Source organism: Anabrus simplex, chromosome 10 (assembly GCF_040414725.1).
Source record: "Anabrus simplex isolate iqAnaSimp1 chromosome 10, ASM4041472v1, whole genome shotgun sequence".
Taxonomy (NCBI): Eukaryota; Metazoa; Arthropoda; class Insecta; order Orthoptera; family Tettigoniidae; genus Anabrus; species Anabrus simplex.
In genome coordinates, this window is record NC_090274.1 from 101,209,057 (window position 1) to 101,353,235 (window position 144,179).

The following is a 144,179-nucleotide window of genomic DNA, read 5'->3' on the forward strand; positions in this document are numbered from 1 at the left end:
TGACTGACACTCTTCAAATGCTGCTATAGGTAAGACATTGGTGTCCAGAAGCACAGCTGTGTCTTGCCTTGTCATCAGATCATCCTCCTCCTTTCCTCTGTTACGTGCCCTAACCTCTCTCATCTTTACATCTGAGCCGGTGTCAGGAGTCCAGGGAAATACAGATGGCACTGCATTTAATTTCAACCGCGACCTTTCACCTACAAAATCAAAATATTCGTAGTCATTCGAACGATAATATAATTGCAAGTGGCATGTACCTCTCTGCTGTACCTCTACACAAACTTTAACACATTTAATGTTAGATAGCCCATAGGCGTACTAGTTATCATTTATATACTTATCTACGTACCTAATAACGTCGTTCTATAATCATCGCTCCTAAAATGTGCTGAACAGACTCTATCATTCTTCGTAATCTGGCTCAGTTTAAGATTCTTCCTTTTGATTGAATGTATCCGCTGTTTTCTTTCGGAAACTGATGGAACGAAAAGGGCATGCCTCGGTTTTTGCACAATGGCACACAACAGTAATCTGGCATTTTGCTGAACTCAGGACACCACAAAAGTACTTACGAGTCAATTAAATGAGAGCACTGAAACAAATGAAGGTGGAATGGCGTAGTCCGAGTAGTACACGCGCGCTACCTATTGGTACTAGTTCAGGATAACCCTGGTTGTAGTGTCTTCTTGAGGGCGAGTCTATTACTTTCTCTTTCCGCTCGCCGGGGCCATGCTGATTATCGTGTTGTGCTGCCATGAGTCGTGCCTTGTTTATGATGGAGGAAGGACGTGTATTTACTCCGCTCTGGCATTTGGTTTCCAAATGCGATATGAAGCCTGGATATGTGGAATTTGTGTGAGGGCTTGCCCTCAGAAATCTTCTTTAACTGTTTTTAGAAAAGTGAACGTCCTCTGATTTATGTATTTTTCTTCTGTATGTGGTAAAGTACTAGTGTCTGTACATAAGTAACGTGTTTCTGCAACTTGAACCAACATGTAAGTCTCTTCACAATTCTATCCCTTTTCGTTTCTGGATTCTATGGAAGATGGTGTACAAAACTTCGTGTCTCAAGATTTCGGGTGTGTGAACTTCTTAAAGCGTTCATCGTCGCATTCTTTTGATTTTTATTAGGGCATTCTTTAAATCGGGTTCCTTTATTGTACCTTGATAATATCGCTTAATTGTTTCTGAAAAGTGAGGGTAGTGAATTTTAAGAAGGTTACATCCAAATAAGTATTATGATTTCGCATTTCTTCTCGTTTTGAAAAGGCAAATTGGTTTATACTTATCGAACGTTTTCTGTATGTGTAATTTGAAAGGTAACTACTCTGTTTATTAATTCCTTAGCACGAGAAGTTTCGCCTGAATTTCAGTGAAATGTTTTTCTGCCACATTCTAATTCCGGTTAATTTTTTTTTATCTTGTGTTCTTTTTTCTTAATGATTTTGGGGTTTCTTTCCTCCTGTGGATGTACCATTGTTGTACTTGTTTTGGTATTGGTGGTTGCTATGGACGCTGGATGTGTTGTCGTTACCATAGCAACCGGCCGGGTTGATAATTTATTATTATTATTATTATTATTATTATTATTATTATTATTATTATTATTATTATTATTATTATTATTATTATTATTATTATTATTATTATTATTATTATTATGGGGTGGCTCATGGTCTTTGCGTTTGATTTTTTTCATATGGGTCTGGTGGTCCCTACATCTTTGTGGTGTATTAACTTGTTTTCCTTGCCTTTTCCTTCTTTATTTTCCTTTTTTTCTGTGGTTTGTTTTTCTGCCCTCCTGTTGGGTTGTATGTTTAACTATGTTTTCCGGCAGTAAGATAAGAACTGAATTCGGGTGGAATCTCGAGTTTGGTTGTTGGTACTGTTCAAGTATAATAATAATAATAATAATAATAATAATAATAATAATAATAATAATAATAATAATAATAATAATGAAAGAAAATTAAATTGTTTGAAACTAAGGAAGAGAATAACTTAAGCAAAGAAATGGTTTCTGATGGATTGTAAAACAGGTTACTAAGTGCTCAATTTCTTGGTGGTTTTTAGAAATATAGTAAATCTATTCTTCCTTTTTTCCTTTTCGTTCGGCCGAATATTTTAAATTTATACATCACTATTTTTCTTTTGAGTAGATTATGGTATCATTTTGAAGGCGTTCATTTCCTTCATTTTATACTAATTATGTCTCCCTTTTACTCTTATTTATTCAATAAAGTATTATGTACCTTGTTCTCAAAGAACATCTTGTTTTCTTTGGTAGTGTTAAAACAATTTATTGCCATACCAGGGGTTATTTTGGATTCATGGTCTCTGGATAACTGTTGGATTTAACCTATGTAACGGTAAGTGTTAAACATTAATGAATTATTTTTGTGTGTTGCCCTTTATTATCTTGCCTATGTTTAACTTCTGCTGTTGATAGCCGGTAACGCGGCAGAAAGTGCAAGTGATAGAAGGACATAAATTCAGCTAAGTTTCTATGTGCAAGTCCAAAATTTACAAGACTACCTTGCTCACCTGTAATTAATGTCAAATTAAAGTCACTAGCTATAATAAGATCTAAATTTTAAATGTCCTTTATTAACTTCAAACAATCTATGGAATTACAAATATGTTTCCAATTTGGTTGCAGGTGGAAAATACACTGACATTCTTACATAACTGTGACCATTAAATATAACTTTTACACGAAGTGCTTCGGTATCACCAACATCTAGCATTATTTGCCTTGATACTATAGAACCTATAACAGCTATTAATGTCCCTCCTGCTTTGTTTGTACCTCTACGATCCATCCTATACACATTAAAGTCCCTATTAAACAGTTCACTGTTAGCAATATGAGATTGTAGCCATGTTTCTGTAATCAACAGAATATCATATTCTGATTCACTATTGTTAACATAAAACTCCAAAATCTTACTGTTTAACCCTCTTACATTCTGGTAGTAAATATTAATTACATTAAAAATCTTTTTTCTGAAAATATATCAGCTACACATTGTCATTTAATCCATTCACATCGTCAAGGGTTTTTAGATTAAACACCTGCCGATCACCACTCTTTTTTGGAGTTTAATGTTACCTCCAAGATCTAGACGTAGAATATAATTTCTCTCCTTAATTCCCCGAGCTTGGCCTTTGTAGAGACATCAAACTATGGTTTATATACACCGTTTCATGCTCAGAGAAACTGAGATTAGACGCATTTAAATCCTTTTTAACCTTGCGTTTTTGAATGAGTCATTCTTGACACCACTGTGTGCACAATTCACTACAATGGCACCTGAAGCTTGATGCAATTGCCTCTTCAACATTTGACATGCATCAGTGGATTCATTCCTGATCTCCACATGCTTAGCAATTTCATAAATATCCTCACGATCTCATTCAGGTGTGCATAAAATTTCAACAGTGTTACGATGACCATACTGATCGACTTCATCTAACTAAATTTGTATGTCTTTCAATTGCTTCTTAACATTAAATATTCAGCTCTCAATTTCTCAATTATCTCCATGCATTGATTTATTACTTCCGACTGTTTCTTAATAAATGTTGCATTCTCATCCAACTTTACGTGAGCTAACTCCAATCTTTTGCCTATCTTTTGCTCAACAACTACACTCGATTTCTTCACCTCTGCAGTTTGTTCCTTCACCTCAAGTAAGAGCTGATAGATGTCCCCAATAGTTGGTGTTGTTGCTAGTTCCTAGCCATGTACACTATTTTGTCTTTCCTTTTCACAACGAGCGGACATCCAGACTTCATTTTGAGATTTTAAGAAATTGAATTCAATGTCTTCTATATTAACACACCAGCAAATGTACCCGTGCTTCGCTACGGTATTCTACGTTGTACACGGATATCAAAGTAAATTACTTTACATGAAGTGAATAAGAATTTTTAAATTGCATGTCTCTTGGCGTTATCCGAGAAAAAGCGTAGGGAGGTCCGCAGACCTTGTTTCCAATGTAAAGTGCCAGTAGCGGAGTTGTCATGATAACGACAGGTTCACTTGTCTACCGCAATTCACTATGCATAACGTATATCATATTTTGATGGGTAAATGTTTTTATAATCGGGGCATCTTGCAAGGGGGCACCTGTACCTAATGATAAAGATGCACGCTCCCTTGCCTTCTGCTAGTCTGCTATTATTCATTGCAGTGGTACACAGGCGTTGGACGAGGACCCCATTCCTAATGCCAGGGGAGTACTGATTACTACAGCAGACGCACTCCTGCTTACAGTCACTGTTGACTTGTAAAGTATTGATCACGATGTCAGACACACCACTTCTAGATCGCTACAAATCGACGTAAATGAATAAATGTAGATCGACATACGGAAGTATATGCATGTTTACCTTCTTTTACGGAATAAGTGCTGCTAAACGGTGCATCATATCGAAAAACGGACTCAACGAAAAGACGCATCTGTCCTCATTTAGCGATGTAAATGGCTGGCTCTATGATATTTCCTCGTATCTTATCTATTTAACTGTAAGATTATTTTAGAAACGTTGAATAGGGTGAAATTTGTGTAAGGTTTTCACACAGTGAATTACTTTTCAGATACTTATGCGACAGATTCACGCAGAATTTGGCTCACATATGGCTACTGGGTGGGCCATTATCCTTGTAGAATTTGATGATCCCATCTTTCTTATAAGTGAATGAAACCATTAATTATACGTGTACAAAGTGCACAATTTAGGTAAATCCAGAAATGGAGCCAAATTTAACGTATAAGGGATAGAGATACGATAAAAGTCATAGGACGAAAGTTGTAGATCACTCCAAATTGAACTGAGGTTGTGCCATCTGTCTTCCGATACGACTCACCGTTTAACCACGAAATACCTCAAAAGGAATGTCTGCTCTGTCATTAAAATTGCCTCCATACATCGATATTTTTGGGGGGGGGGGGGTAAAAAATTAATTTTTAAACATCTCGTAAATTTTTCATCTGTTACAGCTAAAAGCTATAATTTTGCCAAATATAAATTTTCTAACTCGTCTGGGGATTGTGCTGCCATCTTGATATGGGGGAGGGGGTTAAAAGGTACGCCTTTCAGGAAACGTTTAAGCCCATGAAACCTATAGGTTATCGTTCTGGATAAATATCTGCGACTGTGTTCTTATGCAGATTTGTAACTCCCAGCGTGTCCCCCTCAGAGAATTTTGAGAATTTTAGATTTTTGTAGGGCTCTTGATGTCATCAGCTTGTCTGGTACCAAGTTTTAAGTTTCTAAGATGCCTGGAACGGTCTCATCATTTCACGTCTGTTTTCATTTTTATGCCTTAATATATATAGTACAGTATATATAGATCGCGCCAAAATGACTTCCATTTATTAATATGGATTATGACATAAAATGTTAAACAATGTTAAATATATTTCTTTAATATTTTTACTTAGATACATTTATATATAGTTTAAGTTTCAGTATACAATTGATGACATAAAATTATTAAAGATTTCTTCTCCATGTGAATAGGCCATGCTGTCACAATTTCTATGGAAAAAATAACAAGGAGAACCTCGCACAGAGATGTGCGATCTGTATTTGTCCATAATTCCATTTTGAGTTTAAATTTATCTGTGTCCTGACTCCGAAGCGGGAAGCGATGCTTGGTAGGAGGGGTGATTTTTAAGGCTTTCAATCCCCAGGTTTGACCTTACAGTCAGGGGAGGCGGTGAATCCTGTGGGATGCCATTTTATAATTTTGGTCCAAATGTACATTCCATTGAAAATTATTTTGAAACCTTATGCGTTGTTAGGTAACTGTGATCGTTACAGTGAAGAGTTGACTATTTAAGCTTAGAAGATGTTAGTGGGACGGCATCTACATTTAGAATTAAGAAAGATTATACAGTTTTTGCTGATATTTATTTTGATTTGTCAGAGATTGAGCCATTGTTCGAGTTCATTTAAATTGGTTTGGTGCCGGGATTGAGGGGATCAGTTATTGGATTCCACAGCCAGTATTGCTGTGTGCTCAGCAAACTGACACAATGAATGTGGCCATATCGGTAGGGTAATATTGATAAAAACAAGACATACAAAAGTGGTGACAGTGGGACACCTTTTGGTACTGCTTTAATTGGAGAGGTGTAGGTAAATGTGTTTTGGAGACTGATTTTGGCTAGGAAATTGGTGATTGTCATTGGAACTGGAAGTTGATGGAATTTATATATCAGTCCATTGAAAGGCATTCTCATCATCAAGACAGGTAAGGGCTGTGCATATTTTTGTACGTAAATATTTTGTGATGGATACAGAGATATGAAAGACATGGTCATGTATGGAGTGCTGAGGATCAGTTATTGTATTCCACAGCCGGTATTGCTGTGTTCAGCAAACTGACACAATGAAAATGGGGGTATAGGTTGGGTAATATTGATACAAAAAGGACATTATCAGTCCTTTGAAAGGCATTCTCAATGTCAAGACTGGTAGGGCTGCGCATATTTTGTGGGTAAGTATTTTGTAATGGATACATAGATATGAATGTCATGGTCATATATGGAGTGCTGAGGACAGAAACTGGCATGTTACTGAGGTGGAGGAATTTGAGATAGGTGTATATAGAGTGAGCTAAGGTGATTTCTAAGATTTTAGAACACGCAGGTAGAAGATTTATGTGACAATATGAAGTTAATTGGGATGGCGGTTTTTGGGGCTTTCAAAATGGAAAAGTTTTGGCATGTTTCTAATTTGGGGTGAGGGGTGTGGAAGAATCCAGTATGGAGAATTATGGTGTATACTTCATTTTGGAGTTGTAGGAAGGGATGTTGAGCTTCTTTTATGTGTCGGTAAGTAATTTGATCTATTCGAGGGCAGTGTTCTTTTTAGTTCTGAGTGCGTCTTTTATATCTTAGTCTCTAATAGGAGAATTTAGGGGATCTTGGGGTTCAAGAGCTGGAGCGGATTCAAAGGTAAGGCAAAGAGGATTTTGTGTGATACCTGTATATTCAGATCTGCAAAAGTGTCCGCGATTGTTTTGTTATCACTGAGTGCAGGTTTGTTATGCATTACTAGATAATATGTTAGGATTGCTTTAAGTTTGTCAGTGAATTAATGGTATTTTGGGTCCAATTTTTAATACTAATTTATTGATGTGAATTATATCACATCCCGTTCATAAAAGAGTAGTACTTGTTTCGACACTAATTAGACGTGTCATCATCAACCAGGAATACAATTAATACATCCAAAGAACAGTATCAAACACATGGCACACATAAAATAGTGATTTAAAATAATTTAAAATTTCGGTGCAAATATAAGGAAAGAGATTCTGGTGCGTCAGGCCATGAAGTAACATTCTTTAATATCTAAGGTGAGAAACTCAGTTGTTAATTCCATACACACATGAGAGATGATCCAGCTGGAAGCAAGTAAGTCATAAAATGTTAATATCTTTGTGGTGTTAAGAGAAAATTGCAAAACTTATGTCATTCTTGTTTGCATAAGGTGTAGCATTCGACGTTTTTAACTCATGTGTTTCCACAGAAAATAGTATGGTCATATGAAGATCCCATTTTGAAACAATGCTTGATTCCCAGTTCGATATGGGACCATAAAAACCTGTTGACAAAATGTAAAAATACGGAAGCCAAATTAGTTATATTGGAATTAGAAACGCGGAAGAAAGTGTAGAAATATTTCGAACTCTTCTCTTCCTGAATATTTGGGTCGCAGTTTCGAAGATATGCTGTGTAATGTTCGTGGGAATATTTTCATATTTGGAGTGCTTAGGGAGGCAGGGGATGTTGTATAAAAGGGAGGTGTGGTGAGGAATGTGGAGTTGGTTTGACAATAGTTAGGGGGGATTCTAATTTCTTACCTTTATCTTTTAATTCATGCTGTTAAGTCGGTGGTTCAGTATTGCATATTATGTCTGATGTTCTTGCTCTGTATGCTACCCAATAGGTTCATGTATACTGTATGAGTGTTTGGGGACGTTGGCTGTTTCTATGGGTTTGTCATTACATTTGGTATGGTTAGTAAGGCAGGACCATTGTCATTTCCTATTGAAGGTAGCATGGCCATTTCACGGTTCACTGCTAGGTTGGGGCTGAGGATCAGCAATTCAGGGCTCATATTTGATGTAAGGTGGGTTGGGGGAAGGGAAGGATAAGTCCACGCCCTGGATATCATGTAATAGTTGATCATAAATAGCTTGTATTGTCGTTTATATGAAGTAATTTTAAAATCTGTGATCGCGATGTAAGTACTGTATTTAGGATCAGTATTTTATACAAATCTCTGATGTGGGGAATAGCCAAGAGGTACAGCATATAAATTGTAGCTAAACCTGTTATTTGATTTCCAATAGTGGTTTCTATTTTTAAGTCATCAGATAGATATTTATTTAAAGAATGATAATTGTTGTGAAGGCATGGAATTTTTTAATATTAATTGCTACCCCTCGTGACATCTATTGGGGAAGCCGTCACTCGACCCTTTAATAAAACACATTAACGTAATAAACATTCATTTACTACAACAGGGACTAGAATCAAGGAGAAATAATGCACAGTGCATTCACGTCCCAGAGAAAGTTCCGTCGAAGTGCGACTGGAAGAGCAATCGCGCTGCTAGCCGGATCTAGCTTTCTGCTACTTACATCTTGCTAAGAGATGAAGTCTTCTATGGTATTTTGTCTTCTAATACCTTGCATAAGATAGGTTATCTCACCTTGTTAGATGTCCTAATTTGGTTGGGGATTGTCATCCCTGAGTTATGTGTTAAGAACAACGCAAAGGTTCGGTATGCCAGGTTTATAAAACTTGATTCTCTTTACACAAAATTTGCAAAGGTTTTGGAAGCTTGAAGAACTCCATCAACCATTTCTTACTCCTGAAGAAAGGGTTTTTAAAGGACATTTTCTTGAATAATGATCAAATGTATGATTCTGGCAGGTTTATAGGCAAATTTTCTATTCCTCCTGAAGTGTCACCTGTAGCTCAGTCTAAGCATAATGCTATTAAAATGCTCACACATATTGAAAATAAGTTGGCTAGGTTTCCAGATTTGAAACAGCTGTATGTAATTTTCATGCGTGAATACAGTAAAACGGCACACATGTAAAATATACACCTTGTGGCTTCTAACTCATTAAGCTTTCCCATTATTGTGTGCATAAATATTCTGGCATGACAACCAAGCCATGAATTGAGTTTGAGAGATGTTGTGAATCTTGAAAGCTTTGAACGTTTTGTATATGGTTGAACCCAAAATTCAGCCTGACCACCTCTCCATTGTTTTAAGATTCATAACTTACCTTGTTACTCATTCAGCTGATATTCCTGTGATATACAAATTTGTGTTAATTCATCCCGACCTCAGGAGTCTTCTCAATGTTGTGTGGCATGAATCCTCTGATGAAGAGATCAAGGACTGCCACCTTACTAGTTTTACAAGTTCTGCCCCATTTCCTGCTCCGAGATTTCTAGTTCAACTTGCTGACGATAGAATCTCACGCTACTGCATATTCTAGTTCTTACGTTGATATCGTGTTGACAGGTGCTAGTTCAATTGAAGTAGCTGAGTAGCTTCTGTCGGAAATTTCTTCCCGGCTTAAGTGTACACATGTGTATTTCTGAAATTGGACGTCAAATTGTCCTGAAGCCCTTGCCAATATCCCTGTAGATGATAGAGAAATCTTGTCAATATGTAACCTACTGTAACTAAGGATGAAGCTATTAAAACATGATATTATTTGGCATCCAAAATGTGATGAGTTTGACTTAAAATAGAATTGAAAAATTGAAAGGAAATTACTGTAGGAAGCTTTCTCACAATAAGTCCTCTTGAATTGTTTGGATGTGCTGTGGTTAAGTGCAAACTTATTATATATTCTATTTTGCTATTGGAAATTATATGGGCTTATGTGTTAGAGCCTTTATCTGAAATTATTGAGATTTTGGAGTGCGATGTAATGTGATAAGAAGCAATCTTGGTACATCCTGTATATTGTGTTCCTTCGGGATATTGTTTTTGAATGTGGTACCGTAATCGTAAAATGTAATAACTTCAGGTTTTCTGTTTTCTAGATTTGAAAACGTTGCATTATTGACTGGAGGTCCATCGGGTACATGTAATAGTAGGTGCAAGATATTGAAAGAAGAAAGTGAGGTAATTTGCATTTTGCCCACTCGCAATGAATGCAGCGTACACATGTTCTCTGACTCTGATAAAAGGCCAATGTGTAGTGAATGTGGCTCTATATTTTCACGGAAGTCGAATCTTCGGCAACACTTGATTACACATAGTGGAGAGCGTCCACATTCCTGTAAGCAATGTGGTATGAAGTTTTCTCAGAAGTCTCATCTTCGACAACATCTGGTCACACATACTGGTGAGCGTTCACATTTTTGTGATCAATGTGGTAAATCATTCTATCACGTTAGGAATCTTCGGCAACACGTAGTTCTGCACACAGGAGTGAAACAACATTCCTGTAAACAATGTGGTAAGACATTTTCTGATAAGTCAATTCTTCGGAATCACCTGCTTACACATACTCGTGACTATTTTTATTCCTGTGATCAGTGTGGTTCTAAGTTTATTCAAAAGTCGAGTCTTAGGCGTCACCTGCTCACACATACTCGTGAGCGGCCGTATTCTTGTGATCAGTGTGGAACTAAATTTTCTCAAAAGTTCAGTCTTCGTGAACATATGGTAACACATAGTGGTGAGAGACCACATTCCTGTAAGCAATGTGGTAAGAAGTTTTCTCGGGTGTCGTGCTTATGGCATCACTTGCATTCACATATTGGAGAGCGTCCACATTCATGTAAGCAATGTGGCAAGAAGTTCTCTCAGAAGTCGAATCTTCGGCGTCATCTGCTTACACATACTGCTGAGCGTCCACACAAGACGACAACCATATATAACACTAAATAGAAAGCAATGTATTATAATATATATGTGTCTATAAATTCTTGCCCTGAGTGTCAGACATATTGTACGATTTAAAACAGTCGCCATAGAAACTTCGAATCATATACGATCTCTTGACCACACATCTGGTGTTCCCTGGATCACAGAATCTGCATTATGTACTTCCATCATTGCCGTATTTAAATAAACCATCTTTAAAACGTGTAAATCAGCAGCGTCTGTACTCCAGTGGAGCGGCCTCGAATGGCGTCTGTTCTCCATATTAGGGGCGGCCTACGTATTACCTGGCAGTGGGTATCAAGTGCCCTCACCGACAGGTTAAGCGACTAGCGCATCTATGGCTACGTCTTCTCGAAATTCGGAACACGCTGGGGCGTTCCCCCAAATCGACTTGTGTCACTTGCGCTGTGTGACGTGAAAAATGTGCAATGCTTACCCTCCCATGGACGGTATAGGCTGAGGAAGTTACTCATGCGAGAGTAAGATTTACTACACGAAATATTGGAACGTTGACTGGCTGACATCGTGAGCTAGCAGAAATGTTGAAGAACAGGCATGTTGATAATACCTGCATACAGAAGACCATGTGGAGAGGTTCCAAGTCGAAAGAGATTGGACATGACTGCAAACTCATCTATCATCGCACCAGCACATCATCGAATTGTGTGGCAATAGTGGTTGGCCTATGCTGCAGCAACAACATGAGATGTGTCTTCAGAGTGTCGCATGGGCTCATGTCTGTCAATATTGATTTAACATCAATAACTGCCCATATCATATCTTGCTATGTACCTCTAACTGGATGCACGGAAAATGAGAAGAATGAGTTCCGGCAGTCTTGATGCCGATCTTGGAACAATTCCTCCAGATGAGTTCATTTTCCTGGGGTGAGACTTAAATGAACATGTCGGATCTAAACGGGATGGATGTGGGCGATATCATGGAGGATATAGTCTTGACACGCGAAACGATGAAGGATGTCTTATACTTGATTGTGCAGAGGCTCATGACCTAGTTGTGACCAACACATATTTCAAGGAAAGGATAACACATCTATCTACATATATCAGTGGAGGTCATGCTACCCAGATCGATTACTGGATGGTTCGACAAAAGACCTGATGATGCTAATGTATTTCAAAGTGATTCCATATAACAGCATTGCCCCACAATAGCGCTTGCTTGTCCTGGATATTCGAAGAAATGTCAAACGTCCTAAGACACTTAAAACTGGACATGAACGTATCAAGTGGCGGAAAATGAATGTCCACGAAAATGAAATTAAGACGGGTTTAATCAACTTCTTAGTAAAGCCTGACCAGTCAGTTGAGGACGTGCTGGAAAATGCTGCAAAACTGATACATCAGGCAGCAACATAAGCTCTGGGAAAAACAAAACCCGGGCGAAAATACATTAAGAAACAGACCTTGTGGTGGGATGATTAAATCCAAAAAGCTACCAAGGAGAAAAAGGCAGCCTTTAAGACCTGGTGGAAGACACGCCTGGATACTGACCTTCAGAGATATAACGTGCTGAAATCAGCAGCGAAATGAACAGTGGCTGCTGCAAAAGATCGTTGTTACCAGTATCTGTACAACCAGCTTGACACACTGCAACGCCCCAAACAAAGAAGTAGATGACAAGGGTCATAGGGACGTGCACGTACAAGATAAATCAGAAAAACACTTCACGGATACGGAATAGAGGAAGCAAGGAAGGGTGCTGACGCATACCCATGAAAATGGTAGTGGTGGGGATCCTGGAAATTGCTTAGCAGACACCACAAAGAGAATAACACCAAGATTTTCAAAAATTTGAAGTAAAATATAAATAAATCATTCTATACACTACAATTCAAACCTTTCAAAATAAAAATTAAATAAACTCAGAAGAATTAACACAACTTGAAGAGGAAAAATGGATATCCAGTAAATAAATGAATTAGATAAAATAGAAAAAATCACTCCTATATAAAGGTACCTTTCTTTTCCCAAATATATATTCTGACTATACACCGATGCATCAGTCAGATTTCATAATTGCCACGGTAAGCACATGTTTGGAGTATATTAAAATTAAGTGGAACTTTAACATTTAAGCCAGAAAAAGGAAGAATTTACATTGTAAACCGAGGACTCCGACAGCCCCCAGTCGAAGTAAATGGGCCACCACAAACCCAGACACGAAGGACACACCACCGTACATGACAAATGAAATCAGCTCACAATTACGAACATAATGTCACAACCCCAAACTCGCACCGCGTTAGAAAAGAAAAAATTGCCCAAGGTACATATAATTTACAATCACAAAAACACGGTAAATAAGCGCGATAATTAAGCCACAGAAACATCTGTAAAATAGCACAAGCAGATCACTTCACATCACCAAGACAGAAGCCCACACCAACAGTTTCAGAAGAAAATTAATTCATAGTAGTATTCACGGAACAATACAGAAGATACCGTCATCGCGGCAGAGCCAGTTCACACTCTCACTTTAATAATAATATTACGTAACTGTCAGGCATGAATAGATAAAGACAACAATCCCCAACCTAAGATAAGATACAGGCACCATATCCTTCGCTCCTGGGCTGCCCAAACCCTCGACATACTGAACGTTAACAATTGTATTGTTGAAAGTGAGATAACACTAATGCGATATTACACCAACAATAGAGTAATATTATACTTAAAAGCCCTAAAGGGAAAGGAAATAACCTAACGAAACTCAAATAAAATATTCATTAAGAAATAAAAGCATATACCATCTTACGAAAATGTTACTACTACTACTAATAATAACGTTAATAGAATTTTAAAGAAAATAATAGACAAGTGTAGTGTAGTATTCGGTCAATTACGGGCACACGAAATCCAAAACGCACGCCAAGAGGCACTAAACACGCATAAGAGAGAAACCATAGATGAACATGAGTAGGCCAAAAGTGCCTACCAAATACAGACGAAAGAAGAAAATAAATGGAATTTCCACAGGGAACGGCACACGCATGAAATCGTATCACCAAGAAATAAATCACTCGCGAATACACCAATATAAGGGCAGAATAAAAGAAAAGAAGCACAAACTTCAAGAAACAAGGAAAAATTATCTCGGCACAATAATGACCATCCTTTACGTACTACGCACACACGTGAAAAGCAGAACTCAGTGTCACCAAACTCAAATATCCATCACATCCATACCCAGTTTGAATAGAGTAAATACACATTAAAATAATAGTAACAGAAATAACTAATTAAACATATTTACCAGTAGGTCGAGTGCCAAGATAACTTACCACGTAGTTGACCCAAATACTACCACTTCACTAACACCAAATAAACAACATACTTAACTACGAATATACACTCAAGGAATAACATGTCTACCACTGAACAAAAATAATACACATCCCATTTCTAGATGTGGTGATGATTCAGGGCAATCACCCTATACCAGTTCGGGCACACATAGTCTTAGCAACGGTCGAACCCGCCTTCAGTACAACGCCAAGGTCTTTTCTCTCTCGCCTTCACGCGCAGAATATCACCTTCAGCGTTCGCCGGTAGGAGCGACACTCGCTAGTCCAGTTACACGCCCTGGTGGCGCCGTCCAAAACCACACTGCAGTAGCTATGCTCACTAATAGATGGCGTACAAGTCCGCGTGGCAGACCACAATGCTTATACCCTCAGCGGCAGTAATACACAGAACGATTATGTGAGGAAAAGTCACATTCGCCAGTAGGCTAACAGCTTCTGAGCTCTACCAGACACAGAGTTTACTAAACCAATACTTCACATAGAGTAGAATTCTAGTCTCATGTTATCATGGTAATATTACAGTTCCGCACAGTCGCTAGGCCGGGAACACGAAGTCCATGGCAGAAAGCAATAATTCACCCAAAATTATGAGTGCGTGTAAGGAACACAACTTAAACAAATGTTGCATAGACAGTAGATTGTCCAAGGTAGATCGCATAACAAGCGTACTTAGTAAAATAACGCTTCAACACCAGCAGGAGAATATAACGTTTAACGACTTGCGAAGTCCCGCAACCGGTGAACCCAGGACATTGGATACGTTATGCATATCAAGGTAGCTGACAACAAATTACTACGAAAACAATAAGCTTTCCTTCAACAATGGTCAGACTATTTTGCAGATATCAGTAAAAAAGAATTTGATCATCCACCGATTGCAAGGTCTGATCCCGTCTATGGACCCGTGCCTTTTATTATGGCGGAGGAATTAATGATTGCCATAAAAAAGATGAAGAATAGAAAAGCAACTGGCCCATGTGACATACCAGCAGAAATTCAGAAAATTCTTGGCAACCCCGCTGCAGAATTCCTGGCCGCACTCTTCAAACAGATCATCATCGAGAAGAAACTTCCCCCGCGTGGACAACTAGCACGACAGTCCCAATATGGAAGGGTAAAGGAGATTGAGGGACTGCTCAACATAACACCCTATTCGACTTCTCTGCCATACACTGAAGATATTCGAACGAGTGCTGGACAACAGGCTCAAAAACATTGGTACAGTAACTTACAACCGATGTGGATATGTTAAGGGCTGCAGCACAATCGATGCCACACATGCCACACGTCTATTGAGGGCTAAACATAGGGAGAGGCAGAAGAGTGTAAACATAGCATTTCTGGATATAGAAAAAGCATTTTACCGAGTCCCACATGAACTTATCTGACGAGCTCTTCGTAGTCACGAAGTCCCGGAAGCCTGTGTAAGTTGGGTACAACTTATGTATCATAATACAACTAGTGTGGTTCTGTGTCCAGCTGGAATCTCTCCCCTTTTGATATCACCGTGGGTGTACACCAGGGCTCAGCTCTATCACCATTATTATTTATCCTCTGCTTGGATGCAGCAACAGCTGACATACATACATCGCGTCACTGGACCCTTCTTTATGCAGATGATGTGGTACTTGCCCAAAAGCACGTCTTATACTCCAACGCCAGACACAAGCTGAGAGTGACAATGGCCTGCGCTTCAACACCCAGAAAACCGAATACCTAGAATGTTGCCCCCAAACTAGTGGGACCATAATGATCAATAATCAAGACTTGTCGAAAACCATGCATTTTGAGTACCTAGGGTCAGTTGTCACTTCGAACTGTGATGTCACATTTGATACCCGAGCGCGGGTAAATGCAGCCTGGCTCAAGTGGAGACAAGTCACCGGAGTCATCTGCTATAACAATATGCCTCACCATCTAAAGAAAAATTTACAAGACCGTGGTGCAAGCAGCAGCTATTTAAGGGGCAGAATGTCATTCAATGACAAAAATGCATGAACAGACTCTACATACAATGCAAAGGGAGATGTTTCGATGGACACTTGGACTGACTCAGCGTGACCAAAAAAATGAAGATCTTCGACAAAGGCTTGGCGTCGCTCCAATTGTGGAGAAAGTGAGGAAAGCGCGTCGTCGTTGGTACGATAACGTCATGAAAAGGAAGGATGGCTTAATTGCTAAAACAGCTCTCAAAGTTGATCAGGGAGGAATACAACCATGTGGAAGGGCTTTAAAGTGGTGGACTGACAGTTTGTTTAAAACGTGACGAATTCAGCAATAGGACGAAATGGAGGAGATGTAGTAAAACAGCGGACAGGATAAAAGCTAGGAAAGATTTAACCATTGCAGTATGATTAGAATAAAATGAAATATGAATAAAAAATCTCCTTACGCGTGGGCGTCAAATGAAATCTACCTGAATAAATTACTAACATTATTAAAATAACATAAATTAACAAAGTAACATTCGAAATATCAGTATTATAGGTGCCAGAGTTCACCACAGTGTATCCCTCGAATTTTAATAGAGCATGATGATTCATTCTCTCCCAGGGCGTTTACATAAGGCTGGGTACTGGTACATTTTCTTCAGGCCCCGCCTAGCCTTCTGAGAACGACCTAATAGGTAGGGATTTCAGCTAGCTTCATCAATAACTCCAGTGATTCTAAAATAACTAACTATATTCTGAAAAATATCCGTGGTGGGCACCTCATCAAGACACCAAAATATAAACTAAATACACTCATAAATATCGTTGGAAGACTCCATATTTACACAATAATCGACAACAAACACAGTGGGAAACAAAAAGCGAGGACTTGCTGTCAACCCATTGAACAAAGCACATATGTAGATAAGTACCCTTAACTGTCCCTGTGTATCAACACAACTTGCATGTTATCATTATTGGCAGTTGTTACATCACAGAGACACTGTACCTTTATAATACCGTGTTCACTGTCATTAACACTTGGTTTAAAGGTACATCACTCGAACAACACACGCTTGTTGCTCCGGAACATAAATTGTAGAAAGTCTGAAATACCAGCACATACCTCTCACCAACATATAATACATAGCTGCCTTAAGTGGTACAATACCAAGTGCCTAAGCACTCCACAGTTATAGGTTAGTACCATGCTTCACAAACACAATAAAACCAGGTTCCAAGAAGTTACATTTTCTCTCCTCTGCTGTTTGAAGTCAATGCCTATATAGACCTCTTACGTGATAAGTCTAGATTGATCCTGGCCATCCAATCACGTGTAGAAGATCTTGTCAAGACCACGCACAGAACCTCTTCCGGTTCTCATGACATCAACAAGGCCACCTCAACAGACTATGGGCTATTCACATAACTCATAGGAACTTTCTGGCTACAACATCAGCAAGGTCACCTCATTGGACTCCGGGATGTCTACATGACTCATACAAATTTCCTAGTTTTAATTAGCACTGTTTCCCATCCGTTAACAAAACGAATTACTTATATCGCATATGTATACCTTTCAGTTTAAAAATTTAGGAATAAATTTACAAATTATATAATTATCATAATAATAATAAATCAAATATTAACAATATCGACATTTGATACTTTTGAGTATAATGCGATGATGTGATATATGTACTATCACAACACACACACACACACACACACACGCACGCACGCACGCACACACACACACACACACACGCGCACGCACGCACACACACACACACACACTGGATGGATATTGGTCACACTCTCATGTTGAATGTTGTAGTGCGTTTTCCGACAATATATTTTTCGGAAACATCTCTCGTAACTAATGTGGTAAAAAGTTTCGTGAAAAGAGCACACCTAATTGGCACCTGCTAAGAGACATTTATAAGCCTCCGTACTCTTGAGGCGTACGTTTTGCCTGATGTTACTCCTTTTTTGACTGTCATAGCGCGTTTCCTGCAAATATATTTTTCAGAAACACCTGTTGATACTTACTGACTTTCGCACAAACTTCCGTAATTAATGCGGTGGAAGGTTTCGTGAACTGCTTAAAGACATTGTAGTGCTTCCGTACACTTGTGGTGAGTGTTTCCTCTGATATCTCGTCTTCAAACACATCTGCCCACGCATATTGCCCGGCGCCTACAAATTTGTATTGAATGTGGCAGTAATTAATTCAAGAAATTAAATTTCGAATGCACAAGGTTACTTATAACGGAAAACGTTCAAACTGTTGTAACCAATGAGGTAATAGATTTCGGGAAGAAGAGACCTGGTATCTCTCCTTAGTGAACATCTATACTGATAACTAAAGTTAAGTTATGAGGAGATTCCCACCTTCCAATACTTGTTAAATTCTTATAATGTTTTTATTATTTACATGAAAAATACAACATAATCTCTAGGCGTATACTAAATACGACATGTTTCGTTCTGATTATGGAACACCTCCAGCTAAAAGATTTGACAAAATGGCAACACAATTAAAACACATTTGATAGTTATGGTGATAAAATAAAATGTTCATTCATGTTGGGTTAAAATTTCCAACAAGTCAGTGTCCAAGTGACGAAGTAAAATCGGCGTAAGGGTTCTTCTTTATGTTGGATACGTGTAGCTTGTTAATCTTGAGATAGAATTAGAGATATAAAATATTTTCTTAAAGTATAGTTATAGGGGGAACTCTTGAGAAGTAACCGTAGTTGAAGTTGAGTTGCAGTTAGACTATTAAAATGAGTCTGAAGCAAGAAGAACATAAGTAAAAAGAGAGATATCTTTAAGGAAAAAACCTTGTAAGAAAGTATGCTGGTGAGGATAAAAGGATAATGGAATTATTTACCTTATAGTCGATCGTGTCGTATTTAGCGTCCTCCCTTACGCCGAGTCGTCAACTGACTGTTTTTTTTCCGGGGGCCCCCCGTAGCCCGCTCCCCCTCCGTGAACATCGACTCAAACTACATGGCCTCCGACATGCTGTTAATTTCTAAGAAGAATGAGATAGCTGGGTAGAGTGGGAAGTGATACAAGGAATATCTGCCTGTTTCCATGTCAGGCACGTTACCAGACGAGATTGGGTTAGGTATATGGTGTTGAAGTATGGTATTGAAGGGTCAGGGAAAAACCTCATAGGCAGACAGAAGAAAAAGCCTAGATGTAAAACCTGACATCTTTTGATAGCACATGCAAGGATGAGGGATGGAAAAGTCCAGAGGTTGTGTTAGTTAGGAATATGTGTCATGCAATCATAACCATTTACCTAGCTTTTGTCAATTATTATGGGGGATCAGTCCTACTTGTCACTGCCTGGTGCGGCTCGGGTCCGCTGGCGTCTGGGCTTTGGACCACAGGTTAGTCCCTTGGTCCATCATCCAGCAGTCCCTGGTGCCAAGTCTCCTTTTAAGGAGAAAGGGAGTAGTGCCAAGCCTTACTTATTGTAAGGGGCATCTTCTTTCTCGCCTGATGACGTCCCTTCTTTGCGGTGTTGGTGTCACACACTTGTCTCTGTAAATATATACACATATCCTATTATATATACACTATTACTTTTCTTCTGTAGAGTGCGGGCCGCTTTTCCGCTCTCGTGTCCTGTAGAACAAGTACAAGTACAACAAGTGAATTAATAGTTAAATGGTATTAGCAGGGGTGGGTTTTTCGTCCACTCGTTTGTCGCTGGTGGGGGGCGGGGTTGGATTGGATCGTCTCTTTTATGGCTGTGTCGCCTTCGTCGTGTTGTATTTCTTCTCTCAATCCTCCCTCGCTTGGCTAAATCTGCAACATAGTAATAACATAATCTAGGACAAGGATGTAGGTAGTAAACAAGCATGTAAATATATACAGGTGTTGTGGTGTGTGTGCGTAATGTTAAGAGGTGCGGTGTAGTGAGTTGGTGTCAGCTTAAGAGTGAGAGCGGTTTTGGGCCCCCGGCTTCCTAGCCCTGTGGCTGAACAGAATGTGTTTCGGTGTGGGGTATTTGGTGTATAGGTCGATGTCATAGCGTCCTATTCCACTGACTAATGGGTTAACCTTACTAACCCATGACTTCGTGTACATTCGGAGTGTTTGTTTTCTTATATGTTGCCTTATCGAGCTGACTTTCGCAATTGCGCGAAGGTGGCGTATTGGTGTGTCATACGGGAGTCTAGCCGCTGCTCGAATACATTTGTTTTGTATTAGTTCCAGCTTATCCAGGTTCGTCATAGGAGTGTAGCCCCAGGCGGGGGCTGCGTACGTTATTGTTGGCCTAATTAGGGCCTTGTACATGTTGATTGCTACCTTCTTGTTATTACTGGATCTTTTATTCAGTATGGGATAGAGCTGTGACAGTCGAGCGTGTGTATTTCGCTGGATCTCTTTATTGTGATATAGCATGGTTAGTTTTCTATCTAGGACTACTCCTAGATATTTAACCTTGTCGTGCCATGCTATATCTTGATTAAATAGTTTTGAGCGGTTTTATGTTGGCTGGCCTATGTGTGCGTCTGTTCTTCCTAGTGAACATCACAGCTTGGCATTTGTCAACGTTGACCTTGATACGCCATTTGGTTAGCCAGGGCTCGAGAGTTCTTAGTGCTACTTGTAGTCTCTTTCGGGTGCATGCTAGCTGAGGGTGTTGTACTGTGATAGCAGTGTCATCCGCGTAGAGGTGCGTGGTAGCGAATTCCGCTGTCGGCATGTCATTCGTAAATAGGATGAAGAGGATTGGGCCTATTAGTGACCCCTGGGCTGCGCCAGCCCTGATCGGTCTCGTGCTTGACAGTGTGTTGTGGACATCTACTTGGAACTCTCGGCCTTCCAGGTATGATTTAATTAATCTTATGTACCCTGGGTGGAATTCGAGGTCTATTAGTTTCGCTAATAGGCCTTCGTGCCAGACTTTATCGAATGCCTTCTGGATATCGAGGAATACGGTGTCTGTGTACCTCCGCTTGTTTAGTCCTATGGTCGCTTGTTCTAGGACCCGGGTAAGCAGTTGCGGGGTGGAGTGGCCGTTCCTAAAACCGAATTGCTCGTGTCGAATGATTCCTCTTTCGTTGATATGTGCTATTAGCCTTTTCAGCAGTATTTTCTCGAATACTTTGCTGAGGGCGTCCAGGAGGCTGATTGGCCTATAATTATTAGGGTTAGACTTGTCCATGCCTCGTTTGCCAAATACAAGGATTCTCGCCTTTTTCCACTGTTCCGGATAGTACTGCAATTGAAACATTGCATTGTATATTTTAGTGAGTAATGCGAGAGCTTTCGGTGTTAGCTTTTTTAGTATCTGGACCTGGTGCCTTCTTCGGGTTAAGGTGGTCTATTATCCACTTAATTTCGTGGATATTAGTCCTCTTAACCTCAGTCTTGGGCGCGTTTGCTAGGAATTCCGCTACCTTGGCCTCTGTCTAATGAAGGCGGGACCTGACGGTTCGTCATTGGGCATAAAAGCCGCTTCCAGTGAGTCAGCTATCACCTCGGCTTTATCATGGTTTTCGTATACGTGTCCATTAGGTCCCTTAATTGTTGGGATCACGTGTGGTTCTCGTGTGAAATATCTCGCTAAGTTCCACACCGGTCTGGTATTAGTGTCAAACGTACGCAGTTTGTTATTCCAGATGTGCGACCTATACTCCATTAGTTCGGTTTCGATTACGACTCTGAGATTCCTTTTTACGTATCCGGTCCTCATCGCGGTGGTATCGGGCCCATTTGCGCTTGTGTTGGTTGCGCTGGCGTATTAGATCTTTGATGTGGGCCGGTATTTCGATGTTAGTGTGTTGTCTGGGTTTGTGTACCGGGATGCTCGCAGTTGTGGCTGTCTGGATCGCATTTATGAGTGTTTTTAGGGATTCATCCGTTTGGGCTGGGTTTTCTATTTGTATGCCCTCAGTCCCCTGTAGGAGTGAATCGAGTTTTCTTTCAAATTTACCCCAGTTGGCTGCTTTATAGTTGAGTCGACGCTTGGGGTTTTTCTCATATTCCTCCGGGTTCGGTTCCAGTGTAAATATCACTGGCTGATGCCTTGACCCTAGGTCGTTTATGACTTTAATGCTGTGTCTTTGAGGAATATGTCGCAGTAGGGCTATATCTAGAATATCGTCGACCTGTTCCTTTGGCGCTAGGAACGTGGGTTCACTGGGGACTGTTACCACATAGTCCTGGGTTAGTATGTGGTTGTACAGCCTTGTGCCGTCTGGATTAGGTTTCAGGCATCCCCAACTGGCGTGTTTCGAATTTACGTCCCCTCCTATGATCGTGTTTCTCTTTAGCCTTAGTACCGATTCAGTGTCTTGTGTGTTAAGGCGTTTAGGTCTGGAGTATGCCGATATGACATTGACGAGTGTTCCTCGAACCGGCATGGCAATTCCGCATGCCTCCAGCTCGACTAGTTCTGGTAAGTCTAGTTCCATATGTTTAATGTGCTTCTTTACCAGAACTGCCACCACTCCGACTCTATTAGCCTTGTCGCTTCGGTGTATTTTATAGCCTCTTATGGTGAACTTCTTCCCCGGTGGGAGGAAGGTTTCTGTTAGGAGAGTTACGTGTATGGTGTTCGCGGCTAGGAATGCTTCGAGTTCATATTTCCTAGACCTGACACTCTGGCAGTTCACTATTAGAACTCGAAGCTCCTGCGTGTTATTGTTACTATTATTGTGGTTGACAATGGTTAGTATGGATTCTAATTTCTTAACTTTATCTTGTAATTCATGCTGTGAGGTAGGTGTTACAGTATTGCATATTATGTCTGATATTGTTTGTCTGTATGCTACCCAATAGGTTCGTGTATACCGTATGACTGGGGATGTTGGTTATGTTGCTATGGGTTTGTTTGTACATTTTTATGGTTAGAAAGGCAGGGACATGGTCATTTCCCATTGAAGGTAGCATGGTGATGTCACACTTCATTGCTAGGTTAGAGCTGGGGATCAGAAATTCAGGGCCCGTATTTGATGTAGGGCGGGTTGGGGGAAGGGAAGGGTAAGTATATCATGTAATAGTTGATCGTAAATGGCTCGTTGTTGTTGTATATATGAAGAATTTTAAAATCTGTGATCGTGATGGAAGTACTGAATTTACGATCAGTATTTTCTATAACTTTCTGAGGTGGAGAATAGCCAAGAGATATATACATTGTTGCTAAAGTTATTTGATTTCCAATAGTGATTTCAATTTTTAAGTTTTCAGTTAGATATTTATTTAAGGAATGATAATGTTGTTCTGAACAGATGGATTTATGAATACTAATTGCTACCCCTCCGTGACATCTATTGGGGCAGCAGTCACTTGACCCTTAAAGAACACACATCAATGTAATAAACATTTATTTACTACAGCAGTGGACTAGGATCAAGGAGAAATAATGCACAGTTCATTCACGTCCCAGAGAATGTTCCGTCAAAGTGAGTCTGTAAGATCAATCGCGGTGCTAGCTGGATCTGATACAGAACATCAGGACGTTGGAATGGGCAATATTCTGGAGCTCCATAATGATGGTTTTCGGCATGGTCTCAATGGAAGGAGGGAAAGAGTGGAAGGGGAGGGTGGGGCAGGGATGTCAATTAGTATGATGGGCCGATGACTTTCGATGTTAGGCCCCTTTAAACAACAAGCATCAATTAGTGTGATAGGTGATACTTTTTCCGGCTGAGTGATAGAAGTTAATGTTTACCCCTACATTTAACAGAGAAAGGTGGATGATCTCTGCAAGTTTTGCATTTTGAGTGGTCTCTATCTCGTGCAACAAATCGCACATACATATTGAAGAAAGCAATATAAGTATGATCATAGAATTGGCAGCGATAGCAGTGTCTGCGCTGTGGTCAAGATGACCAAGAGGCCTCCACATGAGGTCGCTTCACGTAGATCAGCAAACCATCGCTCAGAAGCTGGTTCATGGTTGCAATAATCCGGGACAGGATACGCATCAGCTTGGTGTGCCCGTTAGAATTCCGGATCCGAATGGCCCTGAATGTTTGATGTCCCTGTTTCTGAAGATGGCTAGTGATAACGTCCTCTGTGTGGCTGCTATCAACCCCATGTACCACCACTGACCAGGTGGAGGCTGGACGCAAAGTCGGTCAGTTATGCCACATTGTTGAGCCAGGTTCTGTGCTACAGCATGTGTCCAATATGTGCCAGTCCTATTTTGTTGACTAGGACTGTGTAAACATTTCTAGGAGTTTTGATGGGGTGGCCATCTTTGCTGTACTGAATGTCTAGGAGATAATCTCGTGTGGCATTGGGCAGAAGATTTGTGATTATAATGTAGATTTGGAGCGAGTGGTTGATATCTGCATTCAGATTTCTTATCTTCACTAAGTAGAACGGGACAGGAAGACCATTGTATGTTGTTGTGCCACTGCGTTGTATTTTGTGTGAGCCGTGCAGGTTTCTTGCTGTCTCTGCCTAGCTCCTTATATTTAATGGTACAAATACCAACGAGCGGTTCGCAGCTGATAAATGGAACTGTGCTAGATTATCACTGATGTTAAGATGTGATGTGCTGCCTCATTGAGAGTGGATAGTGTGATCTGCCCGTCAATGCAAGTGGGATTTATTCCTATGGAGCAATAGCAAGCTACGTGCAATGAATTGGGCTTGGAGAATCACTGTCTTCCAGGCTCCTAGCCCGCTTCCCTGCATTCTTCTCTATCGCAATTTTTTTTCCTCGTGGTGGTGGTGATGGTGTAAAATTTCCAGACATTGTGGAAGAAGCTTTTCCTGCAGGTAGTATATTTCTTATTGATGGTGCCCTCTGTTGGTTTCTGTTGAAGTTGTTATGTCGCAGCTCATAGTTGCTATGCCATAATACTCAGTATCATGGGATAAAAACTTCATGGTTTTGATCCTTATTGAATTGTGATCACAATAATTATTAATCTTGCGTTTTAATGGTCTACCTTTCCAATACTATATAGTCTACACACATTGCATAATATAGGATTGAAAAGGTGCACAATTTAACAAGTGTAATCGTAATAGTGATATTATATCATATCATATTATATCATATTTCCTAGCTTTCTCGCCAGATAGTTGCAAAGCAGGATTGCCAACTAATGTCAGACAAACTTCAGCAAATTCTAAATTAAGTCCAATTAATCTCCATAATCCAGTTACAGTTTATTTGTATGATATGTAATAATTTAAAAGAATTTATTCACGTGCCTAGCAAAAAAATCTTACTTTTACTGCTCCCTCATATCAGGCGACGAAGAATGCTCGAGATCTGCACCGGGCCGTGTATACGCTGATACGTACCAATATGTACAAGGATAGACAGACAGAAATGACTCATAAATAACAATACAATCAAAGTAATTTGTGCAGTAGCTCGAATCCCACCATATCCGTGTAAGTGTCGTTGCCTTCACTTGAATATGTTGCATTTGCATTTACATTTACCGTCATCACAGAGTCCGTAGTCCCGTCTAACTCCCATAGTTATCCCTTTCCTTTCACCACATGATTGAAATACGCCTATGGTGCCTTTTCTCAGCTGTTACATGAGCAAGTTCCTTAACCTAAAAGTTGTGTGTGCTTTCCTACCCAACATTTAACATGGCCCCAAACTGGTTCTATGGGATTCAACTCGCAGTGATAAGGACATAATTTCCAGTCTTCTCTGCTAAGTCATCTATAACATATCTGTCATCGTTTTTCAGTAACTTGACTATTTGAAGAAGTTCGACTTTGACTGCCCCAGGCGCTATTCGTAATAAAAGAAAAATGACTATGCTCAGTTAGAGTTGGTGCAATAATTGCCATACGAAATGATTTCTCATAACGAAATATAATTATTAAGTTTACAATAAAAATGTACGGCAATATTCTTGATTGAATTGCCGGCAGTCAATCAAATGCGACTTAAGCACTTGTATTTTTCATAGTGTTAGCTAACCTACTTGACTCACCAAATTTATCAAACAGTAAATTATAATTCGCCAGAATTGTCCCTAAATTATTCCTAAAAACTCTTATCTTCGAAATTCTCTCGCTAAATGTCTTGAAAGAGACTTGCCGTTATCACTGGTGTTGGCAAAACTGATGCACAGGTCAACTATTCTTGCAATTGTCAATTTTTTACTAGTTCATTTCATAAAAAAGTTCCTACAGTTCATTTAGTTTAACTAGTTGTGTCTTTCCGAGCTTGTGTGAGTATATGTTTCAAGTGATATTACAACACTTATAATTATGCAGCCACGGTGAAGAAGTCAAGTGTGGAACCATTTCAGTGAAGTGGAAGAGGGTAAAAGGGCGAAGTCTGTCTATTGTTCACAAATTATAAGCGTTGTATGTGGTTCTTTATGTAATTTACAGAGACACATAAAAGTAAAAGGCCCGACCGTTTTTAACCTCAATAAATGAACCATACCCACAACAAGAAAATAGTTCTGAAGCATCAGATATAATTACAGAAAATATCACCGAAATTCGACATACTGGTAAGCCTTCCTCAAGCGCAAATGCTACTCACACAAGTATGGGTGACTATATTAGAGTAACAAAACAGGCTACTGTGCATAAATAAAAAATAATTGACAATTAATGAAACTGATAGTCAGAGGCTACCGTACTTTCAGTATGGTGGAGGAGCCCGAATTTTTATTATTTTGTAAATGTGCTGCGCCCAGGATATAATCTACGAACTAGAAAAACTATTTCCACCATTTTATTACCACAATATTACCGTAACTCTGTCGAAAAGGTGCCGAAACTCATAGAAGATGTACAAGCTGTTTGTCTGACAACCGATTCTTGTACATCCATAAATCATCAAAGTTTCTTGGCTGTCACAGCCCATTATATCAATACTGATTACCAGTTGAGTACCGTTTTATTAGGATGTGTTGAATTTCGGGATGGACATACTGCTAAAAATTTGTTAGGGCGCTTGAAAGAGACAGTGCGTGAGTGGAGGTTAGAGAATAAAGTTGTTGCTGTCGTCAGTGATGACGCCAGTAACATTGTTGCTGCAATTAGATTATGTAACTGGCGGCGCTTGTTACGTTTCGCGAACTCAATAAACCTTGTGGTACAGACACGACTGCGCAGTAGTGAAATAAATGTTGTCATACAAAAAGTAAAGGCAATAGTAGAATATTTCAAAAGAAGCTCGCAAGCCCTCGCTAAACTGCAGTCTGTTCAAAAACAAATTGGACTAACCCGAGCTCAGATTGAAGCAAAACGTAGTAACGAGGTGGAGTTCTGCGCATGATGTGTTGAAGGGGATTGTTCAAGCAAAGGATGCTGTAGTTTCAACATTAGCTCTTTTACAAAGCAGTGTGGAAGTGTTGACCCAACATGAGTGGAATACGAAACTGAAGTACTTCAGGTGTTAGAAGAAATAACAGTTGAGTTAATCTCGGAAAAGTTAAGGTGATACTGTTTCTTCGGACAATGAACAGAAGGCTTATTGCGTACGAACAGGATAAGAGATTTCCTATTGAAGTAGTTTGTTTGGTAAAGACATAAGAGAACAATTGTTGAAGCGTTTCAAAGACAACGAATAGAGTGCACATGCGACAATGCTGGATCCAAGATTCAAAAAGTATGTTTTCAGCAATGTATCTATATTTACCGCAGCTAACGATTCGTTGAAGAAGAAAGTTTGTGCAGTAAATCTGCGGCTGGATCACCAGCCAGCAATTACGTTATCTGTGGAAGAACCTGCATCTTCTAGCCTCACATCGTCACTTTGGGAAGAATTTGACGCGAAGTAAAAGAAGTGATAGCCTCTCAAAACCCGACTTCAGCAGGAATTGTTGAATTAAATAAATACTTGCAGGGAGCTCTATTGTACAGATAAGAAGATCCCTTGAAGTAGTCGAAGTAAAGGAGAGCCGTTTATCCCCGCTTGCACGAGCTTTTAAATAGAAGACTGTGCGTAAGGGCAACATCTGTCCCCTGGGAAACGATCTTCTCTAAGATAGGGCAGATAATTACGTAGAAAACAAATAGACTCACCACAGCAAAGGCATCCCAAATTGTATTTTTGCACCATAATTGGTAACTTTTAGAATGCATTCAATATTCTCCAAATTAACGGTTCAGGTAATTCATTTTTTTATGAGTATTTTTAAATAATTGAAGTTTCTAATCGCTTAACTTTAAATAGCGTGTATATTGTATATTTCTTTAACAAATTTTCTTACGTTTATTCATATTTTGCAAACTTTGGCTGTATATATTTGATTTATTTTTTAAAATATATTTTTGTATGTTATATCTAAACTACCAAAAAGTGTCTTATAATGTTGTGTTCTACATACTGAAATAAGCATACTGTTTTATCTTATAGAAACATACCAAAGAATTAATTGTACTATATGTATGTGGTTTAGTATATCTTTGCCATGTTTATTATAAATTTAGTTGCAATTTTTATACTTATTCTTCATTTTGTAAATATTTTCTGTATGAATTTATAAAAACTCTTAAAAAGTGACCTTAGTATTCTTTTCCAAATATTTAAGTAAGCATACTGTTTGATTTAATGGAAACCTATCCACATGTTAATTGTACTGCATTATTTTATGTTATGAACTAAAGTAAATAATTTGGGAAGCAGGTTGAAGGATCTAAACTGCAAACGAAATAGTTATTTACGAATTGTGTCATTAAAGTTCGTTTACTGTACAGGAGCATCCACATAATGCATTATATTCCCAACCGGTTCAAAGACCTGAACTGCGAACAAGTTCTTTACGAACTGTATCATAACAGTTCGATTGTCTCAACTCACGGAATGAACCGACTGCAGAGCATCCATATGTACTGCAAGTCTTTAGAAAATATAGGAGATTCTGTGTATGTAGCAAACGTAATTTGTGGATTCTGGCTTTATTTCCTCTTGCGCGACTGTAGGTGTAGAGGCCACATACAAAATATGATGTAATGCAGAATTGTACCATCTATAATTCTCTTGTTTTAGCAACGAATTATGTAGACCAAGTTCCGAAATTCAGCCGCTATTAGGCGCTGCAGTCACAACGTGGAGTGTCGTTCGTTTGTTATTTACGTTGGAGAGAACGAGCAGTCGGCAGGATCTTAAGTTCATTTCGAACTGCTGCCAAATGTAATTGTGCCCTAGTTCAATGGTTCACTTTAGGGAGTAGTTCAATTTAAAGTTTTCGTTCACGAACAACCCATCTCAGGTAAACAATGTGGTAAGAAGTTTTCTCTACAGTCGCATTTTCGGCGTCACCTCCTTACACGTACTGATAAGCGTCCACATTCCAGTGATCTATATAGTAATTAGTTTTTTAAGAAGTCGCATCTTCGGGAACGCCTATGTACGCATGCTGGTGAGCCTGCAGACAAGGCGACTATTCAGCAACACGTGCTTATGCATACTAGTTTTAGTCCACGTTATGGTAATGACTCTGCGAGGACGTTTTCTGGAATGGAAGTTCTTCGACAACAGATGCTGTCCCATACTGAGGCGCGTCTACATTCAAGTAATCAATGTCCATTGACAAGGATGTTTTGTCATCTAGCCGTTCTCTGCTATCATTGGCTAGGTATGGGACTGGGTAGTAATTCCTAGGTGGTACCCAAGTCGCCCAACTGCTGGATTATTTGATCTGTCTGTCGTGTTCCTTTATTCTTCATTGTTTGTGAGGATTTTATAACGTCCTGCCATCTTTTCTGTCGTTTATATTTTATTTACCTATTTACCATGTTTCCTGGGAGAATGGAGAAGGTACCTGTTTAGCGGTATTGCGACAGAGTGAGTCTGCGGATGTCACATATCTTTAATCTGTTTTATTTACCGAGGCCTTCTATAGGCAACTGGTAGATTATGTTGGGTGGGTCACTGCTCTGAATCTCCTGATGGTCATCTGGTTTGAGGTGGATTCTACCGCCTTTTCTTCCTTAATCGTGTGTCCTGTATGAAGCTATGCTGTTGTTAATTCAATGAAGTTGGAGGTTATGTGACTTCGGATTGGTGTTACCTCCTGAATTTCTTTAATCCATTTTCTGTTCCTTTATTCCTATTGTGTTAATGAAGGTATCATTATGTAATTATTCTTTTCCATCTTAGTATTATTCTTGGCTTGGTATTCTTGTTAGTTCGGTTGTTGATGACAAACCTTAAGCGCACCACTCCATCTCATTGTATTTGAGGTCTCCTACTGTAAAGGCCAACGTCATCTTGTCTCGAATATCTTTGCCTCTAACCCTAGGTCATTTTCATTTTTCTAAAACTTGTAGTAGGTGTGTGATATCGTTGAATTGAGGTACCATTTCCTGTTCAAGTAGGTGGTGTATTGTGATGGGGAATGTTGAACGAGTATTGATGCCTCTGATAAGATTGTGGGAAATTTTTATTTCGTTATTTGCTAACCGAGCTGTAGTATTGAGATGATTTTGTTCTAAAATTTGAAATTAGGCGTACTTTCGGAAAGTCTGGTCAGGAAATAGTATATTTTGATGACTTCGGGTTACGCTATTTTCGTCGTGTTGTGGTTGGTCTTGGCCTGATTTTGTAGGTACATGTGATGAATGGCTTCTATAACTAATCTGATAAGCTGGTTTAATCTGTGATGTTGCCAAGGTAGACGCTGAGCCTGCCACAGACGTCGCATTTTATGTTTAGCCTTGATGAGTCGTAAAATTCTGAGAGGAAATGTTGAGTGAAGAGGTGGCTGTTGCTGCCTCCTGTGGGATACAGTAGCTGCTTGGAGTAAAGTAGATATAATGGTGATGAATTTGGTCACGGAGAGAAACGTTTTTCTAGGCCCATTTTAAACTGTGTCTGACTGACAATAAAAAGATCTAGTAGAATGTTTCAGTCATTTTCTCGTAAACATCAAGTTTATTAAATACGATATCCTTTATGCGAAATTATTCATGATTAATGCATTGTGCGATATTAGACGTCGAGATTTCTAGTGAGGATTTTATTCCAGTTCTTTGTCGATGATAATTGTGGAGCTGGGAAACAGAGGTTAGTTTTGTTGATATGAGATTTGTGAATCAGGTTGGACCTGTCATTGAAGCCGGGACACGATAGCCCGAGGTATATTTTATAATGTTCGGAATGGAAAGAAATTCATAGAAATCCATAGCGGTATTAATTGGCGACGCGTATAATTAGTGTGGGCATCTTGAAGCATAATCTGTGCATTTCGTTGGTTAGAATATCGTATTTGCTTAATTATGTCGGCGGAGTTTAAAAGGGAGCATTTTGAGAAATCAGTCAGGTAGAACGAACCGGGTGTTTCACATCACTGACAAGCGAACTAGGGGACGAGAGGCCTCAGCTGTGATAACGGGACAGGCGTGGAATTGAGATTGTATTCTCGGCCGCGGAGAAAGTTAAAATGCTGGATTTAGTTGAAATTCATAGCCGGTAATGATCTGAGTATTGTGAAATACTGTAAAATTTGTTTAATTGGGGACGTAATGAACATTTGAAATCACGAACGTTGAGTATAAGGAACAGAGTAACCAAATTCAGGGTTGTCCAAAATATAGAGCGATGGTCGTGATGATTGGTTTGTCTGTGAGGGGTGTGCAAAATTCATAAATGGTATGACGAGATATGACATCGTAATTATATGGCGAGTTGTTTGGTTTGTACGTAGATCCTTAGGATATCCAAGTGTTAATAACGGTTAGGACTAGATTAGATTTTAAAGTGTGAAATCATGAGACAAGATATATAACTGGACATGAATTATGTAACAGTCCTTTTCCAGCCAGATAAACATCACAAGATTGAATTTACGCCACAGCTGCGTAGGAATTTGTGAAGAAACCAGAGTCCGCGGAGATAAAATTTGTTGTTCGTTAACATTTCGTCAAATCATTTAAATTTATTTAATTATTAAATTCAGTGAAACCGCATTTTGAAATAACTTTAATCAAGCGAATAACTTGGAGATGCATTCTGGAAATTTTAGTTGGTTTTTCTGGGGGAATATTTAAATATAAAGTAACGATTAAGGGGACATATCCGAAGGAAATTGATTTTACTGCCACAAAGTTTGTGAGCATTGCTATTGTTGTAATTATTGAACTTTGATTGATTGAGCAGTGAATGTGCTGGGGATAGTAAAGTGGAAACTTTGGTCATCAACCGATGTAACTTAATTGTTTTTAGCCTTCAGCCTAGAAAACTTGGATGGTCAGGGGGTCATCAACCTCAGTGACTTGGATTAGGGCCATAGGCCATTGTAGCATCATTTCTTTGCGGTCATCATCCACAATGACTTTAAAGTAACTTAGAAGATTAGATGTCGGTCCATGACATAGACGCAGGTCACATCGATTCAATTAAGGGTCCATGCCGTAGAACCACAGTGTGGCACACACCAATTGGACTGCCTTAATTATACCCAGAGTCCAGAGTTCGTGTTACGAGGGCTGGACCATAACGAATCACTATGATGGTACATGTGGTCTCACATGGAAGCCGAAATTAAGGATTTCCAAACTTTCCTTTCTTAAATGATTAATAATTGAGACAATGGTTTCTAGTATGAATGCCCGTCAGGCAGTTACGTTAAAGTCTCACACCAGCTTTCTGACCTTTATGTAAAAATGATTGTGGTGTGCAGTGGACACAATTGACTTCTATGACACCGTTGACATATCAGATTGCTTCAGAATTTTCCTGAATAAATAGGAATCTTTTAAATTGACCTTTCATTCCAGATTAGAATTACTGAACCCTACCTTTACCTCAGCAAGTGACGAAGAACCCGATACGACCCAAGAGACAGATCTCATGAACTTTGCTGATAGGTAAGAAAGGTAGATATCCCTCAATATGGACCAAAGGGTTCAATATGATGCATGAACTGTTTTATTCTTTGCAATTACCGAGAGCTAGTTTTGGGTAGGAAGAAATCTTGATATTTGTACGGTATAGGGAACCATTCTGATATTCAAACACATTCATTGTTTTGCAGGACTAAGTACAACTTATTTCAGACCTGTCCGATTCCATGGCTAAATGGTTAGCGTGCTGGCCATTGGTCACAGGGGTGCCGGGTTCTATTACTGGCACAGTCGGGAATTTTAACCATTCCCCTGGCATGGGGTCATCTCCATCATCATTTCTTCGTCATCACGAAGCGCAGGTCGCCTACGGGACTGCACTAGGCCTCTGCGGAGGCCACACAACAGATCTCATACCATCATTGAAAATGAATTCAATCAAACAGGGCAGCTGGTAACATCGAAATACAAAGATGACGTTTCTTGGAACGCTGTAAAGAGACTTTTCCAAATCCAAGAAGACCACAAGTAGAATTTTATCCTCTACTTACCCACGAGCACTTCTGTAAGATCTAAAGCCATGTTGTTCTTCCTCTCAGATAGGCTCTAATATGGTTGAGAGTGCAGCTTTGATAATCTTTTCCATAATCTTAAGCCATGGGACAGAGGATTAATGCCTCTGTAGTTCTTACACTTTCGTTGGCTTCCTTTCTTAAATATTTGAACAATTACTCCCTTGGACCAACCTTCTTCACCCCACACTACACTGAGATGGTCCTGCTGCTTGTTTACTTATTAACGTATGGCTTTTAGTGCTGGGAGATCCCGAGGACATGTTCGGCTTGTCTGATGCAGTTCTTCCCTTGGGCGACCTGTGTGTCTGGGTGTCTGAAAATGAGACAGGGAGAGGGTGAAACCTGGTGTCGGCACGTAGCCTACTCCTGTTGAATAACACCAAGGCATCTGCTCAAAGCTTTACATCCCATCCGACGGACGAATTGCCATCAACAGCGTCACATGCCCTCCCTCCATATAAACACTGGAGGGAGGTTTGGAATTGTATACCACCACCTCCCATATCCTGCTGGCTAACATTCTGATGGTGAATGGGACCCGAACTGACTAGCCAGGCTGTCAACGATGATGGCCACCAGGCAGGGTGTTACTTCATCCATTACCACTCTTCATCTGGTGTAGTTTTGTGCGTCTGGATGTAATCAGTACATCATTTCCAGTTATTCCTGACCAATCACCAGATTCTGGCTATATAGGTCAATTTAAGAGATTATCAAAATGTACTTTGATGACATTCCTGACGTCTTGCACATGCCTTGCTCTCTGTCCATCAGCAGTCTCTATAGCTCTAATGTCTTCCTGGCAATTTCTCTTACTTTTCACAGTGCCATATAACATCATCATCTTACCTTTAGAGCGTTCCTACAGTTTGTGTGTAAATTCATCCCAGCATATTTCTTTTTCCTCACAAACAATTCATTTAATCTGTAATTTTCTTTCTTGTTCACGTTTTTCATTTTGATTCATTTACTGAGTTTAGCTCTATCCCTGTCACTCCTGCCTGCATTTCCCTTCTTTACAAGGAAGCCCATGCCCGGGCGTAAGGCAAAAATATAATGTAGACAGGTGTTTTTCTTTCAAGAAAATGATTTAAATGTCGGTATTACGTGGAATTGGTAGTACCACCCCCCACCAACAGGCACAGTATACCGTGAGTGTTATTCTACCGCGGACTACAAGTCGCCATTCATCTTTCAAAATATTAAAAATACTACATAACCCCAGGTCTAGGACCCCCTTACAAACTGACATATGGCCGCCCATCCTTCTTTATTGCCTCCTTCACTTGGTTGTTCCACCATGAAGTTCTCTTTACATTAACAGTACTCTAGTGTGTGTTTCACCACATAGCTCGACAGCACTGCATACTAGACCATTCTTCATTGCCATTGGTAGTTTATTTTGTTCCTCTCCTGAACTGTTACTTGTTTTCCCATTCCTCTAGTTTCCAGTTCTTAGGTTTCCTTCTCCTACTTCTTGGAAACTACAAAATCGGCTAGAATTTATAAGATTTCTGGGGATACACTAAAGACAATTGGTTAGGATTTAGTGCCATATCCGAAGTACTTATTTGATTATTGTTCGCATGAAGGAGCTATACCAAATGAATGGAGAGTTGCTATAGTAGCCCCTATGTGTAAAGGAAAGGGTGATAGACATAAGGCTGAAAATTACAGGCCAGTCAGTATGACATGCATTGCATGTAAGCTTTGGGAAGGCATTCTTTCTTATTATATTAGACATGTTTGCAAAATTAATAACTGGTTCGATAGAAGGCAGTTCGAGTTTATGAAAGGTTACTCCACTGAAGCTCAACTTGTAGGATTCTTGCTAGGTAGAGCAGATATCTTGGATTCAGGAGGGCAAATGGTCTGTATCATGATTGACCTGTCTACAGCATTTTATAGGGTGGATTAATGGGAGGTGACCGGCAAAAATGTGTGCAAATGGACTTGACAAAAGAGTGACTGAATGGGTTGCTATATTTCTAGAGAATAGATCTCAGAGAATTGGAGTAGGCGAGACTTTATCTGACCCTGTAATAATTAAGAGGGGAATTCTTGAAGGCAGTATTATTGGACCTTTATGTTTTCTTATATAAATATATATGAATGATATCAGTAAAGAAGTGGAATCAGAGATAAGGATTTGGAGGATGATGTTATTCTAAATAGAGTAATAAATAGGTTAAAGATTGTGAGCAACTGCAAAATGACTTCGATAATGTTGTGAGATGGACAGCAGGCAATGGTATGATGATAAACGGGGTTAAAAGTCAGGTTGTGAGTTTCACAAACAAGAAAAGTCTTCTCAGTTTTAATTACTGTGGTGGTAGGTTGAAATTTCCTTTTGGGGATCATAATAAGTATCTAGGTGCTAATATAAGGAAAGATCTTCATTGGGGTAATCACATAAATGGGATTGTAAATATAGAGTACAGATCTCTGCACGTGGTTCTGAGGGTGTTTAGGGATTGTAGTAAGGATGTAAAGGAGAGGGCATATAAGTCTCTTGTAGGACCCCGACTAGAGTATGGTTCCAGTGTATGGGATCCTCACCACGATTACTTGATTCATGAAGTGGAAAAATCCAAAGAAAGGCAGTTCGATTTGTCCTGGGTGATTTCTGACGAAAGAGTAGCGTTACAAAAATGTTGCAAGGTTTGGGCTGGGATGACTTGGGAGAAAGAAGACGAGCTACTCGACTAAGTGGTATGTAATGCTAATATAAATGGTCCGTTATTGGGCATTGTAAGTATCTAGGTGTTAATATAAGGAAAGATCTTCATTGGAGTAATCACATAAATGGGATTGAAAATATAGGCTATATCTATGGTAATATCTATGTAAATAACTATGGGAATCAACATCTATATCATAAGTGGTATGCTCGGAGCTGTCAGCGGAGAAATGGCGTGGAATGACATTAGTAGACGAATAAGTTTGAGTGGTGTCTTTGAAAGTAAGAAAGATCATAATATGAAGATAAAGTTGGAATTCAAGAGGACAAATTGGGGCAAATATTCGTTGATAGGAAGTGGAGTTAGGGATTGGAATAACTTACCAAGGGAGATGTTCAATAAATTTCCAATTTCTTTGAAATAATTTAAGAAAATGCTAGGAAATAACAGATAGGGAATCTGCCACCTGGGCGACTGCCCTAAATGCAGATCAGTATTGATTGATTGATTGATTGATTGATTGATTGATTGATTGATTGATTGATTGATTGATTGATTGATTGATTGATTGATTGATTGATTTATTTATTGATTGATTGATTGATTGATCACTTTCAAGACATTCACTTGGAAAGAATTTGATATCTAGCACTTTAGCTCCGCTACCAACGTCCTTAGTAATCAGAGATTTTGATTTGCCATCCCAGCTGTATCTGGTCACCTTATGACTTTCTTTCTTCTGGAACCATGTTAAGAGTTTGTTTCTCAAGCATAGGTCAAGTAAAAGTTCTCCTTCCATACCCGAATGATTTCATATTTGCCTCGTATACTGTTCTTTCTGTTCCTAGCTGGGCATTACACTCACGTATCATTATGAGGTTCCCTTCATCGATGTTGTCTTCCAATTACTGTAGGAAATTTATATTTTCTTCTTCACTACAGCCTTGTTGGGGAGCGTAGACCTGAACAATTGTAAGATATTCTTCATTTAAAAAACCTTTAATTTATTGTAATTAATCTTTCAATAACATATGTTACATCAGAAATATAGTCAATGTCCTGGTGTAGTACTATCCCCATACCTTTCCTTACTGTGGTCTTATTTCTACTCTAACAAAGTTAAAGGCCATTATCTAATGTTTTTGTGTCACAACCCTTCCATTTTGTTTCACTCAGGCCTGAGATCGTTAGATGCCCGTGGTCCATCATATCAGTGATTTCATTGACTTTATTGGTCACGGTTAATATACTCAAGTCATAATTAATTCCAAATGTATCAGAAATGTTGGCCGCAGTCTGTGTTTTACTGTTCTTTCCTCTCCGAAAACCGAAAAAGTAGTTAATTTCCGAGGCTCGTTTTTGTGTTGAATAATCAGTCCATTTAGCGCTGCCACCCAGGTGGAAGATTCCCTATCAATTTTTCTTAAAAGTTCTCAAAGAACTTGGAAATTTATCAAACATTTAAAAACATTTGAAAGCAATCCATTTTATTTTCCTCTTCTGTGACTTGCTGGGTCTACCACAATCGAGGAATTTTCTGTCAGCGAGAACTCCCCTAGCCTTTAGTAGTCCTCTACTTCATCTACAAGGTAGCAGATTCATTTAGTGAACTCTTATTAATCCCCGAGTAATGGGCTGCCTCTTCCATCATCTCCACTATACTGAAGTCCATCTTCTCCACTGCAGACGTCGTAGAGGTTTTCGCTCGTAACGGTCAGCTGGAACCTTGCGAGATGCTACACACCGGGTCAGTATGATCTCGGACTCACGTTGGCAGTAGAGCTGCCTCAAAGAGGGTCTCTACCCGCTACCCGTAATGCTATTACTCTGTGTAGCAATTTTATCCCAGCCTTCCCACTCCATTTCAAATTTTCATGTCAAATTTCATCTATTCTTGATGCTTTATGACAATAGAGTTTATTTATCATCCTTTGCAACTCCTTAAGCGTCATTGTACTAACCCTGCATGCCACCTGAACCAGTCTATTGCCTGTAACCCTTCAATAATCGTATCCATGTACACTGACTGACAGTGACAATGCAACACCAAGGGGGAGTGGTTCGAAAGGGATGAAAGTTGGGGACAAAACAGAGACGGCACGGATGAATAATTGATGTTTATTTCAAACCGATATGCAGGTTACACAATGCGCACGGCATCGACTCAGTAGGATGTAGGACCACCGCGAGCGGCGATGCACGCAGAAACACGTCGAGGTACAGAGTCAATAAGAGTGCGGATGGTGTCCTGAGGGATGGTTCTCCATTCTCTGTCAACCATTTGCCACAGTTAGTCGTCTGTACGAGGCTGGGGCAGAGTTTGCAAACGGCGTCCAATGAGATCCCACACGTGTTCGATTGGTGAGAGATCCGGAGAGTACGCTGGCCACGGAAGCATCTGTACACCTCGTAGAGCCTGTTGGGAGATGCGAGCAGTGTGTGGGTGGGCATTATCCTGCTGAAACAGAGCATTGGGCAGCCCCTGAAGGTACGGGAGTGCCACCGGCCGCAGCACATGCTGCACGTAGCGGTGGGCATTTAACATGCCTTGAATACGCACTAGAGGTGACGTGGAATCATACGCAATAGCGCCCCAAACCATGATGCCGCGTTGTCTAGCGGTAGGGCGCTCCACAGTTACTGCCGGATTTGACCTTTCTCCACGCCGACGCCACACTCGTTTGCGATGACTATCACTGACAGAACAGAAGCGTGACTCATCGGAGAGCACGACGTTCCGCCATTCCCTCATCCAAGTCGCTCTAGCCCGGCACCATGCCAGGCGTGCACGTCTATGCTGTGGAGTCAATGGTAGTCTTCTGAGCGGACGCCGGGAGTGCAGGCCTCCTTCAACCAATCGACGGTAAATTGTTCTGGTCGATATTGGAACAGCCAGGGCGGTTGACGTGGCGTGTGGGGCTGCCACCGCTTGGCGGCGGATGCGCCGATCCTCGCGTGCTGACGTCACTCGGGCTGCGCCTGGACCCCTCGCACGTGCCACATGTCCCTGCGCCAACCATCTTCGCCACAGGCGCTGCACCGTGGACACATCCCTATGGATATCGGCTGCGATTTGACGAAGCGACCAACCTGCCCTTCTCAGCCCGATCACCATACCCCTCGTAAAGTCGTCTGTCTGCTGGAAATGCCTCCGTTGACGGCGGCCTGGCATTCTTAGCTATACACGTGTCCTGTGGCACACGACAACACGTTCTACAATGACTGTCGGCTGAGAAATCACGGTACGAAGTGGACCATTCGCCAACGCCGTGTCCCATTTATCGTTCGCTACGTGCGCAGCACAGCGGCGCATTTCACATCATGAGCATACCTCAGTGACGTCAGTCTACCCTGCAATTGGCATAAAGTTCTGACCACTCCTTCTTGGTGTTGCATTTGCTCTGTCAGTCAGTGTACTTCTGTCCAATTTCCTTGTCCAGGGGATTCTCTGTTCTTGTTCGTCTGGGGACAGATTTTACTTTCTCTATTCTAGGCCTAGAGGTACTTATTGTACAGTATAGAATCAGAATGAAAAAGCTATTATTACCGCACTTAAGTTGGTTGACTGTCAACCTTTAACTCTCTGTCGAAATTCGCTCATTGAGCATAAAAAACTTACCACTTTGAAGCATTTTTCCACTTTCGATGTCTATACTCCCCCGCGCCACTATATCCCACAAACCCAGGTAAATTTTGTTGTCTGCACTTTTTTGCCTCCCCCCCAATCGCCGCTACTGGGTATGAGTGACGCTAGTAATGCCATTCGTTATGCAGCCAGTCCCTGTTATGTATCAGTAGCGTGCATTGTGGGTACGCAGGCTAAGCCGGGCTTACCCGTTGGACTTGAGAAGCAAAGTAAGCACTAAGTCAACTGTAAGTGCAACAATTAATTTTATCTTCTCAGTTGGCAATATTTTTTTAAACTATAACATTTTCTGCGGTATGGTTTTCTGCAGTATGTGGAAATAATTTCTGCAATGCGAATTTCTGCAGTAGCGATGGTACGCCGCACACCTACCGCTTGGCTCGCCCAGCGTCGAGTTCAAGTTGACGAATGCGTAGTAACCGCACCAGTAAGCGAGCTTGGTAAGCCGACAATTCAACGCTGCCCGGCTTGATCGCATGGTGTATCGGTGGGAAGCAGCTTTGAGCGGGTTTATGATGCGTTTATTTACTGTGATTCGGCTTATTGCTGAAACAGCTCTTGTGAGTGACAACTGATAGTAAAAGTAGGAGTATCCAGTTCATTTTAGAATTGAAAATTACTTTCTTCTGAAGTGTAACAATGTGAGGAAAATTGCCTACTAGCAGGTACCAGCGTTGTTGTGGACCGTGTGACGTGTTTGTAGGAGCGTACGATCTAACGATTTTTATAATAATAATAATAATAATAATAATAATAATAATAATAATAATAATAATAATAATAATAATAATAATAATAATAATAATAATAATAATAATAATATGCAACGTGGACAGTGCTTATAATTATCATGTGTCGTGAGTGCGTAATTGTGTGTTTATGTAGAAGTTTTTAATGAAATATAATTTCTTCTTAATTTCAACTATCATAATATTTGCGATGGCTGACTTAATTTGTGTGATTGAGCAACTGTTGGACAAACCGTTTCGTTTTAGGAGCTCATGTAAGAAACTAGAAATTGTTCAATTCGGACAACCTTCTCCAGATATGTCCAAACTTAAAGAGATGCATACAAACAAAAATCAAGAGTTCGTTCGTCAATTCCAAACTTCACAGTACGGTACAGTAAAACACAATGGATTGCTGGAAGTTTCAAATTTAATGCACCGCTTTGCTGGCCATGTTTACTCTTTGCATGATACCGAACTGCTTGGTCTGGCACTGGTTTTCATAATCTGAGTAACTTGCACAATGCCATTCAAAACCATGAGAAATCGCAGTCATACATTTTTGCACTGTTACGGCTGAGAACGTTTGGAAAATCTAGAACTGATATTCAGCTTGATGCTCAATTGCGTGCAAGGACTGTACAATGTAATGAGACCGTTCGGAAAAACAGAGAAGTGCTCAAGCGATTGATTGTGTTGTGTGTTTGTAGTTACTCACGAATTACCATTCCGAGGACATTCTGAGGGTATTCTTTGAACAGAGGTACCGGTACTTATTTTGGTGCATTGAACTTACTCGCCACTTACGATGCGACGTTAAGTACACAACCTAGAAACATCGACCCTGTTTCGCGAAACTTCAAACAGGATACAAAATGACTTAATAAGGGCTGTCAGTGATGTACTTTTGGAAAAAGTGAAGTCAGAAATAAAACACGCTATTTTTGTTACCCTTCTTCTTGACGAGACTTCAGACATTATGAGTTTGTCTCAACTATCAACCACTCTGAGATACGTTGATTCTGAAAGCGGTGAAGTTCACCAAAGGTTCCTTTCTTTCACTGATGTCAGCGCAGTTCAAACAGCCAGTGGTTTGCCTGAACATGTGAAAAAAATTATTACTGAGTTTGACTTAGACTACAGGTCGGTTGCACAAACGTTCGACGGAGCAGCTGTGATGGCCGGCCACACAAGTGTCCACTTGTACAACTAAAGTACAAGAACTCTTTCCGAAGGGCATATTTATCCATTGCTTTAGTCACAAGCTTAATCTGATTTTGTCATAATCAGTTTCCTGTATCAAGGATTGTAGGATATGTTTTAGACCTTAATGGGATTAGGATAATTTTTTCACAAGTTTTCTAAACGATCTCATAAACTGAAAGAATTTACAGCAAAGAGAATGCCTAGAAATTCCCCAACACGGCGAAATTTTTCATCTCGTCTTGTTCACTCAGTGAAAGAATATCGCACTTCATTCCTTAAATTCTTTCGGAGTGTATTAGATGGAAGTCCAAACTAGGAGATTGGAACAGTAGTAGCGGCACAAGGTTTCATGAAATTTCTAACTAGCATTGAAACTTCCTTTTTGTTACTGATTTTAGCAACATTTTTACCTTCACTGATATCCTTTTCAATATCCTTCAATCCAAGCATTTAGACGTCCTATATTATTCCCATATAGTTCAGGAAATCGAAAGAGAGATACTAAACCTCCGGAATAAATGCTACGTAATTTAGGCCAAGACTCTGGTCTATCATGGTGTCGAAGACTGTATACTAACTAAACGACAATATCGGGAAGAAGATCCAATAATTTTAAGGAAATGCCATTACCGCTCTATTTCTGATAATTTTATTGTACAATTAGACGAACGATTTGGGTCATTAAACCAATTACAGTTTACTTCCTTGTTGGATCCTCAGAAGTATGAAGCGTACAAAGCTACTGATGATGCTTGTTGTTTTAAGGGGCCTAACATCGAAGGTCATCGGCCCTACAAAGTACTTTTCCTCATTCTAATTTTGAAAATCTTAAACTGTCCTAAAAAAAGGGCTCGCTTGATTTTATCCGATTGAAAAATGAACTTACCGTGCTGTATTCGTTTGACGAATTTTATGGTCAACACCCTCACCAGATAGTGTGTTCCCTGAAAAGCAAACAATTAGATACAGCCCTGCCTGAAGTGTATAAGTTGGGTTTACTTACAGTAACTGTTCCAAGCACAACAGCGTCAGTTGAAGGATCGTTTTCAGCTCTCAGGAGGATTAAGACTTATCAGAGGTCAACACAGAGTCAAGAGCGACTTTTAGTCTTGGCAGTTATATCCATAGAAAAGGAAGTTCTCCACTAACTGGAAAGTGCAGACACATTTTATGATAATGCCATCACAACATTCACAAAACAAGTGAGACGATCTAGATTTCACCTTCATGTAGATTCAAAGCAACCAAAAATCTTGTGGAGGGACTTAATGCATAGTTCTGTTAGTAGTGGAGCATACAGTAGAGAATAGAAGAACTTCTGACAAAAACGTAGCAAATATGCTACTATCAATTTTGAGATAGGCAAATGCGTACAAGTGTCAGAGATATTTCAAGTAGGCTTCCAAGCTGAAGGGTAAACAGTGCAACAGGACAGAGAGTTTTCTGGTATATATATACATAAGAGATCAAGGAGTTTCTTTAAGAGAATTGTGACGGGTAATTCGTGAAATATACGTGATTTCTACTAATCTATGGACTTTGATGCAGGAAACTGAATAAAATAAATATTTTCAGACAAAAACGCAACACTGACACGCTTGTCATCCTTTTTTTTTACGGATTATGCACTGTCATTGGGAATAAATAAACTATTTCTACACATCTCAATAAGTTAATTGCAGCTTTAAAATTATATCGATTTTTTTAAATCTACAGTTCTGAGGTCACCAGTTATTTTGTGTTTCCTGAGAAGCCTTTGATATGATACCGTACGCTCTGGTTAGAAGTCCTTCAATTTTCATCAGATTACACTTAAGTCTATATGGTTACAGCGTGGTAACATTCTTTTATATAATGATGTACGTAAAATTTTACTTTCTTCTTCTTCTTAACTTGGTTACACTCCAAGGTCGGTTTTTCCCTCCGACTCAGCGAGGGATCCCACCTCTACCGCCTCAAGGGCAGTGTCCAGACTTTGGGTCGGGGATACAACTGGGGATAATGACCAGTACCTCACCTGCCATACTGAACAGGGGCCTTGCGGGGGGATGGGAAGATTGGAAGGGATAGACAGGGAAGAGGGAAGGAAGTGGCCGTGGCCTTATGTTAGGTACCATCCCGGCATTTGCCTGGAGGAGAAGTGGGAAACCACGGAAAACCACTTCCAGGATGGCTGAGGTGGAATTGAACCCACCTCTACTCATTTGACCTCCCGAGGCTGAGTGGATCTTGTTCCAGCCCTCGTGCCACTTTTCAAATTTCGTGGCAGAGCCGGCAATCGAACCCGGACCTCCGGGGGTGGCAGCTAATCACACTAACCACTACACCACAGAGGCGAACATTGTACTTCCTATGTACGGTAATTAGTACGCCCTAGTTTGGACAGCATACCCACTTTTCGAAATCACCGCACGCCACTGTTATGTATGATGTGAAAATGTTGCTCATAGGGTCAGTTGGTGTATCATTTTCAGCAGGCTTGACAGAATGATATTTAATAGATTTAATAGCAATTCCTGACTCAGTGAGGAAAGCAACTGGAAACTAAAAATCTCACTTCTCATTTCCCTAGTACAACGCTTCAGTGACATCTAGGCCGTGTGTGATGGCTGACGGAGGAGCTATTAGGGGTTGGACCATGCTTCAGTCTGAATACTCAATAGACATGGATATTAAAACAGCTCAATAGTTCACAATCACAAACATAATTACGTTCCTCACATCCTCGTTACTCTCCTCTGTTCTCCAGGTTAGAAGTGGCTGTCAAAGTCATCTGTTCCATAGGTTAAAGGTAGCCTATTTTCAAGCCCAGAATTAAGAGGAGCCCCACTGTGCTGTGTTTGCCCCAAGAACTCTGAAGGACTAGGGACAAACAACATTATATTAAACCACAATACAACAGACCATCGGCGCACCAGCTCAGATTCCAGTTCTGAGGGTATGAGATGGGTATTATGGCGACGAGGGAATAGGAAAGTGCTAGTGGCTTTAAATCGCACCGACACAGATAGGTCTTATGGCGACGATAGGATAGAAAAGGACTAGAAGTTGAAAGGATGCGGCTGTAGCCTTAATTTAGATACAGCCCCAGAATTTGCCTGGTGTGAAAATGGGAAACCACGGAAAACCATCTTCAGGGCTGCCGACAGTGGGATTCGAACCCACTATCTCTCGAATACAAGCTCAAAGCTGCTTGCCCCTAACCACACGCCTAACTCGCCCGGTAATGGCCTTATTCATGGTACAGCCCTAGCTTTTGCCTGGTGTGAAAACGAGAAACCACGAAAAATAATCATCAGGGCTGCCGACACTGGGGTTCGAACCCACTATTTCCTGAATGCGAACCGCACACTACGTGACCTAGACTGTACAACTAAATACGCGGTAAAACCGTCTGCAGAGTTGCTGAGAGTGGAATTCAAACCCACGATCTCCCTAATGAAAGTTTACAGCTAAGTGACCCAAAACTCAAATACAAAGATCTAAGGAGTTGTTCAATACAAATTGCGGCAGACCTGGTTACAAAAGCCGCAGATGTCCTCATGCTGACCGTATAATAATAATAATAATAATGATAATAATAATAATAATAATAATAATAATAATAATAATAATAATAATAATAATAATAATAATAATAATAATAATAATCTGTGTATATAAAAACGAATGTGTCTTTGTCCCATATGTGTTCCTACACCATTCATCCGATTGCGATGAACCGTTGGTGAGTTGTTGTGCGCATGCCTGAGAAAGTTTCTGAATCAGACACTCTTAGCACCCCTAGGGGTTGGGGGTGGTGGGAAGGGCTGAGTTATCAAAATAATCAAAAATAGTGTCGAATCCATAGTTTTTGGTGTTGCTGAAATGAATAATGACTCTCCAGATATCGTTTATGTGCAAGTTCAGCCCCTATCGGCTTTTTGAAGCCGGGGGGGGGGTAGAGGGTGAGAAGGGGTGAAAAAGAAAATGTCCAAAATGACAGAGATTACAGATGTAAGTGTGTACTGTGTCTGTTCCAACACAGCTCTCAACCAAACTTGGTACACATAAGACTTACTATCTGGAAAGAAAGTACTGTGGGGAAGGGGGAGGGGAAGAAAGTGAGTTAGAAAACGACCATATATTAATGTAGAATCCATGGTTATCGGGGTCGCTAAGATGATATCACTTTAGTCCAAGTTCGGTCCCCATAGGCATGGGGGTGAGAAGGGGTGAAAATAAAAGTAAAATAATGTACTTCATACAATTTATTTAAAAACGATGTGTATTACTAAATTTAAAAAATAAATACATGGTTCAAAACATCTAACGGTTAAATTAATAAACGCAGGCGGAAGCTCGGGTACGTGCTAGTAATAATAACGTGAGGATGCTATTGGTTTTATGTCCCACTAACTACTTGCACGGTTTTCGGGACGGCAAGGTGCCCGAATTTTGTCCCGCAGAGTTATTTTACGTGCCGGTAAATATACTGACACGCGGCTGACGTATTTGAGCACTGAGCTATTCAACCCGGCGGCTTTTTTTCTTTAAATAACTATTTAAGGGAACCGAATACCAACCTACAAAAAGGAATCTCCACCCGTGTAGGCCTAACTTGTATAAAGAGAAACTGTGGATTTTAACAAGTTGATATAGGCTACCCCAACTTATAATTTAATTTAATACATAGCATATTATACACATGCATCCTAAAGCAATAACTAGGATTAAAAATTAAACTAAATAGTACTAAGTAATATGTTTATTCGTTGTTATGGGTAAAAGACGTTGTCCATTCGTGACATTTTGCATATTGGCGTCACCCCATAAACGCAGTAATTAAACCTGAGAGGACTTTTCCTATTTGTGAAACTCACAACTTGACTTTTTTTGATCGGGTTTTTGCATTTTCAGATTAAGGCTCGCAAATCAGCTGTTTTCAATCAGTAGTGATGTGCGCGAGTGATGCCTGGAATCGCGGTACTCGATTCTTTCGAGTCCAGGCTCGGACTCGCTTCGCTTGCGAAGGCTCGATGATAGCATGACGTCACACGTTCGCTCACTCGCCGGCTCGTAGATGGATGAAGCATGCGTACAAGCGGTCGCTGAGGGTTTATGGGATTGCGACAGCGCGGTACGATATGAAAAAACTGAATGAATGCGCAAAAGGAATAACCTAAATTTGATAATTACTTGAGAACGATAATAATGTCACTTAATACGCATAATAAGATATGAAAATATCCGTTTACGGCGTCTCGCACACACTTCACTGAATATGCCATCTATTTTAATATTGATAATATAGCTTATCTGGCCTTCATAGCCCAACGTGGCCGGTTCGATACTGGTTTATTCCGGTAGTATTTGAAGGTGCTCAAATACGTCAACCTAGTGTCGGTAGAATTATTGGGACGTAAAAAATCTCCCGGGGGACTAAATGCGGTACCTCGGCATCCCCGAAAACCATACAAATGTACGTACTTGGACGTAAAAGTTATAACATTATTATTATTATTATTATTATTATTATTATTATTATTATTATTATTATTATTATTATTATTATTTCAAATCCCTGTCACGGTATGTATGTTGTAATCAGTGTATTTTAAACATGTGCTATTTGTAGACTATAGACGGTATTTCTGCACACATTGTATTGCTTCGCTTTGCTCATGCAGCCATTATGCATATACACGGGCGTAGATGTGCTAATATGATCGGTAGTATGACAGATTTCTTGTAACCATAGCCTATTGCTAACCGCGCCAAAGCCTACAATCGTCCGGGGGAACCGGTGAATTACAGCAGTTTATATGTACATCATACTTTCGGCAGATATAATGTCGGGTATTAAGATGAGGCGTTCAGAATGTGACGTACGTTCACGCAGCAAATCAGCGGACAGAACGTCATTCTGTTCTAGCTAAACAGCTGACAGTTTGTTAGTAAGTCACAACCTTTAGTGCCTATGATGATGATAATAATAATCATAACAATCGAATTATTGACGACCGATGACTGAACAACATCAATCATCAGCAGCAAACATATTGCACTCCACACCACAAAAATATTCTGTGGGTGACCCTGAATGCCGTGCACTCCAGTACAGTAGATTTAAGTTCTAAGGCATGTCCACAGATAGCGACACCAGTATGCTTGGACTCGAGTCTGGAGTCGAGTAATACCGATTCTAAGAGCACATTACTCGATTCTACTCGATTCCGTCGCTAGCCCATCACTATCAATCAGTAATGACTACTATACCCCTCTCAGATCGAGCAGGCAGTAACCCCACTATATCCGATCCCACCTTCAACGCCTACGCCCTTCCTAATCAACACCAATAACCGAACACTGCCGAACCTTACCCCCACCACTACCACGTGTAAAGCCCACCAGGGAAACGCCTGTATTGTTAGTTAATAGTGCAGTAGTTAGCTTGAGATAAATAAATGATACCGGGTGTGTATGTATACGGTCGAGGAACAACACACAGGTTATAAATTGGTGAGGAGCCCTATTCACTATTTCCGGTTTAGTTTCGAAGTGGTTGGCTTGTTGTTAATTAATGTTCAAATTAATTTGTTTTGCACTGTGTATCTCGGACATACTGCAGCTTTTTGTGTAGATTTATTCCGTGGATTGTGCTGTTTCACATAAGATTTTCTACTTCAGGTAATTGCAGTTTCGTACGTTTTACGCCGCGTCCAAAGAAGTCTCAGTCTTGTAAATCTCCATAAGGAACTTTAAACACGTACTTTACGAGATAGGAACTAAGGTAAGCTTTATTGTTCAGTTCGTAATTAAACATAAAAGATCATCGGCAAGATAATTCTGATTTTCGGCCAAATGTAGGCTGTCTACATTAAATATATCTCAGCTACCATTCTAAGTGATAAAACAAGCAAGTTTATTTTCCAACATGGTACGGAATTGATTCTGAATAGCCTGCTCATGCGCTGTAGTATACACTGGCACGAAAAAAGTATTGACACACTTACCATTATATACAAATTCCACACTAATAACGTTGATTGAAATGTACAGTAGTAAATATAAGATTCTTTGAGTAGCCTATAATTGGTTTCTCACAACAAAAATACATATCTACGAAACAAAATCAGTTGCTCTGCACATCAAAAAAGTATTGGCACACCTATACACAAATGAAGCTAAAGTCTCTGTAATTCACTTAACTCAAGTCTTGTAGCCTGTGTGCATACCGCTGGCACTGATGACAGCTTGTAGACATCTTGGCCATGGAGGGAACCATGTTGCGAGTTATCTCTCCTGAGATTTTTGACCATTCCTCCAAGAACACCGTCTGAAGCCCGCGCTTCCCCGTAGAACGACATTTTCAAACTTTTGTCTCCAAGTGATTCCAAAGGTGCTCTATTGGGTTAAGATCAGGGCTCTGTGTGAAGTGAAAACTCCTCATGGTGCATTATAGTAACCACTCCTGCTTTCGCAGAGCCGTATGTTTTGGGTCGTTGTCTTGTTGAAAGTAAAAGATGCCATGAAGACCCAGTTTCTGGATACTACTACATAAGTGGCCTCGCAACACATCGGCATATTTACGATGATCCATGACACCTTCAATAATTGCCAAGGCACCATTACCAGAAGTTCCCATGCATCCCCAAAGTACCAGCCTTCCTCCCCCGTGTGTTACTGTTGGTAGAGCATGTTATGATTGGAGCTCAGTATTTGGTTTGCGCCACACTTTTATATTTCCATCAGATCCAAACAAGTTAAACTTGGTTTCGTCAGAAAATATCACAGAATTCCAAAATTCAATCGATTTATTGAAATAATCTTTGGTGAACTGGAAGTGTTTTCTTCAGTTAACTTACAAGATAAAAGGTATCTTTCTGGGAGATCTCACATGAATATCAGCTGTGTTCAAAACATTCCTAATACCTTGACAAATGACCTTTTTGTTGGAAGTTGACTGGATGTCCGATACAATCGACCTTGCATTTTAAAGGGCTCTTTTAGTGTAAGACAAACCATGCTCCGACACTTCCCACATGTAAGAACACTTAGACGCCTAGATCTGCATTTATTGCCTGTTGTACCAGTCTCTTGAAACTTCTTGATGATTGCCTGCACTGCTGAAAAAGTAACAGAAAGTTTTTTACCAATTTCACTGTAACTTTTACCCTGCAAATGCAAGAATACCACCTTAGTGCGGAACAACAGGGAATGCTCCTTCACCTTCGGATTCATCATGGCAAGAGAATGACCCTTACAATGGCGTCAGGCAAGCGACTGATCTGTTTGTCAACTCCAGTTGCACAAATCTGGTACATGCGGTGCTGTCTGTAAAGCTCAATAACAAACAACGTAGTGTGCCAATACTTTCTTGAGAGGGATTAAACCGTAATGTAACAGAATATATGTGCTCATGTTGTGTTTAGAAAATAGTTTAATATACAAATTATTTCCTTTATTGAGTAAGGGTTAATGGTATACATATAATGTTCCTAGTATTTGTACAATTGTATTAGATGCGAAAAAGGGTTTGTGCCAATGCTTTTTGGTGGCAGTGTACATGCTGTTCCAACAGAAATTCAGAACTGCTTCTGAACTGTGAGCTCACAATTCATGCTGTTCTACTTCATTCAGAACCATTTCAGAGCCAATGCCAGCAGTGCGCGTTCAGTACCAGGGACTGCTTGTTCTATACATGCACATTTGATTCGACCAGTAAATGGTGTGATTACATGCAGTACTTCTCATTGGAACAGTGATTTTTAAGGTTTAAAACAATTCGTAGAAGGTGTTTATACAGTTCACAAATGCATTTACTAATTTCAACAAACCATTATTAACAGTCAGTTCTGGAAGCATTCTGATTCATGTATGCTCATTAAAGTAATTTTGATAATGTTCATAGCCAGTATGGAACTGTTGTAACAAAGGAGTTCATAACCAGTTTGAAGCTGTTTGTTGTAATGGACATACAGTATATATTGTAGCAAAATCAGTATTGATTGGAACTTTTTGGATAAAGTTGCCAATGAGTACCTGGCTCTCCTGTATCAAATAATTTGTTTAATCAATAAGGAATCTGGCTAAACTGCTACTGAATTCAACATATTGTATATTATCTCTTAAAAGGGCTGCTAGCCCGTGAGTAATGTGCATCGAGAGAAGTCCTATGGCTATATCTGTGTAAGAAACTGGCTTATTAAAATACGTGTGCCACAGTGCTTACCCACAATTGTCATTAACATCCAGGATAATTTGCAAGTGTTATTAATAAGACTGGGTTTACCACTTACTATCTGAAGGTTTGTGGATTGAAAACAAAACTGAATGTACTATATCAGAACATTCCTAATAGTGATTTTCAAATTTTATATTGTATCTGAATCACCACTGGACTCTAGTGTAAAGAGAGTGAGTTTTATATTGAGCAGTACAAAAGTTACATAGCCAATATAGCTAGTGGAGGGACAGGGCGTGGTAATTGTGTCTTCACAGTGGCTAAAAGCGGATCATTTTCCCTGCAAGTTGAGCAAGAAAAGATTAGTTTGGAAGGTTTGTTTGTAGAATGTTGTTTTTTTTGTTACAGTTCACTTTACTTTGCACTGACACAGATATAACTCATGGTAATGATGGGATAGGAAAGGGCTAGGAGTGTGAAGGAAGTCGGAGCCCTAGATACTGTTTTCTGTGTTTTTTCATTTTCACACCAAAGAAATGCTGGGACTCTACCTCATTCAAGACCAGATTCACTTGCTTTGCACTCCTAGCCTTAATGCCATAAGTCCTATCGGTGTCAGTATGATATAAACAAATCATGAAAAAAGAAGGTACATCAAACCAGTCATTAGACTCCCAGTGTAGTGGGTGATATGTAAGTTGCATAGTCACATGCTTTTCACAAGTGGTGTGCAAATGAATCCCATTCCTTGGGTGTGGGATGTTCTTTCATTGAAAATGTTTATCCCTGAGGTTCAGTTTCCAGGTAAAACTGGAGGTCCTGTGGCTATGAGCACAATTTCAAGTCACCTAAAACTACAGGCTTGACTACAAAACAGCAATAATACTTTGGTTTATTTTCTGGGTTGAAATGTGTTGCTGTTGTCTGTACATCACGTACAGTTTGCCAAAGTTTTGAGTACATTGCATTGTAATTGGGGTTTCGGCCTGCGTGTTTACATAACAGCGCAGGCAATCCCCCACTACCTGGCTTTTACACATACCTTCCAGAATTCTCACGAGACAGCCAGAGGCTTATGTCAGCCAGAAGTGCTAGGATATAAAAGACTAAGGTCAGGGCCACTCTTGCAGTTGTGACTGCTGCCTGGAAGACTGACTCATCACTATTTCAGTCGCCTTGGCAAAGAATACTGCAATGTATTCGAAACATCGGCAAACTGCATGGGATGTATTGCCAACAACACGGTTCAACCCGGAAATATAAACTAAATAATTCTTCACACCATGGAAGCTTCACCTCTAAGATAGCAATAATAGTGTTTGTTGGTCATGTTTCAGTGCAAGGTCTGTGGAAATAATCTACATCCCAAAACTGCCTATACCTTCGCACACTATTTAAAATGGATTTGGAAATAAAGGTCAAAGAGGAACCAATCTTCTTTGAGGAAACTTCAATTACTTCATGCGTAAGTATCATTCCAGCTAACTATATAGTGATTACAATCAAACCCTTAGCAGTCATCTGAATTTCACTGGTTAAATAACTCTACTTGTAACTGATGTTCAGGAGATATATGAGAATCGTGCTGTCTACTCATCTTTTCTACAGATTGAAAATGTTTTATAACATTGATGTTCAACTTTGATAATTTGATTGTCCACTGTCACAATACTCTTAAATCTTTATGAAGTGTTGCTTTTGAGATTGCACAGGTGGATAAATCTAGGGGAGTACTATACGTATTTGCTGTTAGGGTGATGAATTTTCAGGGCACATGTGGATAGTTTTAATTTCGTGTGGCTATTTCTAGCCGAGTGCAGCCCTTGTAAGGCAGACCCTCCGATGAGGGTGGGCGGCATCTGCCATGTGTAGGTAACTGCGTGTTATTGTGGTGGAGGATAGTGTTATGTGTGGTGTGTGAGATGCAGGAATGTTGGGGACATCACAAACACCCAGCCCCCGGGCCACTGGAATTAACCAATTAAGGTTAAAATCCCCGACCCGGCCGGGAATCGAACCCGGGACCCTCTGAACCGAAGGCCAGTACGCTGACCATTCAGCCAACGAGTCGGACATGTGGATAGTGAGATGGTTAAATATTTCATTGAAATGAAATGAAAAGTCATCTTATACTGCATTTAAAAACCAGTTAATGGCAAAATAGTTACCACCTATTTTTCCACCATGATATTACAACACTGGTATCACCTGACCTGATTGTGTGGCTGTAGGTACTGCAACAGCTTTATTTATTATTTTTTAATGATATTTGTTCAGGGCATCGACCTATAGAAATCTTTTGCCAATACTTGCACCATGTAATATGAACCTGCGTGTAATTGGAATGGAGGAAGTGTAGAGTGTTGAATGTGAGGAAAGGAACGTTAAGGATGACACAAACACCCAGTCTCCAGGACAGGTATATTAAACATTTACAATGAAAAACCCCTGACCCAGCAGGGATTCAAAACTGGGACCATCCGGTGACAGGCAGACACGTTGCCCTTTAAATCATGGAGCCAGCTTTATTAATGTTCTATGAAATCTAGCATAACTGAAGGAATGTTGTAACAACCTTATTATTGTTATCTTTTTAGAAACAATTTTCCGCAGGATTTCATTAATTTCGTTTAGGAGCAAGTCTAGAGGTTTAGAGTGATTGGGCAGGCCATTATGTTAATATGATAAAAGAATTGTAGTAAATATTAGTTCAGCTACAGTGCTATCCCTTAGACCTCTGAATGGGTGAAGTGCCCTGCCATGTTTACAGACCGAAAACCTAACATAACCTAGATATGGTGTAATTACATACTGTAAAGCTGTTTAGTTAAATGATCAATCATTATTTTCGCCATAATTACATCGGAGTCTGTTAATACGAATGCCATGAGGGGAATAAATATAAATTTTCTGATATCCGTTTAACTCTGCACCAGTTGGAGAAAAAGTGGTAGGACAGGATAAATTGACATGGAAAGCTGCATCATTCTAGTCCATGGACTGATGAACCATGCATATTAGTAATGACTGTAATCTATATTTATAAACTGTAACAACTGTGCATCTGCATATTTATTATTGTGGCAGCATTTTCTTTTAATTATCCATTTCAGATGTAATAATGATACCTAAATATTTTTAGCTTATGGGTCTTGCCTTTCTTTTTGTTGTTGTTTGAGTTTTTGTAACTGAAAAATACTGGATGTATATGAACCCACATTTAGAATCCTCTTATCCATGGATTATTTTTAGGTTCAATATCATTTCAGCATCCTTGAATTAACTGGAGATTTATGTGAAGACTTAAACAGTGATTTTACTCTGCCAAAAAATATACATGGCCAACCTAATTTGAAATCTACCAACCTTACTGGAAATCTATTTGTAAAACTTTCTGCTCATGTACACTATTTTTGATAGAAGGATTAATGATGGAGATATCTTTTCAGTATGCCTTACAGTCTTAATTCCTAAAGCACATAGCCTGCGAGAAACTTTCTTTCTACTTGAGAGGAACTTCACACTTATTGTAAATCACTTAGATTTAATCAGTTTTTATATTCACATGCAACAGTAAACGTGCCACCAGACAACACAGCATCACACTAATCATATTAATTATCCTGAATAATTTTCTCATTCATAGAACACAGTCGTTCTTCTGCTACTTCGCTGTGTCATATATTACTTGCAATCCCTATTGTTTTTCAACTTCTGTGTCAAGAGAGCAATGATGTTGGTGAAATTGTTCTTAAGGAATAGGAAAGGATCATAGATATACTCCATTGTCATAAAGCAGCAGGAATAAATGTAATTAGACCTGAAATTGCGACGTATAGTGGGAAGGAAGGGTTGGAAAGGCTTCATAAAATAAGTTTATCATGGAGTGTTAATAAGGTACCTTCAGATTGGATGGAAGCTGTAATTGCACCGACCTATAAGCAGGCAAAGAGGAAGGATTGCAACGATTATCAACGTATCTTAATAATCACTATACCAGGCAAGGTGGGCTCAGGATAACTTATTCAAAATTTAGAAGTAACAGACATGAAAGTAGCAAGAATGATTGCTGGTAAAAACAGGTGCTAACAATGGCAGGGGGGTACTTGTTATTAAGAAATAAGCCTAAATTAGGAATGAACCCTATGGATTGAGCTGTAGTCTTGAGGCATTGGGGGGTATTATGTGAGGCGAATGGAGCAAGATAGGCTACCTAGGAGAATGATGGTGTTGGTCATGGAGGGTAAGAGGAATACAGGGAGACCAAGGTGGTGATGATTAGACTCAGTTTCTAATGATATAAAGATAAGACATGTAGAACTAGTTGGAAATAGGGATTATTGTGGTGATTAGTACATTCACAGAGGTTTGCTGACTGAACACCAAAAAGTATAACAGTCTATAATGAATGTGCATGTATGTATGTATCTATTCCTTTTCATAACGTGCTCGTGGATAACAATTGCATTAGCGCAGTGTCCGTGTTTGCCACTGTTGGCAGCATGGTCTGAAGTTATCTGGAAGATTTCTCTGTTCTTTACGCAGTACAAAATACTAAATGCATTCTTACATAAAATCATCAGTTTATTGCCTTATTACAAGATACTAAAAAATGCTACCTGATTTGATTGTTGGTTCACTTTTAGTTCACTCCTTGATGGTGATTTTTGATCAGTCAGCCCCATTAAGGAAGAGTCTTGCTATTAGAATAAAGAATGAAACAAAATTTTCAAGCAATGGTCCTTCTCATCTAAATTTTTCCATTCAGAATATTGATGATGATAATAAACAGGCAAGAAGTGGACTGATGAAAGAAAGGAGGCTCACAGAACGAGAATGCGTGAATACTGGGGAAGAATTAAAGCTCAAGGATGCAAACGGTTGAAATAACATGGTCCACAGCAGGCTAAAATGAAGAAGGAAGAAGAATAATTGTGGCTGTTGCAAATGTTTTGAACTGACTCCTATAGAAAAACATGAATTTCTAAGCACTGTGGCAAAGAACAATAATTGCATCATATCTTCCATATTGTGCAATTCAACCATAATGATAAGTAAAGGATGTGTTTCATGTAGACTCATTACACTGCAGCAATCCACATATGTCAGTGCTTGTGCACTACAAAAGAATTATACCTTTATTGGGCTCTATTGGCTCATCATATACAAGATTAAAATTGCATTAGTGCAGTCTGTGTTTTTGCTCATTGGCAGCATGGCCTGAAGTTATCAGTGAAGTGACCTGGAAGTTTGTGTTGATTAGGAGCATGTAATAAAGTCTTGTAGGTATATAATTCAGTAACGCCAGTGTGGATATGTAGCTGATATTATGTAACACTGCAAAAGACGCAAATACTGCACATATTTAATTGATTTAGAGGTATATTTTACACACTATTAAGTTAAAAGAAGATATATGATGGTTCAACCTTTCAGTACTATTAAAATAAGAATTGCTGGGCTGAGTGGCTCAGATGGTTAAGGCGCTGGCCTTCTAACCCCAACTTGGCTGGTTCGATCCTGGCTCAGTCCGGTGTTGTTTGAAGGTGCTCAAATACGACAGCCCCGTGTCAGTAGATTTTTGGCACATAAAAGAACTCCTGCGGGACTAAATTCCAGCACCTCAGCGTCTCCGAAGACCTTAAAAAAGTAGTTAGTGGGACGTAAAATAAATAACATTATTATTATTAAATAAGAAATGTAATTTTTGCACTCCTACATAATTATAATTGGTACTGGTTTCAACCATTATTCTTGGCCATCATCAGCCAATCGCAAATAAGTATAAAGGACAATGCTCAGATAAACAAAATGTGATGTTTAAAAAATTTCATCAGTTGCTGTTTGTGAAGCACTAAAGCACTTTAGGGAGCACTGTGTGTTGAAATTTCAGCCAATTGCAAATGAGTATACAAGGCAAACAAAAAGCAAAAGGCAAAACAGGTAAACAAAATGTGAAGTTTAAAAAATTTCATCAGATGCTATCTAAGAAGCACCATAACAATTTCAGGAGCACTGTGTGTTGGAAATTGAATGTTATGAGAAGTCTACTATCAAATATGTATTTTCAGTTGTAGTTCACGAAGTACACACATGTCTTGGTACTCTTCAAGAACTTGCTCCATACTACATTTACGTATTTGATCTACGGCTTCTTCATGATTTTGGAACTATCAACAAGCAGTGCTGATCCCAAAAATCATATAGGGTCATATGGCTGTGAGCTTGTATTGGGGAAGTAGTGGGTCAAACTCACTGTTGGCAGCCCTGAAGATCGTTTTCCATGGTTTCCTGTTTTCATGCAAGGCAAATGCTGGGGCTGCACCTTAATTAAGGCCATAATCACTTCCTTTCTACTCCTAGCACATTCCTCTCCCACCGTCGCCAAAAGACCTATCTGTGTTAGTGCAATGTAAAGCAAATCGCAATATCCCTGTCAGTGGACCATATGTACTCGTGCCTTCACAAGGAGCACTGATGTCAGGCATACAGAGGCCCTCTATGACATTGTAGATAACCTATTGGAATAATTGTTTGTATTTTCTGTGTTGTTTAGGGCTTATGTCCTTGATGACTTCCATATGAGGTGGCCTGTCTTAATCCATCTCTGGTGAGATACTGTGTGCTCAATGCCTGTTGTCTTCTGGATTTGCCCAGGACCAATTTGTCACTTGTATTTTGGGTCTCAGTCTCATCCTTGCCTCTTACAATATGAAAGTGACTGAGGTATGAGCAGTATGGGTAACACCATTCCTAATACTGCCAGATCCTATAGGAAAATATGTGAAATAGCTGGTCTGTGTGCACAGTTCGGTGTGAGCATTAAAGACGGGTAAGTAATAGCACTGTCTGGCTGGAAGAGGAAAGCAATGGATAACTGCCTTACTCTTCATTTCCTTAGTTTGCCTCCTCAGTGACACCTAGCTCTCTATGGCAGCTGATGGTAGAGCTGTTGAAGTCCTACTCTGCCTTCAGGCTGAGCACTTCATATACAAGAGGAAATATGGAAGCTACATTTTCCTGCTGAGTTTTATTTCCTGGTACAGGATGTGAAACATAACAGTGATAAATTATGAAGTTCTTAATATTTCAGAATTGGTTTATTTATAATGAGCAGATTATTTGTATGTCTGTACATATTTGTGTTCATTCAGTGTTATTTTGGAAGGTTAGACATTATATATTTGTTCTACTCTTCAAAAATAACTCTGAGCATTCAAACATGAAATGCCTCCACTTCTGAAGGTCCCTTAGTTGTCATCATTTTATGGATACTCGACATAAAGATTTTCTGATAGGTGATAATGATGTTTTGAAACTGAATCTGTCGCATTTACTAGCAAATGATGAATTGTTAACACTCATATATAAATACATTTCTGGATGTTTCTGAAAAATTTGCCTAATATATTAACTGTTCCACAGGACAATTACAAAATTATATCAGAAGAGATGCATTTGAAAGAAGAACCAAAATCAGAGTTGGCAGTGCCAAGAGAAACACAGGTAAACACATTTGAATTAATCTGATATTTTGAAGACTTTTTCTGATAATGAAAATTGTAACAAACTTCTGAATAGACTTCATTGAGCAATTCCTCATTTTAAAGCAGATATTTTGCAGATCCTTGGAAAGATGTATAGGGAGATTTCCAGTATTTTGAAACGATTTTCATATTTTCTTCATGTAGTTTGAAATATTATGCTAGGTAATACATAGCAGCTATTATTGTTCAAAGTCCCTCCACTGCATTTCATCTGGCGGCTGGTTTCTTCACTGTTATGATATACTAACAATTTGTTGGTTATTTTGATCCACCTTTTCAATACAAATTACAGTTTGTGTTACTAAGTTGTAATGTTACAACACTAATTTACCGGGACATGTTTCGCTTTTATTCACAAGCATGTCCCGGTAAATTAGTGTTGTAACATTACAACTTAGCAACACAAACTGTAATTTGTATTGAAAAGGTGGATCAAAATAACCAACAAATTGTTAGTATATCATAGCATAGTTCAATACGGGTCTAATAATGAGATTAGTTACATGTAATTCTTCACTGTTACCGCTGCTACCTTATCCTAACCGGATTTAGCCTATGAGCATGGCTGTCTTCCTTTTGTCATGTGCCAAAGAGCTCCAACCCATTTCTTCAAAATATTGATCCGAGATGTCCGTCTTCCTCTAAGTCCTCTTTTGCCTAATTTTTTTCCTCAAAACATTACTCATAACAGATTGTCCATTTTAGGAGTCCTCATAATGTGATACATGTGTTTCAGACTCATGAGTTAAATTGTCTTGATAAGTTGAGGTCGACAGATGGTTGTGTGTGGTACCCCACTGTCGGCAGCCCTGAAGATGGTTCTTATGCTTTCCCATTTTTATATTAATATGCTGGGGCTGTACCACAATTACAGCCATGGCTGCTTCCTTTCTACTCCCAGCCCTTTCCTATCCTTTTTTCGGAATAAGACCTATCTCCGTTGATGAGACCTGAAAATAACCCACTGGAATTACACAATTTGCCATTATATATCCATATCTTGAAAGTTTGGATTCTCTTTTCTGTGGGTAATAAAATATATAGGGCTCTACAGTATTTTGTAGGGTGGAGAGGACACAGTACTTTCTTATTCACTTTTTGAGCTTTATTCTGAGATCTTTTCAGGGTAGGCGTTGCCACATGCTAATGAAGGTGGACTCTGCTTCTTCTGTCCAGCATTTGATTTCAGCACAATGGTCATATGTTACTCCCTCGATATACCATAATTTTTCAACCTGTCAGCCTGTATATTGTACATGAGAAAAATTTCTGACGGTGTAGGTTACTTTTTTACATTGCTTTTGTTGTGTTGAGGACAAAGTCACAGTCTTTGGGTACAGCTTTTGCAAATTGTGGGGAATACTCATTTAAGTGCAGGACACAAAGTCACTGTGTTAGAAGGTGACAAGGACTAGGTTCAAGCATACATAGGAGGGTATAAGTGAGGATATTGTATAATGCATGCCTTATGAAGCATACAATCTCATCATAAATTATAGTATTCCTGTTAAGAAGCCTTTCACAATTACTTCCAATAATTGCACTCGTAACTGCACATTACACATAACTCGGTATGTTCATCACTTGATGGAAGACTATGGATCATTCACTGTCACTATATCTAGGCATACTAAAGCTCTTAGTGATTGCCCCTCACACTGCTTCATCATATTATGTATCCATGCCTATTTCACTTCTGCTGGCAGTGTCTGTGATTTTGTTACGAGGTTCTCTTGTGGTTTCAGTATTGTTTCCATTACTGTCACTATTTCAGTCCATTTCACTTCCCACGTTTCTGTTTACCATGGTCCAATAAACCTTTGCATGAAATTACTGATCTTCAAATTTATTTATGTGCTCACAAATTTTAATTCCAGTCCTCATTTGTATTGGAAGCAATTTGTTCACCATAAATTATAGTGATGCTTCCATTCTGAACACCACATTTTGTTCAAAAATGCCATTCTGGACACTTGCCCATATCAACTTAATGGGACTCAATTCTGGGTGATATGGAGAAAGGTGTAATACAGTATGACTATGTTTGGCTTAAAGACAGTCTATTTTATAAGTGCACTTACTGGCTTCTTCATCATGCTTAATGAATATAATCAGGTTCTCAGCATGTCTTCTTGGAAACGAATTGCAGTCTCTGTTAACCAGGACACAATTTCTCAATTGTTATTGTTTGAGAGTCATAAGTCCAAATACTGGTTTGATGCAGCTATTCATGTGCCTCTATCCTGTGGTGTCCTATTCATCTCTAGATAACTACTACATACTACATCTGCTCTGATCTGCTTGTCATATTCATATCGTCTTCTACCCCTACTGTTCATACTGACTACACTTCCCTCAAAAACCAACTGAACATGTCCTGGGTGTCTTAAGATATGTCCAATCATTCTATCTCTTCTTGTCAAATTTAGCCAAATTGATCTCTCACCAATTTCATTCTGTATCTCTTCGTTCATGATTCGGTCTTTCCAGCTCATTTACAACATTCATATTTAACCCTATATTTCAGGAGATTCTACCTTTTTTCCTGAACTAGTTATCGTCCATGTTAGTCTTCCGTACACCACCATGCTCCAGACAAATATGTTCAGAAACAGCTAAGTAATCCGTTTATCACTGTTTGAAAGGTGCAAACTTGTTTTCTGAAGTAAGGCCTTCCTTGCTTGTGCTAGCCTGCAGTCTGCATTTTATATTCTCATTACTTCTGCTGTCATTAGTTTATTTACTACCCAAGTAACAATAATCATCTACTACCTTTAGAAGTTCATTTCCTAATCTAATCTTTCCTACATCAGCTGACTTCGTTCTACTGCACTCTATTACTTTCCTTTGGGATTTATTAATTTTGATCTTATACTCCTTCCTTAAGACTCTGTCTGTAACATTCAACTGTTTCTCCAGATCTTCTGCAAACTGAGATAAAATAACAATATCATGAGCAAACTTCAGAGATTTTATTTCTTCTCCTTTGATTGCAATACCCTTTCCAAATTCCTCTTACTTCTATATGAATGTTTTAAAGGAGGGGGGACATCCAGTCCTGCCTCACTCCCGTGTGGAATACTACTGCTTTCTGAAGGTCTTCGATTCTTATCGCAGAGGCAGATTTTTGTGCAGATTGTAAATTAAACTTCTTTCTGGGTATCTGATAATGAATGCCTTTTGTTGTTCTACGGACACTATGTATGTATGCTTGTCCTCCTTAATTCAATCCTCTAAAATCAGATGTAAAGTCAGGATTGCTTCACGTGTTATTACATTTCCTGTGTAGCCAAATTGATGTCCTCCAACTCAGTGTCAAATTGTCTTTCCATACAAAACTAATGGTGCGATAGTTTTCACACTTGTCAGCACCACTTTCATGGGAATAGATATAACATCATTTGTCCTAAAATTGTATGGCAGTTCTCCTTTTCCATGCATGTTGCACATTAAAGGGAATAACCTCACCATGCTAGTTTCCCTTGAGATGGTCAGTATTTCTGAGGATATGTCATCAGTTCCTGGTGCCTTGTTTATTCTTAGGTCTTTCAAAACTTCTCAAATTCTGACCTCAAAATTAGGACTCCCATTTCATCAGCACCAACAGCCTCTTATTTTTCCAGAACCCTATCATCTACTTCTTTACCTTGATACTGGTGCTGGGTATGATCCTGCTATATTTCTGTTTTGTGTTTTTTTTCATCTGAGCTCTTGTTGAGGGGATTTGTTTGGATACAGTGGGAAAGATGCACATACGAAATGAGCCCAGCCGTTGGATTGCAGTTTCATAGGATTATCAGCAAGCTGTTGCCTATGTTCCTCCATATCCAATCCATGACCACTGTTGTATCAGCCATCACTACTCTTTCTTATGTAGTTTTCCTTTCCCCAATGACTTCCTTGATTTTCCTGCATGCAGTTTCTACCTTTCCTAGGACCATGAAGCTCCACATCCTTGCATTTCTCTTTCAGCCTTTCTTCCAAAGATGGTTTTCTGTATTTTTCTACTTTTAAACCATGCAAATTCTCAAACTATACTTTTATTAACCCATTGGAACCTGACTAAGAGTCTAACATGCTGGAACAGAAACCCGTGTCGTAATTTTGTATATTGAGGATTACATCTCAGGTTCATGAACTGTTTCTCGTTCTTCATGAAGCAGCTCTCCAGATGGAGTAGCCACCTCACTTCTGACAGTATTTTACGACTTTGGAGGGCCTAGAGGATGTTTCTTCCTTTCCCTTGAAAATGTCCCCATACATTTGCCAGAAGCTGTAGGTGGCTGTATTGATTGGGCGTTCTTTCTTTTGTGGTCCTAGGCAGGGGAGCAACATTCTGCCACAGTCGCTCGGCAAATGCTGTTTAATGCAGCCATCATGAATACAATGTATGAATTGAAGATAGCCTTAATCAATAGATACAGCATTATCTTTTTATAACCCTTGATAGTATATCGCGTTATGGGGAAACTTGCAAGGACTTGATCTTGACGATATAGTGCATTAATTTTCCGGTTGTATCTTCGAATACCCTTGGGGTTTTTCACTACTTCCTCTCCTCCACCTCATTTTTTTAAAAAATTTTCACATCAAAGTCCAAGTCCTTATCAACAGTTGAAAGTAAATGCACATTCTTTCTGTCTTTCCATTTTATGGCAAGAATAGTATTAGCTGTCATACTAATAGCCTCACCTTTCGTCAGTTTTACTCTGTGGGACTCTGGAGGCATGTTCTTTCCGTTACAGCATACGGTACCCACAGCATGAATTCCGTTCTCCAACAAGGTGTTAAAAAGTTCAGGAGAAACGTACCAGTTATCAACATAAAATATATGAGCTTGGTTCAAGTTAGCTTCCATTAGTTCTAACACTGCTGCTTTTTTCCTGGAATAACACCCTGTTTGCCTTGTCTGGTATACATTTTGAACTGGGAATGGTATCCAGAGGCACTTTCACTGAGTTAATAAATTTCAGTAACAAACTTGGCTTTTCTGGAAGGATTCAACTGCACAAATGGGAGTCCTAGAAATTTCATAACACTGTAATCAATGCCTGTATCTGTGTCAAGATTGTAAATATTCTGAAACTTTGTTTGCAAATAACAAATAACTGGTGTGATTTTTCTTAGACGGTCATTCGGATCTGTAAACATGTCATCAGAGAAGTGCAGAAATCATGAAATTTGACAGAACAGTTCAAATGTCATAGTCTCTGAAAATATTTTACTTTCTGAACATTTCTTTTACACCAGCACAACTTGAGTTTAGGTCTTCTTACCCGACTCATGAGAATCATCAGAAAAAACATGCTTTTATCTGTTGAACCATGCAAGGATACCATTTACTGTTAAATTTAAGATTTTTCCTCATCAAATTATTTGCCCAGAAAGCAGCATAGTCATTGGTTCCTATCGCAATCATTTCCCAGAACTCATCCCCAAGAATTGCTCAACACACATCTATTACACTCTTCTCAAAACAATGGCACTGAAACCAGAAACACCTGAGGATGGAATTGTTTTTGATGTATTGGAAATGTTTTGACATTTTCCATGTGGAAAATCTGTCTCGTAACGCAGTCACGCCACCTCGGTCTTCGTTTACATCATTAATGCTGTCGACATCACTAGAATAATTTTCCCTAACACTATCATAATTAGTTGTTGAAATAGCATAGTTTTGTGAAGAAAAATCATTCTCATTATCATTTTCTAACCACTTGAAGATATCTACATAATCATCAGCCATGTTTGTTTACTAACAAGCGCAAGCAGATAGCATTTCGTTTCTCATACAGTATACTGTTGACTGGGAACCGTGGATTCCATTTACACTAGTGTCCAAAAGTTTAGCATAAGTTACGAGTAAGCAGGGCAACAGGAAATAGACCGCAAATCGAATACATATGCACCTATTCAAAGATATAAACTACAATACAATTCATATAAGATGAGTAAGATGTTTTCCAACAATCGGGAAAGGCGCGTATCAGAGCCAATCATTATAATTATTTCTGAAAACATAGAAGGATTATCAGCGTGTAAAGAGACTTATTACACAACCTTTGTTGTATCCAGAAATGTGATTTATTATGTGTTCAGGTAACACACAGGGACATCATCAACGGCGCTCTAAGATCCGGGGAATGAAATTAATGTCCGGAAGACCTCACGGCCAGTACGGTAGTGCCATCTTCGCCAAGCCAGATCTTAAGATTCTTACGACTTCCATCACAGAGCAAAATAACATTGAAATAAATACTGTAAAAGTTATTTTCCTCTGTTTACAAGCCTTCCCATGAGTTATTCTCATTTAATCCTCCTAATTTCAGCAGTCGGAAACCATCTGTTATTGTTGGTTTTTCAATAGTCATAGCACTGTTTGGGGCTATTCTCAAGATGATTCAAATTGAGGTGCCGTAGCAGAGTAGGTAGAACTTCATCGACTATCCTTCATCCATGATAATAAACTTCCTCCATCAGTTAATAGTGGTAGATGGCAACGTGGATACAACCCTGATCTTATTTTTGTGAGCGAGAAATTAGCTAATCAAGGCATAAATTCAATTTGTATACAGGTTCCTTACACACAACACCGCCCAGTTATGTGTCAGTTGTTACCAGCAATCTGCCCACACACTGTGCACTTCAGGGGAAGGTACAATTTCAAGAAGGCAGACCACTATGCTTGATGAGAGGATTAGAACAATTGAGTTCATTCCAGAGGTATATGACGAGTTCTTGGAAGTCGTCCAGTATTGCTCCAGAAAAGCTATTCCCAGAGGATGTAGGACCAGTTACGTTCAAGGTCTTGCCTCTGAAACATCCACTTTGGTGAAGGAGTATCGAGACCTTTTCAAAATAGATCCTTTCAGTGACAAAACTATCCACAGTGGAGAGCGTGTTATTTCCTCCATTTCAGAATCCAAACATAACCAATGGATTAAGTTAATGGAAGAGCTGGATATAGGAAGAAACGGTTACAACACGTGGAGGTTACTTAGACACCTCAGTAATGATACAACTATGACCTTAGTACATAGTAACCTTTCTGCAAATCAAATAGCTAGTCAGCTCGTGGAGAGTGGCAAATCAAATAAAGCTGGGAGAGGATCAAAACAAAAAGAAGAAAAGCTGACTAATCAGGGAAACAGCATTCTCTCTAACCAGTTTGCTATGGAAGATCTACATAGAGCGCTGAATAAATGCAGAAATGGTAAGGCAGCAAGTCTTGATGATATTTGTATTGAGCAACTCAAAATATTTGGTCCTATCAGTAAGCAATGGCTCTTGGATTTATTCAACAACTGCATCAAATATTGCAAAATTCCTAAACTCTGGAGAAATGCAAGAGTTATAGCAATACTTAAACCTGAGAAGAACGCAAGTGATCCGAAGAACTACCGACCAATCTCTTTATTGTGCCATTTATACAAAATCTTAGAAAGAATGATTCTGGTCAAACTATCTGAACTGATGGACCCACTACTCATACCAGTACAAGCTGGCTTTCGACCAGGGAGAATTTGTACTTCCCAAGTACTGCACCTCACACAATATATCGAAGACGGCTATGAAACCAACAAAGTCACTGGAGTAGTTTTTGTTGTCTTGACATCAGCCTACCATACAGTTAATCACCATATACTGCTTCGTAAAGTGCACAGTAGAACAAAGGACTACAAACTCACCCAAATTATTGAGTGCTTTCTGTAGAATTTTTTTTCAATTCCAAGGCCAGAGGAGTAGATGGAGGAACTTAAAGAATGGCCTTCCACAACGGAGTGTGCTAGCTCCTATAGGGAGCATGCACGGCCTCTCTTAGCGCCTCTAGCGGAAGAAATCGGTAACGTTTCGGTGATCTTGTCTTGAGCGGTCAATCCAGGCTGTGTAACTGTGGTAGTAGTACTGTATCAAAACGCCTAAATCAAATAGAAACTGTTGTGCAGTGAAATGCCACAACACACAAAGAAACACGCATGGAAAAGGAATCACATTTCACACATTTTCCTGGTCGTCCATAGGAATCGGACAGACGCAGGAAGTGTATTTCGGCTGTACGAAGAATAAATTAAGTACAGTACCTTATTTCATTTGTGAGGTAAATCACACACTTCATATCACACATTTCAAACATACCAGGTATGCCCAGTCAAGAACACGTTCAACACTTTGAACTGCACAGAAATGAAATCAGAAACACCTGCAAGACAAATTATCTACATCTGTTTTTCCTAGTTCATCGGTGGTAATAACAGCACCCTTGTCAGTTCTCGTCCACTCCTTGGGGAATAGATCTTCAGCCTTCTTCCCTTTCGCATATTTTACGGACCCTAGAAGATATAAATCTACACGAGCATTTAAATTTATTACATAATTAACAGCGATAATATTAGATACCAGATGTTTTCGAATTTGGTTTCCTCCATTCTTGTGGCGAATTTGTCTTACTAAATCCTGAATCAGAATTGCAGTACTGTATAATGGCACATACGTTTTTACAGTGTCCTCCGTCACCAGCCATACAGTCGCAGTTTGATTCAATACTGTTTCGTTGATTGTCAAGCTGTAATAGAAATTCGAAGTATTACAGACTTCACTGAATCACATGAAATTAAATTATAAAATATAATACTGTATGTTTAACAATATTGAGCTAACGAAATTACCTCAATTGTAACCTTGTACGGGCTTTTGCTAACCCTCGTCTGTCTTTTGTGACGAAGCCAGTAAGTGTTCAACTGGAAACAGTTCGTCTTTCTCCAGCTTGTAACACATGACCACTGTTAACTAGTTTCTGCGCTTTATTCACTGTTGATTTGCGACTATTTTGGAAGTGTATATACTCAAACCCATATTGTATTACAACTTCCATAGCACTACTTCATACCTTGACAACAAGATGCAACGACATTTTTTGCCGTAGCTATGACGTAAGTCTTCACTTCAGCGGAACGCACTCTCACCGTATTAATTCTCGGAACTCCGCTAGAGCGCTCTGTTACCAGTACCGCGCACGCTCCCTATACTCTTCAACATCTACACCAATGATCAGCCTCGCACATAAGGGACAAGGAGCTTTATTTATGCCGATGCTGTCACTCTGGCAGCTCAAGAGGAAACGTTTGAATTTGCAGAAGAGAAGCTTTTCCAAATTATATGTGGTTATTACCAAGAGAACCAACTAAAGCCAAACCCATCAAAAACACAAGTCTGTGCCTTCCACCTGAAAAATTGACAGACAGCAAGAAAATTGCAAGCGATTTGGGATGGTAAAATATTGAAACACGGCTTCACTCCCAAATATCTAGGCGTAGCTCTTGACCGAGCACTAACCTATAGAACACACTGTCTGAACAACAAAAGGAAAGTATTTGGAAGGAACAGTATTATCCGGAAATTATCAGGTTCAACATGGGTAGCGCATCCTCTCCTTTTAAGAACTTCAGCAATAGCTCTCTGTTATTCAGCAGCTGAATAGGCCTGCCCTGTCTGGTGTATATCTAGTCATGCTAATCAAGTGGATGTTGCCTTAAATGAGACCTGCAGACTTATTACAGGATGTTTGAGATCTACACCACTTGATAAAGTTTATTGTCTAGCAGGTATCCCACCTGTAGATATTTGCCATGAGTGTGCATCCAGAGTGGAGAAATCTAAAGCGCTGAACCTGACGACCCATAATTTATATGGGTACCAACCAGCAACCCAATGGCTCAGGTCAAGGGAAAATTTTCTCCATACAACTGAAAGCCTTACTGATCCACCATCGAATATCGGAGTGAATTCATGGCGTTCCAGATCCAGTCACCTTGCAGAATGGATGACACCTTCCGAGAGACTTCCTTCAGGACACGAGCGGAGCTGGTCAACATGGAAGATGCTCAACAGGTTGCGTTCAGGGGTTGGAAGAACAAAGACCAACATGAGAAAGTGGGGTTTTGTCTGTGACACCACTCTATGTGAATGTGGTGAAGAACAGACAATGAGCCATCATCTTGTTTGTAACTTGTGTCCAACTACTTGCTCTTTCCGGAATGTGATCAACACTACCGAGGAAGCATGTGAATTAGCCGCATATTGGTCTCACCACATTTCATTAAATTTGTATTTATGTAGAGCTTAATCACATTGTTACCTGCCATCATCAGATTTGTAATACACAATACCCGATCACGTTAAAAACCACTACCACACTGTTCATAGGACCCGCCTTAAACAACTCCTACCTCAACCCGCTCCTCTCCCTCTCCCCACCAGACATAACCTACCTCACTAAACTCTACCCGTTACTATTAGTCCTTAACATCTCATGAAATGTAGCTTCTCAACACGCTGTCCAAGGTGAGCCATATATACCGTATATTACATACACTTTAGCTTGTCCAGGTCCAATATACTTTAATACTTATAATGCCTTTGTTTTTATTTCGCTTGAGGCTGATTCAAATCCTTCCGATTGAACTGGGAAATTTTACTTCACCTGTGTTACATCAGAAGAGAAGATGGAAGAACAACCAATTTCCATTAACTGTTTCTTACTTTATAATTTTATTAATACTTCATTGTATAATTTTAACGAACACAGCAAGCCTTTCGATGCAACGAATGTAATGGGCAGGGAACGGATTTATATGTAAATACATATCTCTTTAGGAAGCTAATATTAATTATATTTTGCATTATCTTTACGAATCATGACGTGTGGATTTGAAAAATGGAGTATTCGTTTTACATATTTTGGAGTTTAGCACATACATTCCATATTCTTTGTCATTAAAAACCAATGTAGTCCATATTTCGGCTAAAAAGTATTAAATTTTATAAAACTAGCAGTCCTCTCAATAATGGAGAAAAATTAAAAATCTATATTAAAAAAAATAATATTTTAACTGGTGTGCAGGTCATTATTACGCCTGTCCACGTCTGGGCTGATAGAATAAGCTGATAAGCGGTGCGAAGAAAGAGAGTGGGTGAGCTCGGAAGTGGTGGAGATCAGTCTGTCAGTACTGTGACTATCTGAATCACACACCACTGATAAGCTGCATTACATAACATCGACTGTGTCTGTACCATAATTTCGTAACTAGGGAAATCTCATTCATCGACGAGGTGCTAGTGGTTTCCGGATTAATTCGTGATTCGGGCATTCCCTTTGATTGCTTCATAACCCCATATAGTTCACTAACAGCCATTCACTTTTTGAATTAGCAGTGAGACGGATCGTAGTGTTCTTGTACATTCAGTGTGTGCAGTTGTATATTGATATTCATTGAAGACATTAACGTTGTTACAATATGCGTAAAGTAGCTCAGTCAACGAGTTTAAAACTGAAAAGTTACATATCAGAATTTAAAGAAGATGGTTTATCAACTGACATTAAGATGTTATTTTGTAATTTGTGTCATTGTACAGTGACATCTACTCAAAACTTCCTTGTGCAACAGCACGTTTCAAGCAGTAAACCCCAGGCTAAAAAGCAACGAGATTCCAAGCAGAGACAGTTGTTCCTGACACAACCAGTAACTCCCAGTGTAACGTCCGAGTTCAACACCGATCTCTGCCGTGCTGTCATCTCTGCTCACGCCCGTCTCTTCAAGCTGAATAATTAGTGCTGCAGGGAATTTCTTGAGAAATATACTAAACGATCCATCCCGGATGAGGGAAATATTCCGTCCAGCCATATGCGATGAAACTGTTTGGAAGATACGGTCCAGTTTGGGTTTCCATTGATGAGACAACGGACAAAGAATGCAGGCTAATTGGCAATGTAATCATTGGTTTGTTAAGCGAAGATTATTGTAAACGGATTCTCTTACACTGTGATGTTCTAGAAATGTGCGATAACAAAACTATAGCAAAACTATTCAATGAGGCTCTGGCCACATGGCATTAAGTATAATAAAGTGTTACTTTTTATTAGCGATGCCGCACCTTATATGATAAAAGCCGGAGAAGCATTATGTGTTGTATATCTTAAGATGACTCATTTAACATGTGTAGCACTTACCTTTCATCCTGTGGCAGAAGTGGTATGAGGCAGTTACCCCAAAGTAAATTTATTGATTTCCTCAGTGAAAAATTTTTTTCTCACAGCCCACAGGAAAGTTCATTTAAAAAAAAATGTATCCAGATATTCCATTGCCGGCTAAGCCGATTCTAACTAGGTGGGGTACGTCGTTGCAAGCGGTTGAATATTATGTTGAATGTATAGACTATATTAAGAATGTTCTGCATGCCATGGACTCCGAAGATGCAGCCTCATTTGAAGCCGCGAAAACAGTCGTCTACGATACAAGTGTGAGCAATGACTTATGTTAAATTCAGTATAATTTTTCATGCATCACAAAAACACTGAAAAGTCTCCAAAACTTGCATCTCTCACTTTCTGAAAGTTGTGAAACTGTGAATAAAACTGTGGAACAACTAAATCGTAGTACAGGTAAAGTTGAAGATTTAGGAAACATGAAGATGGCCACTGTATTTTCAATGAACCCTGGATATGAAGAAATGACAAAGGTTGCTGCAATGCTGTGTGGAGATTTATGTGTAAAATTAACATTGGATTTAACCCCAGCAGATATTGTTAAGTTGAATTATGGCCCCATTACTTCCTCCGATGTTGAACGCAGTCTCAGTCAATATAAATCTGTCCTTAGAGATAATAGGGGAAGATTCACTTTCCAGCACTTAAAATAACATTTTGTAATCCATTGTTGTGGTAACAGAGCGTAAAAGATTCTGTTCTTCAAATATATTAAAATTAGAAATGCAACATTATGTTCCTTGTAGGTCTACTTTTTTTTTTAGCTTCTTTGAACTTTGATATTAAATAGAAATTAATGTTGTATGTGTAATTTTAAGTCCATATATAATTCCATATTTCAATAAAAATAACTAAATATATATGTACATATTTCAATAACTATTAGTACATATAAATCCGTTCCCTGGTAATGGGATACACTAACGCATATTTCTACCAAGTTCTTTACATGAACAGGGGGTTATCAACTAAAATTTCGTTTTCACTTTGAAGAAATTTGAAAAACAAGTGTCTTAAAAGACGGAAAATTTATCGCCAAAGATTCAAATGCAACCGTAAATATGACGTGTGATGATTCGAGTATTAGCACATAAACAGATGAACGAAAACAGTACGTCAAAGTGATTGCTGTAAGTTTTTTACTATTTTATTCAGTACACAGTGTAAATAAGCGTTTCAAGGTACTTCAATACGTCGATAACATGTCAAAACTTTTAAATATTTTATTGTTAAAAATGATGTGTGTATTTATGTATCATAACGTCAATTTTAATGCTCATGTCGTCTCTCAGTTGTGTGGTTAATGTATTTTATGGCTGATGATGATATTTAAATGTCGAAACTGGTACCGTTATTAAATAAACGTTGTAAATAATATCTTATACAACGCGTAATTAATATTGAAGAGGTTGAACCTATCTCTGTGATATGCACCTGCCAACCGTACGTGTCGCTCTGTATATGAAAGCTTTGACTAGCGGCGTAACGGCGAGGTAAACACAGCCAGTGCCTCAGTCGTGTTTGTCCTGTTATAGTGTGCAGAGTGTTGTCTCGTTGTGAACGTGACAACATAATGGCACAACAATGCCATTTGGACCCCGTTTTGCAGGGTAGAATACTCGGTCGCCTGGAAGCAGGCCAGACCCAGATCGAAGTCGCCGTATCCTTGAATGTGCCACAAAGTGTCATTTCCAGGCTTTCGAGACGATTATGAGACACAGGAGATGTTAGTCGTAGGCCAGTACCAGGTCGACCAAGGGTAACCACCCCACAGCACGACCGATATCTGACCTTAATCGCCCGACGAAATACTAATGCATCTGCAAGACAATTGTTGGCGGGCTTTCAGCTGTCTCACAGGCTGCTGTTTCCTGGCAAACTGTGTACTGGAGGCTCAAATCAGCAGCCTTGTTTACGCGACGTCCAGCGGTGTGCGTCCCGCTCATTCCGGCACAGAGACGGGCCCGTTTACTGTGGAGCCGTCAACAACAAAACTGGACCATGAATGAATGGAGGCATGTGCTCTTCACAGATGAATCTCACTTCAGTTTGCAGAATGATTCCCGTCGCACATTAATCTCTAGAGAACCGGGTAGGCGATAAAACCACAGGAACATTGTAGAACAGGACCAGTATGGTGGTGGTGGCGTCATGGTGTGGGGTGGCATCATATTGAATGGCCATACGGACCTGCGCATCTTCGTGGGTGGTCCGAGGAACACTGTTAACACTTTGAGAGACAAGGATGATGTACTGAGACCACATGTTCGACTCTTCACAGGTTTGGTTGGCCCAGACTTCCTCTTAATGGATGATAATGCCCGACCGCACCGCGTTGCTCTGGTGGATGAATTTCTGGCTGGGGAAGACATTCATCGCATGGACTGGCCAGCGAGTTCTGCGGATCTGAATCCTATAGAACATGCCTGGGATGCATTTCGCCTCCCCAATGCATCCCGTCAGCCTCGACCAATGACCCTTCACGACCTTTGGATTGCCCTTTCGGAGGAATGGCATCGATTTCAACAAGAGCTCTTTGACCATCTGATAGAGAGCATGCCATGTCGCTGCGAAGCATGTGTGGCCATTAGGGGTAACCATACACCCTATTAACAGCATATTTTTTGTGGAAGACATTGCGAAGTTTTGTTAGTAGCTATCACAGCCTTTCTGAAACTGGTTTTTTGGACATGTTGCGTGACATGGTGTGCAATTCAGCTTCCGTTAGTTCAGCAATCCGTCTGACATTCCTATCAGGCGGTATGGCCTCGTTTAATGATTATGCCTAACTTTTGGACACTAGTGTAGAAGTTTCACTGAACTTCAAGAAGTCATCTACATGCGGCGCAAGACATATCACTTGCTAGTAACTAAAACTACAAACGTTTATAGGTTGGTACGGACCAGTTCCATATGTCGGTGTCCGGTCCAAATTGGCGGCGTAAGGAACTGTTCAATGAGTTAATGCCAAGGCTGCTTCCTTCCCACTCCTAGCCCATTCCTATCACATCATTGCCATAAGACCTATCTGTGCCGGCGCACCATTTAGCAAGCTTGAAAATAGAAACTTTTTGGACATATACGAGGGTTGGAACTTTAATAGTAGCAAATATTCGATTACAACTCATGCAAAAGATATGAATGTTATACCATGATTTACTGTCCTTAAGAGTAGTCAACAGCATTGTGTGCATCTTGTTACCAACAATGTGGACATCATAGGATATCTATTGCAGCGCCTGTTATGTTGATAGTTCGAATGGAACAGTTTACTGCCTGACCAATCTCTGAAACAGTTCTGGAGCAAATGCCCCGAAGTGGTTCCTTCATATTGTGAATCAAGTCAAAGTCACAACGGCTTATAGTATACGGTACAGCAATTCCCTGTCCCATCGACCGAACAAATCAGCCACGTTTGCACTGTATTCGGCCGTGCGTTGTCGTGAAAAATAATGGGAAATATGTATTGATGGTATGTTGTGGGGGAACGTAGTGCATTAGGATGAGACCAGCACAGTCATACATGATTATAACTATAACATTTACATGCCTGGGGTTCTCACGAATTCTCAATCTTCTTTGCTTCCCGTAATGATGCCATTATTTAGATCAGCATTTCAGCTGTGGCTCATACCGTTTAGCCCATGTCTCATCCAGCATTACGATATTGTACAAGTAAGCCTCTTCTTCGTCCTTACAGTACTCCAAATGGTTACGAGCAGCATCGTATCGTAATCATTTCTGCATTTCCTTTAAATCACGCTGAACCCATTTTGATGACATTTTTCTCATGCCCAGGTGTTCCTTCTAATATGAAGCAATGTCATATTGGCTAACCCGGTGTCTTGGGCCAGCTCACATATCATATGACATCAACCAGTGTCCATTAACACGGCAAGAGCATGCACTTCTCCTTCACTGACACTAGGATGACCTGGCTGACGCACGTCTGCAACTGATTGGCGTCCTTCGTTAAAGGCTATGCACTTTCGCTGCAAGCTTGTAGAAGACCTTAAGCACACTCTAGTGCTGTACGACCTCTGGCACAATCAGTGTTGATCCAATTCCATTGTTCCTGTTTCTAAAACATCGTGACGCCACTGACTTAGATTGCCAGCTAACCCGAGGCTGTGTTCATTATGCCAGTTTACATGGGTGTGATATGAGAATGTATGCTCTGAGTTAAGGTAGGTATACAACTAACATGTTGTACCAGTAAATAGAGCCCGACTTTTTCATTTAATTTAAGATGGCATTAAGTATCTCTCAGCTAGGGGTTGGTACAGGAGGAAGGGTCCTATCTACAAGAAAACTTGAAAATTTACTACAGAATGAAGTTTTATTAAGATAAATTCATGTTGACTTGTATATCACCTTAATGCAGATATATGCCGTCTTCAACATCGCCTATCAGGTAACGCGTACTCCCAGGTCACCATGCGTAACTGCACTGGAACTCGTTCTGCAGGCCACTCTCGCTACGATGAAATGAAGCTGGTACACCCACGTCGGTCTGACATGGGGTCGAACTCGAGCATCTGAAGTTATAGGCGGTCTTCGTCGATGTTGTGGAGTAATCACTCGTCACTTTATTCACACGAGTGTCCTCAATTTCACAGCCCCTGACATATTTATTTGGCATCACTGTTTAACTTAATATTGTCGTGATATGCAGTCGATCTCTATTAATCCCTTGTAGATAGAATTTAAATATTCATTAAAGATAAAGATGCAGATAGCATATACTTCAGAAAGAAAGAAATCTCAGTTCATGAACATAAGTTAAGAAAAATAATGAAACTGAAGATTTTTCACACATTAGGCACAGTTCGTGGTGGCTTTCCAGTGAAATATGGGTGCACTTGACATAAAATGCAATATGCGACTGCTGAACAGTTTATCCAAAGACACTGCTGTCAGCCACGCACTAATTATTAAACACTTTGAAGACAGAAATAATGTTAGCAAGTACTATATAGTACTATAGTACTATACTATATACTATATACACAGTTTGAATTATCATTCAGAATTAATCACTTGTGTCGAAGCACACGAGTATGCATTTTTATAATCGGTAATCAACTGCATTTATGGTAGTGAAAATGTTTAAACACTTTCGTGAACACTCCTACTTAATCAAGAAATTAAGCTGAGTTTTAGGAAAATTCCACAGTTAATAATATAACGCAGTAGCGTGTCACCTTGAAATCCATAACACATGTTCGGAGACTAAGTTCCACAACGGTAACGTAATAAGAAACTAAGTTCCACAATCATAAAGACCTGTCACATCTCGAAGTTTCTACACGCGTATAGATTCTAAATTCAACTCGAATATCAGAACCTAAGTCCACTGTAATACTTGTTACATACGCGCACAGATTCTAAGTTCAACTCAACTGACAGAATGTAAGTCCACTATAAAGACTTTGTATAATTTGAATATATACTTGTCCCGACGAACAGCAATGATGCGGCGTGGGCTCCAGGCTGTGACTGAGTGATTTGGATCTATCCAGCCCGCCTTATATTCGGTTTGTGCTCTTACGTCATTAGATATCGTGGTATGTATGAAGTGGAATAGCTCGAGGATCCCTCGACAGATTTGCTTGAAACTCAGAATTAGACACGGTTCATGATCCTGTACAAAATGACGTATCTCTCGAGTAGATTCGATCATTATCACAGGAGTTTTGAAAATCTCCAAGTCGAAAATTTGAGAAGGTGTGACGTTTTCTTCTGGAACACGCCAGTCCATGCCGGGCAACACGTGGCATGTCCGGCGCGTAGCCTATCTTGCTCCTGCATCTACATCACTCACACACCTATAGCTAGTTCAAGCCGGCTCGCCTCGACGATGGTAAACAAACCAAGCTCGCAGTAAATACCTTGCGTGATGATTAAACAATATTGCTCTCAAAACATACGGCATGTACCGCTCGTAACCCATACAGTGTGCTGTCAGTGACACTATTAGATTCCATTTCATGGCGTCCTTCCTGCAATGTTGTCACTCTTAACGTTTCAACTATCTTATTTCCCGTACTTCAGTTCGCCTTCATTTTCTACAGCTAATTAAACATCATTTCTGTCTTCATCCACCTGTGGCCTACTTAATCTTCATATAACCAGTCCATTGAAAATATTTTATGGATATATCTGGAGAATCGCCTGTTTCAAGCATATTTCATCTCATGAAGTTAATATAGATTGTTTTTTAAAGCTTTGTTGTTGTGAAAAATGGTTGCCTTTCCGGTATAAAATATTACATTAAAGTCAATATAATTCTACATGTGCTCCGTGGCATATCCATAGATGCAGCCGATCCTGAAGAGACTCATCTGAGATGAATTGAGCCTTGAGGTTTTCCAGGGAAGTGTTACCCATGTGCTTTGGAGCCTTGATTTTTCTTGCTGCACTTGCTACACAGGACAATGGGAGTTTCTTCTCTTTCGCTGGTTGTTGTTTTCAGAATATACGGCATTAGGTTACTGTATTTAGTAAGGTTTAGATTGATGAATTCATTTCAATATTGCTCTATTGAAGAAATAATCAATGACATTTAACTACATTGAATCCTTTCACCTTTGTTAGAACAGTGAAAGGTTGACTTATGAGGAAACGATGTGTAAGGTTTCTCTCTTTCAAAAAACCTGAGAGAGAACATTAAACTGACATTGCATACAAAGTCAAGTACAGACTACTTCAGTTGAATGATCATTTAAAGAAAGGTTAGGCTGTTCTGGTCATGAATATGAAACATACTAGGTAGTTTTAAACTCTCTGAACAGAGTCCTTTTAAGACGAAACCAAAACCTGTGGCTCTGTATCTCTGATGAATACTACCCTTTCATGCGTCCCTTGCTCATCCTGATGGCCTGCAGTTTATAAGTCGGTGTGTGGTGACCAAATCAAATTTTCTTCGCCATTATTCTTGGCTTTCTAGGCTAAGGACTCTACCTCTCTATCAATTAACAACTTCTTTGTTCTCAGACAGCCTGACTGGACCAGCAACTAGCCGTCATATTCTGATAGTAATCTCTGACTTGTCTAGCATTGAATTGTGAAATATGAATGTTAATATTGTAAGTGTATGTTAATAAAGCCTTCAGATTGTCTATAGTCAATGAAAAGTCCATCAACTGACTGTTGTACGAACTTGAACATGGTAGGCAAGAGATCGACCTTTCTCAGGTTAACATCCAATGTATGTCTGACAATCAGAGTCATCCGTGGGAACACGAGAAACAAACGCGTGACCAGTCATTTAAGAACACATAAGAGGATGAACATGATGACAGGAGTTGTAGGAAGCTAAGAAAGAAATTGCAGAGATTACTGTCATCCGTCAAGTGTTTCTTCTTCTTTTGCTCCCTCTTCCAGTGCTGTCCTCTTTATCTTGTTATGATTTCCTTTTCTTGTTCCTGTTCTTCATATAATATTGACTTGCCACTTGTTTGCTTGTTTCCTTTTTAGACCGGGAGAAAAAATTTATAATTTTATTGTGCAACTATGCCATTTCTTTTGTCAACTATGTCATGTCTATTTATAAACTTTTACTCTAGTTATCTGTTTACTCATTATTTTTTACTTTGTTTTGCATGATTTTTCCTTACAGCCTTCCAGCGATATTAAGAATGAAGTAACTGTAGATGAACACACAGTAGGCCAGTTGGTCGCTTGTTTCAAAGAAGAAGACAAGTAAGTACTGTTTAGTTTAATTAGACTTTACACCCCTAATCCTCGACAATATGGATTTTGCTATTGATATGTTAAGTAGCTCCCTCTGCAGACAAGACGTGGAGTGAAGTCCTCGATATCCCAATATGTTGGGTTCAAGGCGAACACAGGTCCATCCAGATCATTCTCGAAATCTGTCTCCTGTACTTCACTCATGGTTTGAACTTGTTGGTTTGATCATGGCTCGTGAGAAATTTCCACAAAATTAAAATAAGTCTGCCTGTGGAATCTAGTGATCAGCACGCCGTCTAGTTGGCACCATCAATAAATTATTAAACAAATTAATTTAAAACACCACCTAATCGATACTTTATTTCTTATATTTTTCCCAATTATAAAAAATCATATACAGAACATGTTTCGACCACTTATTGGTCATTTCAGCTGTCTTTAAATAGCTTAGATGAAAAAATTTGATTAGTAAGTAGGTTAAAATCTTAAAGTATCGATTAGGTGGTGTTTTAAATTAATTTGTTTAATACATTTTTTATTGAATTCATCGATGCGGTCATGAAGTGGACAGTTTGCAATACGAATGCTAACTAGCAAGAAATAGTGCAAACATCTATCAAAAACTAGAGATGAAACTTCCAAAAGTAAGTGAAGACATAACATTTCTTAAAGAATGCCTCAACCTGATTCCAAAATTTTTAAAATGGGCTCAATAAACAGCATACGTACTGTATTACAGATTACAACACAAATAAAAATCAACCGTCTTTGGATTAAAAGAGGAATCAAATTTATATACAGGAAGAACTTCCTTGACAGGGAACTTTATGTAGCGCACCTTTCAGCTTCAACAAACCTAGTACTGCTAGAATGACATTCTGTACAAAAATACAGTAGAGATAAAATAGAGAGTCGAACGGAAAAGAAACAGTTCACATTAAATAAGAAACTAGAAAATCTAAAAAACAATGCCCCAGCAAAACAAAATACACCACAGCTTAAGGCACCCTTTAATAATGATAGACTCCCACCTCCTGTCAAAAATTTGTCGAACACGACCTTCACAGAACAAGAATGACAAATGTTAGGAGAAGGACCAAATCACAATTCGCATAGTATCAATAAAAGTCAAGAACTAACTCAAACGTTAGTAGAAATGGAAACGGCCAAACAGACCCTACCAATCAATATTGAAAATGATCTAAGGTATGAAGCTAGGAAAAAAATCCCTCTGTAACTAAAGGACTAGAATCTAATTCCGACAATTCAAAGATAGAGAACTTCAACGTAAAATTAGACAAATTAATGTTGTAACGAAGCCAATAAAGGAGATATAGTTGTAATAATAAACAAAACCGAATTCATTAAGAAAACATACTTTTTTCAATAACAGCCAATTTAAGGTCATTGGAAAGACACCACCCTAAAAGTACAAAGAAACTTGAAAGGACTACTAAAGCAAAGTAACTTCCTCTTAAACAGCCAAGAAATACAGAAGCACATAAATATGAACCCAGGACTTCCCAGAGCAAGGGTTATGCCTAAACTACATAAAAAATGACATACTTAATAGACCGGTAATTAACTTTCCGAAAAGTCCACATACAAAACCTCTCAATTCATTCATAAATTTTAAACTCAAAATTACATCTTTTACACCAAAACATCGATAAAACACTCCAAGGATTTTGCAAGGCTGTTAAAGACCTCAAATAAACTTCTTCCCATGCACCAAGTTATTTTGACATTAAAGATATATATACTAAAATTCCCAAAAAATACATCATTAAGATTATAAGAAGGAACCTCTTGGAACAGAAACTAATTAGTAAACCGGAAATAGAAAATTGTATGATTATCCTGGAATTCGTACTGAACCATAATTTCATTTCTTTCTATAATAGAATATATCAGCAAAATGGGCTCCATATGCGAGCTCCGGCTTCAGGGATTTAGCTAATATATACCTCGATTACCTAGAACACACTCAGATTGTAGGCCACATTAAAGGACTAGATCTCTGGATACGATATGTTGATGATACTTATGCCATAATAAATAAAGAACAGTCACAACCTTCTAAGTACCTTAAATAACTTAGGCCCAAACATTAAATTTACGATGAATATTGAATTTTCACGACCGCATTGTAATCGAAACAGACTTTCAACGTATTAGGTCGTGTTACGTACATGTAGTACGTGTTGAAGAGATGTTAAGTACAGAACAAAAATGGCCAGCCGGACACCAGTGGCACCCCTGCCAGACCTGTAGCTCAGATCCATTCAAACAGAACAAAGATGGCCTAGGCCACCATAGCTCAATTGGTAGAGCAACTGACGCAAAATCGGGAGGTAGTGGGTTCGGATCCCACTGGTGTCCGGCTGGCCATTTTTGTTCTGTACTTAACATCTCTTCGACACATACTACATGTACATAACACGACCTAATACGTTGAAAGTCTGTTTCGATTAAATTTACGGTAGAAGAAGAAGAAGAAGGCATTCTCATTTTTCAAGACATCCAAACAATCCGGGAAAACAACAAGTTCCATTTTAGAATACACAGAAAACCCACTTTTACACCGACCAAACTACAAAGCGACTCCTTACATACTATTTCACAAAAGAAACTCTCTTTTGTAAACATGGCCTTTGAAATTCCATGAAAAGAAAAAGACAGGAAGGAGGAACTAGCTTATGTCCGCCAGCAATCCCTTTTTAACAGTTATAGTTTGAAGTACATCAATAAAATCATTACTAAGTGCAAATATCAACAACAAATAAAACGGAAGAGGCAATCAGAGAAAGTGAAGTGGTACGTCAAATTCATCTTTAATAACCTGAGGATTTACGAGATAACGAACTTGTATAAGAAACACAACATCAAAGTAGCATACTAAACTAACAAGGACATGAAACAAAGATTATTCAATCATAACGAGATCAATAAATTTAAGGAGGACGAATTTCAGGAGTGAGGCATTGATAAGTTAATATGCAAACAGTGTAAAAAAACATATGTAGGACAGTTAGGGAGAAGCTTTACAACTAGATATCAGGAGCATGTTAATGCAGAGAAGTACAGGACGTTCTTTGCTATGGGAGCTCATATGAAAGAGGCAAGCCATAAATTCACTAACATTAAGCAAGATCTTCAAATCATTAGAAGGATTATAAAGGAAGTCTCATGAACAACCTAGAAAATATCCACATTTTGTCGACAAATTAGAAATTAAAGAACGGAATTTAAACGGAATGAATGACCAAAATAACCTCCTACATGAGCATATAAGTAAATACGTAGAATGGGTAAACAGAAGGCAAATCAGACAAACAAGTGAAATAACCAAACATGACATCACGGAAGCACAGAATACGACACGACCTTGCTTCCCCTCTCTCTGGCAAATAGTATAAACAAACAAACTTAGACAAATAGCTATAACACTAGGTCGTGTACACGAAAACAGTCCCAAGGCGGTGAAGTATAAACACCGTTCCAGAAAGGTGAGATTAAACCTCTTTACGAGGTCAAACTAAATTAGAACAATTTCGTTTAATGACACATTTTAACATTTTACGATATTTCTGCTGGTTGCAGATCGTTAGGCAAGCTGCCCAAACCTGAAGTCCGCTATTTGACACAACTCAATAGAGAAGTCACCATAGGACATTTGTATATTAACATTTCAACACAACAGACAATCAGTAAGAAACTTGAAGACTGTTATACACATCAATTTCAACATAAGCAAGATCAAGCCACCTAGTGTTTTTATAAAAAGTGCCCATACAGACGACTTAAGATTTTTTGAATATGTTCAATTAGGAAATAAGTTTTTATATTACCATAGACGCAAATTGCATTTTAAGTACCTTTTTACACACCGCATCAGTAAAATCCCCCACTTATTTTCCCTCTCCCCTCCCAAATTTCAATTGCTTTAAGCAATATATATGTTTTCAATGCCTTTGCTGGCAGGACCTAGTGTTTACAGTGCACTATGTCTTCTGGTATGGGCTAGAGCAATTTTGTTACTTTCATTGATCTGTCTCTGTCTTATCCTTGACTTTGACAATGTGAAAGTGACTGAGGTATGAGCGATGCTAGTAATGCCATTCCTTATGCAGCCAGTCCCTGCTATGAATGGTGTGAAAATGTTGCTCATAGGGTCGGTTGGTGCATGCATTTCAGTGGGCTTGGCAGACTGATTGTAATAGCAAAATCTGGCTTGGTGAGGAAAGCAACGGGAAACTACCTCACTCCTCTTTCCCTAGTATGCCTCTTCAGTGATGCCTAGGCCATCTATGACAGCTGATGGCAGAGCTGTTGAGGATCCAACCAGCCTTAGGGCTGAAGACTGAACAACAACATATGTTTTCATGGGAAAGTAATTTAAGATTTTAATGTACTTACTAATCAAATTGTTTAGTCTAAGGTATGAAAAGAGAGCTGAAGATGATCATTAAGTAGTCAGAACATGTTCCGTATATGATAAATTTTTATAATTGTGCCAAAAGGCAAGAAATAGGTGGTGTTTTAAATTAATTTATTTATTGATTGGATTCATCGATATGATCATGAAGTGGACAGGCTCAATAGTTGGCAGTGCTCCGTTTCTTAGCCAGTGCAAGATGTTGGCTGCACGTTTTGCTAATGGAACTAGGTAGATGGTGTAACGTTTAATGCTGACAGGGGCGTAATGGAAGGCAACCTGAGGGAATAGGAGTTGAACTTGTAGTTCTGTACATGATGGTGTGTATACATTGTTTATATGGGACTAGGGATGTGGTGTAAGGCCTAACACATTTGAATTGCTTATATGGACGTAATGGAGGTCGATCCCAGAGCTGAGCGACCACGGAGATACTCACATGTTGATTTTTAACTTTTTGAGCTTATAAATTTGAACTTCAGAGACATCTAATTCCATACCATAATGTTTACATCACTTAGAGATTAAAGCTTTGGCTTCAGAATTTGAAAAATATTTTGAAAGATAGCTATCAAGTCTGTGTAGGCTAAATTAAGAGATGAGCGCTCCACTGTCATCAGCCTAAGGGGCAGATCTAAGGATCACTGAACAGAGGTGATGTTGAAACATTGCAGACTAACTTAGGCTGAGTAGCTTAGGTGGTAGAGCACTAGCTTTTTGAGTCTTGAAATACTGCATGGCCATCAGCCTAAAAGGCTGATCTAAGAATGATGGAAGTGAACTTAGAAACTTAGTAGCATTAAAGTTATTTATTAAATGTGTCACCAACAGAGACACGCTCCAATTATATATGGCTTTTACAAATTATACACAAATCACACAAAAATTCCCAAAAGAAGAAAATATGAAAATGCTATGTAAATGAGGTAATGAAATGGACGAAACAGTATCTCATGTGCAGAAGTCTGTTACTACATTTAAAAAATAAATTGTAACCAAGTCATGTAAATATTATACATATAAACGAATCACTTTGACAAGTACAGTTCTTTTAATATATTTACATATGTATTATATTCATACACAAAATCAAGATCTATATGTTATTTATTAATGACGTTATTGTATGTTTCACACATATTGATAAACGGAGACTGGAGTTACGAACAATTGCCAAAATTTTAAATTTCCTTTTCTAACATTAAAGCATTAACAGTCTTATAGAGGTAAATTTCTTGAGCTATTATACGCCTACTGCCTAGCGATACTTATTTAAATTCATACAACAAAATTTCATACGAAACATAATTTGTAAAAGGAAATATAGTATTATTATTATAAGCAAATATCTTAAAAATCATTTCTGCACTCTTTCAACTTGATTTGGATAATATTTATAACATGAAGACCAAATTATACATGAATACTCAAGTTTGGATCAGGCAGTACTATTGAACAATAAGGTGAGTGCATACGTGTTAGTGAAATCTCTTGAATTTCTAATTAAAAAACCCAATTTCTTCTAGAAAACATTAACCATGGTATTAGTATGCTACTTGAAAGATAAATTTCTTGTAACAATTGCCTCTAAGTCATTAAGAGAGTGAACAACTTTGAATTCTTTATTACAAATTTTATATACATAGTTCAATGTATTTTTCTTATCTGAAATCTGAATGGAACAGAATTTATATTAAGTTGTAAACAGTTTTCAATACTCCATGTGTATGAGTAATCCAATTTATATTGTAATTTCAACATATCATCAACATTTTAAATCTCTTCATAAAGTTTTACATCATCGGTATATAATAAACATTGAGGAAATCTAATTCTAGAGGGCGAATCGTTAATATATAAAATACAGGATAAAGGGCCAAGGTTAGACCCTTCTGGTACACCAGAAGTAACATTGTATGCGTAAGACTCATTTTGATGATAGCAAACATATTGTTTCCGTTCATTAAGATAAGTTCCAACCAGTTTTAACCAAGGATGGGTCAGTCCAAAACACTACAACATTTCTCATTAAAATGCCATGGTCTAATTTACAAAGAAAGAAATGTATCCTAATTCAGTACAAAACATAACTCCATCATTAGATGGAGCAATAAAATTCAAACATGTATCGATCGTTTGAGCCATCTTCAGTGAAATAAGGGCGGTAGGTTAGAGTAATCTACATAATACTAGCTAAAATGTGCTAAAAACGTAATGAAGGAACAAATGAAAGGCAAAGGAGACATGACAAAAATAAAAACAATAACAATATACCGTACAATATTTACATTTAGAAAGAGCAGTAAGTAACTTGCTGAGACAAATTCAGTGAAAAAGGTTAATATAAAACATAGTTGAGTCCATAAAGTGTGCTAGCCTGAGAAGAGAAAAGAAAACAAATGATATAGGCGGAAACGAACAATAAGTGGCTGTGCTGAGGTTGCGGACCTCTTAGTCTAAAATTTTTACTTTGATAACAATCCAAAAACAGAATGAAAACACTGTGTTGAAAATTATGGCTGACAGTGTGTTTTTATAGAAATGCCAACACCATGAATGGCTAGGAGGGGAGCAAAATAACTTGAAAAACCAAGTTTGAGAGGAAACAACGTGCCAGGTGAAATGCATGTGATAAGTGATGAGAAAACGCCGTTGAATTTAATTTTTTTAGAATAGCAGCATTCTTAATTTTTTCCTCAATTTAGCGGTCCCTCTCTCGAAGATTGTTTCTAATGTTGGCTAGGTAATGTAATGATCTAATTTGTCAAAAGCTTTAGAAAAATATCTGTATATTACGTCGACCTGTCCTTGATTATTCAAAACGGCATACACATATTGTATAAATTTCAATAGATTAGTTGATCTACCTGTCGAAAAACCATGCTGATTAATATGTATACTGACCCTCACATGATTAAATATACGCGTGTACATTATTTGCTCAAATACTTTAGCCAATGCACATAAAATACAAACAGGGCGATAGTTTTCAATAATTTTACTGTTTCCACATTTAAAACTGGACACACTTTCGATATCTTCCATACATTTGGAAAGGTTTGCGTTTTTACCACAATGTTATATAAGACTCGTAAGGGGAAATCTAACGCATTCAAACATGCTTTCAGTAGGTGCGGCAGTATTCCATCAACACCACATGGCCTGCTAGGTTTTAACTTTTTAATAGCCAACATATATTCCTTTGCATTCACGAATTCTAGAGATAACGGATAATTAACATATAAATCAGATGTGTCAGGAATATCGTAGGTTGCTGGAGGTTTCGAATATACCGATCCAAAAAAGTTTGGAAAGCCATCAGCTATACTTTTGTTATTATTAAGTGAGATATTGTTGAATTTCATGCCCTGTAGTAAACTTTCCTTTGTGCTTCTTTTGCATTTCATATAGCTCCAGGACTGATCGACATGACTTCGGATATTCTCTTCAAGTCTAGAAATATAATTCTTATACGATTTATTGTTCATATATTTCGTTACTCTCCTTAACTGGCTAAATATTACCCTACTATACTCTGAATATTTCCCTCACATTCAATGGATTTTCTACAGTTTCAGGTTATTTATTGTGTCTTTAGAAAACCATGGAGTTTTTTCTTTGTGTGAATATTCTTCATTGGTACCGTTTCAAAAAATACGGAGTGTACCTGAGCATAAAAACAGTCAACTGCCTGGTCAGCGTTTGTAAATTCTATAATCTTAGACCAATCCATTTGCTCTAACATTTTATACATTTGAAAGAAATTAGCCCCTATAAAGTCAAAGAAATGCTTAGATTGTTTAGGTTGTTGTGAAAGATGGCTATGCTCTCTGTTTAATAGTAGTGTGACTACAATTTGAGGATGATAACTATCCTCCTTAACTAAGGGGAACTCATCTCTATGTACTGTTAATGTGTTAACATTCATAATAATAAGATCAAGTGTATTTCCGTTTGCATTAAAAGTATTATTGACCAAGTGCAACTGATAGAATGATATGAACTCAGCTAGAGATCTATGTCAGGGCCTCTCAAACGCCCAAAATCTCACGCGTGCGAATTAAGGCGCAGAGATCCTGTGCACAGTACATCGGTCCCATTTGGCTCGGCTCGGACCAACGCTTCATCTCTGGGCTACTCGCTAAGCTCGGCTCAACTCGGCTCAACTTGGCTGGTATTTGGAGCGCTACAGAGCAAGCGAGGAAGGGGGTGACAGGCGTGGGGAAAGAGAGAGACAGCGCTGTTGCTCCAAATCGAGGAGAGGGGGTCTGCACTCTGGTCAACCAAGCCAAGTCGTCTTTTGCACCGTGCACAGTGCATGCGCCAGGTGCATGCACTCTGAGAGGCCCTGATCTATGTGCAGGTCCAAAATTTACAAGATTACTTTGCTCGCCAGGAATTAATGTCAAATTAAAGTCATAAGCTATAATAAGATCTAAATTTAAAAATGTCCTTATTAACTTCAAACAGCCTATAGAAGTACAAATATGTTTCCAATTTGGATGCACGTGAAAAATACACTGACATTATTACATAACTGTGACCATTAAATATAATTTTTACAAAACTGCTTCAGTATGACCAAAATCTAGCGTTATTTTTCTTGATACTATAGAACATTTAACAGCTATTAGTGCCCCTCCTTCTTTCTTTGTTCCTATACGATCCTTTCTATACACATTAAAATCCCTACTAAATAGTTCACTGTTAGCAAAATGAGATTGTAACCATATTTCCCGTAATCAGCATAATATCGTACTCTCATTCGCTATTGTTAATATAAAACTCCAAAATTTTACTGTTTAACCCTCTTACTTTCTGGTAGTAAATATTAATTACATTTAAATCATTTTTCTGAAAACACAACAGCTACACAGTCTCATTTAATCCATTCACATCGTCATGGGGTTTTAGATTAAACACCTGCCGGTCACCCTATCTTTTTGGAGTTTAATATTACCTTCATGATCTAGCCATAGAAAAGCATAATTTCTCTCCTTAATTTTTCGAGCTTGTCCAAGGATCTTTCTTTGTAGGGACATCAAACGGGTTTATATACACCGTGTCGTACTCATATAATCCGAGATGAGACGCATTCAAATCCCTTTTAATCGTGTGTTTTTGAATGAGTTCATTCTTGACACTACGGTGTAAAAACTTCACTGCAATGGCACCTGAAGCTTGATGCAATTGCCTCTTCAACCTATGACATGCATCAATCGATTCATTCTTGATCTCCACATTTAATACTCGACCTACAGGTTTAACAATTTCATAAACATCCTCATTAATCCGTTATATACCTAAAATTTCAACAGTGTTACGACGACCGTACTGACCGAGTTCATCTAACTGTATTTGTTTGTCCTTTAGATGCTTCTTAAGATTTAAATTTTCTTCTCTCAATTTCTCCATTTTCTCCATGCATTGATTTATTACTTCTGACTGTTTTTTAATAAATGTTGCATTCTCATCCATCTTTTCGTGAGCTAACTCCAAACTTTTGCCTAACTCTCGCTCAGCCTCTACACTTGATTTCTTAACCTCTGCAATTTCTTCCTTTACCTCAAGTAAGAGCTGATAGATGTACCCAATTATTTGCGTTGTTGCTAGTTCCAAGGTATGTATACTATTTCGAGTTTCCTTTTCACAACGAGCACACCTTCAAACTTGAATTTCAGATTTTAAGAAATTTAATACAACGTCTCGTATACTAAGACGTTTGCAATGGAACCAACCATGAGAGTTACTACTCTGAATGTTAGGATTTATATCTTGCCTAGAAACAGCCTTCTGACATGCTACGCAAGAGCTCATGGTGGTGAATTGAATGGTATCACGATCGATATAGAAATCGATTGTGTAGGCTCAGGCAAGACCAACTACAATATATCAGACCTTAACCGACCTATCGAAACTGTCCATAATGGCGGCAGCTGGAGTGCTAGCATGCGTTTGTTTTGATTTGTGTAAGCCGTGTTGTTACCAAATATTTACGGAAATTTGAATATTATTAATCGTATATTATATTTATTTATAGTCTTAAGAAGGTTACAGATCCTCTTTCAGTGCCGTAAGAAGCTATTTGTTCTCAAATAGCTTATTTATTCCAACAATATCGTTGGTGATTAGGTTAATGATGATTCTCGTGTTCTTCTCTGGAAGTTTTTTCTTCATTTTTAGTTACCTATGCAATATGTTTATAGTTTAATGTGCTGTGTGTCTGGATGTAAATAAGAGCTTAAGTGTTCCCGTTTCCAAAAGACCTAGTATTAAAACAAAATTGGGTTAAGAGCATTCGTAAGGAAAACTTCGAACCGAATCATAGGACTAACAATGTTGTGTAGATTAATCATTTTATCATTTTTGAAATCAAATGTATAGGGAAGACATTATATACCCATAGAAGATGATGATCTAATTCGAGTGCCGCGCAAACTTCCGAAGTTTAAACTAATGATGGCTATCCTAACATTTGCCTTATCAGCCAACGTACCTTACTACAAAGAACATTAAATCAGTCTCAGAAATCATGACTAAAATTTATGATTTAGAGACTAAATTAATCTTAAACGGTGGCTCAAGAATGATGTAGTAAATGTTCAACGTTTTACAATGAACATGCCTAAACTAAACCTAACCCCATTTCCCGTGGAGTGAGCATGAGGATTGTGTTCTTTTATATAAAATACAATTATGCCATCAATTCTGGTGAGTTTTAAGCTGACGAGTGCCTTAGATGGTCAAGTGTATCATACAAGTATCGCTTGTACCTACTCAACAATACAGGTGGATTTTGGAGGGTTGAAATTTTGTTGGAGAAATTTGTTTGCGTGTTTTACATAATGGGCTGTGGTTAATGGTGGTGTGACATCTATATACCGTATTTGCTGACCGGAGATTCATATGTGAAATAATTTTATACTCTCTGTCTGTTTCAACCTGACGTTGATACAATAATTCTTCTTTCGTTATTTTCCCCTCTGAAATTTCATTTAGACTTACAATACGCTGTAACGCTACTTTTGGTGTTTAATTATTCATATTTTGAGTTAGTGAGTTGCATTTCATGACGTTCGACTTGTGATATTTTCTTTAGGTGACTCGAAATAAACATGCATAACCTTTCCCTCATACTCTCATATCGCACGCCGATGTCCGCCATGTTTATTCTGGATTACGGTCTGATGTAATTGTAGTTGGTCTTGGCTCAGGGTAACTGCACTTCACTACTCTTAGGAAATATGTTCAAGTTTGTAGCACTTCACCTCAGTCCCCAAATGACTTAAAACTAACCGGTAATACATCACTAATTAAGATCTAATAACAAGCTAATACGTACATCAGTTTTTCACAGTTTCACTTCGTTATTCAATTTAGGTACAACCATAATCACAAAATATTGAGAAGCACTACCGTCATACACACTCTATTCAGCCATAACCATGTTGCCATATCTAGTTTGTATAGACTAAATTAGGCTGAGAAAATGTCATCTAATTCTCAATATCGTACAAACACCCATCCATCTTCCAGATTTGGTAAACTGGCTAGGTGAGGGGTAAGACTGTTGAAAACTGCGTGGTCATCAGCAATGAGCAGTCGCTAATGAGCAAGGGTCAGTTATGTATGACTTAATGAGCAGGGTGTAATAAGCAATTGCAAATGATCAGGGGGCAATTGAGCAAGGGCATATTAGCAGTTACTAATGAGTGTGGGCTAATGAGCAGTGACTAAAAAGTGTGTATTAATGAGGTGTGTATTACAAGTTTATTTGTACATTTTATGCAACTATTTCCTTACAACTCAGCCAAGTTTTTATTTATGAATATTTGTACAAAAGCCTGTACAAAAACTTGAAAACTCAAGTTCGCCCAAAAATGATTAGAAATGTTACGTTTTACATCTTTAGTTATGTAGCATTTTTCAATAGAAAGGCTACTAACGATGTTATACAAGAATAACATTTTTTCTTCCCCCTAAACTACCATTTTACCTAGCCTACTATTTCGGGTGTGTCTCTTGCTTTATCCAGGCTTGAGACCTGCTCTACAGATAGAGTTCGAGATAACACCCTAAGGCAGAGATGCCAACTATTACGATTCAATCGTAATAATTACGAATTACCCATCACAATTACGCCTTTACGAATCACGCACCTCAAATTACGATTTTTTGTTGATTTTCAAATCTAAGTGTATGAGGTGTTCAAAAGTATAGACAAGGAATGCCATTACAGCTTTAATTCTCAGAATGTTATTTTCGGATTTCTCGGTAATCAATTTTACCCCTCTCCTGTCTCTCATTTGAGAATATTTCGAGTTTTCTCGCGCCGAACTCAGTGTGTGCTTCCATTACCGGAGAAATTGGGACCTGTGAAGTGGTATATCTTGCGGAGCTGTTGTCTTTGCTCGTCACACGACCAGACTTCCTTGAAATATGTGAGTTGTTTTGCCTTTGTTTTGGCGGCGAAGTGGTGAGAAACTCCGTTTCATTGTGGATACTGCGTGCGTGACTGTTGAAATATTGATTGCGATTTTGGTTGCCAAATTTACATATATTGCTCTTGTAGGATATATGCTAATCGTGTGTTCCAAATGTGAAAGGTTTGAAATAATGAAGCGATTTATTGTGCAGGAAAATGCGTGTGGTGACGTTACCGTGATTAGTGACGCTAGTAATAAACTAAAAATAGTTCAAAAATTTAGGGAGGAATACTCGAAAGAATGGCCCTGTTTACTGCGTTCCTGGGTACGATGCGCATTGGTATCACCCTAATATCACCGTAAAATTTGTCACAAATGGAACACAATAATTGCTTTTACACATATCAAGTGAAAAATCCCTGGTAAATTAAGAAATACCGTCGTTATTTGAGAAATATGAAAACATACTTAAGGCTTGTAGACAGGACTGGTTTATGACGTACTGCGCTGCTTGTGCCGTCTTTTGTTACTTTCTTCAGGTCCAGGGCTAGCACCGTGGAATGGGAGTGCTATGTCTGTGGATTCTCATTCTCTTTGTCCATATGACTAGAGCGGCCAGTTCAAACAGCAAAATGGAGGTCAACAGAAAAATAGCATGATCCCTGGACCAATAAATATTTTTATTTCTGTTCGAACGAAAGTAGCTTGATCCCTGGACCAATAAATCACTAGTCCACTGAACATTTCTTATGTACATTGGCCATACCATTTTGTCGCTTATTAAATATTGCATATCGCGATACAATTCATGAAATGATGTTTGACAAGTGAAGCAATGAAACGAAAGCAAAGATCTTCAATGAACACAGATATCACACACGAAATCGTTGAAAGTGTAAGACGAAAGACATACGTGTGTCACTGTGAGCGCAACACCAAATGTACTTGTAAAGTGGTAAAGTACGCATACATAATATTCTCCAAAAATCAAATATTTCTTAATTTGCCAGGGATTTTTCACTTGATATGTGTAAAAGCAATTATTATGTTCCATTTGTGACAAATTTTATAGTGATATTAAGGTGATACCAATGCGCACTATACCCTGCGTTCCTCAAAATCTCATTCGCGCGTGTTTTTGTAGTGTGTGTAGCCGCGAATTTTCAGTTGCGTATGGTGACGAAGAACAAGACTGAGTTCTGTGCTAATATGAACACCGTGTTACGTAGCGCATACCTATCTACGAAATGTCACTGTAATATTTGTCCCAAATGGAACATAATTGCTTTTACATAAATAAACTCGAAAATATGTGGTAAATTAAGAAATAGTACGAAATGTTTTACTTGAAGAGAATGATATGGATACATACTTTACTACCTTACGACTATTTTTTTTCTGCTACGTCGCAGCGCTTCCGTATGTGTTTTTTGTCTCAACACTTTCGTGTATGATGTCTTTGCTCACTGAAGTTGTTTGTATTAATTAGGTGTCGTTTCCTTCATGTTGCTCATTCGTTTTGTGCCCTAACTCATTCATAAATGATATATTTATTGGTCCAGGGATCATGCTATTTTCCTTTCAACAAAAGAGTAATATATTTATTTTGCTGTTTGAACTGCCCGTGCTAGTCATATGGACAAAGATAATGAGAATTCACAGACATAGCACTCCCATTCGTCAGTGCTAGCCCTGGACCTCAAGAAAAAAACAAAAGACGGCACGAGAAGCGGAATACAACACAAGGGAGTCCTGTCTAAAGCCTGTAAGAACGTATACCGCAGATTTTTCACTTCATTTCACTTCATGATTATGTTCCATTTGGGACAAATATTACAGTGGCATTTCGCAGATAGGTATGCGCTACATAACCTGAACACCGAACTGTTAAGTGCTCTGTTAGTGCAGAGGAAGCACACGATATGAAACGAAATAGCATGTCACCAGTGGTACGTTTACCAAACAGCAACTACAAGCTGCTAAGGGCAGCAACTACAGTACTCAACAAAAGAAATGATCCTTCAACCTACCTCAGATATGTACCGCAGATCACCTGTTACTTTAGCGGGCAAGAATCATACACTCTTTATATGCCAGTCTTTGAATATCTGGTTGATTTGTATGTTCATTAATTTTTCAATGATATGTACGTTAGTAACATCTCGAAGAAATAAAATTCTACGGCCGCCTCGCCCGTCACCCCCCCCCCCCCCGGTGACCGAACGGCTACATTACGAATTGCCTTTCTTGAAAGTTGGCATCTCTGCCTAAGGGATGTAGGTTATTGAAGAGTCTGCAACATTTTAGTGTACTGTATGCTACAGAAAAAAGAAAGGTACTGTACTGACTGTATGTAAAATCTATTACATTACCCACACAATGTAATTCTTGCTCAATTTTTAGAATCTCTGCTTCATACTTTGTGTAATGACAATCTTGATCCGCTCTTATCTGTTACAAGCGTTCTACGGGTAGGTTGGGATCTTACATCTACATATGGAAACAGAGGCTTGTTAATATTCCGGGCTACGTGCAGACACTTGATATGTAGAAAACTGTATTTATCTTGCTTTGTTGATAAAAAGGAGTTGGGACCTTCTCGGACGTCTCCTTTTTCATTGCCTTCTTCATTTTGCACCGCATCCTGTTGCTCTCCTTCTTTAGATGTTTGCACTGCAATATAAAATATAATTAAAAACTCCGATTGTAAATACCATTGAGATTATCTTTTTCTTCGTCTTCTTCATCTTGCCTCTCTTCCTCCTGAGATGTGAGCATAGGAACGGAACTTGTTGTAAATCTAGACAATGAAGTAGAGTTTGAAATGTTTTTAAAGGTTTACTATTCATAAATAAATAATTATCTGGTAGAATACTTTTGAGATCTTTAAACTTCTTTCTCGTTGGAGTCTCACTACAAACTTCTTCATGATGTTTGCCGTTGGAAGGATTGTAGAACAGTCTCTTACTGGGTTTGCACCGAAAAATTGCACTACGCGACATCTTGTTGTAACCCCCAGAGGAAGGTTCTTCCACAATCTTTGCAAATATAAATTATTTTGAAACCTTATGCCTAGGTGACTAAGTGTGGTTGTTACAGCAAGGGGTTTATTATTTAAGGTTAGAAAGTTTTGTTAGTGGGACGGCATCTACATTTACGATTAGGAAAAATATACATTTTTTGCTGGCATTAATTTTGATTTGACAGAGATTGAGCCATTGTTCGAGTTCATTTAAGTTGGTTTTGTGACGGGATTGCAAGGATCAGTTATTGGATTCCACAGCCAGTATTGCTGTGTGTTCAGCAAACTCACACAATGAAAGTGGGGGTATAGGTTGGGTAATATTGATACAAAGGACATATAAAAGTGGTGACAGTGGGATACCTTGTTGTACTCCTGCTTTAATTGGAGAGGTATAGGTAAATGTGTTTTGGATACTGATTTTGGCTAGGAAATTGCTGATTGTCATTGGAACTGGAAGATGATGGAATTTATTTATCAGTCCGTTGAAAGGCAGTCTCAACATCAAGACTGGTAAGGGCTGCGCATATTTTTGTAGGTAAATATTTTGTGATGGTTACATAGATATGAAAGACATGGTCATGCATGGAGCGCTGAGGACAGAAACTGGCGTGATACTGAGGTATGAGACGTAGGGGGTCGAGATAGGTGTGTATACAGTGAGCTAAGATGATTTCTAAGATTTTAGAACACTCTATTAGAAGATTCATGGGTCTATATGAAGTTCATTGTGATGGTAGTTTTTGGGGTTTTCAAAATGACAAATTTTTGGTATGTACCCAATTTGGGGGAGGGGTGGGGAAGATTCCTGTATGGAGAATTATAGTGTATACTTCATTTTGGAGTTGTAGGAAGGGATGTGGAGCTTCTTTTATATGTCGGTAAGTAATTTGATCCAGTCCAGGGGCAGTGTTCTTTTTAGTCCTGAGTGCGTCTTTTATATCTTAGACTGTAATAGGAGCATTTAGGGGATGTTGGGAGTCAAGAATTGAATATTCCGATATTGCATCGTGGTCAGCGTGGTAGATATTGGGATCGGAAGATGGTGAGAAAATTACTTTATAATGATCTGCAGAAATGTCAGTCATTGTTTTGTTTTCACTGAGTGCAGATTTGTTATGCATTATTAGGTAATAGGGGTAGAATTGCTTTGCTTGTCCGTAAATTGAAGGTATTTTGGTTCCACCTTTTCAAAACTAATTTATTGATGTGAATTACATCATATGCGGTTCATAAAAGAGTGGTACTAGTTTCGACACTAATTACCTGTCATCATCAGCCAGTGATCATTTGAACAAAATACAAACATCCAAAAAGCAGTATCAAACTCAAGGCACACTTACAGTAGTTATTAAACATAAGTTAAAATTTTGGAACGAGATTACGGTGCGTCATACCATGAAGTAAAATTCTTTAATATGTAAGGTGAGAAACTCAGTTGTTAAGTCCGTACACACATGAGAGATGATCCAGCTTGAAGCATATAAGTCATTAAATGTTTGTAACTTTGTCCTCTTAAAAGAAAATTGCAAAACATATGTCATTCATATGAAGAATAACTCTTGTTTTGTATAAGGTGTGGCATTCGTCAGTCTTAACTCAGATGGTTCCACAGAAAATAGCATGGTCATATGAAGATCTTATTTTGAAACCATGCTTGATTCCCCGTTCGATATGGGACAATGGAAACCTGATGAAAGAATGAAAAAATGATGATAGCCAAATTGGTCATGTTGGAATTACAAACGTGGAAGGAAGAGTAGAAAAAGGTTCGAACTCTTCTCTTCCTGAATATTTGGGTCACAGGATCGAAGGTATGCCTTGTAATGTTCATGGGATTATTTTAATATTTGGAGTGCTTAGGGAGGCAGCGGAGGTTTGCATAGATGGGAGGTATGGTGAGGAATGTGGAGTCGGTTGACAATAGCTAGTGGGGATTCTAATTTCTTAACTTTATCTTGTAATTCATGCTGTTAAGTAGGTGGTTCAGAATTGCATATTATGTCTGATATTGTTTGTCTGTATGATACCCAATAGTTTCGTGTATACCGTATAACATTTGGGGATGTTGGTCATGTTGCTATGGGTTTGTTAGTACATTTTTATGGTTAGAAAGGCAGGGACATGGTCATTTCCCATTGAAGGCAGCATGGTGATGTCACACTTCATTGCTAGGTTAGAGCTGGGGATCAGAAATTCAGGGCTCGTATTTGATGTAGGGCGGGTTGGGGGAAGGAAAGAGTAAGTATATCATGTAATAGTTGATCGTAAATGGCTCGTTGTGATATGTATATGAAGTATTTTTAAAATCTGTGATCGTGATGTAAGTACTGTATTTACGGTCAGTATTTCCTAAAAATTTCTGAGGTGCGGATAGCCAAAGCTATAGAAAATGTAGCTAAAGCCATTAATTGATTTCCAATAGTGATTTCTATTTTTAAGTTTTCAGATAGATATTCCTTTAAAGAATGATAATGTTGTTCTGAAGGGATGGATTTATGAATGCCAATTGCTACCCCTCCGTGACATCCATTGGGCAGCAGTCACTTGACCCTGAAAAAACACACATCAATGTCATAAACATTCATTTACTACAACAGCGGACTAGGATCGAGGAGAAATAACGCACACTGCACTTACGTTCCAGAGAAGTTCCGTCAAAGTGAGTCTGGAAGATCAATTGCGCCGCTAGCTGGATCTGATACAGAATATCTGGACGTTGGAATGGGACAATATTCTGGAGCTCCAAAGTGATGATTTTCAGAATGGTCTCAGTGGAAGGAGGGGATGAGTGGGAGGGGAGGATGGGGCAGGAATGTCAAATGGTGTGATATGTAACACTTTTTCCAGGAGAGTGGGACAATGTTGATGTTTACCCTCACATTTAGCTGAGAAAGGTGGATGACCTTCACTGAAAATGTTGCATTTGAGTGATCCCTTTCTCGTGCAAGCACTTGAGGTGTGTTGACCATTACAAATCGCACATACATTTTGAAGAATGCAGTAGTACTATGATCATAGAAATGGCAGCGATCGCAGTGTCTGTGCTGTGGTCAAGATATCCAAGAGGCCTCCACATGATATCGCTTGACGTAGATCAGGAAACCATCCCTCAGAAGCTGGTTCATTGTTTCCATAATCCGTACAGTATACGCATCAGCTAGGTGTGTCCGTTAAAATTCTGGATCCGAATGGCCCGGAATGTTTGATGTCCCTGTTTCTGAAAATGGCCAGTGATAACATCCTGTGCGTAGCTGCTATCTACCCCATGTGCCACCGCTGACCAGGTGGAGGATGGACGCGAAAGCGGTTAGTTGTGTAGCATTGTTCAGCCAGGTTCTGTGCTGTAGAATGTATCCAGAATGTGCCAGTCCTATTTTGTTGACTAGGACTGTGTAAAAATTTATAGAAGTTTTGATGGGGTGGCCATTTTTGCTTACTAAATTTCTTGGGGAGAATCTCGTGTGGCATTGAGCAGGAGCTTGGTGATTATATTGTAGATTTGGAGCGAGTGGTTGATACCAGGGTTCAGATTTCTCATCTTCACTATGTAGAATGGGACAGGAAGACCATTGTTTGTTCTTTGTTCCACTGCGTTGTACTTTGTGTGAGCAGTGCAGGTATTTTTCTACCTCTGCTTAGCTCCGGATATTTAATGGCATAAATACGAATGATCGGTTCGCAGCTGGTAGATGGAACTGTGCTAGAATATCACTGATGTTGAGATGTGATGTGCCGCCTGATTGAGAGTGGTGTGTGTGTTCCGCCCGTCAATGCAAGTGGGATTTATTCCTCTGGAGCAATATCAAGCTACGTGAAATTATTTGGACTTGGATGATATCTGTCTTTCATCCTAGCCGGCTTCCGTGCATTCTCCTCCATCGCAGTATGTTGTCTTCATGGTGGTGGTGATGGTGTAGAATTTCCAGACACCATCGAGGAAGCTTTTCCCTCTTTGCCATACTACTCAATGTCATAGGATGTAAACTTCATGGTTTTGGTCCGTATTGAATTGTGATCACAATAATAATTAAACTTATGTCTTAATGGTCCACATTTCCGATAATATATAGTCTATACACATTCCTTAATATAGGATTGAATAGGTGGACCGTTAAAACATAAGTTCAATTGTAATAGTGATACTAATCAAGAGTCGAATCTCATGATGAACCGTTTCTCTTCAAAAAGATTATATCAATCCCAGTTTGCTAAGTGAAAATGAGTGTAGTTTTTGATGTAGTTTTTGGGGTTCAAATCTCTATCTCAGAACTCAGAGATTCAGCGTTTTTTTCTTAATGGAGGAGGTGAGGAAGGCATTTATTTTGATCTGAATGGACGGAGTTTAAATTTTAACAGCAATTCATTTAGGTCTATTCGATAAAGGTGTAAGTTTGATTGTCTGTTAAGAGGTTGTAGAGATAAATCTGAGGTTTACTCAGTTTTGTAACAGAAACGAGTACAGAGTAGGAAGAGGTCATACACTATTCTGTCCGTAAGGAGGAGATGAAGCGCTACTTAGTATCTGAGGAGAAGGAAGAGTCACAGTACAGTGGCGTTATGTTAACCAGCTAGGTATGAAAATGTGAAACTACTTTAAAACAATATTCATAACTGCGGATTTAAACTTACCATCCCTCGGGCGGATATTCTTGGCTATAGGATCTAAAAACATGTAGCAAACTCGCTCTGTGGAGGAGGAAAGCACGCCGAATCCGGTTTGCAAATAGACTGATGCAGCATTGAGCGTTGCGACTCGAAAGTTCTCCTAAAGTTCTTTATAACCCTACCCTGCATAGTGAAGTCATTATATCATTGTCAGTCGGATCCACTGATTATTTTGAATTCATGCTGATTTTTCATCATTATTTTATTTAGATTCTTGTCAATGAATATTTATTGAAGTTTTAATTGTTTTATTTTTTTGCACCTCGTACCAATAGGGTCTGGTTACCAAGCGGCTGGGCCCCTTAAACCAGAATTATGATCATCATCATTGATCTAGTCGGTGACCGTGTTTAGTGCGACTATGTGTGGAAAACCATCGGTCTTCATTGCTTGTGAGTAGTACTCTAATCTGTGGAACACCATGTGTCTGTCTTACCTGTGAATGGTATCACATGCCATGTGTCTATATTACCTGTGATTAGTACCACCTTGAGAGGAACGCCGTGAGTAAGATACCTGTGATTAGTACAACCATATGAGGAAAATATGGTTCTGCTTTACCAGTAATTAATACTATTGCAAGGTTCAGTGACATGGATTTAGAACCCTTTTGGACAACAAGCATTTTCTCTGAAAATAACCCATTGTGTGTTGGATCCACTGATTGTCTTTGATTCATGGCCATTTTGTCATTGTCATATGTTTTAGATTTTATTTCACAAAACCAACAAAAACAACAATTCCTTTAATTGTAAGTGTTGAAAACTTGATAATCATAGCAATTCTAATTGTAGAAAGTTCAAACAAACATTTATTATCGCCGCAAATTTATGAGGGAAAAATAACCTTTCGTATCTATATTTTTGCTTCTCATTTATCTAAATATTCCGTGGTTTCCCATTTTCACACCAGGCAAATGCTGGGGCTGTACCTTAATTAAGGCCACGGCCGCTTCCTTCCAACTCCTAGGCCTTTCCTATCCCATCGTTGCCATAAGACCTATCTGTGTCGGTGCGACGTAAAGCCCCTAGCAATTTTTTTTTATCTAAATGGTGTAAGCAACACAAGTGCCCTTGGTACAATGGACCTTACACCTTGTTGGTTTGTAAAAACAAACAATTCCCAATTATATAATTGTTAGAAGGTCTGCATTTGTGCCACCCACTCAAATATTTAGTTAAGTACAGCTTGTGTAGCGGTGAAGAACACTTCAGGAGAGGTTGTACCACTACTTAAAGATTGTTTGGACTGGGAGAGTCATTTGTCCTTAGTGTCTTGTAGTCTTGTCACAAAGCTTGGCATTTGTACTAAGATTTGATGGCTACCTATGTTTGGTATAGGCAATACTGATGAATAGCCTGGATGATCCACATGCAACATTGTTTTCTTCACTAATGTGTCAGATTATACATTGATGTTGAACTGTGCAATTGTGAATACAACCACAAGCCAACTTCCTGACAGAAAATTGATTGTTCCAGTTGGTATATTGCTCGTGATGTCATTTTAAGTGTTAGGATATTTAAGCAGCGTTCTGCTACTTATATCTTGCTAAGAGCTGACGTCTACTATGAAATTTTGTCTTCTAGTACCTTGCATAAGAAAGGTTATCTCACCTTGTTAGTTGACCAAATTTGGTTGGGGGATGTCAGGCACCATCCCTGAGTTTTGTGTTAAGAATTGCGCCACAGTTCGGAGTGCCAGGGGTATAATTCTTGATTCTCTTTACACAAAATTGCAAAGGTTTTGGAGGCTTGAAGGTCTCCATCAACCATGTGAAGAACACGGGTAATTCTAGCAGGCTTAATGGCAAATTTCCTATTCGTCCTGAAATGTCACCTGTAGCTCAGCCTAAGCATAATGCTGATAAAATGGATGAACACATTGAAAATACGTTTGCTAGAATTCCAGATTTTAACCAGCTGTATTTAATTTTCATGCGTGAATACAGTGAAACGGGACACACGGAAAATGTACCCCTTGTGACTTCTAACTCATTATGCTTTCATATGCCCCATCATTGTGTGCTAGTCCGACTCCATATCTAAATGGTTAGCCTGCTGACCTTTGGTCACAGGGGTCCCGGGTTCGATTCCCGGCAGGGTTGGGAATTTTAACCATCCTTGTTTTATTTCTCTGGCACTAGAGCTGGGTGTATGTGTCGTCTTCGTCATCATTTCATTCTCATCATGACGCGCAGGTCGCCACCTGGAGAGCCGAACATATCCTCGGTCGGACACTCGCGGCACTAAAAGCCATACGCCATTTCATTTAATTTTGTGCTCGAAGGTTTTAGCATGACAACTAAGCCAAGAGTTGAATTTGACAGATGTTGTGAATATTGAAATAGGATAGCTTTGAACTCTTTGTAAATGCTTGACCCTGAAATTTAGCCTTACTTCCTGTCTTTTGTTTTAAAGTTCATAAGTTATCTTCTTACTCATTCAGCTGATATTCCTAAGATACTCAAATTTGTGTTAATACATCCTCACCATGGCATGAATCTTCTGATGAAGAGATCAAGGACTACCGCTTTACTACTGTTACAAGTTCTGCCCCATTTGTTGCTCTGAGATTTCTGGTTCAACTTGCTGACGAACACGCAGAATCTCACCCTACTGCATATTCTTATTTTTACGCTGATGTGTTGACAAGTTGAAATTGTTGAGGAACTTTAGTCTCTTCCCGGCTTTAGAGTACACAAGTGTGTCACAGAAATTGGACGTCCAATTGTCCAGAAAACCTGGCCAATGTCCCTGTAGATGATAGGGAAATCTTGTCAACAAGTAACCTCACTAAGGATGAAGCTATTAAAGAATTAGGTGTTATTTGGCATCCAAAATTTGATGAGTCTCATTTAAAATAAAGTTGCAGAATGCACGTAAGGAAATCGCTAAGTGAAGCATTCTCACAATAATTGCTCCCATATTGGACCCTCTTGAATTGTTTGGATGTGCTGTGCTATAGTCCAAACTTATCATATATTCCATTTGCAATTGGAAATTATATGGGCTTATGAGTTAGAGCCTTTATCTGAAATTATTGAGATTTGTTCTGTTATGTAATGTGATAAGAAGCAATCATGGTACATATATTGTGTTTACTTCAGTTTATTGTATTTGATTTTTTTATCTTAATCATAATATGTAATAACTTTTTTCTGTTTTCAAGATTTGTGAACGGTGCATTATTGAATGGAGGTCCAGTGGGTACATGTAACAGTCGGTGCAAGGTATTGAAAGAAGGAAGTGAGCTAAAGTGCATTTTGTCCACTCATAATGGATGCAACATACACATGTTCTCTGACACTGTTCCCTTTAGCCAACAGGCTCTCCGTTGTAATGAATGTGGTTCTAACTTTTCTCGAAAGTCGTATCTTCGGCGTCATCTGCTCACACATACTGAGCAGCGTCCGAATTCTTGTAAACAATGTGGTAAAAAAATTTATCAGAAGAGGGAACTTATGCGTCATATGCATACACATACCGATAAGCGTCCACACTCATGCGGACAATGTCGTAAGATATTTGCACCGAAGTGGCTTCTTAGGCGTGCGACCGCATTGTTGCAATCAATGTGGTACGACGTTTTCTGACAAGTCTAGTCTTCGATATCACCTCCTTACACATACCGAAGAGCGTCCACATTCTTGTAGTCACTGTGATAAGAAGTTTGCCCGAAAGTCGCATCTCCGGAGTCGCCTCCATACGCATTTTTGTCGCCAATGTGGTGTGAAATTTTCTCAGAAGTCGGATCTTCGGGATCACCGGCTTACTCATGCCCGTGATTGTTCATGTGATCAGTGTGGTGATACATTCTCTCATTCATCAGGCCTTGTGAAACACCTGTACACACACAGTGATGAGCGGCCGTATTCCTGTGCTAAGTGTGATTCTAAGTTTACTCGAAAGGGGCATCTTCGTGAACACCTTGTTAGACATACCGGTGAACGTCCACATTCCTGCCAGCAATGTGGTAAGAAGTTTTCTCAGAGGTCAACACTTCGGCGTCACCTGCAACTACATTCCAAGTGATGAATGTGGTAGAAAGTTTTTTGAGAAGTCGTATTTTCGGCAATACCTACGTATGCATTGTGGTGAGCGTCCAGACATTCAGCAACATATCCGTATGCATACTAAACAGAGTCCACATTCTGGTAGTGACTCTGCGAAGAATTTTTCTGTAGAAGGGATTTCTTCGACAAGAGCTGTTGACCCATACTCGGGAGAGTCAACAATAATATAATCAATGCGATACTTAGCAAGTCCACTCTGCGAGACACAAGATGTATTTCAGCTCATCGACTGTGTTGAGAACGATGTGTGTAAAAGTTTTGTTCTATAGTATGAGTTGAATGTGCACTTGCTTATGTATATATTACTTGCGTGAAAAAAGAAAGGGTGGTTAGACACGTCCACATCAATGTGTTCAATGGGGTAATATTTCAACCGAATTGAATATTCTACAACACATTTTAGCACCGGGCGAGTTGGCCGTGCGGTTAGGGGCGCGCAGTTGTGTGCTTGCATCCGGGATATAGTGGGTTCAAATCCCACTGTCGGCAGCCCTGTACATGTTTTTCCGTTGTTTCCCATTTTCACACCAGGCAAATGATGGGGCTGAACCCTAATTAAGGCTACGGCCGTTTCCTTCCAACTCCTAGCCTTTTCCTATCCCATCGTCGCCATAAGACCTATCCGTGTCGGTGCGACGTAAACAAATAGCAAAAAGATACATTTGTGCGATTAATGGATAGCGTCCACATTTTCGTATTGGATGTGGTAAGAAATTTCTTAAGGAGTGCAAACGGGATATACAATATCTTACACACACACACACACACACACACTGTAATATATGTGATGAACTAATGAAATCATTGATAACCATTTCCATATGAGTAAAATAATCAAAAAATACTTAAGCGCCTTATGCTGGTCGCCATTTGTAATAGAATGGTATTAATTTACCATTACAATATTATTAAAATAAAATCAAATATGAATAAAATAATCACCTCACGCATGGGCGTCAAATGAAATCTACCTGAATAAATTATTAACATAATTAAAATAAAATAAATTGATAAAGTAATATCTCGAAATGTGCGCATTATAAGCGCCTGAGTTCACCAGAATGGATCCCTCGAATTTTAATAGAGCATGGTAATACCTTCTCTCCCAGGGTGTGTACATAAGGCTGTGTACTGGTACATCATATTCAGGCCTTCTGAAAACGAAGTAATAGGTAGGGACTTCAGCCAGCTTCATCAATAACTCAACTGATTCTAAAATAATTAACTATATTCTGACAAATACCGTGATGGGTACCTCACCAACACTCCAAAATATACATAAAATACACTCACAATATAACGTTGGAAGACTCCATATTTACACAACAAGCAACAACAAAAAAGATAGGTAACCAGACGCGAGGACCAAGCATTGAACAAAGCACATATGTAGATAAGTACCATTCACTGTCTGTGTATGAACACAACTTGCATATTCTCATTATTGGCAGTTGTTATATCACACTGATACTGTGTTCACTGACTTCTTTTGCTAATGGCTGTACATCGCACCGACACACATAGGTCTTATGGCGACGATTTCATTGACTTTAACACTTTGTTTAAAGATACATCACTCGAGCATCACACGCTATTTGTTCCATAACATAAATTGTGGAAATTCTGAAATACAGCACCCCATACCACTCACCGACATATAATACAAAGCTGCCTTAAATGGTACAATACCAGGTGCCTAACCAATCCACAGTTACTGGTTATTACCATACTTCACAAACACTAAAACCAGGTTCCTACAAGTTACGTCTCCTGTCCTCCGCTGTTTAAAGTCACGTTTTCTCCACCGAAGTTTGAAGTCCAGGCCATTATGAAGCCAATGCCTGTATGCTTCTCGCCGTTTGATCACATGCCTATATAGACCTCTTACATGATACGTCTAGTTTGATCCTGGCAATCCAATCACGTGTAGAATATCTTGTCAAGACCACGCCCCGAAACTCTTCCAGATCTCATGGCATCAACAAGGCCACCTCATCATACTCAGGGCTATTTACATGACTCAGCAATACTTTCCGACTACAATATCAACAAGGTCACCTCATCGGACTCTGTGATGTTCGCATGACTCATACAAATTTCCTAGATGTAATTAGCACTGTTTCCCATCCGTTTGTACAAAACAGATTACTCGTATCACATGTGGATGTGGATGTGGTAAACGGTTTCGTACTTAATGAACAACTGCTTAAAGACATTTTAGAGCCTCCGTACTCTAGTGGTGAGCGTTTCCCCTGATATCTCGTCTTCAAACACACCTGCCCACGCATATTGCTAGGCAGTTACAAATTTGTGAAGAATGTGTCAGTAAGTAATTCAAGAAATCTAATTTTCGAACGCACAGGGTCACTTATAAGGGGAAACGTTCACACTGGTGTAACCAATGAGCATAAAAGTTTTAGAGAAGAGGCAATTTGGAAAACATCCGGTGAGTCATCTCAAGCAACAGTCACAATGTTGATGTCAATTTGATGGTAAATTTTCTCAAGCGCTCAATAAAACTACTTATGCTGACTTGTGGTGTGAAACGGGGACGCGCTTCTGAAGAATTTGGTGGAACCTCCCTCACTCCTGTAACGAGTGTGGTAATTTTTGTAAACACCTCACTCAGTCTCCAGAATAGATGCTTCTGTTTTATAAGTGCGGTAGTGGTCTTCGTACAAGTTTCATCTTAAGAAGAACTCACCCGCTAACACTGCAGAACGATCAAGCCATTTTCATAAATGAATTAAAAACGTTTTCCCGCAGGACTAATTTACGGACAGACCCGTGTAGCTCACGTTAGTAAGCATCTACATTGATGTTATGTTTGTCGTTTGTTCTTTTTGTAAGTGCATTCGTAAAGAACACAAATTTTGACCATATCGGTAACGTCCATGTTCTTATATGGTACTTTTACACGTTATTTTCTGGAATTCTTACATTTAGAGAAGATTTTATAGAACGGCTACACCCTTGTATTCAACGTGCAAATATGTTTATGTCTGAAGTCTGATCTTGTTTGATTATCAAACCCTGACCCAGATTATGTGATAACCAGAAATATTTAATCCAACAGCTTTACATAATTGTTCTGATACCTAGCCCGAATGTTAATGTTACGATGAACGCCCATCCATAACGATGTATACAATAGTAATTTTTCAGTGGTAAAATCGTCGATGTTTCCAGTCCACTAACGCACTCCTCTCATGTATACAGTGCCATGTTTTTCTAACAGGTCTTTCCTTCAACAACAGCCGGGATGTGTGGCAAAGTAACATTATTGTTATTACATAACAGTCTTATCTCTCTCTGGGTGGATTTTTGCTGTGCTTGAAAATTCGTTTGCCCAATAAGTTCCGCGTAATGCCCTTCTATGTACTTACTGTGGAGTATGGCTGTTTAGATGTTTGATTTGTAGAAATATCTTTAAAAGTGTAATTATGAGAAAACAACAGTGGAAGTAGACCTTTGCTTCGTTGTATGAATCGAATAATATTGTTGCCGCTCAGCGACCTATAGTTCCACACTTTGAGCTCGATGACACTCCAAAATACTGTTATGCATGTGTATTTACGCTATAATAGTAATAGCACCAATTATTAAGTTTTCTGACGTCTATTAAATGTGTAGTCACCTGTATTGTTTGTAATTGTGATATACAATATCATGAGGGGCGGCACAATGTTCACAAGCAGGTAATTCTTGTTTAAAATGTTATGTTTGAAACGACATAAGAGGAGTAAATACCCCCGTACTGCAGTAGATGAGAATTTCAAATATTAGAGATTTGGAATTCATGTGCATAAAAGCAAGACAAATGTGATGACAACTTGGGATAAATGAGCAATAGAAAATACACACAAGGATATTATTATTTACTTGCCACTAGTCGTACACAATTCATGTATACTACCAGTTACCATGGACAGACCTTTTAAATGTAATATCATGTCACATAAAATTTACATCATTACATCTGTAATTGATGGTAACTTTAAATATCAGGAGGTAAATTGTAATTCTCAAAGTTATCCAACTTATTTTCCATTTTGTATTTGTTTATAAAGAAGTAAATCAGGATATGTGGTGCAATGGCTATTGAATCTTTTATTACCTCCTAACTGTTTCATAATTTATTATTTCCCAAGTAGAGTTACATTAATTTTATAATCTCGAATAATTTTGTCGTTGACAATTATTATTATATTTCCGTTCCATGTAACATTATGTTAGATGTTTACCGCCCTTTTTCTTCAAAATACCCTGCATAGCTTTCTGATTACTTGCAAGATGAGGAATGTAGCTGTTAATAGCAAGTTTTCTTACTGTAGTGCTAAGGGTTTTTGTCATACCTTAGTTTTTTCTGGGTAGCTTTCCTTTGGGGAAGAGCTTAAATTAGGTTTAAATACTTCAGTCTTAAAATATTAGTGTGTTTCTGAGTTTCCTTCCACTGAAATTACATTTTCTGCTTGATCATCATGAAATGTTTGATTCGGTTAATGTTACCTTGTTGATAGTTGAAGCCTGAGACGTTTTTGATCAGGCAATGAATAGTCTATGACAACATATAAATAACTTTTTCCTTATTAGTAATAATATTTTCTAAACTACAGTAATTTCTAGTCGACTGAACATTAAGCATATACGTCTCTACACTCGCGATTACTAATATTTACTACACATTAAATAATACTCACTTAGGCAATCCATCAACCATAGGAGGACATGCATTAAACCAGTTATATACTAGGTAATTAGGAAACTTAAAATCGCCACAATGAATCATAAGTGATTGATATTTACAGAATTTATGTAGACGAAAGTGTGCGGTTACTATTCTCCTATATAAAATAATAATGATTAGTACTTACCTCGTACCTATCTGGTGATGAACATGGGCCTCGTAGTGTCTTTCATTGGTGATTAGTGTTTCATGACGATAATATTAACTTTAGGGACCTTCATGGGTCCGTTTGTGATATCAACCACCATACCTGTGAGGCGTTATTCTTGATAGGTAGGAAAATGCGCCGCTGCTACATAAAACATTGGGCTATTTAGTAATTGATCACTTACACTTCTCCCAACTAGCAGGCCGCAGGCAAGTTATGGTACACTTTTACCGCGAGACACTCGATCTCAAGAGCTCCAGCTTTGAAAAAATACCAGCTAGTGTTTGGTGTGCTCAGTTGCCTCAGTGGAATTAGTCCGTCCACTCTTAAGCAGATATTAGATAACACCTAATGGTCAGCTGGGGCCGATTACCTTAAATGTTAAGACCCTTTAAATAACAAGTATCATCACCATCATGGTCTTAGTTCGTACAATCGTAAGTACATATTCCTTAGTACAAATTTTATAAGCTTGTCTAGTTCAGCGCCCACATTAACGATTGCAATTCTTATTGAATCTATTTATAAATCCACTGTTACCACTGTTAGCGGTTTACATCATTGCCTCTAAAAAATTGACGTGTTTCACAATTTTTATGAAAATTGGTGTGTACGCGAATATTACGCGGTTGTTATGATGTAGAAAAGAGTTATAACTCATAAGGCTAGCCTTTTTAATTAAGTAAAGCGACGAATTCGAGAACAGTGATAACTGTTGGAAGTGCTTGCTAAAGTGAATTCACCAGATGTGGTGTTGTTACAATTCCCTAGGTAGTAGATGCTAAACTTTGACAGAAAAATCTCAAAAATTCGTTTTTTGAGTTGTTACTCTTTCGTTCTCAGCCACCGTAATTGTATCCTGGCTGTTTTGCCTTTTTATTTCGCCCATATCTGGTGCCCGTGCTGGATAGAAATCAGTTGGGTGGGTTTTCCAGCGTCGAAGCATCTCATATTTTCCCCCTCACAATTCACAATTGTATTTCCCCGAACAAATTGAACAAGCTTGGGTTATTAAATTTCTGTGACGGTCTCGCTTGCGCGTTTCTCTCTCACACAGTTGCGGGCCCTGCTTTTCTACCTCGCTTGAGAAACGGAGCCTTCCCTCGTTGTGGGCTACTGGTTCACGGACTGGTAAACGAAATCGGCACGATAAAAGCACTCCGTATTAAGTCCTTGGATCGTTGTCTGGTAGGGTTCAATAAATTCATTAAACTTCTATAAACCTGACGTAATTTTCTCTTGGTAAATAACGAAATTTGCTCTTTGCTTCCATCCAATTTTAATGTCGCTTATTAGTAAGGGCATCCATATTGAATTGTCCGCGTGGCGTGGGGCTCTGATACAACGATGCGAGATACCACCTCATCGTATAGTTACAAGATGAGGCACTCGGTTTGAAGCCAAGTTGTAATAGGCAGAACATATCAGTTAAATCTCACAAGTTGTTCACTGAATGCTGGATATACAGCTGCCATTGCAATCGTACAATAGCTGAGTTCAATCCCAGCGTATCAGTAATACATGGAAACGTATGCATGTTTGTTGTGGAAATATGATGGACAAATTTAAAGATGACATGGAAGATGAAACGAAAGTATTAAAATGCAGGAAAATTTCGAAGAGTATTCATCATTCTGCTCAGCCCGTAGTTACTACATGAGGCAACTGAGTTAAAGCTGTCTTGTATTAGGCAGAACATTACAGTAAAATCACGCAAACCATTTATTCATTAACTTTTGAATATCCAGTTGCCTTTACAAAGGTACAACCCATGGGTTCAGAAAATTTGTATGACAAAGATCGATTATGTATATTTGCCATAACCTATAATGCGACTGGAAACGCCTGGAGTTATAATTAACATAATTGAGTTAGCAGTGAAGAAGTAACACGACACCGGATGTGAACATATTTTGAAGTGTTGTACAATGTGGTCCGTGAAGTGACTAACTCTTAAATTACGGTAATGGACCTTTCAATTTCATAAATTTAATTTGTCTTGATGTTAACACAGAAGATTTCCTTTGATAACATACCTACGTACGTACTTATAAATCGTAATTCTTCACCATGATGGAGACGATTACAGTGACACAGCTATGAATTCGAGGACCGTTTGTACGAGGACCTTAAGAATGAAATATAAGTGTACTTTATCGAGATATTTCTCCTACTTGCAAAGCTTCTGGAGAGCACTCCCGAGTTCCCTACACTCATCATAGAACACCCAAGTCTCAGTTAACCTGGAATGTTCAGGTATGCTATCAAGTGATGATTAACAGAGGACGAGTAATTGAACCTTCGATATTTTTCAGTGAAGTTATGAAGGTATCTATAATGTATGTATTAAGCTTTACTATTTAGTTTGGGGTAGCTTTGGGTTGTTGATTATCAATCCATCACTGCGAGTTAATACGTGTTTTAATTCAAACATTTCAGGTAGCAAGAAAGCAGATCACTCCATCCCACTATAACAGCCAAAACTGCAATGAGAAAATGAATAAACGTATGTACTTTCTACAGCGGGTGTAAATTCCGGCAACTCGGCGCCTCCGAAAACCCTAAACGTAGTTAGTGTGACGTAAAGCCAATGATATTATTAAATTATTTTACTCGGACAAATTGTAATTGACTCCGGGGCCCTGAGTTGAGACACCAAGCCTGCGAACATAACAGATCATATCCTAACAGTTGGCGAATCTACCCATTAATATAAACTTTATTCCTGCAATCTTGTGCGAGGAGGTTTGATTGCCCGGAAGAACGTATGATTCATCATTTCTCTCTTATAGGATTTTGTGTTAAGTTTCAGTGCCGTGTTTAACATTCAAGCTGACAACTATTGGAAATGTAGTCAGATGTCCGAGGAAAGAACATGAGAGTTTCCGTGAGAGTGGATAAAATGAACACTCGTTCTTTTCATCTTGGATTTTGGGATAAAAACCTGCCACTGCATGTTTCATACGGCTACTTTGCATTTATGGTGTGACCAGCTTTAACACTGAGAAATAAGTATGCAATTATTGCTGTCTGGAAAGCAATTCCCAGCGTGATCATTTCCTTGTGTCCTAGAATTTTAAGTCTTGTTTCTAATTTGTTGTTATTAGTTATTAAATTATTCCCTTTCGAACAGTAATTGATGCAATTTCATTTATTTATATATTTGGGTAAATGGCTCCTCGGAAAAAAAGGCCTGATTGTATCGCTGTCCACAAGAGCTTTCCTCCAGTCGTGATGTATATAGTAGATAATATGTCTATTTTTAAAATAATTAAACTAGCGTTCAAACTTTTTTGATTTGCAAATTGTAATTTCGGCCCTGTTTCAGCATGCACCTCCACAGTGAGTAATACCTTTTTTGATCGATAAACTTCTTCATGAAAATATATTTACTTCCTTGGAGACAGCACGATTGTGTAAACACGCTAATACAGTAAGTTGTGTGATGCAGGTTATAGTGTGTGTGTTTCAAACTGAATACAGTCCGCAAACAGCAAGAGAGTTCATTCTGTAAACGTAATCGGTTATTCAGCTTGTTTATCAAGACGTGGAGACCTTGTCTCCCTTGATCCTGTTTCTACGCCTGTAGGCACCACGTTCTATTTTATTATATTGTACTTTGTTGGCTTTGAGAAATGACATACTTGAATTAATGTGGATTTTAAAAACATTCATATTTCGGACAAGCACACGACGGCAGGTCTCTCAAACCAACTGACTCAGTTTGGCACTGCTGCTCGGCTATTTTACTCCCCCATCATATCTGTCACGTTCAGTCTTATCAAACTTGCATCTTTGCTACATACACAGATCAACCGATGTGGTCTTTTTGATCATTAATATTAGTCTGCCGTGCAGCACCGATGATCATGTGCTGACACTATATTGAAATCTGCAAACTAACGAACGTCCGCTGCCCCTTCATAGTAAGTGGTTCGATAATGAAGAAATGTATGATTATTACTTTGTCCAGAACTATGTGGGAATGGATAGCTTTAGGGAATGTAGAGAGTAATAATAATAATACACTGGCGGAAAACATTTCCAAACAAATGAAGTTAGGAATGTAGCATACGGAAATGTTGGCAATATATTTGTCAATGTAACATATTTTAAATTGATTTTAGGTACAAGACTATATGTTAATATCCGCGCGAGAAAAGTCATCGCAAATATGAAATGTTGGTCCATTAATAATTGGTGTAATCGCCTGAAACGTGAATGCAGGCATGCAAATGTGCATGCATTGTGTCGTACAGGTGCTGGATGTCAGCTTTTGGGTTGGAGTTCCATGGTTTTTGAACTTGGTCGATCAATTCAGGGATGGTTATTGCCGGTTGTGGGTGACACTGAAGTTGTCGTCAAGTGATGTCCCATATGTGCTCGATTGGGGGTAGATGGGTCGATCCAGCGGCCAAGGCAACACCTCGACACCTTGTAGAGCACGTTGGGTTACAACAGCAGCCTGGCGGCGTGCATTATCCTGTTGAAAACATCCTAGGGAATGCAGTTCACGAGCGCCAGCACAACGAGTCGAATCACGATACGGACGGACGTAAAGTCCTCCCCACGTATGGCCATACACTATGGGTGCAACCTTACCCTTTCTCCCCTGTAATGTTAAGGTAGTGATTTATAGTTACTTTTCTTGCTGTTGGGTATTTTGCTGTTATTTTTCAGTGTCGGTAACCATACAGTTTAGGGACCCTACTTGTCGATACGACGACTTACATTTACCGTTAATCTGGCACGTTGGCAACGTTCAATCACTGTTCTAGTTTGAATTGCGTATTGCCAATGTTTTACTGTTAAATTCACTAGTGATGCATTTGCGAGTACAGTACACTGACTTAGCAAATGTCATGGGATAGTCATCTAATAGCGTGGGGGGCCTCGTCTGGCTCCGCGAACTGCAGTGAGACGCCGTGGAAGTGAGTCGACAAGTCCCTGGTAGTCCTGTGGACGCAGCTGACACCAAATCGTTTGCAGAGCGGCCGCCAATGCTGTTCTGTTCGTGGGTGCAGGATCCATGGCACGGAGCCTGCGTTCTAGGACATCCCAGATGTACTCGATAGGGTTCATATCGGGGCTCATGGGTGGCTATGGCAGTCGTTGGACCTCCGCTGCATGTTCCTGGAACCATTCCCGGTCGAGGTGTGAGCGATGTGGCGGCGCGTTATCATCTTGAAACACCGCAGATTCGTCTGGGCGCTGGAAGGCCACAAAAGAGTGGGGATGTCTCCGAGCAGCTCAACATACCGCGTACCATTCAAAGTCTCTTCCAGAACAACTAGGGGGTCATTCCATACCAGGAAGATGCACCCCAGATCATAACAGAGACACCAGCGCCCTGGACCTCACCATCGAGGCAGGCGGGATCCATCGCTTCATGGGGTCTGCGCCATACACGGTGCCTCCCATCGGCATGGTGCAGTTGAAATCGTGATTCGTCTGACCATACCACGTTACGCCATTGCTCCAGTGTCCATCCCTGGTGACTGCCGACAAATGCGCGTCCTTGTGCCCGATGACGTTGGGTTAACAGTGGCACCCGTATGCGGCGCCGGCTCCCATACCCCATAGAACGCATGTTCCTACGGATTGTCCACTGGGAGACGTGTCTAGCACGGCCTGTGTTGAACTGAGCCGTGATTTGTTGCACGGTTTCCCGTCTGTCACTATTGACAATCCGTCTCAGATGTTGCCCGTCACGATCATCGGGGGTGGCTGGACGGCCGGTCGTTCGTCTATTGTGGACAGTGACACCCGCATTCAACCATTCACGATGCATCCTGGACACGGTTGATCGTGTGAAACCAAATTCCCGCACCACTTCCGAAATCGCACTTTGCATCCGTCGGGCACCTACCACCATACCCCGTTCGAACGGTGTCAGCTCACGACGACGTTCCATGTTACACCTGTCACATGCATATCCACTGCTCACAAGGTCTCCTATACAACTGCCCCTGGCACAGGGGGCGTGTGGTGCGCAGACAACACACCTGCACATCAGTGCTCCGCTATCACATGACATTTGCTCAGTCAGTGTACAGTATATTTAAAGCATATTTTCTTTTTCTGTGGGATTGTAAATCTATTTGGCTAATGCCAGGTAAGTCAAATAATTGTGATATGTTCGGATAATGCATTTTATAACATAGTTTGTGTGAAATGGTGAACACATCATTTTTTTAATTACGTTCCTATTTCGTCCCATGCATACGTACAGAATTTGATTGGGATGTCTAAGAAGTAAGAAAAATCTGCAAGAACACCTCCCAAAAGGACAAGAGTTTCACAATTAATTGGGGGTAAGTGTTTATTTAAATTACATTTTGTTTCTATGATAAGATTCTGACAGTGAGAATCAGTTGACATTGAAAATATTTCATTGTGAACCTAACCTAACCTAAACATGTCTTGTCTCGACGTCAATACGGTTTACAGACCCAGCCTTCGTGTATTGATATACTGCATATGTGTATGTAACATGTTTGCTCATATGTATTATCATAACGTGGTTTCGTTTCAGATTTCTATTCTGTTTACCAGGTAATATCTGCCACCTGGGTGACTCTCCTAAAGGTAGATAGGTAGGTAGGTAGGTAGGTGCATTTTATCTTAGAGCTTGAGTCTGCAGTTAGGGCAGTGGCAGATTCCCTGACTGTTTCACTGCGTTTCATAAGTGGTTCTTGAATTTGACTTCTCCACTCTTAAGGGGTCTGTTGGTTATGAAAAAAGACCCGTAGTTATTCACTTTAGGGCAACGATTAACTTTAGAGATGCACTTCAATTAAACCAGTGTATGTTCATGTAATATTACTGGATATTGGTATCAGCAAATTACTTGTATTCTAGGTCTATTTATTAGATTCATTCTGTATTGACAATATCCACCTGAACCAGTGTATATCTGACTATTGCACACCTTCTGAGCTTCCTATTTCTTAGTGCTTGATATAGTGTTCGTAGCATTTACATTTCTTCTAAAGTACTAAGCATTAGTGGTTATAGTAATATCATTAATACAAGTGATCATGGACTTATAGTCTAGATATACCATATTGATGTTAAATTACTCTATCAATATACTAGATACACTAATACATGATAAATGTTAGCATTGAGTAGTGTAAGTAGCAATTCATTAACTTCATCCTCAGGTGACTGTTGCATTGTAATTGCTTTCACTTCAAATAAAACATCTTTTTCAATCATTCAACAGAAATAACAATTTTTGTTTGTTAATATCCCTGAAGAAGGTGGTTTCATATTTTTTTTCATGCTAAAACTCAAAATGTTTACAGGTGCTGATTTGATATTTGCCACAAATTTGAGGAGAAGTCAAGATTATCATGATGCTAAGAACAGTGGTAAATCTCAGATGTGGGTGGAAACACAATTAATCGTAGGATTAAGAAATATAGGACCGTGTGCATTGTGATGGATAATGTAGCATATCTCTGTAAGCTTGTGGAGCACCAACTGACAATGAAATGGAGGAAGGATCAATTAGTGGTAATTATAATAGACTGAATATTTTCTGCTACTGAATTATATTTAAGGGTGTTACAGAATTTTATTTTTACTTTTCCTTTAATTTACAATTATGGGTGAGGCACAATTGGGGTGGCTTCACCACAAAACTCAACAAAAGATGAGCTGCAAAGGATGTGTCATATTAATCAAAGTCACATAAGGTAATGGGACCAGTAGATGACACTTTAAGGGAAATTTCAGACACAAATATTCATATTGAATTTCATGTAGAGTGAACTATTAAATTTATTATTGATTTGTTTACTTCAGTAATCCCTTTACATAAAAATATAATGAAAGTAATAAATGGATTCTTTCCCAACTATAAAATCGAACAAGAAAAACAGGTATGACAAGTCACCAGTAGATGGCATCTGTCTTTAGCCATTGCGCCAGTAGTTGACACATCATGACACCAGTTGTTGACAGTTTGTTTATAAAAAGTTACTAACCCACAAACTTTTCATTATTCATATATAGAAAACTTTAAATAAAGGGAATACAAAGCAATACTGAAACAAGGTTATATCATTGAACCAGATATCTTAAAATGTGGGATATTTATTAATTTCTGATATTCGATAGTGTCCTCTGTTAGTGTACAATTTGGGGCTTGAAATCACTTCCTTTATATCTTCCTTATCATACCAACACACATCGTCAGATTTTGGCCACTTCCATGCATTAATTCCTGCCACGGCCATTATTTTGATATATGCCCGATTTGTATCTAACTTCTAAATAATTCCAGAATAATATTCACCCTCGTAATCACATATCACATAAGCTCCCTTACATAAATTCGTTGGGGCACTTGTCAAAACACTTTCTTCTGATTCACTGTCATTTTCTGGAATTTCAGTCAACTTAAGCCCCTTCTTGGCTTTTTTCATTTCTAATTCAGCACATTTTTTCTTTATAGTTGCTCTTTCTCCTTTCAATCTCTCTGCTTCATCTTTTGATTTTTGCTTCCTTTCCTGGAATAATTGCCAATCTTTTGATACCACAACACTTGGAATTTTTTCTTTCTTTCTTTTTGGTGTTGTTGAAGGTAGTTCCTTAGGGTAAAATAACGCTCGTTTGAAGGGAGAAGGGACATTGCTTGTGGAACATTCTGCACCAGTAGCATTAGTAAGATGATACCTATTGTCCTCAAGTGAAGTTTGCAGCGTTGGAGTGATTGAAATATTTTCAGTTGGATATAGATTCTGTGTTGATGTTGAGGGGATGGGCTGAAGATCTGATGATGATCCTTGAGTTGGTGACTGAGTTGTGGAAGGAGAAACCTCTGACAATGACAGTTCATTTTGAGGTATATGTGCTGTGTTTTCATTTGCAACTGCCAGAATAGTAACTTGATTCATGACAGTAGGTGTGGGATCAAGCACTGGTATGTCCTTATAGATTACTAATTGGATGTTCATCATGGGAGGTGAGTGGACTTCAAAAATTTCCACCAACTTCCTCCACAATAAAAATAAGTTTCTGTCCTCTTCTTTAATGACTTCTATCCAGCTGCCACAGTTTTTTTCTGCTTGAAGTATTCAATTTTACTTCCCCCAATTTGTTTTTCCATTACTTCTATGGCTACTTGGTATTCATGCCACATGCTGCTGGGTTGCTGAAACACTCAGACTTCTTCCTTCCCTTGAGTGGAAGGAATCTTAGAAAAATCAATGGCGTTTGGATGCTTTGGATGCGTATGCTTAATTCCTGGTGCCTCTTCATGAATGATGTGTACCAGGATTTGCTAGGTTTACCATCAGTAAACGGATTGTCGTGCTTTAATTTGTGCATTAATCGTTGCACGCTCACTAAGCGTTCGGTTTTTTGTTATTGGGAAACCAGCTTTTCCCATTTTCACTATCCAGTCATTCTTCATTTAGAACACTTGGTGGGTCCATTTTTCTTCTGAAAGGCGTTTGTTCACTCTTGCATTTTTTTGCAAATGTTCATCAATGTTACACGTGGAACACAAAATCAAGTAGCTGCAGTGGTATATGGTGTGTCCTTCTTAACTGCTTCGATGGCATTTTGCATTGACTCCAAGGAGTATTTAAAAAGTGATCCTTTCCCCCTGGCAGGCATGATAATATAGATACAGGACTCTGAAATTAATAACAAAAGCAATGTTTAGCTCAGAGCATGACCTGCAAATTGAACATACCTTCAACAAACTGTAGCAACTTAGCTATAACATTACTTTATCAGTAATGTATATATGGAATGCACTTAAACACACATGTACCTAAATTTGATAACGTTTAAGAAATTCTGTTAATTCCGACTGAAGTTAAATAGATCAAAACAGGCCATACCCTCTGTCCTAAGTGTGCGTATAACCGTGCCATGATTTATAGGCGTACATAGACTGCTACTTATCATTAATGTAATATTCCATCACCTTTAAGTTTTCCTTTCTTTCCTACAATATAATTTACCAATTAGAGATTGATATGAACTACTGTATTCACCAGAATTTGCTATCACATTGAAGTATACACATTCAGGCTGTCATGTCAACTACTAGACCCATGAGGTCTTGTGGACGGGTTGAGAAGATGGCATACCCTGCCAACTACTAGTCCACTAGCTATATTAGGGACCAATAGATGACACTAACAATATATTTCTTCAGTCGTAGTTATAACTTCCGAATATGCTAACCCCCAAATAATGTATTTGGTAAAAATGAATCAAATGACCAAGGTACAACAAAACCCTGCCCAGCAACATATCTGTATTGTTACTTCCTCGTTAACACTAACTTTAAGCAGACGCCATTTTTACATCTAATGCTCATACGGCTCTTTATAAAACCTCCTTGGAAATATGGAGAAGGTACTAATATATTTCACTTTATTTCATATGCTGCACTCTGGAATCATAGAAGGGAACTATTGATTGAAAGCGATTATAACTTCCCTTACAAGCTTAAGAATTGGTTTAACATCTGCAAGTGCCATCTACTGGTCCACTGTCATCTACTGGTCCTTTTACCTTAATGAGGTACAGTAGCATCTAAACATAACTTTAAGTAGGCTAATTTTGTTTCATGTATGATTAACAATATTTCTCTTTCTTTAACCATGTATATTGTTCATGAAATTCTGCGCAATGAAGGCCATACTGTGAATAAGGGGAGGACGAAGAAGAAAGAAGAGAAGAAGTTGAGGAGTTAGCTGTACCGTTGTAAGAGCTATTTCATGAGATTGAGGGTTTTCCAACTTTGCTGGAAATTAATACATTTCTAATTGCCCTGTCCTTTCGGATATAACAGCGTTACATTTGAGAATTGTAGGGAAATGTTACCTTTCTTTGGTAAACACAGCTATTTTATGCTGGTACCCCAGTCAAAGTGTACAGTACGTGCACCTTTTAGTGATATATTCACACCCTAGTGCTGAATCGGTCGACCTCGGTTATCATCGAGATTCGTATTGGCAACCTTTGAAACACAAACTATGAATCGCTTATGCATCGCTATGTGACATCTGGCGTACGCTTTACGTACTAGTACTGCTGTTGTTTACACAGCAAAGCCAAACTATAGAATTCATGCTAGGAACAAGATTGGCATCGAGAAATGTTTTATAATGTTAAGTAATGTATGTGTGACACAGTTGTTGGCGTAAGATAATAAATGTTTAGAAAATTCATATTGATCGTTCATACTATCGATTCTATTCAGATTTCGTTTCCATTCAGTTGGAAGTATAACCGGAACCGGGAGAGCTCTCTCCTTACTCTTCACCCCGTACAAAGTAATATCGCTAAAAGGTGCGCGGACTATACTACGCCTGGTTCTTATTAAATGTTATGGTACAGTTACAAAAAAATTAACTTTATTCCTTTCAGAATAACATTAAATCATGTTTCGTCCTCATTGGAGAAAACCTTCAGCCATCAAAGTTCAAAGAAAAGGAAAAAGAACCGGTCGAGTTGCCCCTGCGGTTAGGAGCGCGCAGCTGTGAGCTCGCATCTGGGAGACGATGTGGGTTCGAACCCCACTGTCGGCAGCCCTGAAGATGGTTTTCCGTGGTTTCCCATTTTCACACCAGGCAAATGCTGGGGCTGTAACTTGATTAAGGCCATGGACGCTTCCTTCCGATTCGTAGGCCTTTCCCGTCCCATCGTCGCCGTAAAGCAAAATAGGAAAAAAAGAAAAGAGAACAAGGTATATTTAAACTTTGAGAGACACTTAATTTTCTAGGTATCTGGTCCTGTCTATTTGCTCTGATCAAAATTTATCACATTATTACGCATGCATCTAGTTTTTGTATCATTTTCCTGGTATGAAAATGGGAAACCACTGAAAGTCACTTTCAGGGCTGCCGACATTGGGTTTCAAACTGGCCGTACTTAAGCAACTGCAGCTATCGAGCTCGGTGCGTCTAGAATGGTGGTGCTTGGATCACCCGATAGATAAATTTACAAGTACACAGTCAATACCGTGTAACTATCCTGTTCCTTACCAACCTCTGTGCTCTTCTCGAATCGAATCACTACTGATCTTCGTTTAGGGCATTCGCCCTGGTGGCAGGTTCCCTATCTCTAGTACAATTGCACTCTTTTTTTCCAGTAGTCTCCCATGATGCACCCTGTCAAATGCTTTAGGCAGGTAAATCGCAATACAATCCATTTGACCTCCTGAATCCAAGATATCTGCTATATCTTGCTGGAATCCTACAAGTTGAGCTTCAGTGGAATAACCTTTCCTAAACCCGAACTGCCTTCTATCGAACCAGTTATAAATTTTACAAACATATCTGTTATAATCAGAAAGAATGCCTTCCCGAAGCTTACATGCAACACATATCAAAGTTACTTGCCTGTAATTTTCAGCTTTATGTCTATCACCCTTTCCTTTATACACAAGTGCTACTATAACAACTCTCCATTCATTTGGTATAGCTCCTTCAAGCAAACAATGATCAAATAAGTATTTCAGATATGGTACTATACCGCAACCCACTGTCTTTAGTATATCTCCCAAAACCTTATCATTTCCAGCTGCTTTTCTAGTTTTCAACGTTTGTAAATATCATTGTTATCATGGGTAAATGTTATACTTCTTTAGTATTAGTCACCTCCTCTAAACCAATACACTCTATTCAAATAACACCATTGTAAAAACATACAGCATACATAACACACATTCTACATGTATAAAAATGCATTGTGGTGTTAAATTGATATCTGTCGTTAATGGAGTATAGTTGAAAATTTTTAATATTGTATGTAGTAACTCATAGTGTTTGTTAAAATACAGTACAATTATCAATCAATTACCTGAAAATAAGTCATAAAATATGTGTTCAACACTTTTGCTGAAGGCTGTGGCTCCTATTAGATTGGGCTAATTTCGAAGGGGAACATTTCTTTGAAGTTTTGAAAGCTGAATGTTGGGCTTGGTTTCATAAAGACATTAAAAATGACGGAGTATCATCGTTAGACTAGCATCAGCCTGGTTAGCCTGTGTGCCACCTTGAGTTGAACTGCATGGCGAAAGAAAGATGTACCATGTGCGTTTATCATGATTTAATGCCGTTCTGAAAGGAATTAATGTAATTTGATTCCCTCCAGATAATCCACTGCATGAACCATGACTTGCCGATACATTTCAGCAATATCTGCAGTGAAGGCAAAGGTATGCATTCTAAAACTTAGAATGACAGAGTAAAGATCAGCTTGTATTGTCGTTCCAACCATTAATATACGGTATCATTCTATGAAATATTGTTAGTTATTTTAGCAGATACAACCCTCGTTTTTGTAAGTGAGCTACTAAGCTTAAAAACTGGATGATGGGGTAGATAATAGCTTCCACCTTCATTCTCTGACCTTAACCATTTGCCCCATCGCCTCTTACTCATGAAGAAAATTAGTACTCGTGCTTAAGTAAGGGCTATGTACCGAAACCCAGTTCTAGTTGAGTTAATCTTCATATAGCAAGTTTGAAGGAGTTTCCCAGAACCTCAGGTTTCTGCTTGAGGGGTAAGCGAACTATAAATCTACTGTAGCATCCCTAGTGGTATTCTCTGTAAAGTGCCTTTCTGTGGCTCTCTCTTCTCTTGTCATGACTCCAGAACTCTGTAGCTGGGTATCTAACCTATCCTGTGGCTTCAAGAAACATGTGATTTGAATAAGACATTTCTCTTACCTCTGGTGCTAGTGTCCAGCAATAATCCATCCTAGTTCAGTGTCTTTAAGATTCGGACAATCTGGTGATCGAGTTCTGTGACCAAGTTTCAATAATGAAAAATGTTGTGCACCTATTAACAACTCACTGCTGGAAGAACATGGGGTCAGCAAGCTTCAAGTCAGTGAGCAAGTTCCAATGGCCTTCATGGCTTGTACGGAAATGACTTTACTTACTCCATGGCTCTACGGTCCTTTAAGGACGTTGGCCTCCTTGACCACTTCTCTCCAGTCGTCCCGATCTTCAGCATGCCTACGCCACTTCCTGAATCCAACGGTCCTCAGATCAGACTCCACATCCTCCATCCATCTCATCCGGGGATGACCTTTCCTTCTGCCTCGAGGGTGCCCTGTCAGTGCCTTCCGTGGAAGTCTTCCCTCCTCCATCCGCTGCACAAGCCCCAGCCATCCAGTTTATTCTCATTTTGACTGAAGTCACCAAGTCCAACTCCTTATACAATAATGCAGTTTCTTCATTTGTTCTGATTCTGTATAAATATCCCTCCTTCACTGGTCCAAATATCTTCCACAGTAATTTCCTTTCCCACACATTTAATCTCACGTCTGAGGCCTCAGTCAAAACCCATGCCTCACTCTCATACATAAGTACGGGTTTAAATGTTTCTTTGTAGAGAGTCAGTTTTAAAATTTTTACTTCCCAGAAGAGGGTACAGTGTTATGCAGGATCTGTTGGCAGCCTTAATACGATGTACAATATCTGTCTCAAGTTTATTTTCTGATGTTATTACTGTGCCTAGAGATACTGCTTTAAAGGTGTAATCATCTACTTGGAGATTTTTGGTGTTCCATCCACTTCTAATCATTACCATATAGGCTATTTAGATTTAGCCTTACTTATCTCTAAACCCAAGGATCTAGCCGCATCTTTCAGCTCCCTTAAGGCAGTTGTAAGTGCCTCGTTACTCCTAGCAATTATCACCACACCATCTGCATAACCCAAAACTTGGATCAGTCTGTTATAAATATTACCACCCGGATTAGTAGTTATTGATCTTGCAGCTTTCTCCAGCACTATATTAAATAATACCGGTGATAAGGGATCTCCTTGCCTTAGGCCTTCATCGGTTCTGAAATATATTTACAGACTTCCATGTACTTTTACCTGACTTCCGCTGTTCTCCAGGGTAATCTTAGTCAATTTTATTAACTTCTGTGGGAATTTAAAATACTTCATTGTTTCCAATAATATCGATCTCTTTACTTTGTCACAGGCTTGTTTAAAATATATAAAAATATGTCCTAGTCGAGCGTTGTATTTGTATGTCTTTTCCAGCGTCATTCCGTGACGAAAATATGGTCCGTCGTCGATCTTCGAGGTCTGAAACGAGCTTGATACTCCCCTATAGTTCTTTCTCCTCTACTACCAACTCTATTTGTTATGGCTGTAGAGAGGATTTCGTACTCTATACTCAGTAAAGATATACCTCGATTGATTGATTGATTCATTGATTGATTGATTCATTGATTGATTGATTCATTGATTGATTGATTGATTGATTGATTTATTGATTCATTTATTTATTTATTTATTTATTTATTTATTTATTTATTTATTTATTTATTTATTTATTTATTTATTTATTTATTTATTTATTTATTTATTTATTTATCGTATGGCCCATACAATCAAGTTGAGTTCAAATATAAATTATATACATATTTACATAACAAGAAAACAATGAACAAGGAAAGGCTCCCTACAACTGAATGTCAAGATCACTGATCCACTGTATTGCTTCTGGAGTTGCCTTCAGAAAATCCACTTTGCTGCCTGTGTATGCCCGCGTTTCACACTCTCTGACAATATGATGTATGGTTTGTCGTGCAACTCCACAGTCACACGCGGGTGTCAGCAACTTGTTCCATTTAAACAGCATGTCTCTGCATCTGCCATGGCCTGTTCTTATTCTGTTCAGAGCAGACCGTGTTTTACGTGGTAGTTGGAATCCACTTGGAAGTTTAGCATTCGAGAACATACTGTGCAGGTGCGTCTCCGTTGCTGCTTCCCATCGTCTTTTCCACTCTGTACTTGGGTTGTAGCCTCTAGCAACCATGTCTAAGGCGTTGCGTAAAGTTGGATGGCGTGAACGTAACCTGTTTTGTTTGATAGTTCGTAGATCTTCATGTACAGGTAGATCGGGGTTCCTTAAGATTTTAATGAATTCCTTGATGAGAGCGGTGGATCTGCGTAAATCAGATGGCATTATTCCAGATAGAAGCGGGAGCCAATGAGTTGGTGTAGATCGAATTATGCCAGTTATTATACGCATAGTGGAATTCAATTCAGTATCAATGAGTCTTGTGTGATGACTGTTCATCCATACTGGAGCACAGTACTCAGCACTTGAATATACCAAGCCTAAAGCTCAAGACCGTAAAACGCTTGCCGAAGAACCCCAGGTAGTTCCACAAAACTTATGAATGATGTTGTTACGTGTTTTCAGTTTCTGTACAGAGCCCGGTCTGTATACTCTTCCTCCTTCTTCTCATCCCTTAACAGCTCTACATTATAGACCTTGCTCTGCTCAGCTCTGTTCCTGGTTTCTAATTGCCAGTCTTTCTTGGAACTTTATCTTCACTAGTATGTGATCTGACTCACTATCTGCACCACGTATGCTTCTCACATCCGTAATATTGGAGACATGTCACACATCTATCAGCACATTGTCCATATGGGTCTTCGTCAGACCATCCGGCGATATCCATGTCTCTTTTTGGATCTCCTTATGGGAAAAACATGTACTCTTAATCACCAGCTCCTTGCTAAAGGCAAAATCAATCAAATTCCATCCGTTCTCATCGGATTCTTGGTGTTTACTGTGATATCCTGCCACTGGGTGGTTTTCTTTCTCATTGCCTCTTTTGGCATTGTAATCCCCTAGGTCAACTTAATATCATATTTGGACAACTTGTCATATACTTCTCACATTCCATGTTTCAGTATATACATATCGTTGCCATTTAGCACGCTTTAGTCATCGAAAGTTTAGGACCGTCTGGTTATCTCTATTTGATTTCTGAACAATATGTAGTTCTGTGGCGGTGAAGTTGTTAGCCCCCAACCTGGAGGACCAGGGTTTCACTCTTAGCCTGGATCATCACTTTAGACCTGTCCGGCTTGTGTGGCCCTACCAGGAGCATATGCTCCCGCCGGCGAAGCTCTAAGGATCATTTCAACACGCAAGCCTCCAAAATACACGGTCAAGGTGGTGACACCATCGGGAGGACGGAGATGGCTTTGCATTTTAAACACTAGTACTCATTCATACCCTCTGCTTTGTAATTCAGCTCTTCATGTGTAAATTACTCTATATTTATTTTGTATTCCATACATTTGTTGTTGTTGTTATTATTACTACATATCCTTTAAAATGTAAATTAACTATTATTTAATCTAGTAAATTATGCTTATTTCATGTATTTCATTGCATATTGATATTGCTATGACAGCATGGTTTCTGTATGATGTAGATACAGTATAAAAGTATTTCTTCCCAAATAGGTTTGTTATACACCCCCCATGGATGAGGGACGCAGGTGAAGAATACACCCACGGTATCTCCTGTCGGTTGTAAGAGGTGACTAAAAGGGGCAACGAAGGGATGATTGTATTAGAACCTTGAAACTACTTGTGATTAGTACCTTCACGTGGGGAACACCATGGGCCGCCTTTAATTGCGAGTAGCACCACTATGTTGGGTACACAATAGGTTTATGATTAGTAGCAACATAAGGTGAGTGTATAGGTTTTCCAGTACCCGTGATTAGTACCATTGTGAGAAACACCACGTGTTTGGGCGTTGCCTGTGATTAGTACTACTATATCAGCGGCACCGTGGGAGGAACACCATGGGAATACCGGCGCCCGTGATGAGTACACCTAGGTGAGAAACACCACAAGTCTGCGTTACTTGTACAAAGTAGAATACTTGTGAGTATTACCATAATGTGTTGAACACTGTGAGTCTACATTATATCTTATTAGTACCGCAACATGACAAATACCATGGTTCTACTTTACTAGCGATAAGTACCATAATGAGGGGCCGTTGACCTGAATTTTGGACTCCTTTAGACAACACGCATCCTCAATTCAGGATTGTGCTTTAGAAGCTCTCACTTGGTCAGTGATACTATTGCTTATGATAGTTCCTGAACTGGATCCATTGATTGTTTTAAATTCATGTCCATCCATTCATTCTTCATCATCATGTTTCTTTTCATTCTGGTCTTTGGATTTTGAACTTTTAAATTGTCATTGCAATTCATCTCATTTTGTTCCATTAGGGGCTGTTGACCTAGATGTTAGTCCCCTTTAAACAACAAGCATCATCATCATCATCATCATCATCAGTGTTCTGCCAAACGGCAGGCCTTCACATAGCAGCTCTCCACGCAATCCTGTCTCTTGCTGCCCCTTTTTTCCTCATACTTGTATTCTATATTTATACTGTCCAGCATCTAATATCTTCTCCTTCCTCTTTGTCTTTTTCCATTTACCGTTCCTTCTATAGCATCTATAAGCAAGCAATCTCTCCTCATCCAATGACCAATCCAATTGTGCTTTCTCTTCTTGATTACATTTAATATATTTCTCTCTTCCCAACTCTTCTCAAGACTTCTTCATTCTTTACTTTTTCTATCCATTGTATACTTTCCATTTTCCTCCAAATCCACATCTCAAATGCTTCCAGTCTTCTTTCGTCTTCTTTTCTCAAATCCAAGTCTCAGCTCCATACATTCTCTATCCGTGCCCCCACAAAAAGTCTGCTCTTCTTATTAAATGCTTCCTTCGCAATCGCAGTACAAGTTTTCACCTCATGTCCTCTGTTATTACACTTTCCAAGTATTTGAAAGCATCCACCTGTTCTATTATTTCCTGCCCTAACTTTATAGTTGTCTTCACCTTTCTTGTTCTTATCACCATACATTTTGTCTTTTTCTTATTATTTGTCATTCCAAATTCTTCACAGACAGCATTTAGATCCGTTAGCATCGCCATCATAGTTCATTCACTCTCTGCCTTTATGACCATGTCATCAGCAAATCTGATACATTCTATTCTCCTACCACCAACTTTCACTCCTCTTTTTCCATTCATCCATTTCTGGATAATCTCTTCCAAATACATGTTAAAAAGTATGGGGGAGAGACAGCAGCCTTGCCTTTCTCCCCTTCTAATTGTAGTTTCCTCTGTCATCTCATTCCCTATCTGCACTCTTATCTTCTGCTGTAGATACAGATTCTTGATCAGCCTTCTCTCCTTCCAGTCAATTCCGTTCTTGCTTAGAATGTCCATTAACTTTTTCCACTGTACTCTGTCAAAAGCTTTTTCCAGGTCAATGAGCACAGCATATATTTCTCTTCCGCTTTCAATGTATCTCTCTCCTGTTACGAGATCTTTTTTTCTCTTACCTGATGATATTTTCTCCGCTCCGATTTTGTGCTCCTTATACTACGCGGCGATACGAACTGTCTGCTTGTCAACATGTCTTACTACTGCTCAGACAGTAGCCTTTCCTTGCGCATCCACCGTGACGTCATCGGCCTCTAGTATGTTCTAGATAGCGCTCCCCTGCCATATACACTGACTGACAGTGACAATGCAACACCAAGGAGGAGTGGTTCGAAAGGGATGAAAGTTGGGGAAAATACAGAGTCGGCACGGACGAATAATTGATGTTTATTTCAAACCGATATGCAGGTTACACAATGCGCACGGCATCGACTCAGTAGGATGTAGGACCACCGCGAGCGGCGATGCACGCAGAAACACGTCGAGGTACAGAGTCAATAAGAGTGCGGATGGTGTCCTGAGGGATGGTTCTCCATTCTCTGTCAACCATTTGCCACAGTTGGTCGTCCGTACGAGGCTGGGGTAGAGTTTGCAAACGGCGTCCAATGAGATCCCACACGTGTTCGATTGGTGAGAGATCCGGAGAGTACGCTGGCCACGGAAGCATCTGTACACCACGTAGAGCCTGTTGGGAGATGCGCGCAGTGTGTGGGCGGGCATTATCCTGCTGAAACAGAGTACTGGGCAGCCCCTGACGGTACGGGAGTGCCACCGGCCGCAGCACATGCTGCACGTAGCGGTGGGCATTTAACGTGCCTTGAATACGCACGAGAGGTGAAGTGGAATCATACGGAATAGCGCCCCAAACCATGATGCCGCGTTGTCTAGCGGTAGGGCGCTCCACAGTTACTGCCAGATTTGACCTTTCTCCATGCCGACGCCACACTCGTCTGCGGTGACTATCACTGACAGAACAGAAGCGTGACTCATCGGAGAACACGACGTTCCGCCATTCCCTCATCCAAGTCGCTCTAGCCCGACACCATGCCAGGCGTGCACGTCTATGCTGTGGAGTCAATGGTAGTCTAATGAGCGGACGCCGGGAGTGCAGGCCTCCTTTCACCAATCGACTGGAAATTGTTCTGGTCGATATTGGAACAGCCAGGGTGTCTTGCACATGCTGAAGAATGGCGGTTGACGTGGCGTGCGGGGCTGCCACCGCTTGGCGGCGGATGCGCCGATCCTCGCGTGCTGACGTCACTCGGGCTGCGGCTGGACCCCTCGCACGTGCCACATGTCCCTGCGCCAACCATCTTCGCCACAGGCGCTGCACCGTGGACACATCCCTATGGGTATCGGCTGCGATTTGACGAAGCGACCAACCTGCCCTTCTCAGCCCGATCACCATACCCCTCGTAAAGTCGTCTGTCTGCTGAAAATGCCTCCGTTGAGGGCGGCCTGGCATTCTTAGCTATAGACGTGTCCTGTGGCACACGACAGCACGTTCTACAATGACTGTCGGCTGAGAAATCACGGTACGAAGTGGGCCATTCGCCAACGCCGTGTCCCATTTATCGTTCGCTACGTGCGCAGCACAGCGGCGCATTTCACATCATGAGCATACCTCAGTGACGTCAGTCTACCCTGCAATTGGCATAAAGTTCTGACCACTCCTTCTTGGTGTTGCATTTGCTCTGTCAGTCAGTGTATATACTCCCCGTTTACTTCTTTCGCCGATCAGCTGTGATTCAAGTTTTTAATAGGCAGTGGGAGCTGGACCTCTGAACACGGCTAGACCGTGTCGATTTTAACTTACTTCGTGCATCAAAACTGACTGGGTGAGCAGATACCTTTTATTTCTATCTCATTTTCATAAAAGGCCTTATTTTTCTGGTTTGTGCTTTGCCACATGGTGTGGATTCGAACATTAGTCCCTTCAGGACTTATCATAGCCTTGGTGCACTTAACCTTGCAATTAAGACATTTTTATTTGGAATGTGGTGGCCAAAGTGCTCTGGACTGGCAATATAATAGTGCTCCCTGAACCTCACGTGTGATGTGGTGAACTTTGTTTCGCGTCATTTCGTGCTGGGGACTCGGCAGCCTGATCCCTGCTCGATTTCCCATCCCTTTGTTCTTATTTCATTATTTTTCTTTTCCTGCTTTCCTTACCCCCCACTTTTCCCTTTCCCTTGTTAGTGCAACTTAATCAGATTGTATTAGAAACACTGGTATATTTCTGGTCTGCTAAAACTCTCGTATGTCTCTTGTTTACATTTCGAACTTTCTGGTAATTGCCCCTTCCCAGTGTGTGTGCTAATGCTTTGCAGGACAAAATGTTATGCTACCTGTTCGCTCGTTAGTCCAAATGCATCCCTTGTTCCTTTACCTCTCATGAAGCCATACTGTTCCTCAGAGATACAGTTGTCTAGCCTACCATGAAATCTTCTGTTCAGTACTCTCAGTAATACTTTGGCTGCATGTGTGATCAGACTGGTGGTTGTAAAATCTTCATATCTCTTTGAACTCTTTTTCTTTTCAATCGGTACCATTACTACTGAAAGAAAATCATCTGGCCATTCGCCGCTTTCATATATCTTATTACAGAGAAATGTTAGCTCTTTCACACCTTTATTTCCAAGACTTAAAAAGCTCTACCGGTAATCCATGAATTCCACTTGCTTTGCGATTCTTCATTTCTTTCAGAGCTTTTCCTGCCTCCCCTTCCAGAATGCTGTATCCTTTTTCATCTTCTATTACTATTGTCTCATCTTCTATTTCTATACCATTTGTTCTTTGATCACACTCATATAGGCACTCGACATACTCTTTCCACCTTTCCCTTACTTCTTCAGGTTTATACAGCAATGTGCCATCATTTCTTTCTATTTCCATACTGGTCCTGCTTTTCCTCCCTTCAAATACCAGTTTTGAAGCTAATTTATACATCATTTCATATTTCCCTTCCTTTTCTAGTTTCTCTATTTCCTCCCATCTCTCTTTCATCCATGTCTTCCTTGCTTGATCTGTTTCTCTCCTTAATCCGTTGTTCAGTTTTCTGTACATTCGTTTCCCTTCCTCAGATCCTACATTCTTCCATTTCCTTCTTCCCTCCATCTTGCTCAGCATTGTATTTGTGACCCATTCTTTCCTTATTCTTGCAGATGTCCTTTTCCCAAATACTTCTTCTGCAGAATCCGTGAGGATTTCTCTCATCATCTTCCATGTCTCATTTGCACTTTCTTCAATAGAACCTCTATTCCATTTTGACATAAATATGTCTTCCAGCTCCTTATCTTTACCACATTCCTTTATAATTTCTAGGTCAAAATATTCTCTTGGTTTACCCTTTCTCACTTTTTTCAACCGCACTTGCATATCTCCCAGCACTAATTTGTGGTCTGAATCTATATCTGCTCCGGGGTACGCTTTGCATTCTTTAGACAGTTTCTGTACCTGTTCTGTATCATAATATAATCAATTTGATACCACTCACCATTCAGCCTGGATGTCCATGTGTAACGCCGTCTCTTGTGATGTTCGAACAAGGTGTTCCGAATCACAAGTGAGTTTTCTTTGCAGAAATTAACCAACATTTCTCCCCTGTTTTTCCTGGTACCCAGTCCGAATTTTCCAACTACTACTTCTTTTCTTCCTTCACCAACCACAGCATTACAATCCCCCATTACAATAATGCAGACATTTCCCTTCTCTTTTACCAAAAGTTCTTCAATCTTTTCATAGTATTCTTCTACTTCCTCATCCTTATGTTGGCTTGTTGGCATGTAAACTTGTATTAGAACTGCATCCTCCTCCTCACCCTTTAATCTAATTATCATCAATCTATCATCTATAAGTTATAATCCACCTTTAATATTTTGTTCTTCAGCCGATTTCCTATCATAATTGCCACGCCATTACTACCACCAGTTTCATTTCCTGAATAAAACAACCTGTAGTCTCCACTTTCTACCTCACCACAGCTTCTCCATCTTACTTCACACATTCCTAAGGCGTCCAGTCGATTTTCCTTCATATCCTGTTTCGCATTTTCCATCTTGCCACCTTTTAGCAGTGTTAGAACATTCTATGTTCCAATCCTTATCTTCTCTTCCTTCTACCTAACCTGCTTTGATCTTCCTTTCTCATCTTCCTTCAATTTATCTTTCGTTTGTCCCATTGTTATCCCCTCTCGTAGATCCGATTGAGGTGAAGTTTTACTTCTTGAATCATTTACACAACGAGCTATACCATGTGTTTCCTGGGAATTATAATGTGGTAGTATCCCGTTACTTTCCACATAGGCAAGAAGCTGCCCAACCTAATGTGACCGAAGATGTTCACGTCCATTGTAATGGCGCCAACAAGTGCAGACTCCACTTCCTAGGCAACGCTGGTGAGAGCATGCAGAGTGCCCATCTTTGTCATTGTTTCCATGGCATTGATGGCAAATAAAACAAAATGGGTGGCACTTAGGGCAAATGCAAATACAGTAAATAAATACATCGAGTGTCCCTCTTAGTAGTGTAATCTATGGAATGGAGACAAAACAAGATGAATAACGCCTACGGCATAAAAGGCACATAGACTTATGTTATAAACCAATATAAATAGATCACAAATTCAGCAGACAACATCAACACACACTCAATATATGCCACAGTGTCACAAACACTACCAGGAAGCCGCTAACTAAGCACAGTTCCCCCTCATAAATGGATATATGATGCACTAACATCACACACGATCCTGCGTTTGGCAGCCATCTTAACAGACTAGGGAAGTATACATAATGTTCTTACATATATGTATAATTGAATGGCCATTTCTTGTAGTGGCATAGCTGTAGAGTAGAATGTATTGTTTCTTTCATAATGAAGTGACGTAAATTTAAACAACTTGAGTGACCTAATGCGACTATCATTTAGTGCCCGGTTACTTGTGATTACGGTTATGTCCGAGGTTATAATATTAAGATCATCTATTATACGTAAGATTTAGCTTATAAATACGTGTCTTACCGCGAGTTACTCGGAATTTTCTTCACGTTTACGGTGAATGGAGGAATGCAGTGTCTTCATTAGTGAACCATAATTGTATTGCACGAATACTTCGTGAGGTGACTTTATTTTAATATTTATTTGTAGAAGGTCTTCTGCATGATAATACAATACGTGTTGATTGCGTAGTGGCGAATGTTTCGTGGAATTAGTGTTGCGTTGATTGCGATACATTGGTGATGATAAAAGAGATTCTTTGGGAATGCTTGTGAATTCTCTTGGGTAAGTAAGTGTGAATATGTATGATGTGCTTGAATATGGTGAATAATAAGGACAGGGTCGTCCATGAAGTGTTTTATGATGAATTAATGTTGTTATGGTAAGTGGTTCGTTGAAAAATAGATAATGGGAGTGTGATAAATAATTATTGAGATTTAGCGATGGATTTAAACGCTCGTCATACAATTAAGAACCCAAAATAGGCAAGCAATTGTGTCGTTGTTATTTTTGTGGTGTAAGATGTCCGAAGGTCGAGAGTAGGGTTGTCATATGATCCTCGAAACACTGTTTCGCGACGAGATACGATGCAGATACCATTTAATTTGAGGAAATGGTCACTAATTAGACGTCTTCAACATTTAATAAGCATATATGTGTGAAGTGGAAGGTCGGATTTATTGAATTAATGTCACCTGGTAGTGGATTGTATTCTTGCGTAGTTGCTTATAGTATGTTTCCTGTAGATAGTGCGCCTTCAAGAGTTTCTTTCAGGAGGGCAGTGCCGATGGAAGCAGTTACTGTTAATCATTCTTTTGGATCATTAATGATTTTGTAGCGGCTAGATATTGTGTTCTATTTAGGTGGCTGATGCGGATTCCTGGGACATGCTGTTGTTGATTGAGTTATGTCGTTATGAGATTCAATTATTATGTGTTTTTTTACACTGTGTGCACTTTATGGATACTTATATTGAAACTGGTCACCATTAGAGAACTCAAGTTGGTTAGCAATTAGGTAATTTCTGAGATAATGGATAAAATGTAGGGTATTTTAAGATGAAATCTTGGAGAAGTGAAGATAAAAGCAAGTGTAGTATTTAAAAAAATTTTGAATGAAATTTTATTCGATCCTATTATTTATTGCGGGCGGACAATTAATGATAAATAATGATGATTTGCCTTCAGCAAGTTCTATATTCGTTTCCATCAAATTAGTATTTTCAATCAAGATTTAAATAATGATGGTTTTTAAGTATTTAGCCAACAGAGACTTTCTTTCGTCCATCTAGCTATTATCCAATCATCATACAATGTATTATTATTGTATTAAGTTAGGTTTTGATTTCATTAAATTGGAAAAAGGTCCTTCCAAGAAACTAACATTCGTTTTTCTTATTTTAATGAGATATATTTAGCCTTGCGTAGTTTATTGAATACTATTGTTACTATGATCATGAACGTCTTGCGTCATATGCTAGTCAAACTGCATAAACAGTAGTTGAATGTCCATGCCCTGGGTGGAGAATTATGCGTCACGACTGACTTTAGCCGAGGCTTATCACAAAAACCTACGAACCTTCTATATCCCCGGGCAATGGACGGGTGTAATGTATATATTTACAAAACACATAAGGAAGAAATGAAAACAGAAGTGTGTTTGTACATTTGAAATGACCGATGGAAGTATAACTTTCACTTACCAAATGCACAGAACAAGATACATAAGATGTCTGCGAATTTCACTAGCTGACGAGTGAAATACATCCACCATCCCGTTGATTTCATTCGGGGAACTTAGGGCCTGCATAAACCAAGAGTTCCTGCACCTGGGTAAGTGAGGGGTGACAGCCTGTCGGGTGTTGCGGGAACATGAATTGGTAGCAACTGGAGTAAATTGCGACAGTCAAGGAAATTACTGGTACATTTGTGTATGAATCGTGCGTTCACATACCTGCACTTAGTTCTAAGAGACTCAATACACATTTTTGTCGATGACAGCGTGATACACAAATACTTTTACGGATCCATTTTGAGAATCTGATCTGTACTCTCTCTAAGGCATTAACTAAGTATTGTTGTGAGGGCATCCACACTTCAGCGCAGTACTCGAGACTAGGTCGTATAAGCGAGAAATACAGGGTTTTCATAGGGACAACATTTAAAACTCCTGCAATTCCTTTTGAGGAAGCCTAACATTTTAAAATGCCTTGTTAACGACATTTAACACATGCGCATTGACATATAGATCATTCTGATTGCTAAAAATAATAGCAAGATCGTTAATTTTATTAACACGCTTCACTTCTTGATCTTTTATATGATAATTGAACACATTGACTTGCGATTTTCTGGTCAAGGATATCGCACTGCACTTTGAAATATTTAGTGTTAAATGCCACTTTTTGCACCAATCACTAATATTATTTATATCAGACTGTAACAATGCACAGTCACACATCTTTTCAATTACCCTGTAAAGTTTAAGGTCATCAGTATAGAGCAGGTAGCTGCTGGAATGGATTTGTGATGGCAGATCATTAACAAATAGAAGGAAACTCTAAGGGCCCAGGAGTGAACCATACGGAACGCCATACATGCGCTGATAATGACGAGAAATGATACCCTCGTATTTTACTGAATACTTCCTGTCGTAAAGATAGCACTTAAACCATTCAAGCAAGCTTCCCTGAATGCCATATCCTGACAACTTAGTCAGAAGAGCATTATGCTTCACAGAGTCGAAAGCCTTCGAAAAGTCCATGTACAAGGCATCAACCTGCTTGCAATTGTCCAGAGCGCTAGATATGAAGTGGGAGTACGCAGCAAAATTGGTGGTAGTTGAGCGTTTCTGGACAGAACCGTGCTGGTTAATATTAGTTAAACTGCTGACTGCACTGTACAAGGCTTTGTACTTGACTTCCGCTACTTTGGAAATGAGTAAATGAAGAACTACTGTTCTGTAATTGACAAATACAGGTCTGTCACCTTTCTTAAGGACTGGAATAACATATCCTTTCTTCCATTCGGACAGGAAATTGCCTGTACGAAGGGACCGGTTGATTATCGTGGCTAGTGGGGTTGCCAGCTACTCAGCACACTCACGTAACACAATTCCTGGAATGTGATCTGGACCACATGCCTTCTCGTATGTATCGACTTCAAGATGTTGCAGAGTTCCAGTGCCGAAGTTACCACTGATGATAAGTTAATTTCCCCGAATTGTTCGGTGTGAGAATTACAGGGAACACTGGAAGTATGGAATGTTTTGAAAGTGTCAGCAAAATTATCCAGAATTTATTTCAGTGAGCTAATTTCCTTGTCTCCATTAATCATCATAGAGAGTAGCCGCCTAGATTTTGATTTGCAATTGATAAATTTCAAAATCTTTGAGGATGTCTGATAATACAATCCCTCAACAGACCCGACATAATCCCTATACTTTCTCCCCTGCGTTTCTTTGTATTCCCTTCTTAGCGTCGCGAATTCGATGTAATCTGGGAGAAGTGAAGACCTTGCAGCTTGTTCCTTTGCTCTTTCCTTTGCCCGCATTTTGTCTGTAAGTTCGGAATTATACCAAGAGGGAAGATGCCTAGTCTTCATTATGCGGGAATGTACGGCGTCCTGAAGAGCGCTGTGCAGTATGTTATAAAACAAGTCAACTGCAGCATCAAGAGATGGACAGGATTCGAGCAAGTTCCACGGACAGCGGGATGAGAAAAGTCTGCTTTTGTCCATACGAATAATGCTTTTGTAGTCTGCGGTAAACGAGGAAGACGGGAAATATGAAGTCTGAGCTCAAGCGCGGAATGATCTGATTGTACTAATTGTTTTGTAGCTTCACACAGGGGATTATTAATGACTTTTTCAGACACGAAAGCCAGGTCCAATAAGTTATTTACTTGTGTTGAAAAACTGCAAACTTGTCATTTTGTTTTGCTACGCGATTGATTCGAGCTACAGTTTCTCGGAAGTCTGTCAGCCGTACTTTCACCTCGTCCGTGGGCAGGTAACAGCAGACTATGTAAAGCGCTCGCCCAGGTGAAGGGGTTGGCTTTCACAACAACACACTCCCAGTTTCCCGCTAGGTCGGATCGTTGCACTGGCCCGTAAGCAGAGTTCACCTCTATTAAAACCCAACCTCTCTTGCTCCCACTAGTAATGATAATTTGCTTATCTTGGCGGAAAGTAACATAATTGTGGTGCAGTATTTCACTATTGTCGATTGAAGAGTCGAGCAGTCGTAATGCATGTCACTCAGAGCGACGTTAAAGTCCACGAGTGATTTGTTAAGACGACAGACATTCTGGTAGTAGATGCTAAGGCTGGTATTTACCTCACTACAGACATTCTGGTAGTAGATGCTAAGGCTGGTATTTACCTCACTACAGACATTCTGGTAGTAGATGATAAGGCTGGTATTTACCTCACTACAGACATTCAGGTAGTAGATGCTAAGGCTGGTATTTACCTCACGACAGACATTCTGGTGGTAGATGCTAAGGCTGGTATTTACCTCACTACAGACATTCTGGTAGTAGATGCTAAGGCTGGTATTTACCTCACTACAGACATTCTGGTAGTAGAAGCTAAGGCTGGTATTTACCTCACTACAGACATTCTGGTAGTAGATGCTAAGGCTGGTATTTACGTCACTACAGACATTCTGGTAGTAGATGCTAAGGCTGGTATTTACCTCACTACAGACATTCTGGTAGTAGATGCTAAGGCTGGTACTTACCTCACTACAGACATTCTGGTAGTAGAAGCTACGGCTGGTATTTACCTCACTACAGACATGCTGGCGGTAGCGGCTTTTCAGGTGCATCAGGTACAGCCCGGCTGCACTAACATTTCTCAAAACAATTGTCTATCATTTTCTGTATCCCTGCATTTTCTGTTTAAAACATATTCGTTGAAAAAACCGAAGAGTGCGCTCTGTATGTTGTGATTACTCAACATGCGTAGCGCTCATAGTTAAGCAAGCACCGCTGATCGCTTCACTTACGAGTGCAGCCCTCTCAATGCTCAAAGCAGTGCGGGCTGACTTGTGACGTGTAACACAACGGTTGCCATGACAACGTTCAAGACTGTCATGAGTACGCATACGGTTGTATTTTGCGTGGTGCAGCCCAGCGAGTCTCTGGGATATTCGGCTGCTTGGCCCGAGCTGGGACGATATTATCCGAACCCAACCGAACGTGTAACCCGCCCTCTCTGCTTAGGTTGAACACATGCGGGCTCCTACAGCATTGCTGCCAATATTAGTATCTCAATCTCACGCTAAAACTCAATCAAACAAAGACACATTTACTAGTATATTTTGTCGCGAGAGTTGTGGCTACTGTTACACCAGCTGTACCAAAAAGCTTGTTATAAATTTGAACGTGTGGTGCACGGAGTATTCTTTCATAGTGAAAATAAATGTCCGTTGTTATAATGTCAATCGTGGCCGTGTGGCGGATTAATTGTGAGTGAACTGTAAATAACATAAGCGCATTTGAAGAACATTTAGTAGCACAGCTCACACGGTGAGCTTTTGGCGTTTTCATAGTTACTATGTGAAGCGTAGAATAATTATTGTCGTATGGATGTTTGGAGAGGAAGTGCGTTTGAAATTCATTAAGGATATAAATATGTAGTATTATAGTATTTAAATCTTTTCTTATAGTGTGAAAGAATAGTGTTCCCTCCAAAGCGTGCTTTAACATGGAATCCTCTGTGGATTTAGTTTGTATTTTAAGAGAAACTCCGTTTTCGAAATGGAAGGAGGAGGATAACAGAGAAATTTTATCAGTCAATCGTCCCCAGCCAGATTTGACATATCAGAAAATAACAGGTACTGCCTCCGGAAAGATGCACACACGAACTTTCCAAGTATCTTGGTATAGTAGTTATCCGTGGTTATGCGGTAGTCATTATTTGCAGAAACACTTTTGTTGGCCTTGTCTTATTGTTGGAGTGAAACGGGGAGTCTGGAATCACACAGGATTTGAAAATATGTCCTGTGCTACTAGGTCTTTCCAAAAGCACGAAGGTTCCCCGGAGCATATAAAAATGCCGTGGGATTTAAAGAACTTGAGAAGAATCAGAATCAAATTGCTGGTGCTTTAAGAAAAATGCTCGTCTATACATCACAAAATTTAATGAGAATGTGAGGCTTAACAGACTTTTCATGCGATTGCAAATCGATGCAATTTTATTTCTTTCTAAGCAGGAAATGACATTTAGAGGCCATGATGAGAGCGGTGACTCCTTAAATAGAGGGAATTTCAAAGAACTGTTGAAACTTCTAGTTACCAACAGCTCATTTGAAATGCAGGAGCATTATGCTTCTATAAAGAAAGTTTTTAGCGCAGAATTGAAAACGATACAATGTGAGTTGATAGACTGCATCTATACCTTCATTAGGGATGCTGTGAAAGAAGAGATTTTAGAAACCTCTTTCGTTTCACAGTTCAGGTCGACGATACAACTGATATTACAAAGAAATCGCAGTGTTCGGTGATACTTCGGTATATTATCCACAAAGGTGCGCTAATTGAACGCTTTCTTGGTTTTTTGAAGTTAGTTCAAACCGTACGGCGATTACTTTATTCAGCTTGCTGCAGACTATATTGAGTGAAATTTCCTACAAAACTAAATTGATTGCTCAGTGTTATGACGGAACTAGTGTCATGGCAGGTCATCTAAATGGTCTTCAAACTTAGGTCAAGGAGGATGCCCCTCAAGCATTACTTGTACATTGTTCGGCACACTGATTAAATCTAGTGGTACAGCAGAGTATTACCAACATATCAGAGTGCCGTATTTTTTTTTTTTTTGCTATACTTGGTGGTATTCTTTCATTTATTAATTTATCAGCCAAATGAACTTTCGTCGCTGATTCAGTAATTGCGAAGCGAATACCATCTCGTGTGGATACACGTTGGTCGTCACATGGGAAACTTTTGAGAGTGGTTGTCGAGGAGTGGGAGGGATTGAAATAAATTTTTGAAAGACTCATGTACGATCCTCAGTCAGACGAAGAAACCATTCGCCAATCAGAGGGGTTGTTTAATAACTTTAATAGCTTCCAGTTCACATTTTTATCAATAGTATTCAATGACATTTGAGCCTGCTAATATATTATTTAACCTGATCCAAAAGAAGTCTCTGGACGTTGAGTTCTGCCTCTCAAAAGTAAGACCCACACGGCAACTGATACTAGGTAAAAGGAATGAAGAAACATTTAATACCAGTTTTCGTACGGCTGAGAAGGAAACCAAAATTGAACTAAAAAGGCATTGTGTTTTAAAAACAGAAAGTGAAATTTTTCTAAACTATCGAGTACTTTATTTTCAAATACTGGAATTAGTCTCCGTAGAGACTGATACAAGATTTCAAGATATGCAGAAGCTCCAATTAAGGGATAGCTCTAAGTTTGAAGAATTTTCTAAAATCCTCCCTCTTGATGGTCTAGAGAACTTAAAAATGTTTTATCCCACGACATTTGACAAACAAAGGTTAAAAAATGAACTTCAGTTTATCTATTCCGATTCGACCTACAAAAATACCAGTTTGGAGGAAATAATTCTGTCGCTCAATAAAAATGAACTCACGGACGTTTTCAAAGAAGCGTATAAATTATTAATTAATACTTACCATACCGTCTACCAGCTCCTCAGTAGAAAGAAGCTTTTCGTGCCTTAAGCGGATAAAAACCTCCTTAAGGAATTCAACATCGCAGGAGAGGTTGACTGCGCTGGCAACCATATCCCTGGAGAAGTCACTGCTCAGCTACTTGATGGATACAATGCCCTTTTACGATGATATCATTGATACGTTCGCTGCTTCAAAGGACCGAAGAATAGATTTCACGTACAAGCAATAGACGTTACCGAATGTAATACTTGTTTTTTAGTTAATGTTATAGTTACATTGTGCTTTTTAAAGTAATTGCATGAAAATTACACAGCGGATATTTGTAGACCATTATCATACCAAAAGATCTCCCCGATCCCTTATTTCCTCCTAGCTAGATTATCCAACACACCTATTCAAAATGTAGGCTACACATTTACTGCAGATGCGAGTGCTGGGCTGCACCAAACTTACAACCCACGAGCCGCCACTGCATTCTGGTAGTAGATGATAAGGCTGGTATTTACCTCACGACAGACATTCTGGTAGTAGATGCTAAGGCTGGTATTTACCTCACTACAGACATTCTGGTAGTAGATGCTAAGGCTGGTATTTACCTCACGACAGACATTCTGGTAGTAGATGCTAAGGCTGGTATTTACCTCACGACAGACATTCTGGTAGTAGATGCTAAGGCTGGTATTTACCTCACTACAGACATTCTGGTAGTAGATGCTACGGCTGGTATTTACCTCACGACAGACATTCTGGTAGTAGATGCTAAGGCTGGTATTTACCTCACGACAGACATTCTGGTAGTAGATGCTAAGGCTGGTATTTACCTCACGACAGACATTCTGGTAGTAGATGCTAAGGCTGGTATTTACCTCACTACAGACATTCTGGTAGTAGATGCTAAGGCTGGTATTTACCTCACTACAGACATTCTGGTTGTAGATGCTAAGGCTGGTATTTACCTCACTACAGACTTTCTGGTAGTAGATGTTAAGGCTGGTATTTACCTCACTACAGACATTCTGGTTGTAGATGCTAAGGCTGGTATTTACCTCACTACAGACATTCTGGTAGTAGATGCTAAGGCTGGTATTTACCTCACTACAGACATTCTGGTTGTAGATGCTAAGGCTGGTATTTACCTCACTACAGACTTTCTGGTAGTAGATGGTAAGGCTGGTATTTACCTCACTACAGACATTCTGGTAGTAGATGCTAACGCTGGTATTTACTTCACGACAGACATTCTGGTTGTAGATGCTAAGGCTGTTATTTACCTCACTACAGACATTCTGGTAGTATATGTTAAGGCTGGTATTTACCTCACTACAGACATTCTGGTAGTAGATGCTAAGGCTGGTATTTACCTCACTACAGACATTCTGGTAGAAGATGCTAAGGCTGGTATTTACCTCACTACAGACATTCTGGTAGAAGATGCTAAGGCTGGTATTTACCTCACTACAGACATTCTGGTAGTAGATGCTAAGGCTGGTATTTACCTCACTACAGACATTCTGGTAGAAGATGCTAAGGCTGGTATTTACCTCACTACAGACATTCTGGTAGTATATGCTAAGGCTGGTATTTCCCTCAATACAGACATTCTGGTAGTAGATGCTAAGGCTGGTATTTACCTCACTACAGACCTTCTGGTTGTAGATGCTAAGGCTGGTATTTACCTCACTACAGACATTCTGGTAGTAGATGCTAAGGCTGGTATTTACCTCACGACAGACATTCTGGTTGTAGATGCTAAGGCTGGTATTTACCTCACTTTAGACATTCTGGTAGTAGATGCTAAGGCTGGTATTTACCTCACGACAGACATTCTGGTTGTAGATGCTAAGGCTGGTATTTACTTCACTACAGACATTCTGGTAGATCGAATCACGAATGAAGAGATACTGAATCGAATTGGTGAGAGGAGATCGATTTGGCTAAATTTGACGAGAAGAAGAGATAGAATGATAGGACACATCTTAAGATACCCAAGACTTGTGCAGTTGGTTTTTGAAGGAAGTGTAGGCGGTAAGAACGATAGGGGTAGACCAAGGTATGAATATGACAAGCAGATTTGAGCAGATGTAGGATGCAGTAGATACGTAGAAATGAAAAGGTTAGCACAGGATAGGATGGCATGGAGTGCTGCATCAAACCAGTTTATGGACTGATGACTCAAATAAGATGAATACCAAGGAGGGTTCAGAAAAGGTCGCTCAACAGCTGAACAGATCCAAAATCTGAAAACGATCATCAGATATTGTACACTAAGATCCAGGCAGTATGTGTCTGTCTTTGTGGATTTTAAGAAAGCGTACGACTCCATTGACCGGGAAGTCCTGCTAAACATCTTAAATTAATTTGGAGTTGATTTGAAACTGCTGGCATTAATTAGAGCCACCCTGACCGATACAAAATCCAAGGTGAAGTTCCACGGTTGTCTCTCGCATTCCTTTGACATCAAAACAGGAGTCCGACAAGGTGATGGGCTATCCCCGGTACTCTTCAACTGTGTTCTTGAAAAGATCATCAGAACATGGCGGGTGAGATTACAGGAAACCAACTACAGTCCATTGAGAATAGGAACCAAATCCAAGGGGATCGCAACAGACTGCTTAGCATTTGCCGATGATATTGCTGTTCTCTCAACCGACATATAAACCGCTAGAGCTCAAGTTGAAATTTTAAAGGAAATTGCCGAACAAACTGGTTTGCAGATATCGTTTGAGAAAACAGAAGTAATGACTAACATCTAAGAGGCTCCACCAAAACTCCATACTAAATACGGGGACATCACCCGAGTAGACAAATTCAAATACCTGGGTGAGATCATCATGAAAAATAGACTGGACAAAGAAGCACTTCAGGAGCGAGTACGCAAACTGGAAATAGCCTACCAAACATCCCGCATATCTACAACAAAAAATGCCTTTCCCAAAACACCAAGATACGTCACTATGAAACAGTTCTGAAGCCAGTAGTTCTATATGCAGCCGAAACCCTGTCTCTAAATGCCAACAAAGGACTACTTGAAGAACTGGAGAAAAGAGAACGCAAAATTGTGAGAGGAATCTTGGGATCAAAGTACAGAAATGGAATCCATCAAAAGAGATCCAACAAGGAAATCTACAGCAAAATAGATAAAATTACCGACACAATCAGGAATAGACGGGCACGATTTTACGGTCATCTGAAAAGAATGACAGAAGAAAGTCAACTAGAGAAATCTTTCACTTTTTTGATTCAAACCCCAAAACCACAATTCCCTGGTTTAGAAATACCAAAGAAGAACTGCAAATGCTACATATCTCAGCTGAAGACGCCTTTAACAGAGATCTCTTCCGCAAGAAAATATTGACGAACGGGCTAAACCGAGACGAGCAACCGAAGAGAAGACACGGTGCCCCTTGGACAGAGGAGCGTAAGCAGGCCCACTCACAAAGAATGAGGGAAATTTGGGCTCTAAAGAAGGCAAGTTCAGTATCAAATGCAACAAGACTTAACGTGGTCCTTGATGGCCCCAGCGAATTATATACAGGGTGTTAGGGGTATACGTGCAGATATTAAGCTAGACGGCAAAGAAAAATACATCTCACAATATAGGCTATGTACTTTTCACCTTGTCCTATTAGTTTGCCCATAACTGAGCCAAATATTTCAGGACCTAATGTGTTTTGAATGGCCGTAGCAAGATATGCCTGTTACGTCATTCTGTCCACGCGTAGTGGAAGTACAGTAGCAGAGTATAGGGCTTGTTGAACCTGTTTCTTATCGCAGGCCAACGCATGTTGTTGTGCACTTCCCCTAAAGCCTTGGCAAGTAGGAGAGGATGACTCACGTGCCAAGCCACTTGCTGTATTCGAAAAGCGGTCTAGGGTACTCTGTGTGAAATGTACACAGAATTCTTACAGTGACCTCGAAGATACGTACCAGCACATACATGCGAATCAAGTATTGTGTAGTTGTGTGTGATTTTTAAGACGTCAATGCTATCAGTGATCCAAGCTGACAAAATGAAAGGAAATAGTTAATAAGTAAATGAAAAATGAGCGCAACATTTCTGTGCTCTTATTGCGACAGTCTACGATGAATTTCTGACAATAGACAATGCGAGTTTTCTATGCTTATTCATAAACTTTTCAGGTCAATGAAAGGACGGTGGACACTGAAAGAAAAGGCTGTATGTATTCAGTCATACTGTTATTAATGAGACAGATTTCAAAAACCGTAGCTGCAACTATGCGTGAACATTGCTCGAAGGAAAAATAGCTACTGTGGATTCGTTTTGCTAGTTACTTTACGTCGCACCGAGACAGATAGGTCTTGTGGCGACGATGGGACAGGAAAAGGCCTTAATTAAGGTACAGCCCCAGCATTTGCCTGGTGTGAAAATGGAAAACCACGGAAAAGCATCTTTAGGGCCGCCGACAGTGGGGTTCGAACCTGCTATCTACCGAATACTGGATACTGGCCGCACTTAAGCGACTGCAGCTATCGAGCTCGGTCTACTGTGGAATTGCCGCCGGGCATTTCTAATAGAAGGCTTATTCTTCTTTTTCCTAGTCTGTTTACCCTCCAGGGTTGGTTTCCGGACTCAGCCAGGGATCCCACCTCTACCGCCTCAAGGGCAGTGTCCTGGAGCGTGAGACATTGTGTCGGGTGATACAACTGGGGAGAATGACCAGTACCTCGTCCAGGCGG

At 39.4% G+C, this 144,179-nt stretch overlaps 1 protein-coding gene across 1 annotated transcript; it reads left to right on the forward strand.

Annotated features, from left to right (window-relative positions):
* Positions 1-48,469: 48,469 nt before the first annotated feature.
* LOC137502351 (uncharacterized) lies at positions 48,470-115,228 on the forward strand. Its single transcript, XM_068229360.1, has 6 exons — positions 48,470-48,578; positions 52,310-52,437; positions 58,398-58,478; positions 78,184-78,266; positions 101,983-102,149; positions 115,092-115,228. The coding sequence occupies exons 2-6, from the start codon at positions 52,372-52,374 to the stop codon at positions 115,226-115,228; spliced, it is 534 nt and encodes a 177-aa protein (XP_068085461.1). The 5' UTR covers positions 48,470-48,578; positions 52,310-52,371.
* Positions 115,229-144,179: the final 28,951 nt, after the last annotated feature.

What these genes read in the sequence shown, in the direction of transcription:
- LOC137502351 (XM_068229360.1), top strand. Translation starts at nt 52,372, where the DNA reads ATGGATTTGGAAATAAAGGTCAAAGAGGAACCAATCTTCTTTGAGGAA. An exon ending in AAACTTCAATTACTTCATGC is followed by an intron (nt 52,438 to 58,397) that starts GTAAGTATCATT and finishes ACTGTTCCACAG; the next exon opens with GACAATTACAAAATTATATC. An exon ending in TGTTTCAAAGAAGAAGACAA is followed by an intron (nt 78,267 to 101,982) that starts GTAAGTACTGTT and finishes TCTGTTTTCAAG; the next exon opens with ATTTGTGAACGGTGCATTAT.